Source organism: Photinus pyralis, unplaced genomic scaffold (genome assembly GCF_008802855.1).
Source record: "Photinus pyralis isolate 1611_PpyrPB1 unplaced genomic scaffold, Ppyr1.3 Ppyr1.4_LG6, whole genome shotgun sequence".
NCBI classification, from domain to species: domain Eukaryota; kingdom Metazoa; phylum Arthropoda; class Insecta; order Coleoptera; family Lampyridae; genus Photinus; species Photinus pyralis.
Genome location: NW_022170663.1, coordinates 13,988,717 through 14,104,552, shown reverse-complemented (window position 1 = coordinate 14,104,552; position 115,836 = coordinate 13,988,717). Strand labels below are relative to the sequence as shown.

Below are 115,836 nucleotides of genomic sequence, written 5' to 3'. Positions count from 1 at the left end.
TTGTTGCATCCAAAATTACATTTTTGAGGAAATTCTTGCAATACCAAAATTCAAGTGAAAATATAACATTCGTGTATCTAGACGAAACTTCGATTTTTCAAAATCGATCCAGCGTCTGAAAATGGGTACACGATTCTAAAATTAAAAGTAATCCGTCTAAAATTAAATCAGAAGGGAAGCGTTTTACTGTTTTGCATGCGGGGTTGCGTTTGGGATTTTTGGAAGGGTGTAATCTATTACAAACTTCAAATAATAACGATAGGGACTATCACAAAACTATGAACGGGGAGATTTTTCAAAATTGGGTGGTTAATCAATTACTTCCTGCTCTGAACAAAATTCAAGGTAAATGTGTGGTGATCTTGGACAATGCACCGTATCATTCAGTGCAGTTGGAAAAATTACCCTCACGTAATTGGAAAAAGGATCAGATGCAGGATTGGTTGATTAAACACAATGTCAAAATTGAGGGCAAAATTACTAAAAATTATCTTTGGAGTTTAATTGAACCTTTTAGGGAAGATAATAACAAACGTTACGTGACTGACGATTTTTTCAAAGAGAATGGACACGAAGTTCTTAGATTGTCTCCGTACCATTGCCAGTACAATCCTATTGAAATGGCATGGGGGTTCTGTAAAACTTACTACAACAAGCGTATAAATTCTCAGCTTTCATCCAAGGATAAGGTTAAAAATTTATGGGTTGAAGCTCTTTCAAATTCTACTTCTGACATGTGGCAAAATTTTAGTAATCATTGTGAAAAACTAATTTCGAAAGACTGGGTGAAATATATGGGAAATATTTCGTTTGAAAACATTCCACCTTTCATTATTTCATTGGAGGAATCTGAGTCAGAATCAGGTATTGATAATGATTCAGATACCTTCAATGAAACAATGATTGTGGAATAGAGGGTTTTTGGCATCAAAATTTTTGTTTATGACATGGAAAATAAATGGCAACACTAAACTCTTCAAAGTTCCAGAATTTAAGGAAAGGTTCAAGGATTTCATCCATCCAGAAAGAACTAGAGGTCACCACGTAACAAGCTGAGACATGGAAAGGAATCGCACCACGAGCGCAGCAAGGGAAACACCAGTTAACACCCAGAAGAAGAAATGGGCGAGCAAGACACCATCAGGCAGCTGCTCTAAGACTAAAAGGTAATAAGATCAACAGAAATGTACTAATTATCAAGCAGCACGGACGGAAAACACAAGACCCAAGGAAGAACATTCCAATGGCACCGTAGAAGCAAGAACTACACTCAAGCGCAGTTAGGTATCTAGCTATTACTAAGCATATAATTGTAAATATATAACAGCCTTTTGAAATTAATGTTCATTAGAGTCATTTGCCTACTCAATAAAGTATGAAACGTATTGAGCAAGTTGTTTCTCATGAAATTTATACGTATTAACCTATAACAAAATTACCACAAAATCCAAAACTAAATCTGGCAACTAGGTTTTGCACATTGACAGGAAATTATCGTTTTGTATAAAATTGACATAACCTAATGAGTGACAGCACAAATACACAGTGATTTTCATCACCCTAGCATGGCCTACTACTGAGACAATAACTATTGAACGGAGTATAGTCTGGTTCAAGGTTATTTTATTTCAAAGGTTACCTGGTAACTATGTGGGCGGAAGTGGGAGGGACGGAATGTATACGTCATCGAGAATTCTGACATTGACGTTCAACGTTGTTTGTAGTCGGGCGGGTGCTTATTTTTCTTGAGTTATAGTTTATTTGTTTAAAATTTATTGAATTTAGAAGTGCATAAGGACATATTTTAGCTGTAGATACCTGTTTGGTGCAATATAAAGACATTTAGTTTGTGAATTTTGTGGGTTTTCATAGCCGTGATTGAAAGGTTAGTTCATTTTAGATGAGTGGCGGTAACACTAAAATTCCTCATCCTGGTGTAAATAAAATCTCGGTTTTTACGTTTCCCAAAGACCCCACCGTTCTTAAAGAATGGGTAAGAAAATGTTTCACATCCGGCAGCAAACTAAAATGTGCTGCGCCCTCATTGGTCAAAACGGCCAACCGATGAAAGCGTAGCGTCCCTGGCCGCAAACGTTTAAAAGCAGAGCCACGAACTCTGCAAAGTGCAACGCAATTTCTGCTTCGACTGCACTTCAAAAAACAAAAAGCTCTCCACCTGCAGAACCAGGTCGCCTTGCCAGCTCGACCTCGCGCCACACTCCATCAGTCAGAAGACTTGCATCTGGGCTCACCCCAACGACAGAGCTCGCCGTGTGCACCTCGGTTACCATTTTGTACATACTATAAATATACATTTTCCATAAAACGCAACAGCATTTTATTTGGCGTCATCCGCTAAAGAATGTTTAGAGTTTTAATTCCCAAAGGCTAGGTATTGGTACATAGGGGTGGTTCCTATTTTGTAGAACGCGGAATTTTATCCATTTTCACCTCTAAAATTAATTTGATTACATTTTCACAAGTCCTCGTGCAATGTAAAACAGCTTACGCACCACACTGATTTTTGCAATATTTTGATTACTTTCAAAGGTGGAAGTCGATAAACTTCCAAGATTTCCAATATAAGATCCACCCTTATATACATATACCCATATAAATCCAAAAATATACTGCAAAAACTAAATTGTTTACCCCTTTTATTAGCATTGTAACCTATGAGCAATTTTAAATGTGAATTCTGGATGACGTTTTCCCGCCTTCAAAATGCAAGCATTCTATTGGTTTAGAGTTACCAGACAACCTTTCTAATAAAACAACCTTGAGTCTGGTTTGCCTCCGTCATGGAAACTAAAGTTTCCTGACATAAAGTAGGCATGAAAATGAAGGTCTCATGACGATTTTGGGTAAATTTCATTATTATCAGTATATTGTTTATCTTTTGTGTATAAAGGAGAACCGAAAGTGAGCTTCCGGCGAAAGTTTGTCGCAATTCCAAATACAACACTTCGTACTGTTCTCCCAGTTATTAAATGTGACGTTTTTGTCTAATGGTCATTTATAAATAATCTCGTAAATAATATTTTCACATAGCAAGAAATTATTAAGAAATGCCAAAATCAAAATAATTTTCCTTTGGGACCGAAACTGAACATAAAAATGAAATTCCTAGCCTGAACTGTATGCACTGGAGGAACAGTATAGAATTTTGCATTCTGGATAACTGGAAAACGGATGAAAACAATGGTATGGGGTTTGCCATAGGGTACAAGCGAGCGCATACAATGCGTAACCCATTTCAAAAACGAAATTTCTTGCTTCAAAAAATTGAGGGGGTCAAATTCACATACCTAGGTCTTTTTACAAGGAGGTATTCGAAAAGCAAACTTACAAAAGGGCATCCGAATGTTCAGAAAACAAAACTTTTACAAGTTTCTCCAAAAGTTAAAGCAATTGCTACAATTTCAATTGTCCTAAATTAGGCGTTGCCTGACTCTCCGTTGATTAGTCGCCTTTTACGACATGCAGTGTCTCTGCAGTAGGGTTATTCTTTCCCGTCCCTACACGGGTAGGTAAACGCCGTTTTGCCCGGACACCAACAATTTTTCTAAAAGAATTCGTGTTTCGATAAGGACTATAGTGAAAGGGTGAATCTTTGATTGTGATCTGTATGGAATTGCTAGTGAAATCAATCAACCCCACAAAGTTTTTGATACGCCGCGATTTAAACCAGTAAAGAGACCAGTTGGAAACACTACCATTTAAAAAAAAACGATGACCCATATTTCAACCAGTTTAGGTCATTATGAACATTTCGATTGTTCACTATGTCTAATCATATTAACTTAAATTAAACTGAAATGGGTTTTAATATATTGCAAAACGCGATAACAATTAGGAAATTAAAATCCGTTTCGTTTGATGAAAATTAGCGTTAACGGTTTCGGTTAGTTAAAACAAACACAAAAAAAGCACTAAAAGTTTAAAGGCTGACCGACTTGCACACGTCAAAGAAGGAAAAAAAATCTCACTCGAACCGGTTAAAAGAGCAATTAATTCCCCGCGTTAACCTTGCACTTGATTTCTTTCGAGGCGATTATTAAGATCGAGTCCTTGATGTACCTCCACCTTATTATTATTATCCACAACAAAATAACCGCGCCTAATTTATTTTACACGTGCTTTAGTCAATTACAAAACGATTACAATTGATATCGGAAACCTTGAGCGATTGATTGGTGTTTTCATAACGCTTATATACAGTTAATTTTCTTTAGAAGCGGAAAAATTTAATTAAAAGCGCCGTTCCGTAATTTGATTCAACGGGCGGACGTCACGAGTTTGTACCTATTTCGGGAGCTGATCAAAGTCGTCTGGTTCGCAAAAAAAAATGGCGAAAGTAAAAAAGTTGTACAATACGAAACACTAAATGGGATTGATGACAAGAGTCCAGTCATTTCAGTGGGGCAACAGTTCTTTCGGTAGGTATGGTGCAATTGGCAATATTGCAATTACTAAATTTTGTGTTCTGAAGTCCATTTTTAGAAAAAATAGAAATGGAGGAAGTTCTATAGGAATATATGTTGGAGGGAGAATAAAATTGAGGGGATTGATCAATGCGAGTAAACGCTTAGGGGATTGAAGCTGTTCAAGCAAAAGGGTTCTATTCTCATCGACAAGCTCTTTTAATTTTCTATTAAAGACCTGAAAATTGATTTTGGAAACTTTGAAATTATGGGAGATCCTTCATGTCTCTTTTAATAATCAGATTTTTATTCACGCATATAAATCATAGAGTTCATGTTCTATATCTTGATAATATGTATATAAATAAACGTTCTTTTAGCAATAATTTGATAAACGTATATATCACCACTTTGATTTACTGGCTGGAATATTGGTCCTCCACTAATAAAAATTAGGCATATTCTAAGTAACAAAATATTATATTATATATTATTTATGTGATAATCTAACGAAATTGGTATAAAAAATGTTGAAAATAAGTAGATAAATAAACGTTTTCTAGTATTAACCTGAAAAACGTATACAGTGCGTTCGAAATAAGAGGAGATATCTCTTTCATTTGGCGAGAAAGGATAAAATTGACAAATATAATTTTTTTGTGACAGTACGATCTATCTGTTCGCATATTCAAACGGCACCACTTCCGGTTTAACCGGAAATCTTTGCAACTTTTGTTTTTCAAATGCAATGCCTATGTTTTTTACGATATTTAAAAAGAGTAATCAATTTTCTGTATGACATCATAAAATATAGTTGATATACAAACAAAATGGAGAAATTCGAGAATCAACATTTACAAAATTTTTGAAATCTAGCATGCCGATGCGAAGGCAGCAAGAACCCAAGTTTACAAATAGGTAATGAAGAAAATAGACCCTGAATATGTTCATGATGGACTTTGTAATTATTATGTGCTTATAAAAATCAGACTTTTTGATTTGACTAAATATACATCATACATACAATCTACCAAGTCCATATATTGCAAAATTTAAACGTATTCAGTAAACACATATAAGTCGAATATCAATGGGAATAATAAACGCATAATATATCCCCCGGACATTTATGTGTACTATATACCAGTATATAATTACGTTTTTTATACGTAGTGTTTTAGTCTATTATACAAACGCTTTTTACGTACGGAACTATGTTGCTTGGGCATACGTAAAACCCTTAAAAACCAATGATCTTAATCAAAAAGCGTCTTTTACCTTTTCGATAGACAAGTTAAAGATCCTGAATTTTTGTAATAAAAGTGTGGGACTTCACTCTTTGGAGATGAAGCCATACACAAAGAATTTGGAATAACACTTTTCCGGTAGAAACTTGTATTTGCACATTTTAAAACTTTTGTGTAGCGTTTCGAATTGTTTCCCCGTAAGTATTTTCAAATTTATGAGAATAAATCATTTTTAGACCAAAAGGAAAAATACGAGCATTCGGTGTAAAACTAATGTAATTCTAACAGAAGAATTAAAAATGAATATTCGTTGACATAAAGTAAATGACATGCATTTTGCGTCTTTTTATTCTATAAGAACTAATAGAAAAATAAAAAAAAAATACAACCGGAATCGAACTACAAATTTTTACTATTGAGAAACCATAACTGAAGTTGAAACTTATTCCAAACAATCAGATTCATCTAAGTAAAATCCAGTTTTTGTGCTAGTATATGAATTATGCTGGCGTAAGCATATTTTGTCTTAGAAATGCGTCTCAACTCTCAATGATATAAGTACTTATGATGGTTATATTCAAGCAACTTGAAGTGCGAATCTATGAATTATACTTTTCTTTTCCTAGAGATCGAAAATCCGTTCTGCAGATCCATTACTTCATTTGCTTAAAATAATGCAAGGTCACCAATTAGGAATTTACAAAAAAAAAAGAAAAATCATTCACAATTTCCATTAATTATTATTAATATTTACACCACTTGTAAAATATGAATAGCTATTACCTAATTATTGAAAAAAAAATGTTAAAAACATCGCAAATCAACTCTGACAGTTTTGCTACCGTTGGTGGGATTATGACATACGAAGGCCGGTGGGTTCCAATGGCGATACCCACCACATATCGATGCAAAATACCAAAATGACACAAACTAACACTTTGCAAAGATTTATTGGGTGAGGTTTTTGTTAAGCTTCTCTTGTATATAAGCGCAGCGTGCCTCTTTTCTTTGTGGTAAAGAAACCGACATCAAGATGTTCAAATCGGTAAGTGTTCCCGAACTGTATGTATGATTTTCGCTAATTATTACTTTTCAGTTAGTTTTCGTTGCACTGTTTGCCTTTGCTTTGGCCGCGCCGGCTCCTGAACCAGAAGCCAAGCCGGATGTAGCCTTGATCAGCCCCGTTGTACCCATCGTAACTTCACATCACTCGGCGGTGGTACCTCTGGTGCCCTACAGCGTCCTACATTCCCCGCACGTAGTTTATCCAAACTATTACGTATATTAAGATGATGCAACTCATTGAATGATTCTACATAATTTCTAAGACCAAATATAATTAAATAATACCCAAAACCACTTGATCATTGAACGTAAATTTGTAAACTGTTTCTGTGAAGGTAAATGTTACATAATAATAGGTAGCAACTTCATATCTCTATCTCATACTTTTTGTTTAAACCTGAAAATATAAAAGTCAGAGTACAGGGTGTCTGTTGAAAGTTTATACATTTATCATTTATTTATTTAGTGCACAAATTGAGTACATGATCTTAAATATGCCACGATGAGGTCACAGCTAGTATACTACTTTCCATGTCCTTTCACATCTCTTGTTCCCATCCTTCTGTTCTTCGGCCATATTTTCTTCCATTATCCTCTCGATGATTCTATTCAACACTCTCAACTCACTATCAACTCGCTGTCTGTCCTACCAGATTTCTTTGTTCCATTTCTTTTTAGACAGATGTATCATCAAGGAAAACTTCAGGCCATTTCTCCGATTCATACACATCATTAGATAGAGATGTTAATTCCTTCATTCCTTCCATCTATTCCCTTCTGTTTCCACTTCTAGTTTCCTTGGCTTTCATTTGTTTTAATTTTTCCGTTCTTGTCTTCCAGATCATTGTTACAACCAGCTCTGGACTCCTAGGTAACCTATTTAATCCTGATGTTAATAATATCGAGCTTTCCTAACTTTTCTGTTTTATTATATTGATTTTCCCACCACTTTTTCCTAGGTTCATCAATTTCTTTTTTCCGTATAGTTTCTTCCTCCTTCGATGTTGATGTTTTTGTACCTTCTTCTCTCTTCCATCTTTGCTATCATTTCCTGATTTATCCTAGGCGTCTTTGATCTTATTCCTTTCTCTTCAGCTGATTTTAGTATTGCCGCCTTGATTTTATCCAACTTGCACTCTATATCAGCTTCTTCAATTTGTGGCGACTTTGGATTCATTATTGGTTCATCGATTATATTTCTTCGATTTTTGCCTAGTTAAGCCTTGCATTCCTCGGTAGCTTCCTCTGCGCCTTTTGTCCAAAGGACGAGGTGATTCCCTTCGGTTTCATTTGGAGATTTTGTTTTGTTTTTTGTATCCGTGCTAACTAAGATCAATCAATTAAAATCGCTGACGGTCAAGCATGCCATTTCAAAGTTTTAAAAAATATGATACCTTGATCAATCGCATAAAAAAGGTAGAGGTTCTGATATATCAATGTAATGAGAAAAAAGAATGCAATTGACGTTATTAATATACAGGGTGTTGCATTTAAAAATACCAACTTTGGGTCAAATTTCAGAAACGGTGCTCCACACATTTTTTTTTACTACGCAACTGGATTCTACGTAAAAATATCTAAAATATTCAGTTTTCATCATTTTTTCTATATTACATGAGCAGTAAGATATGATAACGTTCCAAAGAGTCAAACTTTCCGTCTGTATCTCAGAAATAAACATAAATAGCTAAATTGATTTTGTTTATGGTATTAAAAGTTAAAAAAAAATGGCACAGGATCGCAAAACCCGCAAGTTTCCCTCTTTAAAAACAGCTGATATACACTGCAGTTTCAACCAAAATGGGACACATGGTACAGTAGGAAATGGAAACGTGGACAAATTGTTTTTTTCCTCAAATTTAATCACAGCTTCATCTTATGACGATCCTTCTTAATTTGACAAGAAATAAATTATGAGATTTAAGTTGGGATACTGAGAGGATTTTACGTCAAACGCTAACCAATCATTATACTTATTTACATAACAGTCAAGAAAATAGCACATTACTGGCGAGGAAATATTGAAGTGCGAGGCAGAGTCTGAGTACTTTAATTTTCGAGTCAAGCAATGTCATTTTACTGACGAGTTTTGTATTAAATTTTACACGAAATCGTATTTTAATATAAATTTCAATTTTCATATAGAATTTTTGATTAACGTCAATCTGTCAGTGTTGACAGGAGTCATTTAGCAATGTGACAGGTGCAGCCGGTAAAGTGACAGGCGGCAGGAAAAGTAGTCTGGGCTGCCTCTGTCGTGGAAACTAAAATTTCCTTACATAAAGTAGGCAGGAAAATTAAGGTTTCATAACGATTTGGGGTAAAAGATGATACATTCCCAATTTACTGTACAAGAAAACCAGCCGTCGTGAATGGCAGTATGAAGCAGACACAAAAGTGAAGTAAACGACACCTGAAGAGAGGTGGAAGATGGTGGCATAGATCCAGAAATACGAACGAAAAAATTTAATGTTGGTAATAAAATTTTCGTGCCTGTCTTTCCCAAAAAAATATAAATAATTTGAATAATAACATCCCAAATAATGATGGATCCACCAATACAATTAATTTCGGTAACTTTGCTGCTTTGTAGTTGCGAAAAATGAGAGTGTCAAATTACGATCCTCAAAGAGGAATTAACCCTTTTGCTTGTTTTACGTAAACTCAAACCCAACCGTGGTTTTTCCTCAAGGTTGTATATCCTTTGACCTATCGTTTGAGTTTGAGAATACTAAAAGACACTGAGGGACAATTTTCGATGATATAGCATAACAAAACAATGCAAATAATAAAAATGTATTACATTAGACTGCGGTTACAAATTTGGTACGGATACAGCTGCAGGTTAAATTAAGAAAACAGTCGGTGACCAAAAAGTGTCCATCAGAGTTAGTGGTTGTTCGACGACGACCGATCTCAGTGCCGGCTGTTCAATAAATATGGTATCGGGGTTTGGTGCTGGAGCGGCAAACGCCAAAGCGAAGAGTGCGAAGAGTGCCAACTGAAAGTCACAAGTTTACTAAATGCCGATTTCGATGGTAACAAGGACTTACCAGTTTGAAGTACATCTTGGACGTGTGGTTTGTGAAGTTGAACGGAAAAGTCAGTTTATATACCTGTTCAAACAATATTAACGTGGGATAACGTAATGGTGTGACCCTATTTAATATCAATTAAGATTGTAAATAATCGTAGATATTCTTCAGTTGATTATTGGGTATTTTCATTCAATCAGTTATCAGTTAACATTTTCGTTAATCGTTTTACGTAGGTATTTGGACAACTCCTATGCACAATTGCAATAAGTCAATGAGCAATTGATAATTTTGTCCAACCCTTCTCATTTTCGCATCAACCCTTAAGAAAGGGTATTGTTTCTTCATCGATCTATAACGATATTGAGAAGGTTTCCAACCCCTTTTCGTTCTTACAACCATTTAAACGGCTAAAGGTACAACTAATCTTGTAAGGAGTGCCTTAATGTAATGCTATTGGGCGAGACGAGTTATTTATGTTACCAAGTTAGCTGCGAAAAGGCCCTTTAACACAACCCTATTTCAACGTTTTTCTCAAGATGTAACGAGGGGTCGTTTTTATATTCCCGCAATGGGCTGTTTTGAATTTTGGTGCAACTTTTCTTTATGCTGTTTTTAATCGTACCGGGCTATTATAAAATTCCTTACAAAACAAGGAAAACTTCCAAAAATTATTCTTGAAGAAATGTTGGCTGTATACGGGGATGATTCTAAGTCAACTATTTGCGAGTGATCAAAATTGTTTAACCATGGTGGAGGATCAATGGATGATGATTCCCGTCTAGGGCGCCCTACTGACGAGATCGCTTCAAATGTTGCTGAAAAGACCAGGCGCTGTTTGGTACTGGAGGATGCAAGGCAATTAGCAACTTCATCACGAGTTTCAGAAACGACGGTTTTCGGAATTGTACACGAGGATAGTGCAAGATGGATTCCGCGAATGGTTTCGCCATTCCAAATGCGTCTCCGCGTGGAGATGAACCAGATCTAATTATCGTCGACTTGTCACTGGAGATAAAACCTGGGTTCATCAATATGATTGTGAGTCGAAACAAGAGTCGATGCCCAGTTCTCTCAAGAAGTTTAAAGTCGCCCCTTCTGCAGAAAAAATAATGGCAACCATTTTTTGGGACTCTTTGGGAATTTTACTAATTGATTATATGAATAAGGGTAGTACGGTAACGGGAGCGCATTACGCACCCATAACCATATATTTTTATCCTGGATTAAAGATGTCTTTCATGCCTAGTCCCGGAATATAAAAACGACCCCTCGTATGCCATCGAATTCATTCTCAAAATGTTAAGCGATTGAAAACTAGGAGATTGCACTATAAAATCTTAGGGAATCTTGCAAGTTTCATAGCAAAGTGTAGGTAACATAAAAAAGTATGCAGAGCACCGTTGCAGAAGGGATGTCTTGAGAAATGCAGTAAGGCCCCCTCAGTCCATATTCGAAAGTCAGAATAAAACTCATGACTAATAATATGACTTAATGTTCATTAAATAGGCAATTACGTTATCCCACTGCTGTTATCAAACCTTCAGCGAGTATATAAACCGGTCGCCGTAGAAGCCTAAGCATACAAAGTCGCTGTACTCTCCAAGATGTTCTTCAAACTGGTAAGTTTGTAACTGATGGTTTTTTAGTCATAAATATGTGATTTTTCAGTTTGTATTCGTCGCCATCTTTGCGGTTGTGTTTGCCGCTCCAGCTCCCAATCCCGAAACCATACTGATCGAGCAACCCGTCTTTAAATCGGTGGTCGTCGAACAACCGCTTACCTGGATGGATACGTTCTGGTCACCATCCGTTGTCCTGATTTAAGCTGTGCCAATGGCCATACCTAATTTGCAAGATCGCGCCGCTGTTAATTAATAATTTTGTAACGTTTTTATAATGTATGTTTCTTAATATTACTGCTTGATTAAACTGTTTAATACCTACCATAACTCTTAAGCAAAAGGGTGTCTTAATCCAGACTGTTCAATTTATTTTGAATTTAAGTATGAACGATAAGTTGGAAAATCGCTTAAAAGCGCTTTAAATGACCCCAACTTTCGTCTTTTAAAATAAAAGAAGCGGTTTCAGGCACCACTGTTACAAGCTGTGTTTTCATCACTGCTTTTGTAGCAGTTTCATTGAAATCCTGTTCTTCCCTCGATGCTGGGGTGATTAAAACCTTAAGGAAAACTCATAGTACAACTAACATTCTCATTGACATTTGGGTTGGTTGGCCCAAGTAAAACGATTTAATGGTATACAGGTTGTATCAAGTTAAATACATAGATTCTCCTTATTAGCATAGATAGACAGTTCGCAAAATGGACAAAAATGATCCACGAGTTATGCCTAAATAAAATGAAATTAGGTACTTGATGAAGTATTGCTTTTTTCAGACTAGTAATGAAAGGAGCAGCCTAGAACTTGACAGTTAAGTAATAGAGGCCGAGAATCATTCAAATTTAGTATCTAAAACCACGGTTATTAATTTAGAACGTAATAAAGTCACATGAAAAAAGGAGGAAGAAAATGATCGATGGGAAAAACTTTGGCCAAGCCCTCAGGAACACCATTATGTATTAATCAATCTCGTATAAAACAATCTTTGATAAGTGAGAACGTCATTCGACCGTAGGTGAAGGTATGATTATACCGGGTGCCCATTATGTATGGAATTTCGTATATATATATCGGTAAATATCGAATGTATACAACATTTTTCTATGAAAGTTGTTAAACATTTTATTTCTCATAATAAGGCAGCGTTCAGTTGTTTTTATTTCTGAAAACAAATGACTAACGAAAAACAATTGAATTTTTTTAAATGGCAGTGCACCTTTTCATTAGGCTCATTTGATAGTGATTTTTTTCTCTTTTCGATGATATAACTTGTTAGTACCCTTATTCAAAAACATGTTTCAAAAAAATTTATTATAATTTGATCAATAACATTAATCGAGATATCCTACATCAAAATAAAACAATTGAACGTGTACGTTTTTTATTAAACCTTAAAAATGGCTTTCATCGCAAAATGTTCACCATTAACTACCACAAAAGGCTTGAAGTAAAAATTTTTTCTACACGGATGCTAACGTGGTACGTCCTTAAAAAGAGAAAAAAAATCTCTGTCAAATGAGCCTAATGAAAGTGTGCATTGCTATTTAAACAAATTCAATTGTTTTTCGTTATTCATTTGTTTTCTGAAATAAAAACAATGGAATGCTGCCTTATTATGGGAAATAAAATGCTAAACAACTTTCATATTGAAAGTTTTGTATACAGTCAATATTTACCCAGATATTACTATATTCCATACATAATGGGCACCCTGTATACTTGAATGTTATTATGCATGGCACTTACATTATGTGTACTTACGTAGCATGTAATACAATGTTACTACAGTTATTCCCAAATGCATAACAAGGACAATTTAAAGTTGGTATCATTACAGAGAGGGATTTTGTTCATGATCAGACCTTGTTGAGAATCCAAAAATATTAATGAGTAAGAATAACCACGAAAGTGCTTCGTAGTCTTAAAATCGAGCTGAAACACTAGAACTACTAAGAGTAGACGAAAATAAACCCATAAAGAGCATTTAAAAAAGCGGCAGAGCACCTCGGTGCGACCCCACGGAGTCATTGGATTTGACCCATTTTCAATTGGCTTGTTACATGTGGTACTGTGCAAAGTTTGAACCAAATCGGTCCAAGCGTTTGACAGTTATCGTGTTCACGAACAGACGGACATACGGACACCATCAACTCCCCTATAAAGCATTCATCGCTTTGCTCTGCCGCTTAATAAATTATACCTATAGCGCGTTAGGGTTCGTGATGAAGAAGTTTTCAGGAATGAGAATGATTATGCGGTAATGAACTTCTGCATGTGAACGTCTCATGATTAATCTATAGCTTAATAAAGTGCAACAAATTAATTTATTTGTCTAATTTTTGGTCAGTTACTTCAGTTTTATGCCAGGTTTTCTGTCTAAATTTAGTCCTGCTGAAAACGTCAGAAACTTTTGTCCAATCTATTAGGACTGTAGAATCCATAATTTCCAACAGTTCCAAGATTGGGCTACTAGTTCAAAAGTTACAGCCATTTGAATTTTCTTTCAAAACTGATTTCTAGTCTATAACCTTTGATTGAGAGGTCCGATCGAAAAAGTACGAATTGTTTTGGATTCTACGCACGAAAATTAATAAGAAAAAGTGTTTTCCAGAGAAATTTTGGTGCAGTCGATTTTTGGTAAAAAAGGAAGGTTACAACCTGCCTTTTTTTGAGGCCCGAAGAAAAAATTGTCTCGGATCGACCCGGAAAAAAATTATCTCATAGAATGTGGCCTGTAGAATCCGTAATTTCAAACAGTTCCAAGATTGGGCTACTAGTTCAAAAGTTACAGCCATTTGAATTTTATATCGAAATTGGTTTCTTGTCTATAACTTTTGATTGAGAAGTCTGATCGAAAAAGTACGAATTGTTTTGGATTCTACGCACCAAAGTTAATAAGAAAAAGTGTTTTCCCGAGAAATTTTGGTGCAGTCGATTTTTGGTAAAAAAGGAAGGTAACTCTTTGAACTCTTGGTTGCTCTAGAAAGCTATAGATTTACCCGGGCAGTGTGAACGTAAAAGAGCAAGACATTATAGCAATCTTCATGCCGCTTTACCAGCGATAGGTCCTACGAAGCATGCCACATATTATTTCCAACATTCTTTCTATCCAGAACTTAGACTATTTACAGAACTTTCCAGGCCTTTGCCAAAGATATTTACGCCCTTTGTATAGAATGAAAGGCACTTAAGCTGGGATAAAGAGTCATCAGGTTTGTATTTAACACAGCTCTTAATGGCTTTGTTGTCTTAATCTCTGTTTCAGGCCCTATTCTGCGTTTTTAACCACTGGCTAAGCTTTTAAGGTGCTTTTATTTCATTTAGAAACCTTTTCAAAACAATCTAGGCTGCATTGAGAGCAACCTTGGCTTGGTTTTTCTAAATTCTAAAAACGTCTATGAATTTTTCTGAATGTGTGTGTGTGTACACCCAATTTTGTTCATGTTTGCCCCGAGAGGGGAGGTTTACAGGTGCGTGGAAAAGGATTATGAAAAAGGAAAACTCGTGTATTGGAAAGAGGGTGTTAAAACAATCAAGGTCCACGAGCACCGCTCCCGTTTCAATGTATATTTGATTTTTACAATGTAAGCAAGTGGTTTATTTTTTATACAGTTATCGATTATATTGATCATTAACTATGAAATTAAAAAAAACGTTGTCATCTTGTAGAATCTTTTCCCGTTACTATTTTTAAACTCCCTAATTGTCATTTTTAGTATACTACACCCTACATAAATGCAATCCACACTTATATTTAATGTAAATTTCCCCTCAAAATTTGTTACATTGGTAATGATGCCTTGCTTGACTTACTTATAAATCTACTACTAGAAATTGCAGAGGAAAATTAGACGTACACAATGCTAGGTACCATCATCGTATCCAACAAGACTGGGACACTTTCCATCACAACGGGACTATTATCGATGAGGATAAGGCCGGGATCTGCAACCGGTGCGGCGGCAACAAAAGCGGCGAGCACAAGAGAAATAAGCTAAAACGTAATTTTGGAAACTCTCATTGAAAACATTTTCACTTACCAATTTGAAGAACATCGTGATTTGGTAAGTTGAACGTGGTATAGCGTACGTATTGGAATTAAAGGTTTATATACCTACCGCAACGAGCCTATATCTAAATTGGATATGAATTAGCTGATGCAGTGGTCATTTGTCTAACGCATACAAAACAAACTGGAACGAATGGATTAGGTTAATTAGGTTTGATTGTATATTAATGAATGCTATCATGACAGTCTTCGGAAAGGTCCTAGTTTTCTGTAACAACCTGAGTGAATCCTTAGGATTTTATCAACATTTTAGCCAATCTTAGAATATGAATCACTAGAAGCGGTAAGGGAAGTGTATTTGTGGAGGGTCATTGAGGATAAACTCCGGCAAGGTAGGTTATAGTGCACCCATTTTGAATGGTTAGGCGTTATAATCACAAACAAAAATTTTTGAATCCAAAAAACATAGCCCTTTTATTCACAGTAAACGGTGAATGAGAACATTTCTAAGTAGCTTGGACAAGAAAAATCCACCAAAAGAAGAAAACAAGGGAATGATTATTTTAGATTTTGTTTAAGACTGTTTCAAAAAAACCTTTGTAGCATTTGCAACGAAAACTAGGAAACAGGTTTGCAAAAACCCACGCATATAACTTAGTAACTAGAAACATAACGAAAGCAGAGGAAAAGAACAACAATATTTTAGCAGCACATAATCTTAACGACAAAATAAAAATACATGGCGGAAAGTAGACACAGATCATAAATCTTTGATAACTCTAATGAATAGAAAAATTGGAGTTATCGCCTCATCGTGTTTGCAAAGAATGACAGTAAAATTACTTAAATATGAATTAGTGTTAAATTACTTGCCAGGAAAATATTTGTTTATTGCAGACTTACTTTCATGATCCTACTTAAATTTTCCAGAGAGAGATGGTGATGATCAATGGATTTTCTCAAACTGTTCATACTTTAAGCAAAAATTTAAATAAGTTTAGATGCTAAAGGGTTGGAGCTTATACAGGCTACTGTCAATGAACCAGTTTTGGCAAAGGTAATGTTCTACATTATAAGTGGCCTTATGAGAATTTAACTCTTCGAACTGGGGTGCTTGTGAAAATGTGTACCTTTTACGTATACGTAATGGTTGGCATAATTTTTCACTACTAAGTAAACCAACAACAAAGAACATAAAATGACATTACGATACAAAGTATTTATTTAAAAAATAAAAAAAGGAGAAAATATAGCCAGGGAGTTCAAGTGACAAAGAAGTAACAAGTTAAAAAGTAATCGTAAACGATTTACATAAAGCGCATTTCCACTTGCATTCATTTCCCATTTGTAAGATGCAACTTCTGTTAAAATCGTAAAAATCCGGCCACAAATATGAAAGATAGCGTTGCACATGGGCAATCCATTGTTGACGTGCTACTTCAATTTCAGTTTATGAGAAGAATTTCATTTCAATGCTTTTCTAAATAAGAAAGTTGGAACTGCGCATGCGCAAACCTAAATTTTAAAACTAATGTTAGATTTTCCTTTGTTCCAAGCGCCTAAGTATCAAATTTCACTTAAATGTTCCATTTAAATTCTTCCATAAATAAAAAAGTTGGCACTGCGCATGCGCAAAACCAAATTTTGAAATTGGCGTTTGATTTTCCTTTATTCCAAGTGCCTATGTATCAAATTTCATTCAAATACTTTTATAAGTAAAAAAGTTTGCAATTCGGTTTAAAAATGGTCGAGATGCGAAAAGGGCACTGTGAATTTTGAATCGATTCGATTCAACTTTTGGCATTGCGTATTATATGGCTAAAGCTATGCCCATATTGAATTTCATGCAATTCAGTTCATAACTAACGGAGATGTAAAAGCGATCGAACATTTCTAAACAAAGTTATCGTTCACACGGACAGATAGATGGACAGACAGACAAAGGACAGACCAACCGGCAGGCGACAGATAGCAATGCAAAATTATAAACGATCTCTAGGATCGTTAATAAACGGCAAAAGTGTAAAATTATGGAACATGTAAAAAACGGTTTTTTGTTTTTTTTACAATAACTTTTTTTGTAAGCGGTACAGAAAAAATTCCTTCCTTGGTACAAGACTCGACACCATAACGAACCAAATAGCGAAAAAAGTAGAAAAGTAGAACAGTAGCTCTTAAGATAAAGAACTAGTAGCGTCGCAAAACGAGCGGACGGACGGACGGACAAAGTGGCCACAATAGCGCATTTTTTTTATTTTTGTGGAAATGCGCTAAAAACGGAAACGGACACAAAATTTTGAGGGCGAAGGAGTCTGGAGTGGAAAATGGGGTGTAGCGAATGATGAAGTTTCCTAGAACGTTAGAAAAGCAATGTTTACAAAAATGTTTAAATTTGGAACAACGGAAAAGTTCCGAATAACTAAAAAGTTAGAAACAGAAAAAAAGGGTACGTCAATGCAAAGCTTTTAATAGAAACAAAGACTACAGGTTGCATCATTTAGCTGTGAGCAACATAACAAATGAGAGAGAGATATGGTAATTAGTCAAAGATAAAATTAATTGTAAACTAATTAGTGATAAACGGGTCAGTTTTAATTCAAATAACATGTAGAAGATAGCGGCGTATGTTTCCCAAATTAATTAATTCTATGTAGATAATCGAGAGGTAGTTAAGTGGGTAAGTTCTTACGCGAAGGCCAGATATAACGTGCGGTGGATAAGCGAACAAACGTCAAATCGAATTATGGCGCTCTACAAATCAATTGGGTTCATTTTATCCATTAAATTGCAAATGGTTCTAATGGTCTCGTTTTTTCTCGCATATGCGTTTCCGGAACCAAGCTCAAAACTGATGGTGCTCAACGAGTTGTATTCGGCTGTGGTGGAAAGCAAGCCTCTAACAGTGCGTAATAAGGATGCAGTGTTTAAAATAGGAACAGTTTAATAGTTTTCTTAGTTTAAGTAGACGAGGAAGTGGTTTGCTCACATATTTTAAAATGAATGGACGCCAATTTTAGTGTAAAACAAGTCATTTCATAGAATAGACTCCAATAATATAATAATAATGACGTTTGCCAACCCAGACAGACCAAATAAATCATAGAGCATATCGAAGTCAACCTTTCTACGGCGAAAAGGGAGTCGAAGTAGTGTTCGACACGGTAGTATCGGTAAAGTCTGTAGTATCCGTGGTATCTGTACCATCAGCGCTTGAATATGCATCTGTATCGATGGTACTACTTAATTTACGATAGTACTGGAATAATGTTAAACGAAATACCATACAATTGTGATCTGAAACAACGATTTGTCATTAATGGAAGGAAGTATTGGAATTTTACATGCCACACTATCCATGACGGTGGATCTGAATCTTTCGCCCACTAGTAACGAATGAATCAGTTTCAATGTACTTTCCAGTGAAAACGTGGTGTATCATCTCATTAAATGTGCTGCGTGACTTTTTCCGTTTAAAGAAAAGTGTTTGTTTTTCTTTTAAGAACTGATTAAATCAGAAGCAATATTGTTTTTATCCTATGTACCGTGTGTTCCACAAAAGATTTTTTTAGATTAGCAAATTCCCAAAATATTCAACAAACTAAAAAACTTTTTAAACATTTTTACTTAAAAATCGATAAACAACCAATTAATTAACAACAGGGTTGCACCCTTTCGACACCCGCGATGCATAAAGAAAAGTTTGAGAACCGTACGCTCCTAACGTGGACCAATTCCGAATAGAGCTCCGTCGCCTGGAAGTCGACAAATACACAGGGTGTTTAAAAATAGGTCGGACATTTTATCTGCGTATAATAGTATTCATGAAAAGAAACAGAAAGTGTATAAATCCGCATAAGTGTTTCAGAGATAGATTTTTGTTTCAACGAATAAGAGCTTTCCTTTCAAGCAAGATGTGCAGTATGTGTGCAAATGGACACAGAGCATCTTCTCTAAGTATTTTACGTTATATTGAGAAACAACACTGTTCCTTTGGTTTCAATTAATGTAATTTGTTGAAGACAATACAAAATCTATTCTGCAACACTTAATTTGCGCACCTTTGTTTTGTAAGACAATTTTTCTTCCACTATACGCGGATAAAATATCAAACTTTCTTAAACACCCAGATTTGTCAATACTACAACGTCGTTTGGGATTCAAAATTTTTGCATAGCTCATCCTCCTTCTCCTTCGAAGTCGAATTAATATTAATGAATTTTCTCGCGTGTATAATCGAAAGTAGTAAGTACACTAGAAATTGACATTTTCCTCGTAGGTTTCGAGTTTAAAAAATGACTTACTCCTTTTGGTTTAAACTTAAGTAGGCGGGGTTTCAACCAAGGCTGCTCAGTGCTCATGTCCCAACCCAAACTCGAACCAGGGACCCTTAGTACTGCACTCGAGCTTTAACTTCACGGCGCCATACGGCTCGCTTAAGAGATACGAGGAAAAATCAAAAAAATGTCGATTCAAGAATAACTAACATTTTCTTAGTTAAAAGAGACAAAGAAAAATGTTTATTACAAAAGTTTCTTTCAAAATGAGCGTACGAGGTCAGTTAAAAAAGTTGAAAGACCTAACTTCAGTTTTTAAATGGAGGCCCTGTATATTTTAGGCTCAAAAGGTAGCATATTAAATTCTTTTTCCAAAAATATTAAAATAATTAAAAAAAATTAATATGATCCAAAAAGGCTACAAAAAGGTTTATTAAAATTCAAAAGTTTTAAATCATTTTCTTAATTTTTTTAATCGTTCTTGAATTCTTTTCAATCACTTGAATCTTTCTTCAAAATATTTCTTGTGTTCTTTGTATTATTGGATTGCAGAGTGTCCCATTAAAATATATGGAGTTAGGTCCGATAACTTTTTTACCTGACCTCGTATGCTTATTGCGGAAACGGAAGATTATTTAACAATAATTATAAAGCAACTTTTGTAAGAAAATATATAGGTACCTATTATAATTCTGAAATTGACAATTTTTACAAACCGTACGTTAGTAAGGGAGGTATTGCATTGGGGTAAAAAATGATCCTCCACTTTTACACGTTCCGAAAGCGAATCAAACAAAATCTCGATGATGTCGGTCTGTCTGCAGGTCTGTCTGTCTGTACTCTCGCTTTTTGCAATAGGTGGACTATATTTTGAGGGTGTGCCAGACGGCCACCAAATTGGTCTCAGATTCTTCATTGGTGATGTCAAAACGTTAAACGCAAAAATATCTCGAAAACGGTTTGTTGGGGGGAGAGTACAAAGCACAAAGGCAAAATGAATTGAAAAGCGAATATCTTGAAAACGAAGAGGGTAGTCATAAAGGGCAACTGGAACGTCTGGACGATACACATCTACTGGTGACGTAAAAACTTTTAGTGCCAATATCGGCAGAAGTGTCGGAGGAGGGTACTCACAAAGGGCGGAAAAATGAATGATATGAAAACATCGATAAATATAGCATGCTACTACTTTATAACCCAACTATTTACTAAGCCATTTCGGTTTAAAAAAATGCGCTTTATCTGCACATTTTATTATTTTAAGTTTGACCTAAAAAGAGCACATGATGCCTATATTACATTTTTGATATTGATGTACACAAATATTAATGAATCAGTATGAAATCATAGAAAGATTCTCTTGCAGTGAATGAAAAAGAATACAGAGCCCCCCCCCTCCCGCAAAACTCAAGTTGTTCCGGCCAACCATAAAAATCACGGAAATTATCGCTTTCCGCTGGCGAGAGAATGTTGGAATTATAAAATCAAATGATGTTCCACAACCACAAAATCTTAACGCTGCAGTTTTGAAGCACTGCAAGAATCCAAAACTCAAAAAAACGATGAAGAAGATTTAAATCAAATGCCCTTTTTTCCACGACAATCTTCTGGTATGCAACAATTTAAATACCTTGGACTTACCGAAAATTGAGATGTGACTGTCTAATAAATTAATAGATTTTTATGTTAAAATTCGGAGAGAAATTGTTTTTGGCTTCAAAAAATCACCAATCAACCATAATAAATCTTTAACAAAAGATAAGTGTTTCGGTAGCAAAGCTGCAATCGTCAGCGAACAACTAGAAGACATTTCAATATAATTATTCAGATTTTTTTAAATTCAACATTTAAAAAAAATAACACATTAAGGACGACATTCGAAAGAGATTTAAGTGATTCAAAAAAATTAAATATGATTAACAAAAATTAAAAAAGTTGAGAAATTCAAAAAGGATTCAAAAATACAACAAATTTCAAGACAAATCCGTTTGCAATATTTTTGAACCCATATTCAGTTTTTTTGAATTTTTTATTGCTATATTTTTTAAAAGAGAATTTAATACTGTTTATAATAAATTATACAATGTTTTTGATATAAAAACATGAGGTTAGGTCCGATAACTTTTACCTTTTACCTGACCACGTATACGTATTTTGAGAACGGAAAATTATTCAACAATCAGTATAAAGACACTTTTGTAATAAACATTTTGCTGTATCTTTTAACTAAGTAAATATGGGGCCATTATGTACATATTTATAGAAAATCCCGAAACAGATCACGTTTAAATTATTATCAATCTCAACCTTCAACCCCCTTCGAGTGACAGTTAGAACTTGAATTTTTAAATGGGAAGTAGGGGACATGTGATATATCGTTTGAAAAGTCTCTTCATTCTCTATCCAAACATGTTACTGTTTCCAAATTGATTGCAAATGTTAACATAAAAAAAAATCATTATGCAATACATTACAATGGGGTTTTTGTCCTCATTCCAAATGGACCCTACTTTTTATATTGCAAAAATTGGAAAAAAAGGAATTCCCATAAAACATAATTTATTCCTCACTACCTCAGCTTCAACGTGGTTATAACAAAGTCCATACGTCACTATACACTTCTTTATGTGGCTTCTGGTATCGTTTCTGATATTTAAAAATTAATGTCACACGTATATTAATTTTTTGCATGTGCAATTGCATATTTTCGAATAATTAAAAGAACTCAAACAGTTAAAAGAAATCAGAAAAATTAGATGAATTGAAAAAATCATAAGAATTTGAATAATATGAAAAACTGGAAGAATCTGAAGAACCTGAACAATTATAACAATCGAAATAGTTGGGTGAAACGAGCATCCATAGGATCAGAGTTTTGAAAATCAAAAGAATTCCAAGATTATTAAATACCTGAAGTCGTATCGGTTGTTGTTTCGATGGTTGATTCAGTTGTACTGGTAGTTGTACTCTGTCTTTATTGTGATGGTGCGCTAAAGTAACAACCAGGAAAGAAACTAGAATAAACTGAAAGATAACACAATTAAAGAAGTGAATTTTGCTTTGATAAGTATGCATTAAGGTATTCATGGTTGCTTTATTCAAGGTAGGCAACGTAAATATAATTTTTTTTAAACACTAACACACCAATTAAATGTAGCAGAAAGATATTCATATCCGACTAATATGATTCGTGCTTTTGGTGATCTTCCATTAACCACGTCCATTGTTACCAAGTAAAGGGTGATTAGCGGTAAGCATTTGTGTTCAACAAAGGAGGCAACCCTGGTTTTTCGCGTTTTAGGCATACTTCTTTCCATAAGTTTACCTAGACCAACGTTGTAGCAAATGCAGTACAAAGAACGAATTCTATCAGGATGTTCTGAATTTGCTCATTTAAGCTACCGATTAACAACAGAACTCGAAAAGACAGATATACGCACAGAAAGTGGGATGTTATTAATAATCTTTCCAGCCCCCACAATGTAAGACAAAATGTTAACTAAAGCAAGGGATCGAGGTGTATTTTTTTACAAATAGCTTTCCAAATTGGCCGGCTAATTGATTTTATGCACAAATTCGGTATCAAAGGTATCCAATTGTGTTAAAAAAGACAGAGTCTAGACTGCCTTTTTTAAAAATGCTTCTCACAGTCGAACCGATTCGCAAGTTAATAGAAGGAGGAGATCAAACGAACAATTATCAATAATGAGAGTGAATTCAACCTACAGCCGATTGAAAGTTAGTTACTGTCCTAATGAAACATATTACACCCCTTCCATTTATGATTTATTAACTACAGTTGTTAGCGTAATTCAACACAAAAATTTACAGGTAATATCCCGCGCCGTAGAGAGCACTGCCATAGTATCCCCCGTAGTACGGGTAGGCAAGATGGTTATATCCCAAAGAGTATGGATAAGCACCATACGCGCTGAGAATTTGCGGCTTGGGTTCCGGCGCTGGGGCCGCCATGCTTGCAGCGAAGACGAGGGCGAATAAGAACAACTGAAACAAATTTTCTTAAAAATCTGCACTCGGGGGTAAAATTGAACACTTACCAATTTGAACATTTTGTCGGTTTGCTACGAGAGTAAACTATGCCAATTGCTCTAATCTGAGTCGCTTTTATACCCGACTGGTTTGCGCCTACCTTAAATTATTGCGTACGTATCCTTCACGATGGATCCGGGACAAATTAAAATATCTAATTTGTCAAATCAACATCACTTCCTGTTCAATAATCAATGATAAGGCGATGCTATATTTGGGAACGTGACATAGCTAATCAATTATAGTCATCTCGTTCAAGCCTACCGTCAGAAGTATCCGCGCAAATATTAATAATCGTGTTACGACTTACGACTACTAATTCATCAACATTAATTATGCAAATGTGACAAATTCGGCAAATTATTAAAATATTAATATATGAATCCGTATCTTATGAACCTTGAACACTTCGGAGGTCTAATTCTATGTAAAATAAACATTGAATTTTACGGATTTGTGAAGTGAGTCGCTCATAGCCAATACACATTTATACGAGGATTTGTACAATTTTACATCAGCAAGTGAATTCACACCCGAAAATACCAAGCATTTAAGACTGCATTGCTTATGCATGGTTTGTGTCATAATGTTTGTTCACAGACAAGCAGGGCTCAAATGTAAAGTCTTTCCATTTAAATTTGGAGTGGAGGTCGAATGATACCTTAGTTGAAACGAAACTGGATAGCTATATCATATATGATGCAGTAGATACTTATTAATAGTAAATTGCTGATTTAAACCACACAAAGGATTACATTTGAAGTAATTACAAGGGCACTTTTATCCATAGTGAAAGTTTTCGATTTTTTCCGATTATAATTTTCATTTTTTTTAAGTTTGGATATGGAGACTTAGCTTAGGTCTAAGTTCTTTTATTTTATAGCATTGTCCTCATTATGAACCATTTATCCTAAGAAGTAGAAGTTTGAATTATCAAAAATGTATGCCAACAATACGTTTTCTTGGTAAACCATGACACCACTACAGAAACTCATCCTTTTTCCTAAATTTTTCTGGATTTTATTGGAAACCAATTCAGTGATTCGATCATTTTCAGTTTGTTTAATTGTATGCGATACCATATAAAGACTGTAGGAGCTCTTTTATAATAAATTACCGGAGAATACCTCGCTTGTGAATTTTTTACCGCATTTTTTAAAAAAATACGCAGGCTGTTCCGTTGAGAGCAATATTAAAACAGCTATAGACGAGATTTCACTTTCTGCTATAGTGAAGATGTGGAGGCTCTAGTCTATTTTGAGTTATGTTACTCGCGAAATCGATCATTTTAAACTGCTTTTATTGCAACTACATCAGAGAAAGTGCAAAGCATATTGCATATAGGTACCACGGAACTGAGTAAATTATAAAAATTATAAAAAGTAAAACATGATTACGTTCAGCGGCCATAGTATACAAACTTCGGGTAAATATAACGATAAAGAGAACCTACGAAACCGGAAGAAAATTGCACTGATCTTAATCTTATTAATTATACTAGTAAAATTAAAGCATTAGAGGAAACAACCCAATGGAATGGGACGCATAATAAGAAAATAAAGCATTAGTAAATTGGCTTATAAATAGTGTAACAAGGGTTACATTTGAGGGTGGACAAACCTATAAACGTTTTATTTAAATTTTGAATGTTTACGATAGTGTGAAATTTTTTTTCAAAATTTATCCACGCCCCACCTTATTAAAAATTAGCTTGTTCCAATTCCTTCAGCAAAATGGACTTATTTACTTTTTAACTGAAAACTCCACGATGAAAAATAAATATGTCAAATGAAAATATTGAAATTATCAATTAATATCCGCCTTTCTCTACGTCTACAGCCTGCGAGCAAATCAATTTTTGGCTTGTTGATACGTCCAGTATCCCGACGTGGTCATGTCCTATTTTAGTAATGTAAATATTCTCTTAAATAAACAATGGAAAATTATTATAGATTGCCTGCTTGTAATCCTATACTGTATTCATTTTAAGAAGGTAGGGTAGAAAGCATAGGGAAGCTTTGACCTTCACTGTGATTGGTTAAAACATGAGTCAGTATTACAATGAAACATAAAACGACTGGTGAATTTTGTAAGGTGGTAGTTTATGTTGCCAATTAAACTGCGAAATGTCATTAGCTGTTATTGTCAAAGGTTTATTTCTGTTCGCAGTGCTGAATATTTCTACTTTACAATAATTTGGTGCCGTTTTATATTTTTCCGGTGTGTGTTTATCTTCAAACACAGCGCCATCTACTACCTTCTTATAATGAATGCAGTATAGTTACTTTTCACATGACTGCCTGTATGGATATTATTCCTGGGATACATTCTTTGATCTTTATATTCCTCGAATAATGCCTCCGACCTTGCAAGCAGCGTACAGAATTCGCGTTTATGTTTGATCATGAGCAACATTAGTTCAGGCAAGAACTCTACCGCTTAGTTTAGACAATAACCATGATCGACTTGAGTTTAGACAACAACCACGATGACCTTTAGTGGCATTAGTTCATGCACGAACCCTAACCATTTTGGACAACAACCACGATGACCTTAAATGATATTAGTTCAGGCAAGAACCCTAGTTTTTTTGGACAACAACCATGACGACCTTTCAGTGACATTAGTTTAGACAACAACCCAACAATCATGATGACCTCCTGTCACTTGGTGCATGCGCAGTAGTTCAAATGACCTTTGGAGTTGGCGCATGCGCGCAACTCAAGGTCGAAGTGCGCGCATATCTGTATTTTAATAACTTTGACGTGATGCCTCACAGTGAATTGAAAATTCCTCGGTTTCCAATTTGCTAACTCTTCAAACCCCTTTGAAAAAATTGTACAGTCTTGTCAATAACAGGACGTAACTAAGCTGTACGCCTGTATTCAAGCTACTTCGCATGAACTTGAGCTAATTTTACTTATGCAGCCCCACACAGTTTTCAGTAAATTTTCATACCGCATAATGCAACCCTTCGACTAACACAAACAAAGTGCGCTTAATTCATTTTGAAATTATTCAAAACTCCAATATCGAATAAAACCACTCTGCTTAATCCCCAGCTTCCATAACGAAATAAAATTCCAACCCCATCAAAAAACTCCTGTTACAATAGGAATATTCAATTTGGCGTTACAATTTTGTGCTAAGATCGACTGATTCCGATTGCCGTCCATTTGGGGACAAAACACGTGGAAAGTGTCGAAAAAGTGGGCTAGATTGGAAATGATGACACATAGGCCCCCAGATTAAAAAACAACTTTAAGAACATTCAGTAAGAATTGTGTATTGCAAAGGTGAAAACTTTATACATTTGCCTATGTAACACAGAATATACGTTGTGTCCGAGATAAGAAGAGAGATAGAAATTTTGTTAAATGGGGAAAAGTTCCGCAATCAAAAGTCTAAGAAGCGTGTAGAGATCCCTGAAACATTTTTTTTGCTCTTGATGTTCTGAAATAATCGGATTTTTCGATTTTATGAAGTACCTATTTTTTCTGGGGTTAATATTTGACCTAGAGAAAACCCACTTTACCATAGCAACTTTTTTTCTCTTTAAGGTGGCGTTGTTTGTTTTTAAATCCGACGTTTCGTCTGTGCGGAACCATCATCAACTACGGCCCTAATTTTTCGATATCATATTCATAATTCTATTTTTATTCTGAATTCAAAGATGTATAGCGTTTTATGGTTTAATTGCGGCTAAACTTTTCTTTCGGGTGGTTTCGTTAAGAAAATTCGTATTACGGATCCGTAAAAGGATTCATTTAAAATAAATAATCAGCACAATTTACTGTTCATATCATCTACGTATTTAGTAGCGATCCGATAAGTGAATAGAATTAAAATCAAATTAAATTAACAGAAGATATACGAATTAAAAATATAGCAACGAATTTGAATTTGAATAAAACATTATACCTTCGAACCGTCGATTCTAACACCGTACTCAGCATTTGTGAAGTAATGTTAGTAAATGCTCCAAGAACTAACCTGCTGACTTATGTTAAAAATTTTCCTGGTAAACAAGATTCTTAATGAACCCCATACGAAGAAACCAAGCGTGGTTATATCTGGTGAACGACAGGGTGTTCCCAAATGTTACGTTAATTAATTTTTCTGTATATCTCATTGAAAGATATTCCCGAGAATATAATTATGTGCGGGTGCACCATTGTGATGTATCTAAACCCTTTTGCAGTACCTAAATGTAAGTAGAGCTCTGATGTTAAAGTATGGTGGGAAATACTACAATCCTTGTATTGAAAATACCAACTCATATAACAAAAGCAAAACGGTGTTGATGCCTCGACGATCTGTTTAAAGGGCGGATTGATTTCTGATCAATAGTGGACATTTTTCGTCTATTGAAAATGTCATTATTCACCTGTCCTTGAAAAATTCGGTATTTGTACGGATGCATTTTTGTTTTTGTAAAATACAACGTGTTATTTAATCATTCAGAATTAAAGGGCTTTAAAAATATGATATTGGAATATCAAAGTCGTATATAAAAAATAAAGTTGATGATGGATTCGCAAAGACGAAACGTCGGATTAAAACTAACAACTCCACCTTAAAGAACATTTGCTGTGGAGAAGTGTCAGGAGTTTTGTTCTAGGTCAAATATTAACGCCAGTTCGTAACATCGAAAAATCCGGTTTTTTCAAAACATTTCAAAAACCAAAAAATTTTTTAAGGGTTTTTCTCCCATTTACCAAATTTGTATTTATCTACCGTTTCTAGAATGCCTATAGCCTATAGTGGTCTTCCTCTGACACAGGATATTCTAGAAAATTGATAAGCAAATTGTGAAATGTGTTTAGTAACCTTCAATATTGCTTTATTTTAAATAATTAAAATTGAAGAAAAAATTAGCCTGTGTAATTTAATTAAGATTGTACTTTGCACACGCTGTTCGGTTGTTCCAAATTAATCCATCGTAATTATTTTAGCAAAAAAAAAATTGAGCAAGTTACAAATTAGTACCTATAGGTATAGGTATATAACAAACTTTTTGTTGAATTTATACTACCATCGCATGGCAATTGGCAGCATAACTCGTTTATTCTGGGCCTTTTCTTCTGACCACAATCCAATTAAAAGTAATTTTTGGAAATTCTAAAACTTATTTGTATTAATGGAAATAAAGAAACTTATTTACTTATTTATTATGCACAGGGTAAGCTTTTTTCAATTTTAGGTAGATATGTCATATGTGTGAGGGTCAAGGAACCTAGCAGATATAATGAAAACGATTATAACTGAGAAAACAATTCTGTTTTATCTTTGAAGGGTTTTATTTTCATTTTCCAACGGTTCAGGTATGAGGAAATGGAAGTAATTGCAAAAGAATGATCATCTACCGATATTGACGTTTTGATTTAACAGTTCTATCACGCGAGATTCCATTGGACAAGTGTAAAACTTGCCACTAATCGTTTTTTCCAAATTATTTCCCGTAAAGCTAGAATGAAAATACAATACAATGCAAAAATGCAAATACAAAATAGGAGCTTGTGCGAATATGGTCAAACAGGACCTGTAATTAATTAATTTTATAAACAATGCTAATTTTCTATTGTTTATGTATCGAAGGCAAACGGGTGTGTATATCATTTGGGCGAGATGGTATAAAATACGACCGAATTAGATCGACTGGCATAGTTTACTTTGAAAGCAAACGAAACCAGCCAAAATGTTCAAATACGTAAGTACCTCAATTGCATTTTGTTACTTAATTTTAATTTGTTAATCTGTTTAGTTATTATTGTTCGTCGCCCTCTTCGCCGTCAGCATGGCCGCTCCTCAGCCCGAGGCAGAAGCGAAACCCCAATTTTATGGTGCCTATCCATACTCATTGGGATACAGCGCATACAGCGGCTACGCTGGTTACCCTTATGGAGCTTATGGTGCTTACCCATATGGAAGATACATCTACTAAAATTGACGAGTAAATTTCACAATTGTTTGACACGTTTTGTACAATATCAGCTTACCCAATAAATATTTCCTATATTTTTGAATAAATGTTCTTGAAATGATTGTCAAAGTTTAATATCGAATTGAACCACCTCAACAAAAATATCATAAAATGTCCACCTCATTTCCAATCGAAAATATTAATATTACAGAAGAGACAAGAAATGTTCCTAGGGCGAATTTACCTAAAGAACAAAGTTTCTTTGTTGGAATATATACAGCGACCAAGCTAATTATACCGTGTCAAAAAGTGTCAAAAATTCTCAGTTTTCGAGGTCGATGTCTTCTGAGAACTGTGCTTTGTTTCGTTATTTTGTGCAGATGCAAGGAATAGTTGAAGCACTGTGTACACGGTGAGTCAACATTGCGCGGAGTAACTTAATGCCTTGAAGATAAGATTTTTCGGTAGAGTGCTTTTGTATTATGATATGGTTGAATATTCTCCACATTTTAAAAATATTTAGAATTATATAGGGTGCGCCCACAAAGTAGGGCGTAAAAATGGTACATTTTTAGCTTCCTAGCACATGTGCTAGGTAGCTATTGCGATAGCCGTTTTTTGAACATTTCAAAATTTCATCAAATGTCGACGTTTTAGACCATTTTAAGCAACTTTTAAAGAATAAATTTTTTTTCCGTCTGTATGTACGTACGTACGTTTGTTGGCAATTTTCTGAGAAAACGGCTCGACGGATTTTGTTGAAATTTTGTATATATGTTTTAGGCATACCGAACAGAAAAATAACGGGCCGGATTTTTGAAAAAAATTTTGGAGCGCCGTAACGGCATCGAACTTTTTTTTTCAAATAGCAACCTAAAATTTTTATTCTATTATTTGGAAGACCTTATTTTCCTGTGTACAACCTACAAAAAATTGGGCCGGGTTATATTATCAAAAAACGGAGAAAAAAATTGTCAAAGTCAAAAAATTGTGTTGCATATGTGCAAAACGCAACGATCTTGTTTCTGAAGCAATTTAAACGAAATTTCTATGGTAAGTCCCTTTAATAAAAGCAAACAAAATTCATGCGCAAAAATCGTGTTGCGCATGCGCAGAAATGCAATTTTCTTATTTATGGAACAATTAAAACGAAATTTGGATGGTAGGTCCTCCTAATAAAAGAAAACAAAATGCATGCGCAAAGGTTTCAGCTAGGAAGCTATTCTGTCAAGAATTTGACACCTGGTTTTAAATAGAACCCCCTGTATTTGAATGCATTTTTGACGTACAATTACACGTAAAATTCAAAAATGCATTTAAATACAGGGAGTTCTGTTTAAAAAAATGTACGATTTGGGCGCCCTACTTTGTGGGCGCACCCTGTATAATTCCAAATATTCTTAAAATGTGGAGAATATTCAACCATATCATAATACAAAAGCACTCTATCGAAAAATCTGATCTTCAAGGCATTAAGTTACTCCGCGCAATCGTTGACTCACCCTGTACAAGGTGTATATGATCGTTAAAATATGGTTTGCCTTCCTCCTTTATTTCGTAACAATTAAACAAATTGGTCTTTGACTGATAAATCCTCATTAGTGGAATTGGAATCATTCTGTAGTTTGACCGTGAACAAATTGCAAAGGAATTGAGTTAGTCCCTTGACTATTGTCTTACCTATTACCGAAAACAGAATTGGAAAATTCGAAACCGTTCGCGGGTTATTATTACACAGAGGGCCGGACCGACGAACGGACGGACGGATAGAAGGTTCCCAAAATCATGAACTCGCTTTTCGTTGCTCGTTAATAAGCTTCAAAACACATAAGAAATTTTATAAATCTCGTGTAACGAACACATTCTCTCACTGTTAAAAAAAGTTTCGCTGCAGAATTTAAATCACCCTGTATTTTACAACATAGTTACATAGTTTACAACAATAATTGACTAATTTATTAAGGTTAATTTAATGTACGAAAGAATTACAGTAATTATGATTACCGTATGCCCCAATGCCGACCAACAGACAACAATTCTTATGGGGCAGGGGGAATGTCTGTCTTTAGGGGTAGTATTTTCCGATACTTATAAGTGGTTCATGCTCATTTTTGAATTTAAATATTAACTTTTGCACCGACAATAAAAGAAAAGCTTTTATAAAAATTGCCCTTACTTAGATCACCCTTAAGATGTTTCGTTTTAATTTCTATTTCAATACGTTCTATCAATATAGGTTTCAAATGGCATTTAACAAAATTATTAAAGGTGAAAAAGTTACATTTGCACCATCGTATATGCTCTTGTAAAGGAAGAGAATTAGAAAATCATATGTTGTGCATAAAAGCACAGCTTCACTCTCATTTGGGATAGAAAAAAATCGCCGATCAAAATAAATAAATTTATAGCTTGTCATATTTTAATAAAATTAACATATCATCTGACTGGCGACCTTCTATTGCATTTGGCCACCTTGCCTATTTATAACTGTCACTTAAATATTTCTCTCCGTATAAAAAAACATCCGCCAACTTCCCAATGGAGCAAATAAACCACGCACTCCGCGGTGATATAACAGCAACCAAACGGAAGAAACGTGTTGGTTTTCCAATAACAAAAGCTGTTTTTATATTATGTTAATATTTATTGTTTATGGGTAGTAGTGTCCACTAGTAACATTTCTATTAATGTCAAAGCTAAAAATTGTAAATATTAATATTTCATAATCGTCCTTTTCGATTGCAAATGAGGTGGACATTTTAAGATATTTTTGTTGAGGTGGGTCAATTTAAAAACACTTGCCTAGGGCTATACTCGGAGCTATCGTAGTGTATCGAATTTCAAGTGAAGTTTGACAATTTAAAGATGCATCATGCACTGTGATAGTACCAAAGTGGATGCAACGCTGCACACTTCTATGACCATCTAAGCCTACAACCATACAGTACCTTTTTCAGAGAAAGTGAAAATGGGTTATCACTGGCACCATTCCACATGAAAATAAAATGAATGTGAAATGGCATATTTGAGCCGATAGTGGGTTTTCCACAGTTTGCTGTCTAATTTATTGTATAATAATTAGTATTTTTGGAACGCTTTAGAAGATGCTCTTGATAACAGGCCCCTAGCGATAGTTCGCAATTGTTGAATACAGCAGGATGGTGCACCTGCACACAATTTTAGTGCCGTTCGCGTGCGGTTTCTACCACGCATTTGCCCGATATAACCTCGCTTGATGCCTTCGTATGGGGTCGGTTAATCTACCCCCTAATAGTTTCCGAGATACGGCGTTTCAAAGATTCGTAAATTCTTCAGTTTTAAAATTTTTTTGCGGTTTTTTTCGTAGACAAACCTTTTCTTTTATTTACCTATTGTTAATCAAAAGAATTTTTACTTCGTTTGGTATATTGTGAAAGCACTTAATTAATTTCAATGTTGGGGATACTGTATATCAATTTTATTTTATCACGATGTCTGTGGTTTGGTGGTGAAGGAAATTTGTGTTGTTGAGATTTTTTTGTTAAAGAATTATTGCAACTGAACGTAGCGTATAACGTTCGTAAATAATTAGTAACCCGTTCAGTGAAAGTGGTTAAAAGGGACGAACTCGCCCTCTTTCCGATGTCTTTGTTTTTCGAAAGGGAGATGTGAAAGGGAACTAAACCAAGCTTATATTCTGCTTTCACACTACTCCAGAGTGATATTGCACTCGAATGCAACAAGTTTGTTGTACTGGACGGTGGATTTCTGCTACATAAAGTAATCTGGTAGCAACATCTTTCCATTACAGAAATACTGTTATAAAGTATGTGCGAAATATTGTTAAAAGATATAATAATGCGGTTGTGTTGACGTTATAACGGTAGCCCAAGATAAATTCTTTCGAATGACCAAAATAAAATGAATCCCATAGCCATGCTTAAAATTAAACTGAAGAAACAAGATATACAGGGTGGCACAATGAAAACGAAACAGACTGAACTCAAAGACACGTCGCTTTTGGTGGGAAGGGGGACATCTTTGACCTCAAAATGTACACCCCTACTGTTATGTCAACCGCCTAAGCATAAAAAAGATATATATTATTTAAACAATATAAATACTGATTTCTGTTGAATAGGTATACAAAAAATATGTCGCGTCACACTTAATTGATATATTATGATTGGTAAAAGGGGGAAATTGTAAGGCACTAAAAATGTCTAAGAATGTTAGAAGGGCGTCATGCTTGATTTCCATATATAAAATAAACCCTCTTTGTTTTCTAAGGAATACATGTTATGTATACCCTTGGCCACATTAATAAAATCCAATCACACGAAAGCTGTAGTCGAATAAAGATCGTCTTTACTTTACCTCTGTGTTTTATTGCAACTACCCCATTAACCCATTAATAATTTCCCCCCTCTGACACGCTTTCTGATTTTAAATATAAGCAAAAAAACAAAATAAAAAAAATCATCAAAAACGAGGCTGTTGATGTTGAGGACTTCCTCGTTTATGTACCTTTCGACATATACATATATCTAATTTTTACTATTTGCGATATGTTTGTCATTGGGAAACAATTGTAGGATGATTCGCCCCCGAAAATTCGCCCCCCGGAGTATTCGCCCCCAAGAAAACTCGTCCCTGGAAGATTCGGCCCCGGAAATTTCGCCCCAGACAATTTCGACCCCGTAGGATTCGCCCCATAAGATTTATTAACCCTCCGACGTAAGAAAGTTACAGCAGTTACAGCAGTTCATAAAATTTTGTTTAAGGGGACTAGGGATAAAGGATAGGCAACACACAATGGTCACTGAAATTTGCAATAAAAGTCGAAACTTTTGAGTAATTTTTGAAGCCCAAATATTAATTCTAACTAGAGGTCTTATCGGAAATTGATAGATATATAGAAAGTCATTAAATGTAGCGATTTATTTTTTTGATAAAATAATTTAAGTCGTGTATAAATGATAATCTTGAATTTACTAAGAACGCGAATACTGGCCTTAGTAAAAAAATATTGAAAAAGTAAATCCGCACAATTTATTTAGTAACTAAGTGGATTAAAAAAATATATTACGAACTGCTTCAAATTATCAAATAAAACGTAATTTTTACTCAAAAGTTTATGTAAAATATAGCGACGGAAGAAATGCAATACCTTCCATACAATGACGATAGGCAACTCAGGTAGCACTTTTACCTGGAAAATATTAACACCTAATGACCATTATACTTATATACAATGGTTTATGACCCTATTAGACCAGTAACAAAAGAATCTCAATGCCTTCCATTTATTCGTCTATTAGTACCAACGATAATTGACCGATAATGTCAATAAATGTAATATTCAGGAGTAACAACGTTTTAATTTTTTAGACCCGTTTCATACATTTTTTTTAGCGCATTTTTGAGAAAAATACGCTATTATATTCGTTATTGCTGGCAGGCCGGCTGTCCGCGTTAGATCTCCACAACTACAATAGCTAGAGACTTCAAATTTTCACTAAAAGCTTTCCGCTATAGTGTAGATGTGCAGGCACTAGTCTATTTTGAGTTAGATTACTTGTGAGATCGATAATTGAAGAAAATAATTTCGATATGGGTTTCTGAGGTGCTATAATTTTACCGTTAGATAGCGCTACTAGTATAAAAACTTATTATTTACTTTGTGATTTGTTTTACAAAATGAAGACGTACCGTCAATTGAAATTAAATAAAATTAATTATTTAACGCAGCCAAAATTACTCGTGAGATCGATAATTTTAAACTTCGCTAATAAAATACTGACCTGCATTACCAAAAATGCGCTTTAATCATGCATATGCTGATTTACAACTTGTTTTCATATATTTGATGTAGGTGTATTGTTACCTACTTATCAAAAAGCAATTTAATAATATCGATTACATAAAAATTATGTACAATTTGGACGATGTACCTATAATAGATAAACATAAAGAATTGTTTGTTGTCGGCACCTTCTTGAATCTAGCAGCTCTGTTAAAAAAACTGTTCATACAAAAATTGATAATCTTGTGTCTTACATTACATACCTACTTTAGGTGACAAATCTCAACGAAAATTTCAACCAGCAATTTTATAGACCAATGAAATGCGGATTTCGTGTCACATTTCCATGGCAACCAAGGAATTTATCGTAAATTTTTTGACGTAAAAAGGTAATAATGTTTTGACATAAAACGTCACTTTTTCGTTGAGGGTTACTATGGTGTGAAATTTTCTTACCGAATACCACAGTGCTTGAATAGAATTTTTTTCTTGCTCACGAGTATTTTGCGAAAGTTCAAATATTTGTGAGCTCGAAAAGTTTCCGGAAATAGCAAGCACTAGTAGTATTACAAGTGATAATTTTTTATTTCAGCATGTCGTTAGTAAAAAATTGTCAAAGTCCTCGTGTGAGATCTTGTCGAAGCTACCACATTCCCTTCGTCGGTACTCGCGTCCGACGTCCCGTGCATCCCCAATTTGCGTTTGAAGTTTTACTCCACCATCAGTAAGATCTTGGCGGGGGCCACCACATTCCCTTTCTCGGTACCCACTTTCGACGTCTCGCTCACCCGCAATTCGAGTTTGAAGTTTTTACTCACCATCAGTTTTCAGATTGTTTTCAAAATGGTGCCGTTGGAACGATCTTGTAAACGGACACAACAACTGCGTGGAGAAAATTAATTTTTTTCCTAGGTACGAAATTAACCTCATTTTACAAGGCGCACGTCTGCGAGGGGTGGTTGACTTAGGGCGCCCAAAAGGTATCTTCATCTGGGTTAAGTGGAAGAGCATGGGGTTAAGTGGAAGAGCAGACTGTGGCATTGCCGCAGTGCTGAACTTCGCCCTTAATGTACTAGAGCTATGAGAAGTGCCCCAAAAATTGAGAACTATTTTGTGGAGAGTTTTTAGCAAAATTCATTTAAATGCGCGAATTGTGGGCGAACGGGACGTCGGAAGCGGGTACCGACAAAGGGATTGTGTTAGCTTGCGATAAGATCTTTTTGATGGTGGCTAATACAATACTGATGTGCCCCACAAAAATGCGCTGATCTCTCTTCGATCCCACACGAGGACTTTGATAATTGTTTAATCTACCTGTGCTTTTGATAATTCCACTGTAGGTTTGACGGCTAGCCAAACAAACTAATTTCGTAAACCATCAGGCGAATGTCGTGTTGGAATTGGAAAATTTCCGAAAATCTATTAAAACATTTTTTGTAATGAACAATGAGTCATTTATTTTGTTGTAAATTAGATCAGAATTCAGATATATAATTAGATAAATGGGGGAAGGTTGAAAACGCAGCAAATACCAGGCTACATTGCGGAAGCCATGCGAAATATCGAAAACTGTTCATCTAATTGAAGAAAAACGCCATTCTTACATCCGCGCACCTGTGAAAATCGTTATCATATAAATTTAGAAATCTATGGGACCGTAGTTTGATCGGATGTGATAATTGTTTAAATAAATCTGTGCTATGAACCACAAAAATTGAAGACCAGTTTTTCTTGTTTCGGAAATTGTTCCCTTCATTACCCAAGTCCAAATCTCAAAAAGTCATTATTGTAAATCCCTATATAGGAAGTAAGTAGGAATGATATCTTAGAAAGTAATACATTAGTAATATTTTTATACAGGGTGGTGCCTAGCGCGACGCAGCATAGGGATTTCAATGGTAATTCCTTTATAGCCAATTACTAGCTCCCCTAATTATTTTAAAGCAAAAGTCCAAATATGTTTTTTTCAGACAAAAAAAATACTGCATCTGTTCATACTATTACTCATAATTTTCCGTTTTCCAAAACCGTAGAAATCGACAAAATAAAAAGGTTCATTTTACAATAAATCAGATATGCCTTGGAATAAACTAAAAAAACAGCGATAACTTTTCATTATTTTGACGTGTATTAAATAAATTTATACTTGTTTATAAATTAGTTAATCATAAAATTGTTTATCATGTATTTAAATGAAGAGAAAGAGGAAATGTTGAAGTTGTTTTATGCTCGCCGAATATACCTTTAAGAACAATTTTTCCGCAAATCAATTTCTTTTTCTTCGATTATGTACTCTGGTTCCGGAAAATGATACACAAATAGTATCTGTTGCAGATGCAGCATTACATTCTCTAAAAAAACATTACTCCACAGACGCTTTTTCTTCCGTCGGATAGTTGGAACAGAATTAAATATGAAAATCGTTCGACGTCAAACAACGATAACTTAGATGCGATGCGCTTGTAGTTTGTTAAAAAATTCCAAAGCATCACTGATTTATAAAAATCTAATTTTTTTTGTGGATTTCTACGGTTTTGAAAAACGGAAAATCATAAGTAATCGTATGAACAGATGCAGTATTTTTTTCTCTGAAAAAAACCTATTTAGACTTTTGCTCTAAAATAATTAGGGGAGCTAGTAATTGGCTATAAAGGAATTACCATTGAAATCCCTATGCTGCGTCGTGCTAGGCACCACCCGGTATAGGTATGTAGAGCTTTCAGCTTTGATTTCCTATTCTATATTCAAAGGTTTCCAGTATTAGTAAAACTGTAAAACATCAGGAGAAAGTTGAAATTCCATAAATCAGTTACTTTTGTTGAATAGCCGCTAATGAGGGTCTGGAATCTGGTTTTATTGTAGGAAAATGAGGTCATTTGCAGGTAGCTTATGCCTGGTGAAACTTGTCGAATTGCACGATTGGTTGCCTATATAATTATTTGCGTAGGCGCAGCTTAAATTTTGAATGGCCTGTCCCTAGCCGCCTTAACTTTAATATTTTTGTAATAAATGTATATACCTACATAAACGGAGTAGAATAAAAGCACTCAAATACCTGTTAACTAAAATATGAATAGGTAATTAAGATAAGGTTGAATAAAGTAAGGAAGATTTGCAAAGGAAAGGAAATAAATCCTGTATTCACAATGACTTAATGACTTCTATTATTTCATTACCGCACCGTTGTCAATTGTTTGCGGTTTAATAATGAGCTCCATTAACGCACTGTTTTTAAGTTTCTAGCTCCTCTAGGCCAACCAAACGTTTTCTTTGGTAAATTCCATTAGACCGTGATACAATAACAACACGAAAAACTACGTAACCAGGGGCGGACTGGGTAACTGCGGGCCAGGTGGAATTGCATAGGTTACGGGCCATTAAAGTATTAGTGAAGTAATGATGGTGGCGGGGGGGAGGGGGGGTTAGCTCTGAGGTGCACCACAAAATCATTTTAAAGTACTCCTTTCTCGAAAATAAATTACCATACAGTTTTTTTTAAATTGCAGCTGATAATTAAAAGTAACAAAATATACAATCCACACGAGGTGCGTCGCCTATCATTGTATTTCAGCACTTTCATGCTATGACAAAAAATGATAAATTCATTGTAAAACACTTCAATTAAAACAGAATTTTTTAATTTTTTAACAACCTAACATCAACCCCAATTAGAGAAACGTGTTAATAATTTATTAATAGTGCAAGAAACTAAATACAGCACATACTTATAAATTTCCAACGGGCCATTATGATCTACAGGCCAGGTGGCAATCGCCACCCCCCCCCCCCCCCCCCCCCCCCGTGCCAGTCCGCCCTTGTACGTAACTACTTTTCGGATAATGTTAAAAAGTTTAATTACCTCCACGGGATCAGAATATCACCAACTAACCTATTACTCAATTTAATGCTATTACTTCCGAGGGTTAATAGATCTTATGGGGCGAATCCTGCAGGACCGAATCTTCCAGGGGCGAATTTGTCGAAGGCGAATTTTCCGGAGTGAATCTTCCGGAAGCGTACTTGTTGGGGGCGAATTTTCCGGCGGCGATTTTACTTTGGTGGGAGTTTCCTTGGGCGCGAATATTCCGGGGGCGAATTTACCGGGGCGAGTCGTACGGGGCGAATTTACCGCACACCCTAGAAACATCTATAGTAGCAAAAAGTATCTTTAGAAGTAAGAAAGTTGACATTGCGCGTCTGGGCATGCGTATATTTGATTTTTACTATACAGGGTGCTCATTTAAAAACTTCCCACTACGAACTTATCGAAAACAACTGATTAAAGGAAAAAACGCCAAAAAATTCGTCAAGGGGGACAACTTTTTAACCAAAAAATACTTCACCCCCTTTCACTCTCTGTCCTCAGAGAGATTTTAAATGACAACTGGTATCGAGTATTAGCGTGGTTGAAAGGTCTTTCGAAGTCCTTTATTCTGACGTTTGACTTTTAAAAATCGGCGATTCGTTTTCGAAAAAATTAGAAAAATTTTTATTTAATTTATTTAATCGACCTATCTCTCCCACCCTTTGCGAGACGTTGTGTATGTTTACTGCTTAACTATCCTAAACTATTCGCACTAGCCCTGCGACCGTTTTTATATTCGAGATCACTAATAAACTTCACGTGCATGCTTAAAGTCAGGTGCCATTTTTTCTTTATCTTTAGTAGGCTTCCATTTGTCGTTTCTCCAAAATAAGCAGCCTATTATATTCCCCAAATTGCCTGACGTAGTCTTTCTTAAAAGTTACTGAATTGAAGATAGCTACAGACCCATATGAAGTAGAACTAAATTATTACGAACAATAACATTTTATTAGAATTTTTTGAAACATAGGTACTAATTCGTTTAAATTCTAATAGAGGTAACCTCCGTAGTATGGGTATCCAGCATGAGCTCCATAATAGGGGTAGCCAGCGTATCCGCTGTAAGCGCTGTAACCTAAGGAGTACGGGTACGCCCCATAGTACACAGGTTTCGCCTCGGGTTCCGGGGCGGCCATGGTGAGGGCGAAGAGGGCGGCGAATAAGATGAACTATAAACGAGCAGAATTAACAAAAACAATAACACAAAGGAAGATGTCTTACCAATTTGAACATGTTGCTTGGTTTCGTTTGCTTTGCAAGTAAACTATGAATGTGGTACGAAATTGGGCAGCATTTATACCAATTTCGAAATCCACCACACCTCTGTCAACCTTCGAAAAGCCAAACAATACCTGCACGCGTATCAATTTTGTGATAAATATTTCATAAAACTGCTCAAATGACTTCCGATATGGGCATGTGTCAAACGAGTTACGGTAATGATTGAAAATTGTAAGTGGTAGAAATTAGCATAGCATGCTAATTTCGACCGGATTCTTTCCCAAAACAATCACCACGCCTATCGCAAAAATCTCGTTGTTCAACAAATTCCGCATATTGGAAAAACGAAGGTAATTGTCATATTTCTATTTTTAGGTATAACTTTTGTAGGCGAAGTGGATGTGAGACGATATTTTAATAATGTAATGGGGTTCTGGTTCAGAGGTTGTCTGTGTTTCTTCTAGTTTTATTTTGCACTTTTTGGAAATTATTTTCATTTTGATTTACATCAAATAATTGCTTGGAGATACACGTATTTCCTATTTTCCTTTTAGAACAATAAGTAGAAGAATTTCCACATTTTTTTAAATAATAATAAGTAATAATGTTTATTCGTTTTTCGACGGACGGACGAATTTCACTGAGATTTAACTAAGCTTTTAAATAACAATAAAATTTATTCCGTTCGAATCCATGCTACTCACTCACTTTTTTCGCACTGAAATACACCCTGAGCACTATACGCAATAAACTGACTATTGCAGGACACTCTGCTTTATATAACTTTACCCATCTGATGTAACAATTGTACAAATTTCTATATCTGATCAGTTCTGTGTTGATGAATTATAATAAAGTGCGAAGGTTCGTGATATTCCCTAGTATGCAACACTGAACTTAAAATTAATTTCAGTCAGTCGAAGTCGACAATAAATAAACAACACATGATGCATCTCTGATTTTGTAGTATATTGTTTGGACCGATTAGGGTAGTGTTTGTATACCCAATTTTGCAACTCTCTAAAAGTGAAAAAAGAAAAAGTGTAGCACACGAAAAACCGCGAAATGTTCGCATTTTGTTCAGTTTTTGTCTCCTAAAACTAAACTATGGATTTTTCGCCGATTTCGTTTTTATTTTTTTCATACAACGAAACAGAACACAAAGAAAAACCAAACGTTGGAACCGGTTGGTTCCAACAGGATGGTGCACCCGCGCACAGCCCCCAAATCGTGCGAAAATACCTATCGGATAACCTTCCTGGAATGTGGAAAATTTGTTCGATAGGTATTCTCACACAATGAGGGCGTTGCAGGTGGATGCCGTGGAAACCAACAGTCTCCAACTTTTGTTTTTTTCTTTGTGTGTCGTACATAGTTGTATTCCTAATTAAAAATGCTACTCAATACAGTATAATATATTGGTGAAGGTTGGTAGGGCGAATAGGCCCAAAAGTTCAAGCTTCGTTCAGTATTTTTTTATCCGGAAGACCAAATTTCGGACGCAAAACGCTATCCTTCATCAGTGGACCCAAATTCTGCGTACTAAACACGTCTCCAAGCTAACAATGCTGTAGGCGTACAAAATGGCGGTCGTCTCCATTTTTTGGCATTAATTGGACATCACAAACACGTTAAAATATGTTACATTTCAAATGGCTTGAGAGTTGCAAACTTGGGTATACACTGTAGCTCCAAATAACATACCAAACAATCGGAGTTTGGCGTCTTTAGTGATTTTTTGTGTCGATTTTGACTAGCCTATTAGTGTTATTACTGTTGCTCAGTAGCAATAGCCAAGAGATCAGTACATAAAACTTATCATCACATATCTTTATATACAGGGTGGAAATATTGTCTGAAACGCTGAATATATCTTCAAAACAACATTTCTTTAAAGAAGCTTTTTATGGCATTCAAAACTAGAACAAGTTTGCTAGGTACTTTAAATGTGTGGTCAGTGGCGTGCTTCAGCGTGGTTAAGGGGGAATATTTGCGTCTCATGACATCTACTAGTTTTCATTACATAGTATTACTATTAAAGACTACACTTTTTTGATACAGCAGCATAAAAGGTGTGCACTTTAAGCAGACGTAATAAACTGTCCTGGTTTATAAAAAAATATGCCCCCCTTGACCATGCTGAAGTACGCCACTGATTATCTGCATTTAAAGTACCTAGATTGGTAGCAAACTTTTTATAATTTTGGATACCATAAAAATGGTCAATCAAGATTTGAAAAGCTCTGGGAAAAGTTAAGGTAAGGCCTAAGGCGCTGATGGAAACATAGAAGTTATTCAACCACCCCGTAAGACGTTGAAACGACAGGGCCCTCTATCCCCTTTTAAAATCTTTAGGGCTCTTTCAGAAACTCCTTGGGTGTTTCCGGGTACTAGGCAAGACAGAAACCTCTGGAAAAGCCCTAGAATGATATCGTACAGTATCTACAAACCTTCAAAAAATATAACTTCCGAAGCAGGATAAAATTTAAAAAACAACAAAATGGATGTCTCCAATACTAGCAGTTTGGTACTGTGCGTATTCGCCAATTTGTACTGTCAGTATACCCCTAACAATGTCCAAGCAAAGTACAAATTAATTATACATGAAACAAACCATTAGGTAAGTATGTATATTATTCATAGTGGGAGCCACGAGAAACTAATTAAATATGGATATTCAAATTCTCCATTATCTAATGGAACAATGTCGAAGATAAACACCAAAATCGTATAAATGCAAAGATCAACTGGCATACTTTAATTAAAAAGCAATCGAAATTAGTCAAAATATTCATAAATGAAACTCCAACCCTTTGTTGTTCCCCCTTGATTCAGTGCCTTTGCCGTCTACCACTTCTATAGGGGATAACCCGCTTGACCACACTATGGAAGGCCAAGAGACTTCTAAAATGCCAAGAATTACACCGCCACGTATGTAAATGTACAACTAAAACTGAAGCAATACGAGAAATCAATTCCAACTCTGCCCTTTGAAAACTTTTAAGATTTACCCACGAGAAGTAGATCCAGTGAGACCTTTTTCTTTCGAAACAGAACCTTGGACAAAACCATTTAATGAAAAATGGTATACCAGAATGTGGTGCCGTGATACCATGCATAATTTCGGTTTGGGTAACTATTTTGTTTTACCAGAAAGACAGATTACGCAATGGATCGCTTCAGTTTTAATTTGATTTTAGGCCAGCATTAAATAACAAGTTAAAAAAGTAAACGATTTCCAAAAAGCGCATTTCCACATGTCTTTGTCCGAAAAATTTGTTACTCCAACCAAATTCGTTTTCAGCCACTTAAACCATAATTAATATACTTTAGCGTAATGAAATATTTCATTGTCGTTTACTATTCACGGAGGAGGATTAAATTCTATAGTAGTATTTCATGCATTCTGCCATAAATTGACGAATCGACTTCTGGTAAATATTGCTCTTGAGATATTCAGGTTTTTCTAGATTGAATTAAAAGGCGCAGTTAATAAATGACATTTAACTCGCATTATGTTAAATGTTACACTTAAACAAAGGCGGAAATCTGTTTTTTGATAATAGTTTTAACAGTCTAATAAATGTCATGCCCATAAAGTAGTTCAATTATGTGCATTCCATTTGCATGCAATAGCGAAACAAGAGTAAAACAAAGACGGGAACTACTCGGTAAACCTAATGCCAATAGATATTTGATGTACAGGAGCTAATTGGACCTAAAATATTCTCTCAACTTTATACGAATCCGAAATTTCAATCACACTTATATAACAGCGGTTCGCAAAATTTATAGAAAGTACTCCGAAATTCTGCCAAATCTCGCAGCTCCACCGATGTACACTAAAAAATTTGGGTGGGACGAAACGAAAGGTTTTTAATTATTAGTGGGCGTTTAGTTAAAAAAAAACTATCAAAGACAATTGCCACTGTGTCAAAAATAAAAAAAAATACTAAAAAAATATTAACACCACTTACCGAATCGGCACGTAGTGTAGGTGCAAATCCAGCAGGACGATTAATTAAATTTTGGAAAAATGATTTTATACTATGATTGTATTAGTAGAACACGTTTATTATTATAAACGTCATATATATTTGTGTAGCATTTGTTTCCTAATGGTTTTGTTAAATCAATGCCAACTATCAATTAAAAATTCACTAATAGCTCCACCAATGTTCGTTTTGTTCCCCTTTCTACAGAAATTTTACAGTAATTCCTTGAGATAATACAAAATTAATTTGGACCGGATCATTTACACCCCAAAATAATACACCATTTTTCTAAGAACACTAAAGCAAAAGGTCAGTATAAGTTACATTTAGATCCCCAACATTAGCCCAGCTTAATAGGCATACTAGTTATATACAGTGTGTCTCCCGATTATTTGGCCGCCCCTTGTAAAATACCATATTGAATTTTGAGCTTCTGCGGATCTGTTCTGCTTGGAAACTAATTTATAATATAATTTTAATTGCGAAAAATCAAGGGTGCCTTTGAAAAGTTCAAAAAGCATACCATATTAGTAATTTAAGTGTTTTTAGGGCCGATATACGCATAGATGTTATAAAGGAAAGTTGTTCAGAAAGAAAAACTGAGTAAAAATGCAACAAGTCCTAGGTCTTCTATGATTTTTTGATGTTTTTATTTTTTAACTGGTTTTCTTGAGGAAATCCAAAAAAGTGTTTTTTATGTTCAAAATAGAATGTAAAGACCGTGTAGCAAATTTGAGTAAGTCGATATTGAAATCCTTAATTTACTTACATTAAATATTTTAATCAAAATCTCGCAGTGTCCCTATGGGCTTCAAATTTGCTGCACGGGCATTATATTCTTTTTTTAACAGTTTTTTTTAAGTAACAGTGTTTCGGATTTCCCAAAAAAATACAGTTGAATAGTTATTTGTACAACTAGAGAAGAAAGTGGAGTTTTCCAACTCGAGTTCAAAGTTTTGAATTGAATGAGAGTTGAAAAACACTTTCTTCTCAAGTTTTACACAATTTTTTTTCCGAAACTGCAATCAAAATTGAAAAATTATCGTATGCAATAATCGAGTTTAACACAGCATTCTAGATACGGGGTATGTTTCAATTTTAAATGTCGTTATTGAGAGTAACGCAGCAATTGTTTTTTACTTTCCTTACTAAAGTGGAAAATTACATTTTCTTCACCCTTTTTAAAGACGAAGGTAGTTGTTTTTCTAAAATAGTTTCAGAAAAAATATTGTTTTATGTCAAAAGTGACTTTCGTCCTCGAAAAAATTAAATTCTAAAAACAATACAGAAAACTTAAGGCCAACTTAATAGGCATGCTAGGGATATACAGTGTGTCCCCCGATTGTTTGGCCATCCCTTGTAAAATTCCATAATAAATTTCATTGAATTCAATCCAACCTATTGATTCTTTTTATAGCTTACTTTATCGTTTGTACCTCAAAAATTGGTCCGATTTTCATACGTTACCAAAGTTACTCTCTAATTACTTAGGTACCAGTAATGCTGTAGGAAGAACGCGATTGTTAATTATAGGGCGACAATTATAAATAAGGATGACACAGGATTTACTTAGTAAGTATATTGTAAGTGACGGCTTGCTTACATGTCATGACAATTGTGTAAAAAGGTCATTAGTGAACTAGCGCTAAGTAATGTATCGTCAATTGTGGCAACAGCCACGTCTAATACTAATTCCGTAACAGCGATAAGACGTGTATTTAAAATAGGACTATATTTATGTGAAAACGGAATCGGTGATTAATTAGCTGTATCAGGTTTGTTAATGCTAATTTTCTATTGTTTATGTATCGAAGGCAAACGGGTGTGTATATCATTTCGGCGAGATGGTATAAAATGCGACCGAATTAGATCAACTGGCATAGTTTACTTTGAAAGCAAACGAAACCATCCAAAATGTTCAAATTCGTAAGTACCTCAATAGCTTTTTCTTACTTAATTTTAATTTGTTAATCTGTTTAGGTGTTATTGTTCGTCGCTCTCTTCGCCCTCAGCATGGCTGAACCCGAACCAGAAGCGAAACCCCAGTACTATGGTGCCTATCCCTACTCCTTGGGATACAGCGCGTACAGCGGTTATGCTGGTTATCCTTATCGTGGAGCTTACTCTGCCTACCCTTACGGAAGATACTTCTACTAAGCTTGAAAAGTAAATTTCAAAAATGTTTGGCATGTTTTGTATAAAATTTCTGTTTCTTATGCAATAATAAATATTTCCCTTTTTACAATTCACAATTACAATTTATTTATAATTGCTTTCAATTCCACTGCATTTACAAAATCGAATTAAATCAGAAATTATTATTAATTTATGACCAGCTCGCTGAATTATTTAGAAAATGCTTTGTAGGTAATGTTGAAGGTTTATTATATTTATAAATCTTCAAATTTTATGAAATTTTCTTTGCATTTTTTGGAAATCCCTCAGCTATCTATCCTAGAATATTTATTCGAAAATATCTGTACAATTTCCTTAAAACCATTAGCTATTCTTTAATACCATTAAAATTAAAATTGTCCTTGATCTAAAGTATTTTGGCAATATGTAAATCATTTTGACAATTTTCTTGGAATCTGTCAGAAATAGCGCCCACTGCAAAATATCTCAAAAGCTACAAAAGATGTAAGGAAAAAACTTAAAAAATCTTGAAATTTTAACACCCACATCGGTAAAGAAGCGTTTGCGGACCTACGTTTATATGAACTTTTAGTCATAAAATAAGCCAAAAAATTAGCCCCTTCCGTATTTACATCATATTTAGAAACACGCTGTATATAAGCTAATATGCTAATTAAATTGCAATTTGTGTATAACATTTTATATCGAATACGTTACCCAAATCGGTGAAAAGGGGGCCCGAATCGAATCCCAGTTAGGGTTACCAGATAACAGGAATTTTACTGACATGAGCGGAATTTTAGCTGTCTGTCAGAGAAACAGGGAAAATTTGTCAGGAATTTTAAGAAAAGAGAAAAATATACTTTTTGCCGAAATGGGCAGGGATTTTGCCAGAAAAACTTATTTTTGGATCTGGTAACCCAGTAGACTCTGTCACAGTGAAATAAATTTTCGCATTTTCCTGTTTTTGAAACTATTATTAGGGATCATTTTAAAATATTTACGGCCTTCAAGCAATTTAACATTCCTGAAATGATACTGGTTGCTCCAAGGGAGGCCCATTGGTAGCAAATCTATTGAAATAATTCATTTTCAGAAGTAAAATGCGAAACCAAAGACATTCGCAGCCGTGTCAAAAACCACACAGAACTAAAATTGTCTTTTCATGACTAGAATGTGCACAAACACATCTTATGTAAGTCCTAAAACTTTCAAACCGATATCTCCAACCGTTTTCACACCGGCGCTTTGGTTCCATCTTTATTAGCCACTCTGTATATAGTTATAGCACTAATAAGTTTTAATTATTATTATTGGCAGATAAGCTGTCTTCTGAATTTTCGAATTTTCAAGATCAGTTATTTCAGAATAGAAGCAGCGTTGTGGAAAAATTTTATTAGCTTTATTTAAGGGTTGAAAAGCACAATATTAAAAAAAAATGTGAGCCCAAGCACCCATCATTTGAACTAAACCGCCCTACTACGTTTATCGAAGGAAAACGCCTAGGTTTAATTATAATTCCAGAAAAACGCCATTTAGTGGGACTAAACCGGGTCTCCTCAGTTTATCTAAGGACAAGGAGTAAATTTAGTAACTATTTTAGAACAATGAAGCGTTGTGTACAATCCTTAGCTTTAGTTGAGGATCGCTAGCACAAATACCACCCGCAAGGGCGTTATTTTCTAAAGCTTTTCAGTTATTTCCTTTTATGTCTAAGAATACGTGTGCCAAATTTGGTTCCAATCGGTTCAGCCGTTTAGCTGGAAATGAGAGTACAGGCAGAAAGACCGACTCTCATTTTCGAATCATTTTTAGTGTAGTACCTCCTTTACTAACGTGCGTGCGATAAATATTAGAACTCACTGGGACTAAATGGCCTAAAAATGTGTAGAAATATTTCATAAAAAACGATGCAATGTGCACAAATTTTATTGGATTTAATGAAAAGCTGAAAAATGTGGATTTAATATTCAAGAAATTTGCCCACTAACTACCCTCTCACTTGACCTAAACTGCCCCTGTTACAGTTATCCAGGAGAAACGGCTAAAAGTCATTAATATGAGAGAAAAAATTTGGTGTAAAAACCATTTCAGAAAAAATGAGGTTTTGCGCACAAATTTTATGGGTTTTAAGGGTTGAAAAATGTAGTTTGAATATCAATCGGAAATCTTGGAGAATCGAATAATTTCAGACATAATGTGCACAAATTGCATTAGCTTCATTTAAGGGTTGAAACGTGTAGACTTAATAACCGTAATATTTCAATAATTTGAGCACAAACTCATCTCTTTGTATCTCTTACATTGTTCAAAATAGTAATAATGAGAAAGTCTTGAAAAAGTAGCAATAAACAATTATAAATAGAAAAATGTCAAAAACTTCAGTTTTTTAAGTTGCAACATTATTTTTGATGCTACAAATGGATGTACATTTCAATTTTAGGGTCAGTTTTATTAAAATTCTGTATCCCTATACCCGGTACTTATTGAGTTACGGACATTTTTTTAAAGAAACATTGTTATCTTTCATTGGGTGTAATAGGGCTTTGGAAACAAGCGTTTTATTTAGAATGTTCTTCAAATCAAGTGTCAAATTAATGGAGCCCATTTTCGCTATGGATCATTATCCGCATTGTGTTGTCTTGTTATGCCAGTAACTTAAAAACTACCGCATATAGGCATCCAAAATAGTAGTTTTTGACATTATGTTGATTGCTACAAACTTTTTCAAAATTTTCGGCGGTAACTAAAAAAAATCCTTAGACTTTATAAGGATTCAGGTACAAAATAAAACATTCACCTATCTTGAACGGTTTATAAGAGATATGAATTTTTAAATCGGCCCGTGCATCTCCCTTGCACTTTCGGTATTAATTTGCTGAAGTGGCGCCATCTTGAAACTGTTTTATTTAAATTCACAATGGTCGATTATGACTGTTTAAGTTTCTATTTCAACTGCAAATTTAAAAACTACTAACGAACGGGTTAAGTGAATCGCCCTGAATAAAGAGTGATCTTTTCCTTGTGTTTTTGTTCCATCAATGGTAACAGGAGTGTGGATTTCTACAATATTTCCTTTGTTTCTTTGGAAGGTTGGAAGGTATTTTCTATGGCATCCTTATGTTGCGCAAAAAGAGTGGACGGGTACTGAAAGCAACCAATAGACTATTCTAAAATACTTAAATATACTTGGGAATACCACAGGATATTACGAAGTACCAAGTACAGTATAATACAAGGTGCAAAAAAGAGAAATTGAGACCAAAAATAGGAGACAAAACCTCATTACCTGAACGGGTTCTCGTTTTTGCTGTTGATACAATCTGAACCCAAAGGACATTATTTTAGAAACCTTGCAAGAATGAAAAGAAATCAGGCCTCGACGTATTTACAAGATTATGAGATTAATAAACTTAAAAAGGCGTGGTAAAAATTTAAGATTTTTAATTATTGATATGATTTATTTTCACCTTTTCCCCAATATAAAACTCGCTTACGTTCAATCCTTATTAATTAGTTGCGGTCATAATGTAAAAATAACTATTAAGATTTATAGTTATATCAAATTCACTTGTATTGACATTAATTTCTTAAAATATCTATATATTTGTACCAAAATGTATATACTTTATATTATGTGCATTTTTACATTGATAATTCCTGTAATAGACATTATTGCTGTTGCAATTAAATAAATAAATAACTAAATTTGCATTTCATGGACGTTTTGGAGCCTGTGATCCTAAAAAAGTTATTTTTAGCTTGACATCTATGTGTTTGGATGTGTATGTATATGGTACGTTTTTTTGTGAACACGATAACTCAAAAACACCGAGAACCGATTTTGTAAAAAATTTTGGGAATTGCAAACGTCCTATTTTGCTTTATGTTCATTACCATCTTCAGGGTTTTTGAGGGTGTCAAAAATTTAAAAGGGCCATAACGAATTAAAACGAATTTTTGTAATTTTTTGATCATAGGTACACTGGCTAATATGACAAAAAATTCCATTACAGTTTTTTTGTGTTTCTCAGCTTTTGAGAAATTGTAAATTGAAAAGTTAAATTATTTATTTTATAATTTTTTCTACATTTCCACATTTCTCGAAAAGTAACCACCATAGCGAAAAATGTTAAATACAAAAAAAGATTTCTTGATAAGTTGTACCGAAAACAGGTATTTTTTTCAGGGCCGCAAACTGAACCTAAACCGTTGTTCCTTCAGAAATAGAAACTTATTATTTTTTTCGGTTCTTTTCGGGTTTTTATGGTTCTTAACAGGTTATTGAAAGTTGAAGAAGCACGCGGTGGCGGTAGTTTAGCCACTATTGTATAATAAACATAAAAAGGTTTTAGAAAATAAGAATAAAAAACAATACTTTTTGAATGCTATACTTCTAAAAGACTAGAACCGAAAAGAACGGTTTTGGACCGAAAAAAAAACCGAGAACCGAACCGTTATTTTTTTTAAACCGGAACCGTTATAAATATTTTGGCTTAAATATAAACAGAACAGAATCATTTGGGTCCGGGTCCCTGGCTGGCAGACATGACGATTTCTACTTGACTATGTATAAGGATACTTTACACAAAACATCAGACATGTAACGAAAACTAACTAACCTTTTTGATACTGAGCTAGCCGACGTAAAAAGAAAACCCCAAATTATCGATTACTTTAAATTAGGTTTTGACCTGGGAATTACCACCCAGGGGTGACTAATTAAACACCGACGACAAATGGTAATTAATTAAAAAAATAACGAAAGGAGCGCGTCAGTTCGTTAGATATCAATAAGCATGAGCTTACGTGGAAGAAAATGGAATTACTAAATTTTTTCTTGAGGGAAGAGGGAGATTCTAGATTTTCTCACTCTGCAAGTCTGAAAATTGATTCACATACCCTGTCAATATTTCAAGCAATTCTCTGTACAAATTCAGCTTTGGTTGTGTGGTTAATTGGGGCTGCCAAACTGATAATGTAAAAATAAAAGAAAGATTTATTCAGTGCGGAAATTTTTTACAAAAGGCGACAAACAATTTTAAAGTTTACTATTGAAATTTAGTAGAAGTATCTTCCGTATGGATAAGCAGAGTAAGCTCCATAAGGATAACCAGCATAGCCGCTGTACGCGCTGTATCCCAAAGAGTATGGGTAGGCACCATAGTACACAGGTTTCGCTTCTGGTTCGGGTTCAGCCATGCTGATGGCGAAGAGGGCGACCAATAATAAGACCTAAGTGCGTTATTATTTAAAATAAATATAAGAAGACTATTGAGGTACTTACGTATTTGAACATTTTGGCTAGTTTCGTTTGCTTTCAAAGTAAACTATGCCAGTTGATCTAATTCGATCGCATTTTATACCTTCTCGCCGAAATGATATACACACCCGTTTACCTTCGATACATAAACAATAGAAAATTAGCATTAACAAACTTGATACGGCTAATTAATCAACGATCCTGTTTTATCGTAGTCGTTTACACAAGCTCTTATTTCAAATAAATGTTTTGTGTTTTCGCTGTAGCTTTATTAGTAAGTAATTAGAGAAATAGGGGATGTTTTCCAATGGAAGTTGTAGGTTGCATTGGAAAGACGACTTCAAACAACAAATTTACCAAAGCTCTCTTTTCTTTTTATTTTCGAACTGTATTCGAACATATTTACTTCCTAAAATGATACCTGTCTTTCTGTAGGCATAACTCTAAACAGAAGGTGGAATTGTTAATTAGAACCACGCCTAAATTAGACCCTAAAACGTTTATGTTTGATGCAAAGGATTCTTTGTTTTCCAGTTTAAGCAAAAGATTAATCGGGCAAGTTTTTTTCTACAGGGCAACAAATCTCTACAACTTTAAATGAACACCCTTTGACATTTGGGTCAATGTTGTTATTTTTTTGTTGGAATATCTTATACCATAAACCTACACTCAGTTGTAGTACACATTTTGGGTACGGTTCATGGTGTAGTTCACGAGAAAGGTTTCCCAACGAAAGACTGCTTAATGGTATATGCCTACACATTGCTTTTTTGGCAATTGATAGCAAAGCTAGAAAGGATTTGATGATCGAAACGCGGATTCAAATGTTACAGCAAAAGAGGATCCGAATCACCCTAACAAGGACAAGGTGTCTGTGATTAGAACAACTTCTTTGATAATTCGTCTTAACCCAGGTCGAAATCAAGTGAACAAGAAACTTACAAACCACATTACAAGGATCAACCATGTTTGCATTAATGAAATTTACACGTCCCCTTATCACCTTATCTTGTACATACCTTATTTAAGGAAATTATTTTAGACATCAAAACTATCAGCTTCACGTGTAATGAATACATTTACATAAGTGGGGAATTATGCAACGAAGTGATAAACATTGAATTAATTAATCAAGCATGTGTTATAATCATTAGATATTGTATAATTCAAAATGAAGAAAAAATTAAACAACCATAAAAAGTGTCACCTACATAATGACATATTTGTTTTTAGAGCGAAGGCCGCTAAGGTGTTGGCCAGGTTCGAATTATATGCATAATTAGAATTCGAGATTGTGCTATAAAGGGTAACGGAGATTTGCAAGAATTTTAGTTTCCCTATTGCAAGCGAACAGAAACAATCAACATTTTAACGTACCGTAATGTTCATTTTCAGTTCAACCATTGAATAACTTATGGTTCAAATTACTCTAGATATAAAGGAAAATATGTAAAATGAAATTTAATATGATACTGATGTGTGGGCTTTTTGTAAGACAAAGGGTTGAATTATGTTTGAAGTAAGATTTAGTAGACTTGAGTGGTGTGTAACTTTTTCCTGAACTTTTTAAAAGCAAAAGTCTTGAATTAGGTCTATAAATTTAAAGGAAAATTCAATAAACTTGAGTGGCGTGTAATTTTTCTAAAGTAAATGCACGGAAAAAATGTTTACTCGCAATCGGTTCTAGTAATATCTGAATTTCTAATCTCCAAAGTGATCGCGAAGCGACTGATTAATAGCATCAATTTTTGATTAACAGTAAATCGGGAATATCGATTGTATTATTCAAGTATAGGTATAGGATATTAAGGATCAATGTGCAAAAAAATTGTACAATACGTTTTGAGAACTAGTTGTACAAATAACTATTCACCTTTCCCGGCTAGCAAGTGTCACTTTCCCTCCCTGCCAGGGCCGTAGCCAGGGCCACTTTGCCCGCTCTTAAAATTTGCTTAAAATAAACCAATATTTAGCATGCTCATAAATAATCAAAATTTCTTAAAAAAATTAACAAAACAAGAGACCACTTCAACCATTTTAAGTGTCGATATTAATTAAGAAGATGTTTTAGGTTGAAAGATGGATTTAATACTGTTTCTATTATTAAATAACGCCAGCGCTTCTTCGAAAACGACGTTTTTCAGTTTTTTGTCCAGAATTTCGCTATTTGTAGAGCTACAAGCAATTTTGAAAGGGACAATTACTCAGCATGAAAGTGTGGGGAACTTTACACATTTAAGCGACTTTGCATCTTGTACGGTTTACGAGATCCCCAGAGTGACAGTGGAAAAAAACTCACCCTGAATTATTATCATTTTATTATCTTTTTTATCACTTGCAATACGTAGTATAGGCATAAGAGAGATCCGAGGAGATCTACAAATGACCTCCAACTTTTTAAGTCGATACGATACACACATTTCTTGAGCATCGAGCAATCGAGTTTGGTCTTTTTCCCAAAAGAATTGGTGCATAAATAAGGATTTACATCGATATTGGGCAATAAAGTGATGGATACTAAAATTAATTCTCGATAGCGAAAACCAGAGTTCTTCTTCTCAAGAAAATCGATACATAAATAACGATTTTTTTGTGAACAAACATACACATGGACCACTTCTTGGGCATTGCGCAATTGAATTTCCCAAGAAAACCCTTCAGAATTCCTTCAGCAGAACACAGCAAATTTTTAATATTTCGCCTGACCGCTCTGTAGATGTATTTGCCCGCTCTTAGTAACTAATCTGGCTACGGCCCTGCTCCCTGCAAATACTTTTGATTTTTTCATTAAAATAATCAACTGAGTATCTAATTACCGAGGGAAATCAAGGTTTTTTTTTACTTTGAGAAGTTAAACAGATTTTTGCAAAAGCACAGTTTGCCCAAAGAAATTTGTATTAGGGATAAAATAGAATGTAATTCCAGTGACAATACAATTTAAGGATTTGTCTTGACTTCGAAGGCCGGAATTTCACTGAAAGATGCATTTATGACTACTTCTGTGGGGGCATGAGAACGCCACTACCCAAACAATGGCGGAATGGCGGTGAAATTCGAAAAAAATGACAAAAAGTGGGAGTTTACAACTTTTTGGGGGAAAATGTTTCCGTCGCTGTGACTTGGAAATATTAGAAGTGCAATAAAAGTTTATTTAAAATAAAGTGGGTGATTTTGTCTTCTTTATCTTTTATTTGAACCTTTTTTTTCGTACAATCAACTGCAGCGTTATTTTGAAAAAAACCTTAGATCACATATATCCCATAGATACAGCGGCCAGCCATTAAATCTGTGCCAACATATCCAGGGTGTCCATTATGTATGGAATGTAACAATGTATATATCTCGGTAAATATTATTATATATTTCCCATAATAAGGCAGCATTCAGTTGTTTTTATTTCAGAAAACAAATGAGTAACGAAAAACAATTGAATTTTTTTAAATGGCAGTTCACCTTTACATTAGGCTCATTTGATAGGGATCTTTTTTCTCTATATAAATCTCTGTCTTTGTTAGGTATGTTGGCACAGATGCTCCTTATTGAAAGTAAATTAAATAAAACAGATTTTTGGTAAGTGTCATCTAAGAAGGCGGCCCGAGCGGTCCTCGCCCAACGTCGAAGACATGGTTTTTGGTTCAAGGCCCACACCTCAACAACATAATAAAAATTACTGCTACACCACCTATCGTAGAGCAAAAATCCCTACTGACTGGACTATAGCTACTGACGTGTAAACTTTTTGTAAGACAAATGATCCGCTTGGACATTTTTAAAGAGAAATTTTGGATTAGGTCTGTAAATTTAAAGGAAACTTTAATAAACGCGAGTGGCGTGTAACCTTTCTTAATTAATGAAAGGAAAAAAACGCAGTGTTTAAAATGAAATTTAACATGATACCGAAGTGTGGATTCAAGTATTGAAACAAGTTTAAAGTAAAACTTCGTAGACTTGAACCGCGTGTAATTTTTTTAAGGCAAAAGTTTTCAATTAGGTCTGTAATTTTAAAGGAAAATTTAATAAATTTGAATGCCATTTAACCTTTACTATGGTAAGTAAACGGATGAAAACGTACATATTACAATATTAAATTTGATATAGTAGAGCAGTCGCGTGCATTTTTTGTAAGGCAAAGGATCGATTTATGTTTCAAGTGAAATTTAGTGGAATGGGGCGCGGGTAATTTTTTAAGGCAAAAGTTTTCAATTAGGTCTGTAAATGAGAAAAAAAAAGTTGAATAAACTTGACTGGTGTGTAATTTTTCCATGGTAAGTAAGGAATAAAATACCTTGATTGAAAAAAAAATTGGTAGGTTACTACCGCGTGCATTTATTCTAAGAAGGGCATTGAATAAAATCTATAGATTTGAAAGTTATTTTTGACCCACAAATAAAATAAGTAACAAAAGATGCTTTTGCGGTTACTACAAACAAGTCTTCTTATAAAACTCCTTTTGTCGCTGAGAACTTCTAATATTTACCATAGGAAAGATTTTAATCTCACCTTTGATCATATTGGCGACAACTATAATTAATTATTCATTTTGTTTGCCCACTATTGCTATCTCTAGAACTATAAGAGCTAAGAGGTCGGTTTAATTAGCAAACAATTTCTATTTTACAAATACGGAAAAAAATTCTTCAACTGTGGATGCCAACTGTGTTTTTAATTGGAAACTATACTTTTTATTTCCTTAGTCAATCGAAAATTTTATTCTAAATTCAACTATATAATACCGAGTGATCCCAAAGTACTGTCGACAGTTTTAAACGATATAATATTAGTATACCCTTAGACAACAATTTTTATAAGAAAAATGCATGGTTATATTTATTTCATTATAGCAAAAATGAGTGTGCCATGGACAAAACAAGTTGAATATTAATTCAGATTAGAGTGCTGTGATCGAGCGAAACAATAGCATTATACCATCAATAGCACTACTTATGTTGTTAACAACTGTCAGCGGCTATTATTGAATTATTATTGTTGTGCGAATACTGAATAAGCTCATTTTAATAGAAAAATGCATTATTTTACTAATAATGAAAAAGTGGATATGTAAGAAGTGTACATTTTAGCAAGAAAAAATGCCGGTATTTTTAAGAGACGCGTTAGCTTTATATTGTCAGCAAGACGGTGCACCTGCCCATAATGCGCAAAGGTAACGCAATACTTACACGATATGTTCCCGAATCAGTGGATTGGTACTAACGGCCCTATTTCATGGCCCGTCGGGTTGCCGGACTTATATCCATTAGATTTTTTTAGGGGGCTATTTAAAGGATAAAGTTTACAATAATGTGTATCCAGATTTACAGCATCTAAAGAACAGCATAGAAAATGCTTTAAATAATATTAATGGCCAGACTACGCCAGAAAACAACAAAAAAGTGTCGAAAATTGTTATCTTGTTTCTGAAACTACTTTAGAAACAACTACTTTCGTCTCTAAAAAGGACGAAGAAAGTGTGATTTTCCTCTGTAGTGTGGAAAGTAAAAAACAATTGCTGCGTTAATCTTAATAATGACATTTCAAATTGAAGCATACCCGTATCTAGATTGCTATGTGTCCAATTTAATTATGGCATACGGTAATTTGTCAATTTTGATTGTGGTTTCAGAAAAAAATTAGGTGTAAAACTACGCGCATGTGTCAAACTTTGAACTCGAGTTGAAAAACGCCACTTTCTTCTATTCTATTTTCTAAATGGGTGCCGCGTTTGCTCACAGTGGAACAAAAACAACAAGTTGGTAAAAACCATGGCAAAAATCAACGATTTACGCTTGGAATTGTTACCGCACCCAGAGCTGGGTAGTGCTTTGAAAAAAAGTGCTTACTAAAGGACTTCAATTACTTTTAGTGCTTAGAGCTCTGTGCTTCAATTACTCTTCTAATTCAAGAAAAAGTGCTTCAATTACCAAGCACTTTTTAAAAGTGCTTGGAGCTTCAAGCCCTATTGAACTGCTTGAAGCACTTTCATACAATTTCGAGCACTTCTAAAGAGCTTCAAGCACTTATCAAGGGCTTCAAGCACTTATAAAGAGCTTCAAGCACTTATAAAGAGCTTCAAGCATTTTCAAAGAGCTTAAAGCACTTTCAAAGAACTTCAAGCACTTTTTAAGGGCTTCAAGCACTTTCATAACGAAGCTCTTATCGTGAATTAGGTGACGAATTTAGAAAACCCTTAGTCTTACTCATTCCTTCACTCCTACTCTGACGTTACCTACGTGTTCTGTGCTTCATTAGTGGTTAGTCTGCAGTCTGCACATCCTCACTTTTGACTTCTTGTTTTTCGTATTGTGTGGTTTCCTGTGAAAGGGGTCGTACGATTTCGTGAACAAAAAAAGGAAGAGGTAATAGTTCTGCCATTTATTAACGCTGCCCTATCATATTCAGGGCATCCCGGCATACGTTAAGTTTTGTTATAGTTATTACGATAGGTATAATCAGATAATTTACTGCCGCGTATATAACACATAAAATACATTACCTGAAGGGCAAAAAAAGTACCTAATCAATTACCACGCACTTGCCACTAAATTAAACATTTTTATAAAAGGCCAGAAAATAACATCAAACCGCCAAAATAGTAAATGCCAAGAATAGTAGAAGTTTAATTTTGGTTTGCAAGTTATTTTTTTAATTAAGTCTTAACCCTTATATCTGTATTACTTTGCTTATAAGGAATTGTTATCTTTTATTGTCCTTTTATATTTGTAATTAAGAATTATTACCTACATACTAAAAGTTTACAAATTTTCTCTGTGCATTTCTTCACGTAACATACTATCACTAATTTCAATTATTTCAGAAGATACGTCTCGGTAGGTACTTATAAGTAACAAGTGTCAAGGAATTTTCGAGCAACATTTTGGATTTTTTTCTTGTAGTACCTTCTTTTATAGCACATGCAGTTATTACTTCTACATTAGTCGTTACTCATGGCTACGGGGAGAGTACTGTACCGATAACAACATTTTTTTGTTTACCTAATCGTTTTAAACGAAAATTTGGACAAGCAAAACTTTAGCGATAAAACCACTAATTCCTCCAGTATAATTACGATGCGGAAGTACTGTTTCTAGCGTGTTTTTTAAAGTGTTTCCAGCAGGCTAGAAACCAATTTTGAAAAAAATTCAAAGGGCTGTAACTTTTGAACTAGTAGCCCAATCTTGGAACTGTTTGAAATTATGGATTCTATAAGAAAATTTTTTTCCGGGTCGATCTGAGACAATTTTTTTTTCGGGCCTCAAAAAAAGGCAGTGTATAACCTTCCTTTTTTACCAAAAATCGACTACACCAAAATTTCTCGGGAAAACACTTTTTCTTATTAATTTGGGTGCGTAGAATCCAAATCAATTCGTACTTTTTCGATCAGACGTCTCAATCAAAAGTTATAGACTAGAAACCCTGGTTTCCAGTAATATGAAAGGTGCTTTATATTGTTTATATTTATATTAATTTATATTGTCAATTACTGTGATTCAAGCACTTTCCAAGGGCTTGGTGCTTTGTATTTTCAATTACTTTAGAAAGTGCTTGGTAATTCCAAGCTCTTTAATCACATAAAAGTGCTTAGGGCTTGCAAGCACTTTTATCAAAACAAAGTGCTCGGTGCTTAGTGCTTCAAGCCCTTTTCAAGAGGGCTTTACCCAGCTCTGACCGCACCCACGCTATTCTCCAGATAGCCTTTCCCTGATTTGAAAAAGATACTCCAGGGAAAGAAATTTGGCTCAGAAACTCACGCCTATGTGAGGTAAAAGGTAAATCGTTCGACAAGAAAGGCATAGAAATGTTAGAGAATCATTGGAGTGATTGTATCACTGATGTAGAGGATGAATAAATTAGAATTTTGCGCATTGTATTTTTATTGGTTAGTCCCGGAACTTTTTGACCCGTGTGTTGGCACCTATGACCAATGCGATTCAAAATAATATGCAGAATGAACTTTTAAAATCAAATAACAGAATCCAAATGATACGATTTGAAGGTGTTTATTTATTCAAATGCAATTTAATACAAGAATCTGTTGTAAAGGCCGTTGTAGTGGTTTCCGTAGTATCCGTAGCCATAGCCATAAGGAGCGTAGCCGTAGTATCCAGAGTAGGCATAGGGATAAGCGTTGTATGCACCGTAGAAGAATTGCGGCTTGGCTTCCGGTTTCGGCTCGGGATCTGCCATGGCAACGGCGAAAAGAGCGAGAACGACAATTAGCTGCAAAACAATTATCCAATTAACTAAAAGCAAAATACTGGCATCATTTACTTACAAACTTGAACATATTGATCGGTTTAGATGATTGCTTGTTTGCGACAAACTACGAATTCTACCTTCGCGTCGTCAGTTTATATACAAAGTCGTGTGCATTGATTTTAAAGGGCGGTCACTAATCTAGTTCACCTTCTCACTGCGATTTTTTGTACAATTTGTGTAAAAATGCAGTCTATGACCGGGGTGGATGATTAACTATTGCGATCAAAATGATGACATTAAAAACCTTTTAGAGCAGACATTATAAATCTCTGAAAATGCTAATTTTCAACAACAAAAAAGGAGTTTTAACAGAAATTCTAAAAAAATTGGACATCCACTTTTCGCTTTTGCAACATTAATTTATCTTATTTTCTTGTGAGAAATCGAAATTTTCTTTGAAATATAACATTGGCTCCCATTTAGGCAATTTATTAGTATAAAATGGCATTTTGCACCACTGTTTAAAGGGTAGTACAGACCCTATTGAACGTTGTTAAATGTTAAAGTTGTGTTTTTAAATATAAATCGTATACCAAGGGGAAGGAAAACTTCAGACAGAATACGCAATTTCTTTCACTGTCAATCGAAAATTAGTCGAAAGTTGGTGGGCATTACCACAGATGTAAGGTATTACCTAACCGATGAATGAATGAAAGTAAAGAGTACACTGCAAAAATGGTAAAATAATGCTGCACATTGCTGTCTGAGGATAAAGACCAAAAAGGTACTTAAAACATGTATTCGCAAATAAAATTTCTAATGAAATACTAATTGTAATTTTGGCGTATTATACTTCAAATGCACTTGTATACCACCTCAAACATATTTTTTTTTTGTCTACAGTAGGAGTTAAATCGCCAACAAGGTTTTGTAATTTATTTCGTCCACTGTACAAGGCTCTAAAGGTCATTGCCAATAATCCACTAATAAACTAAATAAATGATTATCTGTACCAGTTGTACAAATGCCAAAACGTACATTAACCCGCTAGACGCGGATACCGCATTCTTAAAAAAAATATACAAAAATGACAAGGAGAAGGTTAACTGGATCAGCGATCGCCCTCGCAATCAGCGCAATTTTGTATATAAACTGACTAAACGCGAGTCAGAATTCGCAGTTTTGTTACAAAGCAAGCAATCACCTAAACCGATAAAAATGTTCAAGCTCGTAAGTCATACCGATAACTTTACTTTTGTCATTTACTTATAACTTTACAGCTCGTTGTCGTTCTGGCCCTTTTCGCCGTTGCCATGGCAGATCCCGAGCCGAAACCGGAAGCCAAGCCGCAATTCTTCTACGGCGCGTACAACGCTTATCCCTACGCCTACTCTGGATACTACGGCTATGCTCCCTATGGTTATGGCTACTACGGAAACTACTACAACAACGGCCTTTACAACAGATTCTTGTATTAAATTTTTTCTGAATAAATGATTGTAAATTACAGCGTCTTCTGTTGTACCCCTCGCGCATAGTGCTACTAAAGCCTTCAATTTTCGAGAAGTGCAACATTAATAATAATAATCAATTTATGGGAAACCCCAAAAAAGTTTTCAGCTAGAAAGCCCATTTTATACCAAAATTAAAATAAGGCAGAAATTGAAATTGCACATTTTCCACCATTTCAATACAGGGTGGGCCATTATTGCTCAGGTGGAAGGTTGTGTGTTTATTAACGCACATATTTAAAATTCGTAATATAATAATGACATTCATTGGGACTACAGAAAAAACAGATATTACACTTATGACTCAATGGGGCGAATATTAGTCTGCATTAGCTCTGCATTCTCTTAATTCGATTGTAGTTTCTTTAGTCGATGCATGGGCGCCATAAACTATCGCAATAGTTAAATTTGGAAAACACTAAGGATTCACAAATCATACCTTTAATACTATGATTAATAACAAATCGGCTACTAAATATTAGCTTATGATTTTTGTAAACGCTTTTTTAATTATTTGAGATTTGTGCTTTCTAAAGCGCAATTGGGGTTTAAAAATAAAACCAAGATTTTTGTATTCGCCGACGCCTATAGTAAAACTGGCCCACTTCTTCTTCAGAAATCTTCACTATATTATACCTACAGTTGAGTTGAGTGTTTAGTGTATTGTATTTTTAGTCGGAATTTGATATGATAATTGCGTGTCATCCGCGTACATGTAATAAATGCAATATTCCAAACAAGTGTGAGAATTAGAAGTGTATATGTTACCATTGGTGCGTAAGTCCGTTAATATAATATAATATATAGTAAAGGCCCAAGCACTGAGACTCTTGCTATAACGGCAATGGAGTTTGATATTGCTAAGGAAGTTTGAACTCAATGTTATCGAATAGTTCCCATAAATCTTAGTATTACAAGGATACCAGTATGATATACTCTATCAAAACTTCTAGAGTTCACAAGTAATATAGGGTCCGTTAACTTAGCACCACCATTTTAAATCCTTTTTAGCGCATTTCCACACAAATAAAAAATATGCGCTATTGTGGCCACTTTGTCCGTCCATCTATCCGTCAGTTCATCCGTTGAGACGCTACTTGTTCTTTATCTTAAGAGCTATTGTTCTACTTTTTTCGCCATTTGGTTCGTTATGGTGTCGAGGCTTGCACCAAGGAAGGAAGTTTTTCTGCGTTTATTGCTAAAAAAGTTATTGTAAAAAAACCAAAAAGCCATTTTTACATGTGCCATAATTCTACACTTTTGCCGTTCATTAACGATCCTAGAGATCGTTTATAATTTCGTATTGCTGTCTGTCGTCTGTCTGTTGGTCTGTCGGTCTGTTCCTTTGTCTGTCTGTCCCTCTATCTGCCCGTGTGAACGATAACTTTGTTTAGAAATGTCCGATCGCTTTGACATCTCCGTTAGTTATGAACTGAATTGCATGAAATTCAATATGAGCATAGCTTCAACCATATAATGCGCAATGCCAAAAGTTGAGTCGAATTGATTCAAAATTCACAGTGCCCTTTTCGAATCTCGACCATTTATAAACCGAATTCCAAACTTTTTTATTTATAAAAGTAATTTAAATGAAATTTGATACATTGGCACTTGGAATAAAGGAAAATCTAACGTCAGTTTCAAAATTTAGGTTTGCGCATGAGCAGTGCCAACTTTCTTATTTATGAAAGCATTGAAATGAAATTCTTCTTATAAATTGAAATTGAAAGTAGCACGTCAAAAATGGATTGCACATATGCAACCCTCTCTTTCATGTTTGTGGGCGGAAAATGTTAAGAATTGACAGTTAACAGTTTTTCCTAGCTTTGTGACTTAGCGCCACATTTTGGATTGATGTTTGAGTATAAAAGTACTGGGTTAATGGTACCTCCTCCAGCTAGCAACACCGTTGAAAATTTTAAGCTGAACACAAAGTGGCACTAGCTGGCGCTAGGTCAGCAGAACACAAAACGTAAGTTTTACCCGAAAGGACAAAATGGTGGTGCTAGGAAAAATTGCCCCCCACACTATTGGGGGGTGGCGTTAGCTCTACAATTTGTGGCGCTAAATCTGACGAACACAGCGCTTGCTTTTGGAAGTGATCAGACGCAATGACTAGCGCCCCGAAATTTAAGGGCTTTTTTGTAAAATCTATAATTGCGCTAGCCGAACTTAAAGTGGCGCTAGCCATACAGATTCTAGCGCAATCTTTCTTTAGCCGGAAATTTAAAATGATGGTGCTAGGTTAACGGACCCCAATTCATCACCAATTTGCCGCAAATTAGTTTTGAAAGTATGAAAAATGTGTCACTCTTTTCCTTTTTTTTAAACATTTTGCTCGTTTATGTCATTTTAGAGTAAATGGGGATAGGGGAAATATTCGATTTTCTCGGGAATTAGTGGCGGGTATAAAAAATGTTCACAACTGAATTAATGCCGCACAAAAGCTGCCGAAATTGATACAGATCAAAAGGCCTAAACCTCGGCCTAAACTCGACTGGAAAAAATACATATTTTTCGAAACGTATTCAATTTTCACAAAAATAATGTAAATCTAGCCTTACATCGGTCTCACAAGAGTTAAAAGAGGAAAATTTCATCCTTTGTCGTAATACACACTAAACGATCTCTTTGAGTGCTGCGTGCAGATTACGATCAACTGTGTATATGAAATATCAGACGATAAGTTTTTTTAATTTTTTAGTTTACATATCGTCACAAAAATGTGGACATAGTTACATACGACACGATTATTCAATTGCTCGATTGATTCTTGGACTACCACTTTTTGGCTCACTAAAATAGAAACGTGGGATTCTTGTCAACAGGCACGTATTGTTAATAAATTTAATTAGCCAAGTATAAGTTCTTGTGAATAAAAATGCCTCTTTAAGAAAGTTTTGTGAAGTAGGTACTGCAGTGAAAAATTGACAAAGACAACTTTTTTTCCATGACTCATTTTTGTTTGCCACGAGGATATCTATAGTTATACTAAAAACTTAAATGTCAATTATTTATAATTCCGGTTGTAGGGAAACCGCCACGTTCATTGTCAGGACCACATTTGTAGAAAAATATCGTTCAGAAGGTGAACTGGATCAGTGGTCAGTGGTCACCCTCGTAAACAATGCACTCAACTTTGTATATAAGCCGAACGCTCGAATTGAGGATTTGTAGTTTGTCTTCAGCAAGCAATCAACTAACCCGACCACGATGTTCAAGCTTGTAAGTGCGTAATTATAATTTTATTGTTAATCACTCGAGTCATGTTACAGCTCATTGTCGTACTTGCCCTTTTCGCCGTTGCGATGGCAGATCCTGAGCCGAAACCCGAAGCCAACCCGCAGTTCTTCTACGGGTCTTATCCCTACGCTTACTCTGGATACTACGGTTACGCTCCTTACGGCTATCGCCAAGGCTATGGGTATGGATACTACGGAAACTACAACAACGGCCTTTACAACAGATTTTTGTATTAAATTTCACGTAAATAAATAAGCACTGGTAAAACATTGGTGTCTTCTCGTACTATATCCGCATAAATTTATACCGCCAATGAAAAAATGCATAACTAATTTGACGTTTTGTTAAATACACATCTAGTATCTATTGCAAAATAGTTGACAGAGTTCGCGCTTAAAATTCATTAAATTTGAAATCAGGTTTTGCCAAACAAGTTGACCTAAAGTGCCACAACTTGCAATTTTTAAATGCCTATAATATATACGTAAGGTATTTCCCTAAAAATTATGGAAAATTGGGGCTATATTTTTATACCCAATATTCCTAATAATAAAAAATTATCGTGAGAATATTCATCGCGACACTCGTAATTTTAAAACTCCACTCTCTACAAAGCTTACTACACAAAGAGATACCCTCGCAGAAGAAAAAGTTAGAATTTTTATCAAAAGCTCCACAATTTAATAACCAATAATGGTTATATTTTTATATTACAGTAATAGGGAGTTACATGGTTCCAAGAAATATACATTTTTTGATGCGCCACAAAAGTTGCACCCTAGAAGATACTTTTCATGGGAAAATTCATAACTAATACATTGATAGAAGTTAGATCTTTATAATAAAATTATGTACATGGGGTGGTGACTAGACTCGTTATTGAAGACTACAAAAGTCACGTCATGACTAAACAGTTGCAAGGGTTTAAATTTTTATAGCTTTAGATAGTAGGTATCTAGTTTCTATTGTACAGGATGCCCATATTAAAAAAAAAGGTCACAGGCCATAACTATAGAACCGTTAATTGCACAGCTTGGGGAAAAAAATTTTTTAACAAAAGAGGCCAAGAGACATCGCTGGAAATAATTTTTCATTTTCTAAGTTTGCCACTATTAGAGTGCGTACGATTTATGGGTAAATAGAAAAATGATTTTTTTCCTCAAATGTATAAAAAGTACAGGCATCGTAATCTTGTATGAAGTTTGCTTCATTTTGATGCAGCACATATTGCTCTAGTTCATAAGGTATGAGGGATGAGAGAAAGAGAGCACCTCTTGAATGTAACTTCGGTTTTCAGTTAACCGATTTTCACATAATTGGCCATTTATGGGCAAAATTAATAATCTACTTTTAGTCATGCTTATACGATTATACGGGTTGTATCAAATTTCGTGTGAAGTACAGAGATCTCGCTTATTAGCATAGTTGGTTAAATGGCTAAATGGATGAAAATGGTTTTCGAGTTATGAATAATTAAAATCAAAAAACAAAATCTGCGCCTCTAAAAAAAGTTTCCTAAAACCTTACCCCTTAAACATAATGTGTTAAAGTTTTATATTTAAATTTTTTGATTTCCTGCAGTCCCCATTAAGCACATCCAAGCAAAGATAAAAATTTGAATCATCGCATAGGCATTTCCCTCATAGTAGAGAACTAGGCATGGTAAAATTAATAATTTAAATAATGTTCTTATGGGGATGATAGAGTTCCCTTTATGCATAATTAAACATAGAAACAAAAAATGTTGATGTGCGCACACTTTGTAGCAGAGAATTGCTAAGCAACGGATATTTGTACAACTAGAGAAGAAAGTGGAGTTTCTTCTCAAGTTTTACACATAATTTTTTCTGAAACTGCAAACAAAATTGAAAAATGAAGTAACGAAGAGGTTATGAAGATGAGCAATCTAGATACGAGTATGTTTCAATTTTAAATGTCATTATTAAGACTAACGCAGCATTGTTTTTTATTTTTCCTTACTAGAGATGACAATCACGTTTTGTTCACCCTTTTTGGAGACGAAAGTAGTTGTTTCTAAAGTTACTTCAGAAAAAAATAGTTTTTATAACGAAATTCATAAATTTCTGTCGGCTGTCTTGAGATATGGGAGTTGCTAGAGTCACTTTTATCAACAATAAAACAAAAATGTTTAAAGCGCTCGGTACTGACGTTACGAAAGAGTTCTCATGAGAAAGTATATAAATAAATGATTAAACGAACTTACCTTAGTGAAGTTCAATCATAATTGTATGAAGATCTCTTCCGAGTGATAAATATGTAGATGTTTAAAGAACACTGTTGCGGTAAAAACAAGAATTCGTACAAGGGATACTCAGATAAGTAACCAATATTATGTTTTTAATCTAAACAAGGTAAGAAAGAGTAGGTTACTCAAGAACACTAAACCGAAAAGCTTCAAGGTTTGAAGACAGTGGGCGATCATAAAACTTTACAAATTTTTGCGAGTTTTCAGACCAACCTGCCATTAATCTAAAATTGACTCCGTTACTACTGGCCTACTTGTTCGCGAATGTTGGTAGTCTTTACGACGTAAAAGGAGTTGTCTCTTGTTTCTTCCTGATGTTTTGATTCTATCTTGGATTTTAATTTGATATATCCTATTTTTTTTTTTTGACAGTTTTACATCATTTAAGTATAAGCCTAAAAATTAAAAATTTCTAAAGATTAAAAATTCATAATAATAAATTTCTTTCATGGGGATCGCAGTTGGAAGCGTCCCCATCACACTGGGTGCGTTGTCACGTTGTATAGCAATACTTATCCTTTGTTGTAAGTAGTGGTACCTACCTCGGAGTTCCCCAGTAAAATTGGTAATGCGTTTTCCCAGGCATTCCACAAAATTACGAGGTTCTCTACACCAAGGTCCCAAAATCTCAACTGTGAAAGGTATAAAAATATATAAAAATCCAAGATACAAGATACCTAACAGAAAAATTTTTAAAACGTTACTAGGGTCCCCAAGTTTGATTACATCGAGGGTTTAAACGCTTTCAGTTATGCAACCCTCATATCGTCTAATAAAATGGTAATTTAAAATCTTCTATAGATAACAGAGAAATTGCAGACGTGACCGAATTAAGAGTTCCTACTGAGGCTCCTTCGTTAAAATACAATGTTAAAAAGGACAAAATATTTGATCTTGAAGGAAAGAAAAAGTTACTATTCTTTGACGAACAGTACCACTTCTTCAGGTTTGTGTTGTATTGCTTCAACGTTGAGGTGGATAGAGAGGCCAGCAAAAACTCCATTGGGCTTAATACAATCAATACAAGGTTGTGCAGTACTGCGGTAATTGGTGTGGGGTTCTCTTAATATAGAGTAATAAGTTGTAGTTCGGTTGTAAGTAGTCATTTCTGATATTATTAAGCATTTAAAGATTGGGAACATGGGAACCAAGGTTGTACAGTCCCAATATGGGACTACTAAAAATCTCTTTTGCAACACCATCTAAATAAGTGAAAAAGAGGGAAAATTCTTGGTAACAACAGATTGTAAATGCTTCTGTTGTAATTGAAGACGGATTCGGAAACCACGATATTTAACATGTGCATTTAATATTAGTTCTAGGTGCAAAAAACATCTATAGACGGGGTGCCAAATTTCTTTGTAATCAAAAATAAAGTAAAACTTGATAGTTCATATTTGGCCGCCGGTTCTAACCCATGGGAAGCGATATCTGCAATATTAGATCGCGAGGTTGCGATACTCGTTGCGATATGAAGCGTGAATTCATTGTCCTCCAGCTTGGCACCACTGCCAGATACCTTAGCGAGTCTCACCAGTCCATGACACCATGCACCAGCCTAACACTTTAGGTACCCCCCCTTTCTATTAATGTAGGCAATTAATATAATTGAAGGAATAAGTAGATAAATTATGTTTCCAAAAATTAAGGTCTTCCCTTATATCGTATAGGAGATTCGTGATTTTATCACAGGTACTCAGTCGTACTAGTGCCAAAACATTCACCCTTTCCAAAACTTAGGTACAAACGCAGTCATACCTCACGCTAATACAACTAGGAACAAGCTTTCCAATTAGGCTTGAGAAATCTCTAACTTTGCATTTCTCTAGGCCATATTGTGCAATTCTCAGATTATTAACCTTGCCTTTTTATCAAAAGGATATTCGATAGACATATTACCAGAATAATTAAGTATAAAACCTAAGAAACAAATTTTACTCGGCTGCAATTGACCCTTTTTTGGCTCAGTTTTTCTAAAAAATGTATTGTATATTGCACACTGCTTAAACACTGCATTCTGTCTTTACCGATTGGTAAGAAATCGTCTAAGTAGACGACTGATAAAAACACCTTTTGCCCTTAAATGAGAAACAACAGGTTTGACTTCATTTCGTAAACACATATGGAGCAGAGGTAAGACCAAAAGGAAGAGAGTTAAATTGGTAAATCCCCTCAAAGGACACTTTAACAAAAACGTCCTATCTTCGACATACCAGAAACAGGTACCAGATAGTAAGCGTCTTTTAAAACCAGAGACGCCAAGAAAAAATCATCTTCTATAATAAATTTAAAGCAACCTGGAGCTTCTTGAATCGAGTTGCTCGTCACAAAGGAGTTCTTCTCGATACACCTTCCGCAAGTAACGAAGCAATATGCTTCCTAATGTCCAGCTTTTCCCTAAGGGACCATTCAGTTGCGAAGGAATTTTCCGTTGAAAAAATATTTCAACAAAATGGATTGTATATAGTTTTACCCAACATGGAACAAATGTGAACAAACATCGTTCCACTCCCTTGTAAGAAACTGTAAACGACCACCAATACTTACAGATCGAGATCGGGTTAATTCCTGAGACTGTGTCTCCGTTCGTTGATTATTGAAGTGTTGTCTGTGTCGATGCTGTTGTGGAGAGTGGTAATTCTGGGGCCCCTCATGCAACATAAACTGCTTGCGAGGCTTTTTATACCTTTGGAAGGACGGGACTTTGAACTATGTTGAAGGTTTATTGCCAGTTTTCTTCTTCTTGAGATCTTGTCTATAGACCGTTCCATGTCCATGGCGTTTTAAAGCCGTTCCTCCAGGTCAGATCCAAACAATAAGGTGTCAATATTGCCTGATCCGCCTCTTTAAAGGACTTGTTCACGAAACATAAAATTAAGGTTCTGCAGAGTCAGGATTCGTTGTGTTGCATGTCACACAAGATCCTTTGAGATTTGGATTCGATTTCCTAACATATTCAGGATGTATACATCTAATTGCGGTTGTTCTGGTTAATCCTCATAAAAGGAAACCAAAGGGTCAGGGTTTGGAACCAGTAAAAATGGGTGTTCGGATCCGGATCTCGAGCTAGAATCATCACCTGAAACGAAGCGAAAAAGGGTGAGCGCCCGCCCTCTGTGCTGCAATATCCCATCGTTTACGACCCTTGTCAAGGTTAATCGAAAACGGATATAAATTCATATAATGAAAAACGGGTGTGCAAAAACAAAATCATGTAATAAAAATTATCAAATCAAACTCAAAGTTTGAGAGTCGGGGGACTGCATAGCAGTCAGTCTATGGGGAAAAATTTCCTCATCAGAAAGTGATAACCTCCACAAAAAACACGCCCAAAGGATCACGGTCGGGATCCTACCCGTTTCATATAATGAAATCCTTCCAATTATTAATGTAATGTTGGAGTCAGAAACGTCCCCTGATAGTGTCTACCAGGGACGCATCCTCACGACGCACTTGACTAAATCCTGGGAGAGGCGACGACGCCAGGCATATGTCAAAGTTTCAAGTTTCAAGTTTCAACTTGCGTGAACGTCAAAGACGTACCTAGGTACTTACGGTTTATAGGAATCTTACTCGTTTCATATATTGAAACCTTCCAGTTATTAATATTGTAACGGAAATGCTCCAGAATTCTCTGGAATTTTCTACGCGCGCGATAGTGGAAGTTGTAGGAACATTCGAGAATGTACTGGACTTACATTGCTTGCGTGTGTAAATGGTTGCGGACCGAACATCGAGTTAGTCTACTATCGAACGAGATCGAGCACGGAAATATAAATTGCGAAGTGTGTGTGATATAATAATCGATATAAATTGTACGGTTTTTATAGTGTTTTAGTTTTGTTTAATAAATATTGATATAAATCGAACCCGAATTTATAAATAACGTTACAATATAATAACTAGGGAGAAACGTCAAAGACGTGCGGTTTATAGGTATCCTACTCGCTTCATATAATGAAACCTTCCAGTCATTAATATAATAACTAGGGAGAAACGTCAAAGACGTACGGTTTTAGAAAACCACCATTGAATATGTTTGTAATTAATCACAAAGTTTGGTCAACTTCTTCCTAATAGCGTGAATTTCGACGGTTTCTTTATCGACACAGAAAAAACCTGCTTCTCTTAAAAAAAACCATAATAAACACTAAAACAGAAGGACGCAAGAAAAAACGAAGCGCAGCGCGTGACACACAAAAAAACAATGGCGTATTGCATTAGCGTAGATCATGTAGAGACCTGCCTTACCTACATTTTTTCTTTGTTTTTTAAATGTGTGGCGCGTAACTCACATGATGAGCTACTACATATTTATCACTCGGAAGAGAGCGGAATACAATTTAATAAATATAATCAAGCAAAGAAACAAAAAAAATTGTATCCGCCCTCTTTAATCATATTTACTCAAAGAATTAAACATTTTTAGTGAGCTTTCGCACTTGCAGTAGATGATTACGAAGTACAAGAAAATTTTCATGGAAAGATTCATAATTTAAATATTATTTATGTATACGGGGTGAGCATTTTGTCTGAAACACTGGATATATCTTCAAAACAAGATTTTGTAAAGAAACTATAATCCAGTTAGAGCACCAGTGGTGCATGCGTAGCAAATGGAAAAGGGGGTTATCAGTGCCATTACTGAAGAAAGACGATAAGAGGATATGCAGGAATTACAGAGGAATTACTTTCCTAAACACAGTAGGTATACAATGATCATACTAATAAACAATAGAATATTAACAAAATGAATATAGGAGGGGCGTATCCACATTACATGTGATACATACTGTAAGCCCAATAATTGAAAGAGCATACGAATATGAAATTGAACTGGAAATACTTTGATTTCAAACAACCTAAAGTGAGATGCTACAATAGAACACAAGAATAAATGAAAATTCCGCAAAAAAAATACCACTGACTGAAATGATAATGAGTGGCTCTAAAGCAGCAGTACTTAGGGAAGTGGAAGCAACGGAAGCGAGTTCAAAATTAATTTAGGAGTGAGACAAAGGGACGGCCTATCAACACCGCTGTTAGACGCATTAATTAAAGACTTGAAAGTCAATGGAACGATTTAGTGATAATAGCAAGGAGTAGGAAAAGCTTAGAGGAGGTGGTACGAATAATTGAGAAAGAAGCAAGCAACAGGGGCTGAAAATTATAATCATGATGAAGATAAGCAGAGACCTCTCCTGTACTCCTGGAATATCGAAAAGGAAGTAGATATAGGAAAACTACCGGTTTGAGATTGTGGGAAATTTGAAGTACTTAGGCAAAAAATTAAGGAGAGAACCCTAGGGACAGATCAACTAATACAGGCAAGGTATAGAGCCTACCAGAAAGACAAAAGCATAAGCAATCCCACCAAGAAGCGGCGGAATAACAGAACTGAAAAATTTTTGAACCGTAAATAATAAGAAGAATTTTTGGAGGGAAGAAAATTGCGGATTATTTGGAAGATTACTGAACTCGGAGGTAAGAACAATACTGAGTCCAGAAACATAGTAAAAACGATAAGGGTACAGAGAATGCAGTTGAGGAACGACAGGTAAAAAAAAGTTACTACGTGCTGGCCCAATACGGCAAGAACGAAGGGAAGACCAAAGTGTACGTGGGAGGATCAAGTCATCATAGCTAACCTATGGGAATTAGAAAATAGAGGGAGAAGATACAGGACCGGAAAACAAATTATATATAGTAGCGTTCGACTACAGAACTAAGAGGGATACCTTTTAATGAAAAGCACTTTTTTGTGAGGCTAAAGAATGAATTTTTGACAACAAAAAAACGTGAGACTAGTACAATTATAAAATTAATTAACACAAATATTTTCATAATTTGAGTTTTTGTCTTAAATTTGATTATGTAATATAAAAAGTTCTTTATACTATTCATATTCAAAAAAGTGTAATGAAAAGTAGTAGTTGCCATTAACAAAGGTGTCCTCCACTAACCATGGAGAAGGACGCCACTGACCACAAGATTGGTAGCAAACTTTTTATAATTTTGGGTACCATAAAAAGCTTCTTAAAAAATGCATTTGAAGATATATCCAGTGTTCTCGATCACATGCATGTTTACCGTGCAAGCATAATGAATCATACATAAACAAAAAATATTTCATACACCAGAGTGTAACACCCTCACAGTATGGAGTGAAATTGTAATGAGAAAAGTTTAGTAGGCATCTGTGTGCTAGAACTCGCTTGATTTATACAACAAAGAACCAAATAATTTGGGTGTTATGCAAGAGTGTTGTTTTTGTAGCAGAGATTGCCAAGTACGAAACTGTTTATAAGAAATTCTATAAAATAATAAATCGACTAAAGATTATACTTTCCTTGTAGCTATAATCACCTTCAACTCCAATTAAACTAAGAATCAGAAACTTTGAAGCGCCATAAGATGGACACCCTCCCAGTAGGAACTTGCAAAGTATGGGAGGTTACAATTTTATATTTGCGTGCATGGAGCTGAAATAGTCACATTTGAGCATACATAATTAATCAAAAAAGCTTAAATTTGTAAAGAGGCACAAGTGCATTTTCATGGCAAAACTAGTGGTTTAACTAATGCTAGGGTTTACACTGTTATAATGGTGCACATGGGGTTTCCGGGAGCCCCTTTAAACATAATTAAGTAAAAAAGCACACAGTTTTGATGGGCCTTACAAACGTGACACCTCTCGCATTAGAGAATCGAAGAGAATCCTTATATGAAAATGGATTTAAATATACCAGGAAGGGAGAAAGGAAGGAAGTGGGCCCACCACCACCCCTGCTTGTCTTGGTCAAGCAGTCCACTTTGGGATAGGTAGACTATAGGAAGTTGGAAGCTAGGGTAAATATTTCTAAGGTTAGAGTATGAGGCAAAATCCAAGATAGGAGGATTAGGATCGTAACTAAAGTTAGGCTTTACGGGTAGTAGCTTAAAAAGAAAACCGAGTTAAAATTGAAACATTATAAATTGAATATTCACTGTGCCCAAGATAAGAATCAACAGCTGAAGAAATTGCGAACCATCAGAAATACAGGGTCGGTTCAATTAAAAAAAGTTGCGTATAAAAATGTTATTAAATTTTGGTGTAGTAGGCGTTGACAAAATATCAAAAAATTCATTGATGGTTTCTTTAAATGACATACCTAATAAAGAATCATATTGTGACATAAATCATTGTATTCGTAATAAAAAATGCTACTCAACACAGTATTTATTTTGTTTCCGGCCCATTTAAAAATATGAAGATGATGATGGTTTCTCAAAGACGAAACGTCGCAATGAAAATCTGTGGGCACCATCCTGTAGAGCTTAAAAAGTTCCTATTGTTATTTGTTTTTTGATATCTACTTACACAGTCAGAAAAAAACGAATACGGTTAATTTTGGTTTTTTTCGAAACTGATCAGAATTTTCGAAATTTTTAAACATCATTTTACTAAGCCCTAAAATAAGCAACTTCTTTTAACCAACTGCGTATCTCTATGGTTTCCGATTCCCGATGCTGTTCATTGTTATTTTGGACACACTGTATATACAAAGTAAGTAACTGAGTAACGACAAGTAAAATTAATATTGTTAATAACAAAAACATAAATTACTGCTCTATTACCGCGGAGATAAAATAAATAACTTGAGTGAAATATCAAATAACGGGAACGATACGAGAAAATCTTTCTCGGATGACACTCGAACTAGAATGGGGAATCGGGCTAATTAAATAGGGTAAAATTCATATGTGTAAGTTTTTGAAGTGCCACAAATTAGGTGACAGATTTGGGAATTTCAAAATGAGAGAGGAATTCATAATTTCAAACTGTTTTTACATTTATGTATGAGGTCTTCTATAGAGAGAATAAAAATTCATAATGTAAAAATTGTGAAAGTGAAATTCTTACGTTAATGTATATAAGGTTGTTAATATCACTAATCAAAACAAACAAAAAATTAAGCGCATCAAGAGTAAGAGCATCGTACCAGTGAATCGCAAAGTCAGAGAGAATGCTTACGCAAAAATTAAAACCATAAACGCGACTAGTAAGACTCTTATCTTTGTAAAGTAATGGGGGTGGGGCGTTGGCCATCCTCAGGTGGCTCAAGTGGTCCCACTGAACCCCCGAAGACTCACTTACCTTCTCAGAGTACCAGACATTTATAACATCCCTCTAAGTCAGTGAGTTTGGATAAAGAAGAGGCGACAGATTAAGTATTCGAATAAAGCTCTTGCCAAACGGTCGCATCAAAAGTCTGCACTTCATACCAAGTAGGTACAACCATGAACCCTTGGCTATACCCTTGGTTATGGAGTACCTTAATTTTCGAGGAGAATCCTTTGTCAAGGATTATAAGAACTATACTCGCTAAATTTCAGCTGGCACCACAACGTACACCCAACTGCAGGACTTAGAGGGTTGCTATCTAGTACAATGATTATTACAAGAGGACAACCTTTCAGAGATATTCGTTACCATCACTACTACATCACTATCCCGCTTTTCTCGGCACGATTACGGCGTATTTGCCCGAAAAGTGGAACCACGAAGGCTCTTAAATGTAAATCAAAGCGCAACGAGTTCAAAAAGCCGATCAAGATATAAATATTTCAATATTTGCTAGTAGATCATTTTGAGAAGGTGAGAATTTCCTCGCGTACAAATAAATCTCTATGCTAACTATTCACACAAAAAATAAAGCGCAGTAAAGATTGTATTCGCATGAAAAAAGAAAGATCCTACCTTGATAAGGCTGCCCTTCTGGAATCTGGAACAAAGAATCAATATAAGTACAATTGGTTAAAATTAATCAAAATATTTTATGTTTATCACTGAACTACCCCTAAAAGAGTAGCGAGGGCACGTTGAACATGTAACGGTAAGGTACGAGAGACAAAATGTACTGTAAACCAGGTCTGCCAAAAACCAACAATCACTTTTTATAAAATGAAGAAAGACGATTAGTACTAAGATACTAATTCAATAAGAAAACAAGCATGCCAATTATTTCAAATTTTAATTAGCTAGGGGGAGGGGTGATATGTGACTTTTTTTCTCAAACTCTTTTGTGACCATGAAGTTTTTAACTGTATATCCTCTAATTAGAATGGAAAACTTACCCCTTAGCCTCATTAACTCGGGCTCGCCTAGGAAGGACCGCAAACCATGGGCATACACGATGTCCGTATCCTTGTTACCATATAACTGAAAAGTAGAGTATTACAATATATCGGCAAGAGGATCTAATGCAATTTTACCTAAAAATTGTGATTTTTATGTGAAATAAAATTAAGAAATGAGTTTTTGTGGCCTTACATCACGCCATATGGGAAAAGAAAACACAATTACTAAGGACTAGAGATAACGGTGCGTGACGGATGTGTTAAGACATGAAGGGTGGCATACTAGTTACCTTTTTTTTTAAATTTAAGTAAACAAATTCTATGTGGAGAACAAGGTCGGCGGTTCCCTGGATTCGATCCGATCCGTCACGGCAGGATTGGAGTCGGTCGATCCACAACATTAGATCTGGTAGTCCGCTACTAGCTCTGCAAACAGGAAATAATGAGGTTAGTAAAGAACCAAGTAATGTAGTGGTTCACTTACCTTAAATAAAAGCGGTGAAATGTAACAGTTCCCGAAGTCACTCAGCCCGGAAGCAAAATACTAATCGTGATTTAAAAATTTTTAGGGGCATTTTTTGATATTATTGAATCAAAAACATTAAAGGTTTTTAACCGCCAGAGTAATGACTTACTGACAGTATGAAATTGCAAGGTAAAGGGAATCTTCGGAAGAAGTTACAATTTATTTTTAGAGGTAAAGTTTTTGTATTCAAGTATCTTGAGTTTCTAGGGCCCCACTTAAGTACATTAATCCAAGATAAAAAGTGTTAAAGCACCACCTTCTTTTCTTGAGAGAATTAATAATTAAAGTAATGTTAGGGGATAAATCTTATGTTTGGAATATGAAGTTGATATAATCCTCCATAATTAGATAAAAAAACAATCGTGATGCATCACCAATGTGACACCCCTTGTAACGGTAGCCCTAGTTAGATTTGGTAGTGGAATTATAAGAATAAATAAGCGAACATTCGGTGGAATGGAAGATTGTCCTTTTTGCATCTTTTGATAACTGTAAAGCAATGTTTTTCAGTTGGACTCCAGATGTCTGAAGACGAGATGTGTGGGGGGTCTGATTCCGTTTCGGTTATCTTAATTAGGACTATTGAATACAACATCGCCACAAACGTGACACTCCTCGAAATCGAGGACTGCTAAGAGAATTTTTATATGAAACTGTATTTAAATATACCGGGAAGGGAGAAAGGAAGGAAGTGGGCCCACCACCACCCCTGCTTGTCTTGGTCAAGCAGTCCACTTCGGGATAGGTCGAGTATAGGAAGTTGGTTCCGAGCACATAGTGCGAGTAATGACAGGCAGAGTAAATATCTCAAAGGTTAGAATGTGCTGCGTATGAGGCAAAATCCAAGATAGGAGAATCAGGAACGTGACTAAAGTTAGTAAAGGTGCAGCAAAGAACGTGTAAAGTGAGATTTTTTAAGATAATGGGAGTGGGGCGTTGGCCATCTTCAGATGGCTCAAGTGGTCCCACTGAACCCCCGAAGACTCACTTACCTTTTCAAAGTACTAGAGGCTCATAACGTTCCACTAAGTCAGTCAGCTTCGAAAAATAAATGAAGCTATCAATTTTAAAGACTGCTGTACGATTAATTACCTTGTTTTTAGGAGGCAGATCAAATTTAGGAGAAAAGCTCTTGCCGGATGGTAGTACAGTCCATGTCGCATCAAAAGTTTACACTCGAGGCGGCTTAGACACTTTTCCCTCTGTCAAGAGCCCTACTCCGTAAATGTTATCTGGTCCCATAAACACAACTGAATGACTTGAAGGATTTGCTATGTTTAATTTAGTACAAATTATCAAGGAAGGATTTTCATTACCACAACCACTACCACTTTTTTCGATACGACCGATCACTGCGCGCATTTTAACCGTGGTGGAAAATAAAATCAGTTTTGAATTTTTCAAAGAAAAAGGTTTCAAAATTGGATTGAGTATAAATATTTCCAATCTGCTAGCAGATCATTTGAGAAGGAATCTTTATGTTCTACGCCTATAAATAAATCGGATATTCCGCATGGGAGCGAAAGTTAATGTTATACATCACCAAGATGATAAGTTAAGGGGATTATTACACCCCACTCAGTTTTATGATACAAATTTCTGTCAAAACAGTCTTTGACCTCTATTGTACTTTGCCCTACTGGTAAATACACACAAAAATGTGGAAAAGAAAATGTAGTCGCATGCAAAAAGAAAGATCCTACCTTGATAAGGCTGCTCTTCTGGAATCTGTAACAAGGAATACATATAAGTAGGTACATTTGATTAAAATTAAATGTTATATTCTATCTATAATTCTGATTAACCCCTAAAAGCAAGGGTATTTTAAGTAAGCCACGTTAAAAGAATAAGGGACACTTGTAATCACCTTTTAGAATTATTCATTAAATAAACATGTAGCTCAAGAAATGATAAATGGGTTAATATAATAATAAACAAACGTGCCAATTGTTTGAAGAGGTTTGAAATTTGGATTTACTAAAATGACGTCATTGTTTTATTAACTCTATAACTATATATGTCTTAAAAAATGGAAAACGTACCATTAGCCTTATTAATTCGGGCTCGCCTGGGAAGAATCGCTTACCATGAGAGGCACGACATACGACATCTTTGTTACCATAGCTGAAAAGTAGAACATTGCGTATTACAAGAAAGTTCTAATAATTTAATTCTTGTGTAAAACTTAAGGCTTAAGTCTGTATCCTTAAATTACACCATGTGAGCAATGAATGGATTAGCAAAGGGTTAAAACAAGTGGCATACTAATCACCTTTCTTTACTTGAACAAATTCCTTGTGATCAACAGGATGGGTTGGGTAGTTGTCCATCACGCCAGGTCCCCCCACAACAGTAGATATAGTGGTCTGCTACTGCGAACAGCAAAACATTGCAATTAGTAAGAATTCAAGTAATCTAGTGATTCAATTGGTTACCTACCCTTAAAACCAAAAATACCTATTTTTGTGTAATAATACATGAATTCTAACAGTTCTCGAAGTCACTCAGCTTGGAAACGAAATATTTGTTTTGCAGAGAAAATCAAATTACTCCATTCTAACAGTGTGGCTATGAATTCATAGGCATACCAATTAAAATGGGGAAAGTTGGTTGACGGTGCGAAGCAGACCATTTGACCCAATCTTACATTACCAAGATGATAGACTTGGAGGACAGTCACAAGACAAAGCGTATTATTGCACGAAAGTTTCGACGCTGATGTATACGCACTATTCACTTCCCCCCCACTGCACTCCTAAATACACAAAAAAAGAAAATGCCCATGCATAGAAAAAAAAATCCTACCTTGATAAGGCTGCCCTTCTGGAATCTGGAACAAAGAATACATTTACGTTAAAAGAGATCAATTACGTAACTACTTAAAATGAAACAAAATGGTTACAAATAAGCTTGTGAATTCAGAAAGTATACCTAAAATGGGCTTTCAAGGAAATTCTTTCCCATTTTTGTTTAGGGAGGCTACGTTTACTATAAATTTCACCAAAAGTGAGAACCTACCCTTAGCCTTATTAAATCGGTCTCGCCTGGGAAGAACCATAACCATAGAAGGGACGGCACTGCACAACTCCTGGTAGACATCTTTCTCCGTTGTCCATTACTGAAAAGGGAAATATTTTACATTAGAGAGAGTTTGGACTGCAAATGATTAAAAAAAATTAAACTATTCTTCAGTTGCGGAAAACAAGGTAGAGCTTGTAAATTAATTTTCTAAGGTTTTGATAAGAAAAAGGAAATAGAGTAATGGAAAAATTTGCAATAGTTGAGTTTGTTTTTGAGAAAAACTGTTGGACAATTAAAATAGCAAGCAATGTTGTACTGACCTCGCTCGTCTAAGCGGCATCCACACGACTCTGTCACCGGACCGTGGGTTGACCTTGAGCATGACAGTGTTGGATCTTCAACAGGTTACACGCTGCAATCCCATCGATGACGCTGTGAACAATCGAGAAAATCAGTAAGTAGGCCCATTAGGCCAACACTGTTCCAAGTTTTCTGCGCGTTCGTTTACCAAAGAATCATAAACACTCAATAAACGAAACGCTTATGGTGATTCAAACGCACTTACCTTTTTCTAAAAAGCGCAAAGTTGACCTTCTAGTGATATACTAAGTGAGGTATGGAAATCTTCGAAATCGCTCAACTTCGAAACGGAAAGTTGAGCTGCAATACTGAATATTGTGAAATAAATTGATTGATTCTGAGAGAAGAACTTGCAGCCACGCTTACGTAACTAAGATGGGCGAGAAGAGGGACATACCTCACTTAATTTTACCGTACGAAGGTCAGCCAGACTCACTACCTTACCTTTTGGTTATGCACTATTCACTTTTCCCCACTGCTAGATACATAAAATAAAAAGTGCAATAAACCCAACACCACCATGCAAAAAAAGAAAATCCTACCTTTATAAGGCTGCCCTTCTCGGATCTGAAATGAAGAATAAATTTGAATTACAAAAATGAAAATCGAAAATATTTGTGGTACGTGTTGAACAAAGAATCTAAAGTAAAACCTCTAAATGATTTGAACACTTCTAATGGAATGAAAGACAACTGTGTATTATCAAAATAAGACACGAGCTAACTGACAACTTATGTGCAGATTAAAAAAAAAAGAAACTTACCCTAGCCTTATTAATTCGGGCTCTCCTAGGGATGACCATTATCCAACGCAGGGAAGAAAACACAACACAACCGCACTCTTTCACACTTGCACCAATAACTGAAAAGAAAAATAAGTTAACAAAGGGTTTCTAATCGTAATTAATTAATAGGGCAAGGTTTTAATCAAGGTAGCTCTACCAACCCAGCCCGCTATGCATTTTCAAATATCCATACCCAAACCGGGATTAGAACCAGGGACCCTTAGTGCCGCAGTCGAGCATCCACCCCGCTGCGCGACACAGGCGGCTGGCTAATTTTGTAATATGTCAAAAACCATGTGTCAAAGAAATGTTTGAAATAAATTTCAAATGGAAGAGTTCTAATTTTCATGTCTACCTATATCTCAAAATCTCCATCTTTAATAGCGACCCTGCATAAAAATGGTCTAATCTAACCCCTTTCCATATACATGGAGTGGAGTCGATTGGGGTATGCTAGATTAGCTTTAACTGGAGAGGACGTAATAAAATACATGATTAAACATTGCTAAGGGTTAAACTTTTATATCTCTGTATATTGAGTTTGTTATAGCCCTAGTGGAAAAAAAACAAAAATTCTCCTTCCCTAAGAAACTTGATTAAATTTCAAATCTTTCAGGTTTTCATATTTATGTTGATGGGTGAGGAGTAGCTAAAGTCACGTTCAATAGCAACTAACCAAAGATACCGAACCTTTTTAAGCGCTACCTAAATTTCGTCATTGCATAGTAGAAAATTGCAAAGGATTTTATTGGAAAGCTGAAAATTTAAAAAATGATGGAGATGAAACCTTTATCTTTGTGTATATGAGACCACTAAAGTCCTTTGCGCATAATTAGACGATATAACAAAAAGTGACACCCCCCATAGTAGGAACTTCTTACAAAATATCCCACTCATGCTATGTGAGAGGGCAGTTTCATAAAAATTAGGAAAATTGCGGCCAAGAATCAACTACACGTTTTCTATTTGACCTTTTAAGTAGCCTAACAGTCGAAATTTGAAGGAAAATTTAAAATATTTGAACAAAATTGACCGGAAAGTAAAAAGCTCAGGTCACGCATGCACGCCGCCCTTTTGAGGTGACAAAAGTAAACAGGTTTTGACCAATTGGCCTGATAACAAAATCAACAAAATTGACTCACGAATATTAAATTTGGAGCCGCACATTCGCTACGCATTTTTTGATTGAATTTTCAAGAAAGAAGACAGTCAAAATGTAAAGGGAAAAATTGCAAAAAAATAAGCAGGTTGCTTTTGTGCATATAAATACCTACGCTTGACCTTTGCACTAGGTTTCTTATCAAATTGTTGCACAAATAAAACATGTTGCTCTACTACCTTAACCAAACAGGGCGTAAGACAGAAACGGGCCTGTTGTGCCTTTTGTCAGAATTCCCGAATAAGTTGTAAATGTTGCTTACTGGTCAGTATAGGGGAGCTATATCTATTAATTGTCTCGAAAATGCCCCCCCCCCCCGGCATCTCGTTTGTTGAGATCTCATCCCTCTCACACGAAGTGGCGGACAAGCAAACAATGCGCTAGTATTTTCACTTAAAAAGACTAAACTTACTTCAGTTTCAATTTTTCTATTGGAATAATAACACCCTAAAGTGCCCTTTAGCTAGATCTAAAGGAAAGATTACACAAAATTGGGTAAAATTTGGAAATTGCTTGAATCTAAAATCGATTGCCACAAGAAGCTTTCGATTTTTATATGCAACTACAATAAAAATTGTAATTGTAAATAACTATAAAAGGTGTGAAATATTATTGGCATTAACTCCCTCTTTTACTACAATTGCGAAGGAAATGTTGAGTGATGAGGGTGTTGTTTGAATTTGGATTTTTAAGATGTGTATGCGTATTTTCGACTTAAAATTATCTATTTTATTTCGAAGAGGTGGCAAAATATTCTTATTGAAACATTTGAATTATAACGAAGCTTACAGTTGAAATTTTATAGAAAACATAACAAAAAAAAGAAATTCTGTGTATAATTTTGCGTAAATAAAGAAGTGCGATTCGGTCAAGTACAGGGCGGGTCAAATTCGTGGCTCACCATTGGGATCACCGTAACGGTAAGAGATGCAGTGTAAGTTAAATGGGGACATTATCCCCCTCGTAACTAAAAAAACGCATTTGAAATTTTTTTTAAATCTTTGAAACCTGAGATATCACTCAAAAACTGAAAATGTCACATTCGTTTTCATTTTCCCTAGCTTAAACGGTCAAAAATGGACGATTCGGTAGTACATGGGCACAATTTTTCGGAGAATCTGAATCTGTTACCAGAAGGACCTAATACAAAGACATTTCGTAAAAATTTCACCAGAAATAAAAAAGTTTGGGTCGCGTACGTACTTACACCCTCTTCACTTTAATCCATGATAAAGCTTACTGCCGAAATTTTACGTAAAAAGTGGCACGAAGTAATAAAGTTCCTTATGCTTTTGCATTACCAGCTCAAGCAATTCACTTTCAGGTAAAGAAAATGCTTTCAAAGAAATGAAACTTAAAAAATAGCACCATATTAAACATTTCTATTGGAATATCTAAACGAAATTGAAGTTTTGACAGGGTAGCAAACGTAGTCGCAGGGGCTGGCGACAAGCACGGGCCTACTAAGTATTTCGAGGAAAGAAAGTTTAACTTTCGAATAGTACCTTACTTCGGAATGGATTGAAATATTCTTTGACCAGGTCCAAAGCAAAGATTATGCATGAACCTATCGGGTCACACCCAATCTTACTAAATTCTCCCCGGCAGGATGGTAAACGGTCAAGTACTTCCTGATTTATTGCCTATACATATAGAAAATCGAAGGAAGTTGGCCTTTCGAAAGAAATTACAATCACGAATTTCTTGATTAGTGCTAAAACAACCCTCGGTATTTAAGGGGTAGGTATACGCATAAAATTGACTGTAAAGTTGGCATTAATTAAAAATCAATTGACTCAAAAAGCCTTCGATTTTTATATAGAGCTGCAATAAAGACTAACATTTGAGGTAGATTCACAACGCCTCTTTAAATAAAAGGGGAAGAGGGCGAGAAATATTTTTGGAAATTATCCCGCTGCCTACTACAGTTATGAAAAAGGTCACTTAAAATACGACCATTTTCTAGAAAGAAATGCAATCATTAGTTACGGCCACATGTGCGATGATTAACTCCTTATCTCGCAACATGTGGCGGCATTAATATTACACCTTCAAATAATTCTTTGTAAAATGGTACGATCAATTTTGACTTTTTTAGAGTTTTACCTTGCACCGTATGAAGTCAAAATGCTTTACATGAAATCTACAATACCTACTAACGAACCACGTCCTTTAAAAAATGGTTTTGAATGGATTTGAAAGATCATTTTGCTGAATAGCGATGAACGTTGTCTAAAAATTGCAATCGCGAATTTGTTGAAGAAATATAATCATCAGTTACGGCCACAGGTGCGATGACTAATTCCTTATCTCGCAACATGTGGCGGCAATGCAGTTGAAAATCTACTTCGAAAACATTAATATTACGCTTTCAAATGATTCCTTGTAAAATGGTACGATCTATTTTGACTTTTTTTTGAGTTTTACGCCACACCGTACGAATTCAAAATCCTTTACATGAGATCTAGAATACCTACTAACGAACCACGTCCTCTAAAGAAGGTTTTGAATGAATTTGAAAGATCATTTTGCTAAAAAGCGATGAATGCTGTCTAAAAAAGATGCAGTTTTTTGTCCAAATTTGCCTACTAACGATTTAGTCTACGAACCAATAACACCCAAATTACAAATCAAAAACTCACCATTTCCCGTTTTGGTTCGATCCCTGGTCGAAGCACGAAACAAACACACCACACGCTTCCAGAGCGCAACGCGAAATGAAACGTATTAGGTAGGTATTGGAATGCGTGTTACTTGTAATAGGCGATAACACCCAGGCCGTAGCGTCTTATCTTAAAATTGGCGTAACTGGCATGCAAAAAGTTTCCAAACACAATCGCGTTAAATACAGTCAACCCAGTGGGGTGTAGATAAAACAGGATCTAGGTGCAACCCTTCCCGTTTAAAAATTACGCAATTCCCATTTTCGTTTCTGGGATTGTACGTTAAGGGCGTTTCTATAAATGCTCACAAAAATCGCAACCATACCCGTTTTCACCGCAGTAAAAGCTGAACGTGTAATTTTCTATTTTTGCGATTGATTATTTCTAAAAATTCTACAGACTACGCTGCCCCGAAATGTTACGATTTTTACCATCCGCCTTTCGTTAGTAAAGGAGGTAATGTCATGTGGTAAAAATGTCCCACCGGGCTGGTTTTGACGGACTTACACGTTTTAGAGCACCAGGGATCTAAATCAAACAAAAGCTCAATGATGCAGGTCGGTCTGTCGGTGTGTCTGCCTGCATCCTCATTTACGGCTAAACGAATGAACCGATTGGAACCAAATTTGGTACAGATACTTTAAGAGTATGACATAAAAGGAAAATATTTTTGGCAGATTCGCACAGGCACAGGTATGCGGATTGGCAAATGGGCTCTGTTGGAAACTAATGTGAACACCTTGGGTCATTGTTATTGAGTGCACTTTTTGAAAAAAAATAGATTGCATACGCAGACCCAACTTTCTTGCTTATGAGCGGTTTTTTTTTGAAAATTTAAGTGAAAGTGCGCTGTTATAACCCAAGATTTTTACAGCAAATTTCCTAACCTGAAAGCGATCTTTTAATTACGAAATCTTCTTTATGAAAGATACAAGTAATTGCGTCTGTTCGGCTGAGGGTTTGAGATCTCAACTATCACAACACCCGCGGTCCTCAACTAGCTTTCGGTTTAAAGCACGACGATATAAGGCCAAAACTCGTTTTTTTTTCTATTGAGGGGTAGAGAAAGTCTCAAAACTATTATTAAGAAAAAAAGTTAATGACAAAGATTACAATTTTAAAGCGGTCATTGCTAAACCTTATTTTTTGGGTGATTTTTGATGCACCACAAGTTACACACTTTTTCATTTCGATCTTTAACATCGCTTATGGGGGAAACAAAAGGAAAACGATTAGCAATCCGTATACAACTATCTTGCAATAAGCATTCCACTTGGTTTGACCAAAGGACTACCCAAAGGAGGTGATGCCTTCCACGCACTACACACTTTTTAATTGAATTTTTAAGCGCAGTTACCACTCAAGAGTTCTACAGCAAACTTCAAAACCCATGACCGAAGTTGATCCTTTAATAATTGCACACAACATTTCGACGATAAATCGAATATATTGTGCTACCAACATCTTCGTCGAAAACACGGTTACCTAGTACAGTTAAATTCGTCTGTTCGTCTGGGTTTTAGATCTCAACCATCACCGAACTGCGGTCTTCACAAAGTTTTGCGATAAAAATTTCTGTACGTACTCATTTCATTTGCTTTGGATTAGCCATTATTATCAAATTACATAAAAATTGAACCGCAAATAGAAATGTGCACATATACATTATACACATACACCCTTTTCATTTGAAATTATTAGTAAACACACAGCAGCAATGTAAAATAGGAAAGTTTCTTTTGTGCATCCCTACACTCAACACTTGTACAAGCTCTCTTTAACAAAAAAAAGGTACAATCGCAAAATTTTGTCCAAATTCCGCCGCAAATAAAAACGTTTGGGTCATGCTTATACTTACACCCTTTTCATTTTAATCTATAATAAAGCTTACTGCCGAAATTTTAGGTAAAAAATGGCAGGAAATAATAGTTCCTTGTACTTTTGCATCACCAGCTCAACCAATGACGGCAGATTCAGGTAAAAAAATGCTTTAAAAATAATTGAACTTAAAAAATAGAACCGCGTATTAAACGAAATTGTAGTTTGCACAGGGTAGCAAACGCAGTGGCAAGAGTTGGTGACCAGGATGGATCTGCAAAGTATCTCGAGTAAAGAAAGTTTAACTTTCGAATAGCACCTTACTTCGGAATGGATTGAAATATTCTTTAACGAGGTCTAAAGCAAAGATTATGCGCAAACCTATATCGGGTCACACCCAATCTTACTAAATTCTCCCCGGCAGGATGGTAAACGGTCAAGTACTTCCTGATTTATTGCCTATGCATATAGAAAATCGAAGGAAGTTGGCCTTTCGAAAGAAATTACAATCACGAATTTCTTGATTAGTGTTAAAACACCCCCCGGTATTTAATGGGTAGGATTGACTGTAAAGTTGGAATTAATCGAAAGTCAATTGACTCAAAAAGCCTACAATTTTTATATATACAGGTGAATTAAATGCTAACGTTTGAGGTAGAGTCAGACCGCCTCTTTAAATAAAAGGGAAAGAGAGGGTGAGAAATATTTTTGGAAATTATTCCCCTGTTTACTACATTTGTGAAAGAGAAAGGTCACGTAAATTACGACCATTTTCTAGAAAGAAATGCAATCATTAGATACGGCCACAGGTGTGATGACTAATTCCTTATCTCACAACATGTGGCGGCATAACAGATAAAAACATTCTCCGAAAACAATAATATAATACACTTTCAAATGATTCTTTGTATACTGGTCTGACCAATTTTTACTTTTTTGGAGTTTTACCCTGCACCGTATCAAATTAAAATGCTTTACATGGAATCTAGAATACTTACTAACGAACCACGGCCTTTAAAAAATGGTTTTGAATGGATTTGAAAGATTATTTTGCCGAATAGCAATTGCAATCTCGAATTTGTTGTTCAGTGCTAAAACACCCCCGGGTATTTAGGGGGTAGGTATATGCAAAAAATTGACTGATATAAGTTGAAAATAATTCACAATCAATTGATTTAAAATACCTTCGATTTTTATATACAGACTAACATTTAAGGTAGATTTAAACCACCCCTTTAAATAACAGGAAACGAGGGCATGAAATATTTTTGGAAATTATCCTCCTGTCTACTAAAATTATGAAAGAAAAGGTATAATTAAAATACGACCACTTTCTAAAAAGAAATGTAATCATTAGTTACGGCCACAGGTGCGATGACTAACTCCTTATCTCGCAACATGTGGCGGCAGTGCAGTTGAAAATCTACTTCTAAAACATTAATATTACGCTTTCAAATGATTCCTTGTAAATCGGTACGATCAATTTTGGCTTTCTTTGAGTTTTACGCCACACCGTACGAATTCAAAATTCTTTACATGAAATCTAAAATACCTACTAACGAACCACGTCCTTTAAAGAAGGTTTTGAATGAATTTGAAAGATCGTTTTGCAATGAATGTGGCCTAAAACAGATGCGGTTTTTTTGTCCAAATTTACCTACTAACGATTTAGTCTACGAAGTATTACCTAACACCCAAATTACAAAACAATAACTCACCATTTTCCGTTTTGGTTCGATCCCTGGTCGAAGCACGAAACAAACACTTCACACGCTTCCAGAGCGCAACGCAAAATGAAACGTATTAATTAGGTATTGGAATGCGTGTTACCTGAAATAGGCGATAACACCCGGGCCGTAGCGTCTTATCTTAAAATTGGCATAACTGACATGCAAAAATGTTTCCAAACACAATCGCTTTAAATACAGTCGACTCAGTGGCGTGTAGTTTAAGAGGATCTACTTGCAACCCTCCCCGTTTAAAAATTACGCAATTCCTAACAATATCCCCTTTTGTCCTTTATGCTATTTACGCGGTGCGCTAAATATTTTTGTTTCTGTGACTGTACGTTAAGGGCGTTTCTATAAATGCTCACTGAAACGCAACCATCTCCGTTTTCACCGCACTAAAAGCTGGACGTCTGAGTTTCCATTTTTCTGATTATTTCTAAAAAGTCTACAGACTACGCTGCCCCGAAATTTAACGATTTTTGACCACCCACGTGGGCATTTTTTACCCCAATGCTAACGAAAGGTTAGTAAGGAAGGTAATGATTGTGGTAAAAAAGTACCCCCCTCCCTCTACGGTTTTGACGGAATTACACGTTTTAACGCACCAGGGACCCAAATAAAACAAAAGCTCAATGATGTCGGTCGGTCTATCGGTCTGTCGGTGTGTCTGTCTGAAGTTTCATTTACGGTTAAACCGCTGAGCCGATTGAAATCAAATTTGGTAGGTACACATATTTTTAGACATAAAAGGAAAAGAGCTGAACATATTTTTGCAGATTCGCACCGCCGCAGGGGTGCGGGTGGTATCTGCACTAGCCACAGCAAATTTTTTTATTTTAAAATCTCGTACTTTTAGCGCATTTCCACAGAAGCTAAAAAATGCGTTATTATGACCACTCTGTCCGTCTGTCTGACATCCGTCCGCGTGTTCGTTCGTACGGATGAGTCACTACTAGATCTTGATCTTAAGAGCAATTGTCCTACTTTGTTCGCTATTTGGTTCGTTATGGTCGAGACTAGCCTCAACTAAGGAATGTTTTCTGAGTTTATTACTAAAAAAGTTATAGAAACAATTTTCATATACATAATAACACGTTGGCCGTTTATGGTGCTTATAAATCCTATATTCTAAGATGCATTTTATAAAATCAAATTGCAATAACGTATCAAAGAATATGTTGTGCATGTGCAACTGTCATTTGTGGACGAATTTTTATGAAATTTCAAAAGAAGAAAGCAATGAACAAAAAATAAACAGTACATACGCATAATTTTCTTACTTATATACCACTTTTTTCTGAAATTTTAAATGATGACCCTGCTTACAAACCAAATTTAAAACAGACGTCTAGGAATGAATGGGGGTTGTGCAGCTAACTATTTTATTTGTGAAGGGATTTTTTGAAAATTTAACAGAAGGTGGTACTTATAAAACTAAAATGGACGCATATATAAAAAATAGATTGATCACGCTCAAATTCAACTTTTTTTATTTGTGGACCACTTTTTCTGAAATTTTAACAGATTTATAAAAGGAAATTGAAAAATTATGTCAGAAATTGCAATGCGCGTTCGCAGAGCTAACGTTTTAATGCATTTCCCCAGAAATAAAAAATGTGCCATTGGGTACACCTTTGCACCGCACCGTGGGCCCGTCCGTCCATCTGTCCGTCCCTACGGCTGTGTCGCTTTTAAATATTAAGAGCTACTTTTTTGCTATGTGGTTCGTTTTTTCTGGGTCTCATAGAAAAAGAGTTATACCAACAGATCTATTTTTTCGTTTCTATTAATTTTACACTTTTGCCGTTTATTGTGCTTGTACATTTTACACGTTGGTTGCATTTTAATTTTTGATTAATCAAAATCTAAACATGAAACTTGCTCTACTTTAGCGATGATTTTTAATCAAAGATACCGAACATTTGATTGAGGAAGCAGTTAAATGCATTATTAGTGAAAAATAAAATGGGCACTGTTGGAAACTACTGTTAACGCTTTGGGTCATTAGATATTGTGCTCACTTTTCGAAAAAATAGATGCATACGCAGACACAAACTTGTTTCTGAGCGACTTTTTCTGAAACTTTAAGTGAAACTGCTTCCTATGGACGATAAGCACGAACTAAAATGGATTTGTTTGGTGGAGGTGCTATTAGGCGTGTAAGAGAACGCATAGCCATCCGAACCTTTTTTTACTTAAATCTTGGTCTCCCGATTTGGCGCCTTTGGACTTTTTTGTGGGAGACTACCGAGTATAGTCTAGAAAGATCCGATCCCAACAAAGGTAACTCAAGCAAAATACCCTCCACCTGCTGCTTATTTTGGAAAGTAATTATTTGAATTTATAACGAAGCTAACTACTGAATTTTGATGGAAAAAATAACAAAAATTAGAAAGTTTTTGCATACTTTTGCACTAAAGAAGCTTCATCGCAATTTTTTCTCAAAATTGTGCCTTCTGATTTGAATTTATGGAGAAGCTTAGAGCCAACGTTTAAGGAAGAGTTTAACTAACAGGGCTTAATCGCAAAATTATATTATAATTTATTGACCTGCAAATAAGAAAGTTCGGTTCGCATATGTACAGAGTAGTTCAAATTCGTGGCTCACCATTGGGATCACTGTAACGGTAAGGGATACAGTATAGGTTAAAAAAACGCATTTGAAATTCCTTTTAAATCATTGAAGATAACTGAAGTATCACCTAATAACTGAAAATGTGAAATTCGTTTTCATTTTCCCTAGCTTAAACCGAGGCTTAAACGGTCGAAAATGGACGGTTTTCGGTAGGGGCACTTTTTTTCGGAAAATCTGAATCTGTTACCAGAATTTCCATAACACACTAGATGTAGAAACTACGGACAGTCAAATGAATTTTTTTGTTCTCTATCTCATTCCGTAAAAATCCAATATGGCGTCCATAAAAATAAGAAAGTAGTAGCCCCGAGAGTAGCCCTTATTACGATCTACATCTAGAGTGTTATGGAAATTCCTATAACAGATTCAGTTCCTCCGATAAAAGTGCCTATAAAAGGCGCTAACGGATCCATTCATTTCTGACCGTTTCAGCTAGGGAAAATCTGAACCTCTCACAGTTGCGGAAATCCCAATGGTGAGCCACGAATTTAAACCACTCTGTATAAACTGATTTTTATTTGAATTTATAAAGAAATTTACAGCCAAAAGATAAGGGACATAGGTATTGACCAAAATTGGCAAGTTATAGCTTTTGTGTATGCCTACACTTATATTTGACCAAAATCATTCAGCTTGTTTTGACGGAAGGAGCCTAATATAAAGACATTTCGGGAAAGTTTCACCAGAAATAAAAAAGTTTGAGTCGCGCACGTACCTACACTCTTCATTTCAATCCATGATAAAGCTTACTGCCGAAATTTTAGGTAAAAAGTGGCACGAAATAATAAAGTTCCTTATGCTTTTGCATTACAAGCTCAAGCAATTCACTTTCAGGTGAAGAAAATGCTTTCAAAGAAATTAAACTTAAAAAATAGCACCGTATTAAACATTTCTATTGGAATATGTAAACGAAATTGAAGTTTTGACACCCAATCTTACTAAATTCTCCCCGGCAGGATGGTAAACGGTCAAGTACTTCCTCATTTATTGCTTATGCATATAGAAAATCGAAAGAAGTTGGCCCTTCGAAAGAAATTACAATCACGAATTTCTTGATTAGTACTAAAACACCCCTCGGTATTTCAGGGGTAGGTATACGCATAAAATTGACTGTAAAGTTGGAATTAATCAAAAATCAATTGACTCAAACAGCCTTCGATTTTTATACATACAGGTGAATTAAATGCTAACGTTTGAGGTAGATTCACCGCATCTTTAAATAAAAGGAGAAGAGGGTGAGAAATATTTTTGGAAATTATCCCCCTGCCTACTACAGTTATGAAAGAAAAACGTCACTTAAAATACGACCATTTTCTAGAAAGAAATGCAATCATTAGTTACGGCCACAGGTGTGATGACTAATTCCTTATCTCGCAACATGTGGCGGCATAGCAGTTAAAAACATTCTCCGAAAACAATAATATTACACTTTCAAATGATTCTTTGTATACTGGTCTGACCAATTTTTACTTTTTTGGAGTTTTACCCTGCACCGTATCAAATTAAAATGCTTTACATGGAATCTAGGATACTTACTAACGAACCACGGCCTTTAAAAAATGGTTTTGAATGGATTTGAAAGATTATTTTGCCAAATAGCGATGAACTTGTCTAAAAATTGCAATCGCGAATTTGTTGTTTAGTGCTAAAACACCCTCCGGTATTTAGGGGGTAGGTATATCAAAAAATTGACTGATGTAAGTTAAAATACCTTCGATTTTTATATACAAACTAACATTTAAAGTAGATTTACACCACCCCTTTAAATAACAGAGAACGAGGGCATGAAATATTTTTGGAAATTATCCTCCTGTCTACTAAAATTATGAAAGAAAAGGTATATTTAAAATACGACCACTTTCTAAAAAGAAATGCAATCATTAGATACGGCCACAGGTGCGATGGCTAACTCCTTATCTCGCAACATGTGGCGACAATGCAGTTGAAAATTTACTTCGAAAACATTAATATTACACTTTCAAATTATTCTTTGTAAAATGGTACGATAAAATTTTGATTTTTTTGAAGTTTTACGTCACATCGTATGAATTCAAAATTCTTTACATGAAATCTAGAATACCTGCTAACGAACCACGTCCTCTAAAGAAGGTTTTGAATGAATTTGAAAGATCATTTTGCAATGAATGTTGTCTAAAATAGATGCGGTTTTTTGTCCAAATTTACCTACTAACGATTTAGTCTACGAAGTATTACCTAACACCCAAATTACAAATCAAAAACTCACCATTTTCCGTTTTGGTTCGATCTCTGGTCGAAGCACGAAACAAACACACCACACGCTTCCAGAGCGCAACGCAAAATGAAACGTATTAGATAGGTATTGGAATACGTGTTACCTATAATAGGCGCTACAACCTAGGACTTAGAGGTTAGTTTGGCCTGTAGCGTCTAATCTCAAAACTGGCATAACTGCGACATGCAAAAGGTTCCCAATCGCAATCGCGTTAAATACAGTCGACTCAGTGGCGTGTATGTTTAGGGATCTACTTGCAACCCTCCCCATTTTTAAATAACGCAATTCCTAACAACTTTCACTATTATTCTTTTTGTTTACGCTACGGGAGTCAAAATTTTCCATTTCTCTGATTGATTTTCTCTAAAAGGTTCACTGACGCTGTATGCTGCCTAGAAGTGAATCGATTTTTTATTTTAAAAAGTGCGTAGGTACTTTTTTTAATTTGCCCTTACTTAGCACAGCTTATTTGTAGGGCTGCTAAACAACTATCTTACTTTTAATTATATGTTATATTGGAAGGGGTGTTCATTTTTGGAAGATTGATTTCTTGCATGAAGAAATGAGAGGGGGAAATCGATGACGGAAAGGGCCTAATACAAAAATATGTAGGAAACATTTCACCCTTTCATTCTAATCTCGCGTGCACTTTCAACTTTTGGATTGTTTCCGTATCAAACTGTCATTTTGGAGTACCAGCTCAACCAATTAAAGTGCAAGATAGGAAAAGCGAATGCAAGAGGCAATGGTTTCGTACTATTTCCCAAACGCTCATATTCAGATATGATTCCGAAGCGGTTTGGTCAAATTTACTTTAGTTTGTGAACCACCATTACCCTAATTACAAAGCAAAAACTCACCATTTTTAATTTGGATTCCTTCCCTTGTCGAAGCACGAAACAAACGAACCACTAGAGTTGAGCGCGCAACGCAAAATGAAACGTATTAGATAGGTATTGGAATACATGTTACCTATAACAGGCGATAATACCTAGGCCGTAGAGATCAATTTCGCTTCTAGCTTCTTATCTCGAGCGGCAAGCGGGTTTCCAAATTTGAACGTCACGTTGCGTTGTATACAAAGTCAGTGGCGTGGATGTTTCGGAAGTTTACTTTTGTAATTAGCCAAATTTGCATGGGGCCATAGCCACTTGGTATTTAGAAATTGCGTTACTTTTCTTCTGCCCTTCTTACTGATTGTGGGTTTCGGTGGCCCATTCGCTATCAATGTTTGTGTACCCCTATTCGATTACAATGTCCAAGTCTCCCTCAATGTCTTGATTGAGAAGACTGATCGAAAAAGTACGAATTGTTTTGGATTCTACGCACCAAAATTAATAAGAAAAAGTGTTTTCCCGAGAAATTTTGGTGCAGTCGATTTTTGGTAAAAAAGGAAGGTTATACACTGCCTTTTTTTGAGCCCCGAAAAAAAAATTGTCTCAGATCGACCCGGAAAAAAAATTTTCTTATAGAATGTGGCCTGTAGAATCCATAATTTCAAACAGTTCCAAAATTGGGCTACTAGTTCAAAAGTTACAGCCCTTTGAATTTTCTTTCGAAATTGGTTTCTTGTCTATAGCTTTTGATTGAGAAGTCTGATCGAAAAAGTACGAATTGTTTTGGATTCTACGCACCAAAATTAATAAGAAAAAGTGTTTTCCCGAGAAATTTTGGTGTAGTCGAATTTTGGTAAAAAAGGAAGGTTATACACTGCCTTTTTTTGAGCCCCGAAAAAAAAATTCTCAGATCGACCCGGAAAAAAAATTTTCTTATAGAATGTGGCCTGTAGAATCCATAATTTCAAACAGTTCCAAGATTGGGCTACTAGTTCAAAAGTTACAGCCCTATGAATTTTTTTTCGAAATTGGTTTCTAGTCTATAACTTTTGATTGAGAAGTCTGATCGAAAAAGTACGAATTGATTTGGATTCTACGCACCAAAATTAATAGGAAAAAGTGTTTTCCCGAGAAATTTTGGTGCAGTCGATTTTTGGTAAAAAAGGAAGGTTATACACTGCCTTTTTTTGAGCCCCGAAAAAAAAATTGTCTCAGATCCACCCGGAAAAAAAATTTTCTTATAGAATGTGGCCTGTAGAATCCATAATTTCAAACAGTTCCAAGATTGGGCTACTAGTTCAAAAGTTACAGCCCTTTGAATTTTCTTTCGAAATTGGTTTCTAGTCTATAACTTTTGATTGAGAAGTCTGATCGAAAAAGTACGAATTGTTTTGGATTCTACGCACCAAAATTAATAAGAAAAAGTGTTTTCCCGAGAAATTTTGGTGCAGTCGATTTTTGGTAAAAAGGGAAGGTTATACACTGCCTTTTTTGGCACGAAAAAAAATTGTCTCAGATCGACCCGGAAAAAAAATTTTCTTATAGAATGTGGCCTGTAGAATCCATAATTTCAAACAGTTCCAAGATTTGTCTTCTAGTTCAAAAGTTACAGCCCTTTGAATTTTCTTTCGAAATTGGTTTCTAGTCTATAACTTTTGATTGAGAAGTCTGATTCAAAAAGTGCGAATTGTTTTGAATTCTACGCACCAAAATTAATAAGAAAAAGTGTTTTACCGGGAAATTTTGGTGCAGTCGATTTTTGGTAAAAAGGGAAGGTTAAACACTGCCTTTTATTTGGTACGAAAAAGAAATTGTCTCAGACCGACCGGGAAAAAAAATTTTCTTATAGAACGTGGCCTGTAGAATCCATAATTTCAAACAGTTCCAAGATTTGTCTTCTAGTTCAAAAGTTACAGCCCTTTGAATTTTCTTTCGAAATTGGTTTCTAGTCTATAACTTTTGATTGAGAAGTCTGATCCAAAAAGTGCGAACTGTTTTGAATTCTACGCACCAAAATTAATAAGAAAAAGTGTTTTCCCGAGAAATTTTGGTGCAGTCGATTTTTGATAAAAGGGGAAGGTTAAACACTGCCTTTTTTTTCGCACGAAAAAGAAATTGTCTCAGATCGACCCGGAAAAAAATTATCTTATAGAACGTGGCCTGTAGAATCCATAATTTCAAACAGTTCTAAGATTTGTCTACTAGTTCAAAAGTTACATCCCTTTGAATTTTCTTACGAAATTAGCTTCTAGTCTATAACTTTTTATTGAGAGGTCCAATCGAAAAAGTACGAATTGTTTTGGATTCTACGCACCAAAATTAATAATAAAAAGTGTTTTCCCGAGAAATTTTGGAGTAGTCGATTTTTGGTAAAAAAAGGAAGGTTAAGTATTCAAATACTATGCGAAGTATTCGAATACTAAATATTTGTGAAAGTATTTGAGTTACAAATACAAATATGTACTGCTTCCATAAAAGTATTTAATTACAAAGTATATGAATGAATACTAAAAAGTATTTACAAAATCGAATACTGCCCAGCTCTGATCGTGGATCATCTCCACACATGGTAAATATTCCACGAACACTATTCAATGCGGTTATTGTAATGATCAAGGCGTAGTGTTTGTGGAAATAAAGCTTTATAGGAAGAAAGCCTACGATTTTTCAGTTTCCAACAGCTAGGTTGTAAGGTACCTTCTTTCTTTTGATTTTCACGGGTTGAAATCGCAGGAGTTTCCATTACACGTGCCAATACATTTATATCAAGATCTGGATTAATGCCTTTTGCAGGACTTTTTCGATTACGAAAAGAACCATACTCTCCCAATTTATCATACGCAGTCTCTTAAAGGTAGTTAGAGAAAGCTGGAATCGTTGAAAATATGTTATCGCTAGACACAACCCGCGTTTACTTTTCGTATGAAGCGGTACACATGCTAAATTTCCTACTAACTACAACGCCAGTTACCGTTACACCCTGTATATTGAGATGATGCACTAGTAAGTGTTCGATCTCAGCATTGCACCTCTTAAAAAGCTACCGCTTTCTTTAAATACCTAGGGAATACAAAATTCTTTGATGTGCAAGTCCGTCCGCCTTTTCCATGTATGGCCAGAGAACAAAATGAGCTTGCCTCTTCGAGTCAAATTTTGGTATTTACTGGATTGCGTTTTTAAACAGGAAACTTTACTGATCTATTGCTTCCATTTCCAACTAAATTGCTAAATTGATGAAGTTTTCGTATAGGAATTCTAATAGAGCTTCCGAACAGAGGTAATGCGTTTGACAGTGTTTTCAACAAAATGAGTGAATTGGCTAGTTGTCTAATGAAACTTGCTAGTTTTTTTTAATTATTATCGCTATTGTTATAAGTATTGTTATTCTGACATCTTTTTCTATTAGTTTTTGTTATTCATTATTAAACGTAAAAATCAATTTGTTTTCATTTTACGGTACTTATGTTATTTTTAATTTGGTGTAATGCAGCCTGTTATTTTCAGTTCTTGTTGTTTGTCAATCTAATAAATAAATCTTGTTCCCGTTATATATAGAATCACAAACGTGATGGAATTTTATCATATATAAATGTTTTTCTGGAAAAGTATTTTCAGAAACCCACCCTAACTGTTTACTGTTCTACTCTGATAACTCGGTTATTCTAAAAAGAAATCTTGTAATACATTGTAACACTGATGTAAATGCGTAGGTGTATAAGCTGTATAGACAAATTACAGTGGCGTGGTTAAAGTTCTAAGAATCATACTACCCCTACAGCAGTATAGAAGGATTCTCGGAACCCACACATTTTTTTAACTTCGATTAAGAGTAATATAATTAACGTAAAATCTGTGGTGTTCCTAACCGAAGGAACGCTGGAAACTCGACGCTGAAAATAGAAGCGTCTTCTAACGATTTCCTTGAGGCATCTGAATAACGATGTATAAATTCACGTTGTATTTTAAGTTTTCATGACGGTACTAAAGGATATATTAATAGATAATGCATTGACGAAGGTTCTATAGCTAATTATTCAGCTCAGTAAATAATAGTGGCAACTATTTTCAAAATTTGAGCGTAATTCCTATGGCAAGGGATACTTAACAAATTAATCAAATGGGAAGGTATGAACGCCTTATTTTTGTACAAATGAAAGGTCACAACTTATTCAGTTTAAGTAAAAGGCCTGTTATTATGCAGAAACTGAAACTGAATATAAGATAAACTAGGGGTAAGTTCAGATTTTCGAATGAGAAAGTGAGTTTAAAACATTATAATTATAAAACATTGATCAAGACACCCCTTCTGACTTTATAACTATCCTCCTGGACTCTGTAAAATTTAAATAAAGGAAATTGAAGGAGACACTGCAAGCAACAGTTTCAAAGCGGATTTGAAAATTGAACACGAAAATAAATGCAATAGTAAATAAATCAAAAGAAGTAACTTATTTATTGCGAAGCAAGAAAAACATTCAGGCAAACCACGGATTCCAGATCGGAAAAACTCTTCATCTATTGGGGCGATCCATTCATTGGCCCATTTTCCGACATCCTCAAAGGTTTGAAGCGCTGCTTGGAAAGTCCATGAGCAATCGACAGAAACAAGTGGTACTTGCGCTTTCAAAAAGTTTCGTTCACGGAGACAAAATCCTCCTTCTGGTAAATTTGTGCTCATAACCTAACTTCCGCAATATTCGGAAACAAGAGATCTCACACGCGTATAATTCTTTCCCAAACTTAGTTCTTAGGTACCGAAATGCCGAGCCAATTCACTTTCAGCAAATGGAGGGACATAACAAAATAGTATAAAAAGAACTCTCCCCTGGTATCGTTTTTTGAGTAAGTTTTACTCAGAACGTAACCTATAAGTAGAACGGGGGCACTGTCTCATGGCCTTGAGCTTTGGTAGAAGATCGTGAGTTTTTTAAACCAAAATCGTCACTTCAAGGTCGTGTTTACTCAAAGGTCTAGGAAAATGTGTATAAGTTCTGAAACGTATTTCAGATACCTTCCTGAACTTAAAATGTCAATATTGTATTCAAGAGACAAACAGATTTTATTGGGAAAATCCAAGGTCATGGCCTTGCAGAAACCTCCGGCCATACGCTTGTGACGTCCCAAATAGTGGGGGGATGGTGGTTCCATATTTCAGAGATGAGCTTTCTGGTCAAAGCTGATCGGGATAAATTTATTTGGGTGCTAACGAAAACGTTTTTCTTAACGAAAATATTTGGGAGGTGACCTTTTAGATGAAGTGATTTATTTTGTTTCGCAATTATTATAGTAACCTGGGATCAAATTCCGGGAACAACTTTCTGTGAATGCGACGTGTGAATGTGAATGAATGTGAAGCAAACTTTGGTAATGTTTCGCGGAAGTCGCTTTTAAAAAATATTCAAAAGAAAATTCTTTTAGAGAGAGATTTGAAGTAGAATTCTCCGGAGAAAAGGTCAGCCAAATTTCGATTTCGAGTTTGCCATTATCGCTGCAAATTTACATAAGGGATGAATTTTTAAAGAGAATGAACTTCAGTAAACTTTTGGATCTCTTATGACGTCATAGTCGATCCTTGGGGTCATGAAAACAACGCCGACTTTGACCATAGACGCACTCCTGGAACTGGAACCTCTTAACTGTGGAGGCAGAGGCTCGGATGGCTTCCATACGGCTAAACTAGGGAATGCAATATCAAGATCTCAGGATTGCGCAACGGAATCCCGCAGCATTGTTGCGGGATTAATCTCGTACGTAAACGAAGCGGGATCCCGCGGGATTGCGGAATTTATCGGTCAAGCTTACCATCGGGCAAGACGCTGTTTAATTTATTAACAAAACGCGCAACGGAGAAGTGCAAATACCTACAGGTCGTTTATAAAGACTTTAGTAGTAAAGTGGGTGTATATTGTAGCGAATGTTCTAGAAATCCAGATAAACATGAAAGCGCCATAAAAGATTGATCATCGCCGACAAGAAACAATGGCGGATGTGACGCATTCTTTCAGGGAAATACGATGTAATTTGTTCAAGAATATTCGGTTAACCTCGCAAAATACCTTATCTCTCAATATAATATTAAATACCGCAAATACCGGGATACCGCGGGATTAACATCTAACTATCCCACAAACTCGGGATGGAAATTATAATGAATTTTAATTCAGGTCTCAAATGTTTATGATCGTCGGAAGAGGAGAAATTAATAAATAATCGGGCCTGGAATACACGAAATACGGTTCTGGATTAATATCTGGTCGGTTAGTGAGCCCTGGTAAAAGTCCCGAACGAAAGAGTGAAAGACAAAATCACGCTTTTATGGGGAGGAGTACAAACAGGTGGGAAACTAAGAGGGGATTTAATTTCAAAGGATGACGACGACAGGAAGCGACATCTAACGGAGGAATTCTCCAACACTTATTACAGGGTGTTTACAAATAAAATTACCAATTGCGATTTTTCTTTTGTCAAGTTGAATTTACCTAGTAGCAAAATTTCCGAAAAGAAATTCGCTTTTAAGGAATATTGCTCAAAACCAATTTGGACTAACAAAAGCGGGTTATCGTATGCAATATTTCAAAGGGGCAGAAATTATGGTGCCGAAACTACATGAAAATGAAAACTCATATAAGGAAAAATTCAGCTAGGGGCAAATATTTCAATTTTCTGCAGTTTTACAACAAAATCACCTGTGCGAAGAGTAACCTTCGGTAAGGAGAATTCTACCCCTCTAGGCCCTAAAGAAAATTGACCAAAAGGAAAGGCATTTTATTAAATTAATTCAGAGGCAATGTTCCGATGATGAGCTTTCCAGAAAAGCATGTCTCAAATATTCTGAAAGAGTCTAAAGCTAAATTTGCGAGCGAATCTGTCTGGCCTAATTTAATAAATTACTTGGGAGCGAATTTAAGACGTCGCGATTATGATTATTCTCCGACGATGCGTTTGGTTGGGCTCGATATGCAAAAACAAGCACTGAAAGGTGTTCAGCAGATCGATCCTCAATGTAGAATAGGAAAAAACATCCGTGTCCTTTTACCAAGGAGAAGGTATCACAGGTTGACTTATGTAAAAGTGCAGGAAGTACAAGATCAAACTTGCCCAAAATAGAATTTCAAACACGTAGGCCAATTCGTGACAGATTTGCAAACCACACTACTTAGAATAATTGTACAGCGACAAGCGATAAATAGTCGAATAGTTAATAATAATAGTAATTAGGACTTGGATGTAATATTGATTAATGGCTACAGTCACACATCAGCATCCAAAGAATTAAGACAAATGTAAATACAAAAAAATTAATGATCCGTGATGAACAAAAAATGCTTCAGATCCTGAAGCACAGTGATAAATAGTCGATATATGATAATTACGATAAATTTATAAATTATCGTTGTTGTGAGTGTTATACAATAATGATTTAATCAGGATTACAACTATAAATTCCGTTGTTGCCGTATTTAGCAATGCGGGAGAATGAGAAGCCAGACAAGAATAAATTTACATCTATTATCACACGATAGATTCTTTAATTTTCTACTGAACTTGGCCTACATTCTTTTCAAATACAAATAAAGTAGACTTATTATGGTCGCACTTTTATTAATTACGTATTGAATGGATCTCGTTACCATGATAGGGCAATAATAGTAAAAATTGTCTTAATTTGACCAATGGGAACTAAATGATAAACCACCCTCGAAAAGTGGTCATTATACCCTTCACCATCATTTCAGTGTAACTGTGATGATACTCGCTTTTTTGTAATGGGGAATCGATTGAGAATACTAATAAGGATCACCATATAAATGCAAAGGAGCACTAACGAAAAAGAGGCGAAGGATTCAATTAAAAGGCAACTGTTGCACAAATTCTCTAGGTTTCCGATTAGGCTCCATGATCACGTACGCGCGTTACTTTTACGCCTGCAACTAAACCCTCCAAATTACCACGGGTATAAAAGATATCGAAGAGCCCATCGAAGTCATACCTGTATTCGCAAAGCAATACGAAACAACATCAAAATGTTCAAATTGGTAAGTAGAATGGCCACGCCTTTGTCCGCGGTTGTAAATTTTGCCTTGTTTTACAGTTGATCTTCGTTTTCGCCATGCTCGTCGCCCTTGCTGCGGCCGCACCAGAACCGAAACCCCAATTCTTCTACGGCGGTTACCCATACGCCTACGCAGGTTACCCGTACGCTGGATATTACGGAAACTACGTGAGTTACATCTGAATTGACCATCGCAGCGTGTAAATGTTCACCCCTTTGAAACTAAATAAAAACAATGCATCATTCAAACTTATTTATTAATCACAAATTGAAACAACGCAACCCCAACCTGTTAATCTATATTTGATATGTTGGTTTCAATCCACCGAAAAGTGGTAAGAATTTTTAATCGCTTCCGTGCATAATAAAGTTAATCTGAGATAGTCGATTACCTTGCAATTAAAACTTAAAGCAACCATTGAGTATTCGTATCGATCATCAAAATTATAAATAGTCACTACACATACACTGTACCAAAGCTACAACGAAGGCAATGGCCGGATTCCAAGCTAATCAGACGCAGATACACACTAACAACAACCCTTGTCCCTAAGGATTACAGCGAGTGCTAATCTTGTTAATATTATGAGATGATTCGGCGGTACCAGAAACCAATTACAGTACATAGAAAGCTTAATTCAGAAACTAATTGCGGTTTTCATAGACTCCGCACTCGTTGCATAATTCATAATTGAGCTGAGTATAAATACACCAACCAACTCGCTAGATAGTCAACATTGCACAACCACTGCATTAATAAAAATAGTAAATACAAGAAATCTTTCCGAAACGCGTTATTTTAATTGGATTAAAAGGTGAAAGGGCGAAGATTGTAGCGGTCGAAGACGGCTGTATAATAGAAATTACTTGACAAGAAAAGGGGCAACATTTTTATTGCTTATATCATAGAATGCTCTTTTAGCGTGCCATTCCATGCTATAATTATATTATGAGGTAATTTCTGTGACTACAGAACTTCCTTCCCTTAAATATTACGTCGTAGGGGTGTTTTTAGAAAACAACACTGTCTCGGGTATATTATTAGATATAGGGTGCTTGGGTTATTTCACCGATTAATCGCCGGTTATTCTTATTGTCTCACAAGACAGGGGGCTAGTGCCAAATAATCGTCTCTAATCAGAAAGGAAAATTTGTTTCAATGGGTTGTAAATGTATTAGTACATGAAATATTTTTGTTTCTATAATTTATTGCGTTTAGGCGGTTCGGAGTCAACCTTATCACAGAGATATGAATGACACCCCTCAGGCTTATAGACTAGAAACCAATTTCGAAAGAAAATTCAAAGGGCTGTAACTTTTGAACTAGTAGCCCAATCTTGGAACTGTTTGAAATTATGGATTCTACAGGCCACATTCTATAAGAAAATTTTTTTCCGGGTCGATCTGAGACAATTTTTTTTCGGGGCTCAAAAAAAGGCAGTGTATAACCTTCCTTTTTTACCAAAAATCGACTACACCAAAATTTCTCGGGAAAACACTTTTTCTTATTAATTTTGGTGCGTAGAATCCAAAACAATTCGTACTTTTTCGATCAGACTTCTCAATCAAAAGTTATAGACTAGAAACCAATTTCGAAAGAAAATTCAAAGGGCTGTAACTTTTGAACTAGTAGCCCAATCTTGGAACTGTTTGAAATTATGGATTCTACAGGCCACATTCTATAAGAAAATTTTTTTCCGGGTCGATCTGAGACAATTTTTTTTCGGGCCTCAAAAACAGGCAGTGTATAACCTTCCTTTTTTACCAAAAATNTAAAACCAGACCATTGAACAAAACATAATTTTTTGTGTATCACAATATATACCAAAGTACTAGAATTAAGAATTATTTATAAGTAAGTTACATTTCTAAATATACCGTATTGTAGAAGTGGATAATTTGGCTTATACACGTAGGTTTACTAGCTACCTACCCCCGTACTTCAATTAAAAATTCAACATCTGGGAACGATAGCAGCCATCGCATTATCCGTGAAAGAAAAACCGGTTTGGATTTGAAAGACTTTATGATATTAGGAATTTTATTGAAAATCCTTGGTGATAAAAAGTGAAATGTTTTGGTAAATTTAGATCAAGCCCAAAGCTCAAGTTGTGGAACAGAAGAAAGCGGTTGAAGTCTACAAGCAAGTTGAAGTCCAAAAGAGAAAGAAGGAGAGGCTCAAGTTCAAAAGCAGCAGAAAGCGATTGCAAGGGTTAAAGTACTTAAATGTTTTATTTCAGGATTTCTATGAAGACCAGACTGATTTGTTAGAAAGAAAGGAGTTACAAAACGATTATGGGATTTTTCTAAACCGAATGGAAGAAAATACAGGTTTGTTTTCATTGGAAAGAATAAGAGAGAGCAAGGAAGAACGTAATTGAAAAGCAGCGGTTTCGAGGGTACGAAATAGAAGATGATTTTTTAATAAAAGTAGTATTGGCGGAGGGGGGAGGGGTTGTGCGTAACGGATATTGCAACTTATTTTAATAATGGCAGGTTTAGAGTACCTTTCTTTAAGGGAAACGGAAATTGAGTTACATTCAAGAAGTGTGCGATTATTGAAGGCAGATCTTGACTTATTTAAGGAGATCAGTTGGTAAATCGACAAACAATCCATATTTCAAATGGTTTTATTATCTATTCAAACAGTGTTGGTGTAATTATGTGTTTTGTGTTCAGTTTAATGAGTGAACAACGTCATGTAAACGTTATATTTGTCTAAACACCGAAAATAATGACGCGACACCCTATATATGAGAATATTTCAATTTATTAAGTAAATCTGGGGGATTGTTTACGAAATAAGCACACAGTTAGTTTTGTTTCAGTTGAATTTAGATCTCAGTGTTGTTTTTTCCTCTTAAGAATTTTGTAAATTCGTAATTCTTGTTTAAAATTTATCGCTTTTTAATTTATTCAATTTAGATTGGGGGTTGATTTGCAAATTCTTGGAGAAGAAATTTACTGGGTGGTGGAAGTGATGTTTCATTAAATAGAGAGATAACGCACAAACAAGGCCGTTACTACTTTTCACGACGGCTTCAAAACGTGTAGGTACGTAAATCTATTTTCGCTAAATTACAGGCGGTCAGCCCTACTCCTGGCCCTACTTGCTTTGTTAAAAATGCAGTTCGTCATTTTTTATAATAAACCTTTGCGAGCTAACCAAAGTTGTGTGAGAAGTTTACGGAAAAAGTTTCGTCGAGTTGAAAAAGTAAGCAGTTGCAGTTTCTTATCTTATTTTATTGGTGTTATGAGTAATATTTCTTCTACTGTCACACATCTTCTATAATCTGTATCTTCTTTCTGTACCTGTTCGTTCTGTATGGATCATCTACCCAATAACTGTGGCGGCGAATTTCCCTTCCTCTATGGTACAAAAACGTGAATATTACGATTTTTCTTATAGCAAATTTGTCAAAGTTTCAAATTTAACTTATTTTGAGCTAGCTGTGTGTAAAGGGTCCACAATCAACCTTATAACTGCAAATACAGGTGTCACCCTTCCCGGTTTCGCAATCCGAAATTTTTAAAGAATTATTGCCTTACTTATACCATCCATTCTATTTAGAGGGTCGTAAATATTTTAACACAAGGAGTAGTGTATTGGTCATTTTGAAATTATCATCATAATTTTCATATCCATTTAGGGGGGGGGGGTGTAAATTTATTAGTACATGAAATATTTCTTTTTTTTTAATTTATTACGTTTAAGGGTTCACTGTCAACCCTATGGCTGAATCCAAATGTCAACGCACATAGTTTTGAAATTACGAATTTTTTAAGAACATTGTGTCTTACTCATAACCTTCATATGCGTTTAGAGGGTTCTAAATTTTGTAGTACATAGAATACCTTTTTTTGATGTATTATAATTATAGGGTCCACAATCAACCCTATAATTGCGAATCCAAATGGCAACCATGGCGATTTTGTAATTACAAGATTTTTAAGGAGTTTCTGCCTTACTCACAATTTCATGTCCATTTAAAAGGTTATAAATTTCTGATACATTTAATTTACTACGTTTAAAGGGTCCATAATCAACCCTATAATATGCTACTCCACGCGAAGTTGAAATTACGGAATTTTAAAGAGCTTCTATCTTACTCATGTTGCATTTAGAGGGTTGCTAATTTTTAGCAGAAGAATTTGTTTGTTTCTGTAATAGATTTACTTACGAAATACCTGTGGCGATTTTGAAATTACGGAACTGTATTGCAGATAATCTTTATGGCCAAGTAGAGGCTTGTACATTTTTAAGTACACAAAATATGTTTGTTTATTTAATTAAGTGCACTTAAAGCGTCCACAATCAACCCTATAACTGGAAATGCACTCCGGACGGTTTTGAAAGAAACATTTTTAAAGAGTTTTTGTTTTACTCATACTATTCATATCCAGTTTAAGAGGCTTGTAAATATTTTACTACAAGAAATATTTTTGTTTCTGTGATTGATTATATTACGCCTGAGGAGACTACAATTAACCGAAATTAACTCACGATCTTGAAATTACGTACGTTTTAAGGGTTGTACGTTTTATAGTACATGAAATATTTCTGTTTGCTTGATTTATTATGTTTAAAGGGTCTACCATCACCGTAAATAAAAATGTCCGTCATGGGTATTTTCAAATTACGCAAATTTTCAGTCATTAAATTTATATTTTTAGCTGAAACGGAGTCGTCGTAGTAGATAATTTCTCATTTTTTATTAAGTAGGTGATATGTTATTATATGGTTCGAGATCATGAGAGGGTTAATTTCTTCTTTGCCAGTTGCCACCACCCTAACTATTCTCTGCGGTTTTCCATTCATCATAAATATATCATATTTCTCTCGTGGTTAACGTTAATTTGTTCTAATTTTTGGCAATAAGTGCTTTTTTAATTCAATATTTGAAAAGTGTAGAGCCCTCTTGCTATTTACATGCGGAAAATAATACCTACTTAGTCACTATGCATTCATATAGACAGTGTCTACTTAAATATGTATATAAGTGTGCCAGAATGGTGCATTCAACCGGAAACTGTAGATTATTCTCAATGTTTGTCACACTGTGTATTTAATTTTCATACATAATTACATGTAAAATCAAAGAAATGGACTTTTATGGTGCTTTAATGTTTTAGAGATGCCCCAAAAAAAATGGAACGAACCGAAGCAACACAGTACCGTATAAAATGCGTTTATAATATACTAAAACCCTTCGTGTAAAGAACGTAGTTTATACTGGTATACATTATACATAAACATCCAGCGGATATTGATACAGGGTGTTTCGAAATTCACGCACACGGACTGTGGGATGGTGTTATACAACGAAAACTGAATCAAAAGTTCCTCTACCAGTTTTGGATCAGACCGGCACTTTTTTTTCGGCGTGCTGAAGCTTGTTCACTAGCAGACGGCGGACATTTTGAACAACTGTTGTAATTACGTACTAGTCATAATTATTATAGTTTATTTTCTGATGGAAAACTGGTAGAGAAGCTTTTTGTTCAGTTTTTGTCGTATAACACCATTCGTGTGCGCGAATTTCGAAACACCCTGTATATTCTTATAGAATGTTGTGCCTTTATTATTACCATTGATATACGATTTAAATGCGTTTCCTTAATACGTTTAAATTCGTATTAAATTTGTCGATAGTGTACTGCTAATAAACGTTTATAATAATGCAATATATGGACTTAGATTATAGATTTAATCAAATCAAAAGGTCTGAATTATATAAAGTACATAATAATTACAAAATCCAGCACGAACATTCAGGGCCCCTTGTCTTGATTGGCTATGTGTAAACCTGGATATTCTTGCTGCCTTCGCGTCGGTAAGGGGCGTCGCTAAGCGTCCTGGGCATCTATACCCAAGATGCGTCATTTCTAATTCTTGCCGTCTTTGCATACATGTAGGCGTGGATTTTAGAAGAAGTGATTTATCAAATTATTGCTAAAAAAACGTTTATTTATATACATATTATCAACGTAGAACATAAACTCTGTGGTTTATATAAATATGAATAAAAATCGTATTTTAAACCTAGGTTAAAAAATTGATCTACAAAGAGACCTATACCATCCCTTCAAAGCGGTTTTAAAACGTTTTTTAAACGTAAGTGTGTTTGCTGGGAAATCTAAACTAGGGAAGGGCAGTCCATTTTTCTAACTCATATCTTGCTAAGCAAACAATTAAGATGGAATCTCTCATTTTGGTACTAAATGATAATACACACGCCTTAATAATCGGCCTATCGTCAATTTATCAAAAGGAGATAAAACTGAACAGTCCTTTCGAACCTTTCTTCTCATATCATAAGCGGAATTATTCCCCATAGATAGCTAAAACAGCAGGATGAGTCGTGTGACATTTTTTGAGGGGTAGTTTTGCTTTCTCCCCAGGGTCGATAGGTTCCCTTATTAACGTGTTCGCATTTGGCAGACGTATTTACCGTGACCAATGTTATCACAGAAACAGAACGCAACTTTCGATACGTACAAAATCACATAATAAAGCTTCTATTTCAAATTCAGGGACTAAAAGCTGTATGCGTTTGCAAAATTCTTTCATTGCAAAACAGCAACCCTATAAAATTTCGTTTTTGCTACTGGAATTTCTACCTTTCTCTCCTTTTTTTAATTTTTTTTTTGCCGTAAGCGAGCTCTCCAAGAATATGGACAACGTTTATATTTGCTTCATTTTGTTTAAATTTAAATTTAAAATAACCACATTTACTCAGAGCGTTATTATCGCCATATTCACTGTCTGTCTGTACGCTTGCCTTCGAATCTACGTAAGTTGGGAGGATCGTTGAAATTGTACCCCTCCACTGTTTTTTTAGTACACTTACACGACCGCAATTTTGGCGTTTAAGAGTCGAACACTTTTTCGAATCAACTGTTTTGGAGTTCGGCTAAGAATGATAGTGGGATTAAAGAAGATGTACTACAAGGATAGAATTTCAATCAAACTTTATTCATTGTCCTTCAAAATTTAAGCTCAAAGTCGTCATCGTTCCAATTTACCATCACCAATAGCGAACATATGGGTAGGCAAAGTGATGGGCGACGCTTCCGTAGGTGTAAGGGTAGGCACCGTAGAAGAACTGAGGCTTAGCTTCCGGTTCGGGTGCCGCCATCGCTACGGCGAAAAGTACGGCGAACACCAAGACAATCTAGAGTTCAAGACAGATAGTAAACCCAACGTAACACCCTTAGATCGGACACTTACCAATTTGAACATTTTGAGAAGTGCTTTGTACGGCTGCTGATACAAAACTATACCGTATTAACCTGGCGTCTGTACTTTATATACCCGCGATATGCCCATTGTGCAGATAGAGCAATTTTAGACAAACGGGTGTGGTCGTTTTTATGCAAATAGACGTCAACAATTAATTATTTTCCACCTGCTTGTATATACTTAACTGCATTCCAGTACCTACTTTTTTTCCAGCAGCAATAATAAAGCGCATCAGCCGAAAACTGGAACATTTTGGGCGTGTGCAAAGTACCAATATCGGCCTTTTGGAAAGATTAATTTAATTAAGAGATTTGCATAATAAATCTCGACCTTGCAGGTATGTCGCACGCCCTCACTTTGTAATACCTACAAATGTTTGACAACATGGCAAGCTCCAGCTGATGGTATTTTAACGCGGAAGAAGGAGTTTTAATTTATTAAACGATATTGGCAATAACTAATGCACATTTAAATGCGAATGTTAATGGTAACTAGTTTACACATACTTTTCCGCCCTTGCTCGGATTACAAAGTAAATTACTCTTCTATGTATCGTACTTTTAATTATTATCCTGTTTGCACGTACACGTGAAGGTTTATTCTTCAGTATCTCCACTGGGATGCACAAGGTCTTAGATTAAAACAACTTGGACTGACTTTTACATGTAGCATCCTTCAGAAAATCTTTAAATGCTTTTCCTAGCTTCCACAAAAACAAAATTCCAGAATTTTTTCAAAAATATTAATGAATAAGCTTTGAGGGAAACGAATTAGTTCTTAAATATGGAAATACCCACAAAGACATGCAAGAATCTGCAAAGCATCTCTAAAGAATGTCAAAACTTGTTGAATAATCTGTCAATAGTTTCGGGAATATTACCTATAATCTGTGAGGAATCATTAATTATTTAAAGTTTGTGGAATCACCACTTTGTTCTCCTTTATTCTTTTTTGGTAGCCTGTATGACCATTAATTTGCAAACTGTCAGATGAAAATTCAACCTCAATTATCACACTTAGAAATTAGTTAAATTTGATCCCCCTTTCACACAAATTTAGAGTGCACTAGGTGTTTTTTTATCACTGCTTTGAAGAGGGGTGCAATTTTCAGTTAGGACTTCTGCTACGCAAGTTGATTAAGAAATTGTAACGGGTACTAGGGTTTTTCAGTTTAAAACTCCTGCCTTAAGAGACATTCATGTAAATCTAACAAGATACAAGGAATCGCATACGATTTTTAGTAGGAGAATTTTTTGACACTCAGTTCGAGTGCTGCTTTTGGTACACCAATAATAAATACCTAGTTTCACCATAAATCGAAAACTTTCCATGTATTAATGGACATACAAGTTAGTGGCGCACTATTATAAAAACTGCTGCGTGTTGTTTTAATTAACGAATTAACGAAGTGTGTGAACGGGCGAGGGGCGTGTGGTATCGATCCCCCAAGCCAATCTGCAGGGGTTGTTAATTTCCAAGTACGATAAGTATATGCGGAGACATTCCAAGGCAATACGATACAGACTTTTATCTTTATTTCTTATACACTTATTCGGGTTATTAGTAAATAAACAAAATCGCGTATAGTAGTAATGAACGCTTAAAACGGAAGCTTCCGACGATTCAAACGACACCTTATGGGAGCCAGTTGGACAGGTCGCAATTCACGGTGATGGTGATGATTGGGTTTGAGTAAGTTGGACAAACTAATCAAAACTAAATCCAAAATTACCAGATTGCGTGAAAATTAATAATAAACTAAACAGAAATTCTGGAGTGAATTGAAAATCAAACAGAAAAAATATCCTGGGTTCCAATCTGGAATAAGCGGAATTATTAATGAAGGATTGGTTATGGATCAATATGAATTCTGGTCAGGCATGGAATCTGGATATTAGCCCTTTTGGTGAATTACAAAATCATGCTTTTATAGGGACAATAAACAAATTGGGAAATAGGAAAGGATTTAATTGTAAAGGATCAGAATGACAACAGTCGACATCTAACGAAATAACAGATAATATAGGGAGCTTACAAATAAAATTTAGCCTTGGCACTTATTTTCTTACATTAGAATCACTCGTTACATTTTTTACTAAAATAAATTTAATTATCTGGCCAGCAGGGATATTTTTTGTGTTAACAATTAGGTTTTTTGCCCTTTTATAAGACTGTAATGTATTCAACTTAAATCTATTGTCACAGTTGCTTCTTTACAAAGAGAGTAAAAAGTTGTGTTTTAAATGTGACGAAGCACCCGTTTTCATACACGAATTCGATTAATTAACAACCAGTACATACTAAACCGGGCGCTTCTTTATGAGAAAATGTAGCTTCCAGGGATATATATTTTTTTAGGGAAAAGTAATTGCGTTAGATTGTAGCATATTTTTAACCGCCGATGAGGAAATCAAGCACCCGAAGAGGAAGGAAAATTAGTATTGTATGAATCAGTTCCATTAATTAATTATTGACCAATTTTGGTTTCGCAATGCTAATTTACAACTAGGATAGAAACAGAAAAGGTCGCTCGTATATAAGCAGGTGATTTTACAATGACTAAGTGCCTGCAGGGCATCCCTGCTGCCACTGGAGGTTCTGGAAGTTTTGTTTTTTACGTTAGGCAACTCTAATTGGAATACAGTAAGAAGCTTGAATGATGGATGGGTAACATGGGTCAGTACTTTGGAGTAAATACCAGTGCCTGCTCCTTCTAAAGTTTTAGATCCATCCGTGAAGACGAATATGGCTGGTTGGCATGCCACATCAATTGAGAAGTTCGTGAGTCCAATCGCCTTTCTAGGATAGGCAATCGCTTAATCGCCTCGCCCAGAATTCGAGAATTGCCCACCTCAGTGTTGTACCTCTGCGATTCAACAACCCCTTATTTTTCAGGCGCAAGGATGCAAGCTTTCTTACGTGGAGGCTTTAGATTTTAGAATTTTTTAGCCACTGACAAGGAAATCAAGGTACTGTAACTAGTTTGCCGTTTGTAGCCGTTCCCGTAGAGATATCTACATTTTTTGCACCGCCCGGAATCTCTCCTCGAATGGAAGAGGAGGGGCAATTAATATTATATGATTCAGATCCGTTAATTAATTATTGGTCGTATTTGGTTTCGCTCGTAAATAATAGCAGACCTTTGACAATGGGCTCAATTGGACTTACGGTTTTGGAAATTTTAATCCGGCCAATTAAGTGAATATAATTATCCGTAGCTAATTATTTGTGTTGCTGCAAGTGTTATCAAGATGGGCCGTGCTTGGTATTGCCGGGCGCGCGCCCAAATAGCATTAATTTTAAGGCTTACCCCAGATTTTTATGATAAGAGGGCAGTAATTAATTAAAGACGTTTTAATTTCGAGCCCTTTCGCACAGGTTCGTCGGGCGATATGAAAATCTAGCGATCCTTGCCTTTATCAACGTTCATCTTCTGGATTTTTCGTTTTGTACGCGTGCAGTTTAGATTGTCTTAGTTAATAACAATTTGATGATACGTTCAAGTTCAATGCAGGCTTCATACTTTTTTCTATTAGTTATAAAGGGGGGTTGTTTCCCTTGTTTCGCGTAATGATTTGTTTTCGTTCCCGTTTATGGAAAAAACTGCCGTTTTCATTTCCGTTTCACCTTCTTCGCCAGTGACCGGCGCAGTTAACCCATAAAATTACCACCCTTCACCAGGAGCAAGGTGTGCGAATCACCTGGTGGTTCTTTTTCTGCTTTGCACCTGGGTTAGAAACCTTATTTCCCTTGTAGTACACTGTATAACAATTAATTAATTGTCAAATTTCCATTTTCAGGTTCACCTTCAGGCACCACGTCTGAAAATGAGCATCAATTCGGTCATCTTTCACACAAATTTGATCTGTTTGAGCTTTTTTTATTTGTTTTCTAAGAACTGATTTATTAGAGGGTGCAAATTTTAGTTGAAGTTTCTAAATTTCCTCGCAAGGTGATTACCACATTTGAAATTAAATTGAATTTGACCCCCTCTTTCATGCAAATTAGACAAATTTATATTAGGGGATGCATATTTTAAGTGGAACTTCAAATTCTTTTCTGCTTCGGAAGCTGCTTAGAGATCTTTTAGTATAGTTTATAGGAGAAGCTAGTACGGGAGCCATAGTCTTGCAGTAAATCGTAATTCAAGTGGGAGTTTCATAAGCAAACTTAAATAAAAAGGTTTCAAGTTTTAATTGATGACACCCCACTAGGTATAACATTGTCACGTCATGTAAACCCAAAAGCAGAGAAGAAAAATCAGGTGCTAATGAGTTATATGCAGTGATTACGCCGAGTTAGAGTGGAACGGACTAAAAATATCAAAAAAAAAGTAAGGCTTGAGGTAACTTTATTGTAAACTATTTCATTTTAGTGAGCATTAAGACCAAAGACGTTTTTCAATTTCTAAATGCAGCCTAGTATAGATAGCGTCCAAAATATCCGGTGTATGGGTAGGCATAAGCACCGTAGGTGTAGGGGTAGGCGCCGTAGAAGAATTGCGGCTTAGCTTCTGGTTCAGGTGCGGCCATTGCGACGGCGAAAAGAACGGCGAATACCAAGACGAGCTGTAAAAAAATTATTATGCCGGAGGATCAACAAAGCGGTCGAGTTACTTACTAATTTGAACATTGTTGAAAGTTGCCTTGTACGACTGCTGATACAAAACTATACCATCAATTCGACACCGATTGGCTTATATACCACTCGAACGGGTGGAAATTTGCATTCAGCTATGCCGATGATATACAAAATAATGTAGGGCGGGGCTGCTTCGCACTACGTTACACTAACGCATTTTAATTTATCGCATAAATTTGGATACATTAACGAGCGCAAGCACTAACATCCTGATGTTAATGTTGACTAATTTGATTTATTAATCGTCGAAATGCAATGGAATTCTAGGTATTGTTTTATGGAGAAGAAATGTCGACTACCGTTTATAGAGATGTTGATTTATTGTGCACCATGAGATTTGGTTTGGTAGGTAATTCATCATTTGGCAATTTTAACAATGCGCAAAGGTCTTCGCGTAGGCTGTGATTGTGAAGTTTTTTATCTACGTAGTGCAATAGATCTCGATTTCTCGACAAAATAAGACCAAACCTTAAGAATATCAGCACTGTATGATTTACCCATTCATAGGGGTAGAAAGGAAAATATTGAACTTTAAAACAAACGTACCTACTCTACTTGAGCTTAAGGTTTATAACTTTTGTCTACATCTTGTATAATATTGAGCGGTAGAGCAAAACCATGCAAGCTTTTTAGGGAAATCAATTGTGTCTGTCTGTATGTCTGTATGTAAACACGATAACGGGCAAACGCTTGGACCGATTCGGTTCAAACTTTGCACAGCCTATTAAAAATGGGTCAATAGAAGCAGAAGCCAAAGACGATTTGCATTTACTTTTGCCTATAAAATCGACCAAAGCGATTTTAAGAAAAGTCTTGCTTTCAAAATCGAGAGTCGAAGTGTCAAAAATCGTAGATTTTCTAATAGATCGTGACGGGTAGAACCCAAGAAAAACAGCAACTGATGTCACTAAAAAAAGAGAGAGCCATCAAATAGAATTATAAAAACTCTTCCCTCTAAAATAGAGTTAGTTATATAAGTAGTAAAATGGTGGCGGTAATCCGCAAATCTACATTGTTCCAAGCAGTGAATCAAGCCTTGGGAAAAACTAATAAATTCATATTATCCCAATATTCCATTAAAGATTCTTATTATCCCAATATTCAATAAAAGGGTGTAAGGTAGGTAAGTACAAAATTCAATTTACAATTAGAAATTTAAACAGTGCCTCCTAAATTCTGATTTATTTTTTTCAAATTTTATAGAGATAGGTAAAGGTGGGATTTTTGAGATTTTAATGGTTAGAGTGGTATAGGCGTCACATATTGTAGACAGTTTACAGGGTGTCGAAAACAGGCGGTAGAGTTTTTAATAAATTTGTATTTGGAGTTGGTAAATAGTTGGTGGAATTAATTGTCGTTTATTATGGGTCATTTAATTGCAGATACCCAGTAACCCAGAAATGAATTTCGGAAATTGTTGAGGCATTCTGTTCGGCATCTGATTCGGTTATCTTAATTAGGGCTACCCGATTAAAATGGCGAATTAAGTACGATGTCATCTTCGGATGACATGGCATATTTTAGTCAGGGCCACTTTCTAGTTAAAGCTCTCCTTGCTCATGCAAGAAGCATTTCGTGTAACAACTGAGTGTTTTCCGCCTATTCCGACCCCGCTGCATCCGATTCTGCCTGTTGGCCAGTTTAAAAATGAACTGAAAGAGAGGTATTCAAGATGGCGTCCAATATGGCGATTTTTGCACCCTGCGTATCCAAAAAATTCTTAATTTTAAGATTCTAGTATGCGAACATAGGTTTTTGTTGTCAAGAAACACAATCGAATGGAAAGAAATTAGACTGGATGTGGTAGAAACGTCAATTCTCGTATTTCGGCTGAATTGTCGCCAATATTAATTTGAATTATTCTA

At 35.4% G+C, this 115,836-nt stretch overlaps 14 long non-coding RNA genes across 15 annotated transcripts; 5 read left to right on the top strand and 9 right to left on the bottom strand.

Moving 5' to 3' along the window:
• The first annotated feature begins 6,581 nt into the window (after positions 1-6,581).
• LOC116174788 lies at positions 6,582-7,173 on the top strand. Its single transcript, XR_004146166.1, has 2 exons — positions 6,582-6,716; positions 6,768-7,173. It is a non-coding gene; the product is annotated as an uncharacterized LOC116174788 (long non-coding RNA).
• A 2,343-nt stretch (positions 7,174-9,516) lies between these two features.
• On the bottom strand, positions 9,517-9,882 carry LOC116174903. Its single transcript, XR_004146194.1, has 2 exons — positions 9,790-9,882; positions 9,517-9,737 (listed from the first exon to the last, which is right to left on the bottom strand). It is a non-coding gene; the product is annotated as an uncharacterized LOC116174903 (long non-coding RNA).
• A 1,415-nt stretch (positions 9,883-11,297) lies between these two features.
• Positions 11,298-11,723, top strand: LOC116174902. The gene is made up of 2 exons (XR_004146193.1): positions 11,298-11,393; positions 11,443-11,723. It is a non-coding gene; the product is annotated as an uncharacterized LOC116174902 (long non-coding RNA).
• Positions 11,724-14,946: 3,223 nt separating this feature from the next.
• LOC116173031 lies at positions 14,947-15,592 on the bottom strand. The gene is made up of 2 exons (XR_004145837.1): positions 15,435-15,592; positions 14,947-15,388 (listed from the first exon to the last, which is right to left on the bottom strand). It is a non-coding gene; the product is annotated as an uncharacterized LOC116173031 (long non-coding RNA).
• Positions 15,593-23,444: 7,852 nt separating this feature from the next.
• On the bottom strand, positions 23,445-23,994 carry LOC116174687. Its single transcript, XR_004146143.1, has 2 exons — positions 23,736-23,994; positions 23,445-23,682 (listed from the first exon to the last, which is right to left on the bottom strand). It is a non-coding gene; the product is annotated as an uncharacterized LOC116174687 (long non-coding RNA).
• A 5,331-nt stretch (positions 23,995-29,325) lies between these two features.
• On the top strand, positions 29,326-29,772 carry LOC116174722. Its single transcript, XR_004146154.1, has 2 exons — positions 29,326-29,437; positions 29,492-29,772. It is a non-coding gene; the product is annotated as an uncharacterized LOC116174722 (long non-coding RNA).
• Positions 29,773-40,226: 10,454 nt separating this feature from the next.
• On the bottom strand, positions 40,227-40,736 carry LOC116174781. Its single transcript, XR_004146164.1, has 2 exons — positions 40,522-40,736; positions 40,227-40,469 (listed from the first exon to the last, which is right to left on the bottom strand). It is a non-coding gene; the product is annotated as an uncharacterized LOC116174781 (long non-coding RNA).
• Positions 40,737-46,249: 5,513 nt separating this feature from the next.
• On the top strand, positions 46,250-46,768 carry LOC116174830. 2 transcript variants are annotated; one of them, XR_004146177.1, is made up of 3 exons: positions 46,250-46,270; positions 46,331-46,442; positions 46,497-46,768. It is a non-coding gene; the product is annotated as an uncharacterized LOC116174830 (long non-coding RNA). The 2 variants fall into 2 exon arrangements; XR_004146176.1 differs by lacking the exon at positions 46,250-46,270 and having other exon boundaries at positions 46,317-46,442.
• A 4,865-nt stretch (positions 46,769-51,633) lies between these two features.
• Positions 51,634-52,039, bottom strand: LOC116174776. The gene is made up of 2 exons (XR_004146162.1): positions 51,940-52,039; positions 51,634-51,887 (listed from the first exon to the last, which is right to left on the bottom strand). It is a non-coding gene; the product is annotated as an uncharacterized LOC116174776 (long non-coding RNA).
• A 7,854-nt stretch (positions 52,040-59,893) lies between these two features.
• Positions 59,894-60,252, bottom strand: LOC116172973. The gene is made up of 2 exons (XR_004145816.1): positions 60,185-60,252; positions 59,894-60,129 (listed from the first exon to the last, which is right to left on the bottom strand). It is a non-coding gene; the product is annotated as an uncharacterized LOC116172973 (long non-coding RNA).
• A 1,040-nt stretch (positions 60,253-61,292) lies between these two features.
• Positions 61,293-61,615, top strand: LOC116173036. The gene is made up of 2 exons (XR_004145840.1): positions 61,293-61,338; positions 61,389-61,615. It is a non-coding gene; the product is annotated as an uncharacterized LOC116173036 (long non-coding RNA).
• Positions 61,616-76,539: 14,924 nt separating this feature from the next.
• Positions 76,540-84,804, bottom strand: LOC116174390. The gene is made up of 8 exons (XR_004146104.1): positions 84,741-84,804; positions 80,919-81,016; positions 80,116-80,722; positions 79,793-79,892; positions 79,047-79,604; positions 78,817-78,898; positions 76,733-78,502; positions 76,540-76,674 (listed from the first exon to the last, which is right to left on the bottom strand). It is a non-coding gene; the product is annotated as an uncharacterized LOC116174390 (long non-coding RNA).
• Positions 84,805-109,042: 24,238 nt separating this feature from the next.
• LOC116175169 lies at positions 109,043-109,407 on the bottom strand. The gene is made up of 2 exons (XR_004146259.1): positions 109,319-109,407; positions 109,043-109,262 (listed from the first exon to the last, which is right to left on the bottom strand). It is a non-coding gene; the product is annotated as an uncharacterized LOC116175169 (long non-coding RNA).
• A 4,257-nt stretch (positions 109,408-113,664) lies between these two features.
• Positions 113,665-114,093, bottom strand: LOC116174714. Its single transcript, XR_004146149.1, has 2 exons — positions 113,951-114,093; positions 113,665-113,898 (listed from the first exon to the last, which is right to left on the bottom strand). It is a non-coding gene; the product is annotated as an uncharacterized LOC116174714 (long non-coding RNA).
• Positions 114,094-115,836: the final 1,743 nt, after the last annotated feature.